Here is a 144,179-nt window from a genome sequence, read left to right on the forward strand (position 1 = left end):
CCACCTAACTGCGATACTCAGTACTTAACTGCATAAACGACTGTATGTAGGAAGATAGGACTGTATGTCGTGCAGTCCAATTTAACTGCTAGACTCTTCCACCGGACCACCCCCCAAATAACCAGCTTTGAGTTTAGCAACCAGTGTTGATATTAATTGGCAGTATCAGTTAAGTGCAACTGAATATCAGTGGATAGTCCCACAGAAGAGATTTACGTATCCTTGAGCCATTTCTAACTGGTAAAATCACTTTAAGGGTTGCTTTTACTCAGGTGCACCGAAAAATGGGCTGCGCTAGTGTAGGTGCATGTTTTGGGCGCACGTGGATCCATTTTTCAGTGTGCCTGTAAAAAAGACCTTTTTAAATGTTGACGAAAATGGATGTGCGGCAAAATAAAAATTGGTGCAAGTCCATTTTAGGTCTGAGACCTTACCACCAGCTATTGACTTAGCAGTAAGGTCTCACGCATTAACCATGTGGTAATCGTCTACGCGCATAGAATGATGATTACTGCTTGGTTTTTGCCACGCACCAGAAAAGAAAAATTATTTCCGGCGTGCGTAGTGGATGCGGGTCAAAAATAAAATTACCGCAAGGGCCACGCGGTAGCTGGGCGGTAACTCCAAATTTACGCATGTTGGGCAAGCATAGGTGCCTGTTCAGCTTCGTAAAAGGGAACCTAAATGTCAACTCCTTAGTTAAAGACCCTTTTATGCAAGCCGTAAATTTTTCTATATTTAGTTAAGGGGATAGAGAGGGCATAATAGAACGGGGACAACCATCTCTAAGGACGGCACCGCGAAGGGGCGGGAAAACCGCTATTATTGAAACAAGATGGGCGGTCATCTTCTGTTTCGATAATACAGTCAGGGACGCCCAAATCTCAACATTTAGGTCGACTTTAGAGATGGTCGACCTAAATGTTGAGATGGTCGACCTTAGAGATTGTCGTCCCCAGTTTTCGGTGATAATGGAAACCGAGGACGCCCATCTCAAAAACAACCAAATGGAAGCCCTTTGGTCATGGGAGGAGCCAGCATTCATAGTGCACTGGTCCCCCTGACATGCCGGGACACTAACCGGGCACCTTAGGGGGCACTGCACTGGACTTCACAAATTGCTCTCAGGTGCATAGCTCCCTTACCTTCAGTGCTGAGCCCCCCAAACCCCACTCCCCACAACTGTACACCACTACCATAGCCCTTTTGGGCGAAGAGGGGCACCTGCATGTGGTTACAGTGGGTTTCGGGTGGGTTTTGAAGGGTTCACATTTACCAGCACGTGTAACAGGTAGGGGGGGGATGGGTCTGGGTCTGCCTGCCTGAAGTGCACTGCACCCACTAAAACTGCTCCATGGACCTGCATACTGCTGTCATGGAGCTGGGTATGACATTTGAGGCTGGTATAGAGGCTGGCTAAAAAAAAAATAATATTTTTTTTTTTTTTAGGGTTGGAGGGGGTTGGTGACCACTGGGAGAGTAAGGGGATGTCATTCCCGATTCCCTCCGGCGGTCATCTGGACAGTTTGGGCACCATTTTGAGGCTTGGTCATGAAAAAAAAATGGACCAAGTAAAGTCGACCAAATGCTCATCAGGGACGTCCTTCTTTTATCCATTATCAGCCAAGGACACCCATCTCTTAAGCACGCCCCAGTCCAGCCTTCGCTATGCCTCCGACACCCCCCCCCCCCGTGAACTTTGGTCATCCCTTCGACGGACTGCAGTTGAGGACGCCCACAATTGGCTTTTGATTGTGCCGATTTGGGCGATCCTGAGAGAAGGACCCCCATCTCCCGATTTGTGTCGAAAGATGGGCGCCCTTCTCTTTTGAAAATGCCCCTGAGAGGCTTCTAATCATAAGTATCAACCTAGAACATTGGTTCTCAACCCAGCCCTTGATAAGCAGCCATGAGGTTGGATTTTCAGGATAACTAGAATGAACATGCGAGTGGATGTTAATCTGTCTCATGCATATTAATGTTGAATATCTTGAATACCTGACTTTCTTGGTATATCCTAAGGATGAGCTTGCAAACACTGATCAGGAAATGATAAACTTTATTTCTTCTGCACATGTTGATCCATACAATTTGAAGAGCAGGGTATGTTGGCGCTTCCAAAAAATGCAAGGGAGAAGCAATGTTTCTTATATATCTGAATTTATTATAAATGCACCAAAGCATTAACAAAGCGGCAGGGTTTCGGCGCATAGGCGCCTGCCTCAGGAGTCTGAAGATATAGCATACAACAGGATATATTGTGTATCAGATGTTATAGACAGGAAAGCAGGAAAAGTTACTAGGTTCTGTGGCTGATCTCGCCCTTCTGCATGTTGATCTCCAGTTCAAGACTAAAGGACACAAATGTCACAAGAGTGCTTTATTTTCAGGACCAAGCATGATTTTATAAGAGCAGTAATAGATTATTTGGTTCTTCATTATTGTTTTCCATATCTGACTTTTCTTAGGGCATTTTTTACTTCTTGATTTCTCAGACTATAAATTATGGGGTTTAACATTGGAATTAAAACAGTGTAGAGAAAGGAGAACAGTTTGTCTAGGCCTGGTGAGTACAGTGAGGGTGGTCTCATATACATGCAGCTCAAAGTCACATAGAATATTATAACCACAACGAGGTGGGAGGAACAGGTGGAGAAGGCTTTGCTTCTGCTTTCTGTAGATCGGATTTTCAGGATGGTTTTGATGATACAGGTATATGATATTAGGATTAACATAAAGGGAAGGACTGCCACGAAGATCCCGTCAATAAGTATCAGAATTTCAAGGCTGTACACTTCACTGCAGGAGAGTTTTATCAATGCGTTGACATCACAGAAGAAATGGTTAATTACATTGAGGTCACAGAATGATAACTGAGATATTAAAAAATCTGGAGGAAATACACTCAGAGCACCAGCTACCCATGATGCAGCGATGAGTGAGGTACATATTTTCTTATTCATCATGAGTGCGTAGTGCAATGGGTGGCAGATCGCCACGTAGCGATCATAGGCCATGGCAGCTAGGAGAAAGTATTCTGCACATTCAAAATTCATGAAAAAATAGAGCTGGGTCATGCAGAGAGGAAAGGAAATGTATGTGTTTCCTGTGAAGAGGTTGTCTAATAAAGTTGAAAGAGTGACTGTGGTGTTGCAGATATCTAAGAAGGACAAGTTGCTGAGGAAGAAGTACATGGGTTTGTGGAGGTGATGATCGGAGAACATTAATATTAAAAACCCCAAATTTCCCAGCACAGAGATAAAGAAGGCCAGAAGAACTATTAAGGAAATGAAGACCTGTTCGTGAGAGTAATCAGAGAAGCCCAAAAGAATGAATCCCGTGGTCGCTGTCTTATTCTTCATCTTCATTATTGCTGTCATCTGTTGATATATTAAGGAATAAAGATATCATCATCACAACTGAGAAAGCAATATAAGTTTGAACTATATAGAGATGTGCATAGGGTAAACAAATTGGTTAGGGTTTGGTTTGGTTGACCATTTATCCAGATTTTCAGAATTGGTTTGGATTGTTTCACGCATTTGGGTGTTCCTTTGGTGGTGGTGAGGTTATTTCGAGGGAGTCTCTTCAGAATGGTGAAGGGCTGTTGTAGGAGGGTAGGTCTCTTAAGGGAAGGGTAATGGGGTTTCTTTTGGGGGGCAATGACTGAGGGGACACTACTGTTTTTGGCAGGGGGTTAGAGGAATTAATTAGAAACCTCCAGCGCCTTTAAAATGGCCACTTGGAGCATCAGACCTTGTGCTGGTGGCTCAAAGCTTACAATATTAATCAAAAAATGACACAACATGTGAAGATAAACACAAGTTGTATTATTCAACTTGTATAATATTGAGGTGCTTTGAATATATTTGCATTATTTGCATCTAATTGAATACTCATTACATCCTTAGAATTGAAAATCTCATGTTCTATCCTTTATGCATTTTTTTAATGTTCTTTCAGTAAAATAGATCTCATCTCCTTACCGCTCCGGAATGCGTTCCTTCTTGCCTGCTCGTATCTTACCCTCCACTATAAGAACTGCACTGGAGTCAAGTACAAAACTGCGTAAGCTACCTCCTTCTCTTTCCTTGGGACTCAGTTTTGGAACTCTTTACCAAGGTCCATCAGAACCATTGCAGATCATCCAACATTCCGGAAATCACTGAAGACCATGTTATTCAGAAAGGCCTACCCTGCTGGCTCTCCCAGTGACTCCACTGCTGGACGCACACCAAACTAAAGACATTTGGACATAATCCCTTCCCTACCAGCTTGCCCTCTATCCTCATCCATTCCTATTCTTCCCCATTATCACTTGTAGATTTGCTGATTAGTTTCATTTTGTTACATTGGCACTTGCCTCTGTGGTGCATTGTAAGCCACATTGAGCCTGACATTGTTGGGAAACTGTGGGGTACAAATGAGATAATAAATAAATAAAATATTACATTCAGTACAAATTTCCTTTCCTCTCTCTATATATACAGTCCTGAACTATTTCTAATTACAAACAGACCAGCTCTGTCTACTTCTTAGTTATGAACATATTTCGGCTCTGATTTCCATATTGAATACGGTGCTCAAGGCATGTGACTCATTTTGAGTGAGCTAAAAGTTGATTAATCACCACTTCTGACAATTCTTCTAGTGCATAGTCTTTAGACTTCAATCCACACACATATCAAAACTATCATGATAAAGGACTCCTTTTACTCAGCGGCGGTAAACCCAACGCTGGCTTACCGCTCACTAAACAGGAAGTTACGCCAGGCTACCACAGCAGCCCAGCAGTACTTCCCACCCCTAGCACGCTGTCATTTCGGGCGCTACAAAAATATATTTATTTTTGTAGTGCCGGAGTGTACCTGGTGGTAATTGGGTAGTGCCGCTCAATTGGTGGCGGTAAGTGATCCCCCTGAAATGGTCGCGTGGTAAGTACTACTACTACTTATCATTTCTAAAGTGCTACTAGACGTACGCAGCGCTGTACACGAACATGAAGAGACAGTCCCTGCTCGACAGAGCTTACAATCTAATTAGGACAGACAAACAGGACAAACAAGAGATAAGGGAATATTAAAATGAGGACGATAAAATAAGGGTTAAGGAATTAAACGCAGCATCAAAAAGGTGGGCTTTTAGCCTAGATTTGAAGACGGCCAGAGATGGAGCTTGACGTACTGGCTCAGGAAGTCTATTCCAGGCATATGGTGCAGCAAGATAAAAGGAACGGAGTTAGCGGTGGAGGAGAAGGGTGCAGATAAGAGAGATTTACCCAGTGAACGGAGTTCCCGGGGAGGAATGTAGGGAGAGATGAGAGTGGAGAGGTACTGAGGAGCTGCAGAGTGAATGCACTTATAGGTCAATAAGAGGAGTTTGAACTGTATGTGGAAATGGATAGGAAGCCAGTGAAGTGACCTGAGGAGAGGGCTAATATGAGCATAACGACACTGGTGGAATATTAGTCGTGCAGCAGAATTTTGAACAGATTGAAGAGGAGAAAGATGGCTAAGTGGGAGACCTGTGAGAAGCAAGTTGCAATAGTCTAAGCGAGAAGTGATAAGAGTGTGGATGAGAGTTTTGGTAGTGTGCTCAGAAAGGAAAGGGTGAATTTTGGTGATATTATAGAGAAAGAAACAACAGGTTTTAGCAGTCTGCTGAATATGTGCAGAGAAGGAGAGGGAGGAGTCGAAGATGACCCCAAGGTTACGAGCTGATGAGACAGGAAGGATGAGAGTGTTATCCATAGAAATAGAGAATGGAGGAGGAGGAGAGGTTGGTTTAGGGGGAAAGGTGAGAAGCTTAGTCTTGGTCCTGTTTAGTTTCAGATGGCGCTGAGACATCCAGGCAGCAATGTCAGACAGGCAGGCTGATACTTTGGCCTGGATTTTGGCTGAGATTTCTGGTGTGGAGAGGTAGATCTGGGAGTCATCAGCGTAAAGATGATACTGAAAACCATAGGATGAGATCAGAGTACCAAGGGAAGAAGTATAGGTGGTAAGTGCTTTACTTACCTCACAGCCATTTCCTGCAGGAAAGCAAGACTTCCGTTTTACCTGCTGCAGTAAAAGGGGGCCTCAGTGTACGTGAAAAGCACGCACCGACGCCAGCGCAGTCCCCCTTTTACCGCAGCTTGGTGAAAGGGGCCCATAATTAGGAACTGATTTAGGTCCTTTTTTTTTCAAAACCGTGTTAGCAGCTGCCGGTACACGAATGTTGACACAGCCTTTTCACGTTTGTTTTTACTAACCTGCGGTAGTGTTTTTAGCTTGTGGGTAGAAATCTGCTGGTGGTAAATACCAAGATGCCATAGGGTGCCTTGCTGTTTACCAACAGCTAAAAACGCTATCGTTAGTAAATTAAAACAACCCTTAAGGAGATATATTTATTTATTTGCGGTAATTTTATATATAGCTCTTTGAAAAATCCATCAAAGCAGTTTACAGCCAAATAACCAAAGCAGAAAAATAAATAATAAGAAATAACTTGAGAAAGATATATTTTCCTAAAATACCCTGTATATAGAGTTATATTATTAGTGACTTTTGCCTTTGATTTAGATAGGAACAATGTTTTGAAATTGTATTTCTGACATATGGCTGATAGTTTTTTGGGGTTCAAAGATAAATATATTTCCTGACATATCAAGGGAATCGCAGACTAGGAGGTGTGAACTCTTGGCTTTTAAGCCAAGAATCATTGCCCTAGGTGGGACCTTCCTAGAGCGATTCCCTTGTAAGTGTTTTATTTCCTTATTACTTATTTGTTGAACCCAAGAAATTACAAGAGTTTGTGGAGTTAAAAGAACAGATGAAGAACCCTCTGCAGCAACTTCCTTTAGTTACCACTGTACCGGCTGCAATTACCGAGTAACCTTCCTCCCTCAGAAAATATGAATTGTAAGATTAACCATTCCGTGTTTTTCTTATTTTCTTTGAGATTGTTTTCCTGATCTTGGATCCCCCAATTGTGGACAATAATGTGGACTAACAAAGATGATATTTTTCCTTAATGTTTATTTTAATTGATATTTTCTTTTTTCTTTCCCATTTATGTATTGGACATAAATGTAATATAAAATGAATAAATAAAATAATTAAAAAAAAAAGAAAATAAGACAATTAAACTTCGTACAGAAAATAAACTTAATCTCATCAATAGGGATCATGTTTACAACTGAATCAGAATAGCAGATAAATAGCTTGATGGACTATTGATGGACTATGTCTTCCGGTCAGTAAACAGGCAGAAGAAATCACAAATAAAAACCCATGATTCAACAGTCTGTTTGCTATCAGGAATAATAAGGACCATCTATCTTACTATCCTCTTTGATAATGGCAATGTCTTCTAGCACTGCACTGCGTAACACAATAAAAGCTTTAAATCATAATTCCAAAATGTCTTCCAATTCTGTGGAAGAAAACAAGAACAACTCATACAACATTGTTCCTGAATGCTGGTCCTGCCATTCGCCTGACGGTAATTTGAAGCATCTGATATGTGATTGAGTGCTACTGAAGCATTATTGGAACAGTCTATGGAAGTCTATCTGTCAGATACTCCAAATCTCAGAGGTCTTAAGCTTTTCCATCCTATTGAAAGGGTCATATGGTCTTTCAGCATCCTTATCTTATGACAAATCTAAGCTTTTACGCATAAGTCTAGACGGAGTGGATTAGTGGCCTAGTGGTTAGGGTGGTGGACTTTGGTCCTGGGGAACTGAGGAACTGAGTTCGATTCCCACTTCAGGCACAGGCAGCTCCTTGTGACTCTGGGCAAGTCACTTAACCCTCCATTGCCCCATGTAAGCCGCATTGAGCCTGCCATGAGTGGGAAAGCGCAGGGTACAAATGTAACAAAAATAAAATAGATACTATTGGAGATTCTACATGGAATGTTGCTACTATTGGAGATTCTACATGGAATGTTGCTATTCCACTAGCAACATTCCATGTAGAAGGCTGCGCAGGCTTCTGTTTCTGTGAGTCTGACGTCCTGCACATACGTGCAGGACGTCAGACTCACAGAAGCAGAAGCCTGCGTGGCCACATTGGCGATCTGCAAGGGCCGACTTCTACATGGAATGTTGCTAGTGGAATAGCAACATTCCATGTAGAATCTCAAATAGTAGCAACAGTGGAGGAGTGGCCTAGTGGTTAGGGTGGTGGACATTGGTCCTGGGGAACTGAGGAACTGAGTTCGAGTCCCACCTCAGGCACAGGCAGCTCCTTGTGACTCTGGGCAAGTCACTTAACCCTCCATTGCCCCATGTAAGCCACATTGAGCCTGCCATGAGTGGGAAAGCGCGGGGTACAAATGTAACAAAAATAAAATACATCTAGACGCTGCTATCACTAATACATCAACATTGGAAGGATTTCTCGAAATTAGATTATGTCCAATGGTGGAATTCTATTTGCATTACTGCAAAATATGAACAAGTTGCAGCTAAGGGCTTATGCTAAGATCTGAGCTCCTCTTCAGGATATCTTTATAGAGTTGATATACTTAATAGTCCATACTTAATGCCTTTTGCTAATTTATGTATTTTTGTACTGCTAACGTCCTTATATTTTCTTATTGCTTTTTGATGACACTCATTCTTATATGGTCCAATTTGGACATTAGTTGAAATATTTTCATGTCTATTTCATGTTCTTGTAGTTTCATAAAAATCAATAAAATTTTAAGAACAAAAAAAAATTATCTATATCCTGTTTTTATTTTCTGACGCGCGTAGGTCATTACCACACGGTTAATGCGTGTGACCTTACCGCTAAATCAATGGCTGGCGGTAAGATCTCAGACCCAAAATGGATGAGTGCCAATTTTTTATTTTGCCACACGTCCATTTTCAGCAAAACTTTTAAAAAGGCATTTTTTTTACAGGCGCGCTGAAAAATGGATCTGCGTGCCCCAAACGCGCGCCTGCACTAGTGCAGCCCATTTTTCAGTGCACCTTAATGAAAGGACCCCTAAACAATTTAACCGGTCAGCTGCCAGCTAAATCCCTTTGAACGTCGGGCCCTAAGTTTAATTGTTTTCAACTTCTCTTAGTATACATACATTTTCAGGATTCGAGTCATACGGCGCAGTGACACTTTCAAAAATAATTTATAAACTGAGTTAATACATGGTAAACGTAATTTTAAATTACCTTGAAACTGAAATCCTAGAAAACTCGGCTGCTTCTTTCTCAATGACTCAGGTCTTCAGTCAGTCAGTTTATAAAATCTGTGGAAAGCTCCTGAGATCTGGTTAATAAATCATGAAGGAATTCATACAAACTCTCTATGATACAGTGCAAGTTGCACAACGGGCATTAGCAGTAAATTTGAGAGATTGAGTTCATATATCACATGCCCTGGTTTAGGGGTGAGGTTCATTCCTCTCATATTATGTGCAAAACTAGCTCATTTGGAGAAATTGTCCCCGATAGAAGCTCAAACCACAATCAATATTTACTTTTTGATAATTTTGCATTCAGTTTTAATAATCTTGATTGAAACTTGTGATGCTCTAGGGTGTTTCATAAGGCAAACATTGCATACAATAGAAGCATAAGTCTATAAAATGTTTGAATATTTGAAAATTACTGTGCTTGAAGTATCATTAAAGCGGTTTATGAGTTGAAAAATTCTTGAATACTAAGTAAATGAGAGCATATAACAGGAAAAACTGGCAATGACTTCACAACAGATTTATAAATGCAGTTAAAGATCCTTTGTGCCTGTCCTATCTACCTGTGTTTTCAGGGTTTTTTTTAAGGGAGGGGTGTTGCCTCTATTACCATGCAGAATATGCGTACTTACTTGAAGCATAAGGCATAAATTCAATCATTTCTCTATCTGATTATCCCTCTTGTACAAGGAGAATTTCTATATCAAAAAAATCACAGTTGTATTTGTTGTTTAACATATAACTTTTATATATCCAATGTTCTTATATACTGTATATCCAGTTCCCATAGATGTTAATTCATGCCTACCACATCTTAAAATGGTGTATCACAAGACAAGCTTAGGCATCCTGCAGCAGCTGCCAAATCTCTGCATATTAACAGTACACTAAAAAGTATTTTGTTCTTTGAGTGGGCGTATAATGGGGTGGGAAATGGGACCTTCCTTCACTACAACATTATCCCAGCTCCATGAAAACAGAGAACTGTACAGTTTTTGGAATCCAATGGATTACAGGACCTGAGACAACGTGATTTCACTAGAGGAAGGTCTTGTCAGATAAATCTGATTAACTTCTGATTTGTATCGAGGGAGAACGTTAGGTGCGGTGTATTTAGATTTTAGTAAAGTCTTTTACATGGTTCTGCATAGATGACTAATAAATAAACTGAGTGCCCTCCACATGGACCTAAAATGACTGACTGGGTTAGGAACCGGTTGAGTAGAAGGCACCAGTGGGTCGTGCTAAATGGAGCTCATTCTGAGAAAAAGGATGTTACCAGTGGTGTGCTGGAAGGTTTGGTCCTTGGGCTGGTTCTTTTTAACGTTTTTGTAAGCAATATTGTGATGGTGAAAGCTAGAAAGGTGCTTGGGTGCATAGGGAGAGGAATGACCAGTAGGAAAAAGGAGGTGATGATGCCCCTGTATAAGACTCTGATGAAACCTCATTTAGAATAATTCTGGAGACCGCACTTTCAAAAGATATAAACAGGATGGAGTGAGTCCAGAGGGTGGCTACTAAAGTGATCAGTGGTCTTCGTCATAAAGTGTATGGGGACAGACTTAAAGATCTCAACATGTATACTTTAGAAGAAAGGTGGGAGAGAGAAATATGATAGAGACATTTAAATACCTATGCAGCATACATGCACAGGAGGTCAGTCTCTTTCAATTGAAAGGAAGCTCTGGAATGAGGGGCATAGGATAAAGGTGAAAGGTGAAGTAACCTGAGGAAATACTTCTTTATGGAAAGGGTGGTGAATTCATGGAACAGACTCCCGATAGAAGTGGTGGTGATGAAAACAGTATCTGAATTCGAGAGAGCTTGGAACAAGTACATAGGATCACTAAGGGAGTGATAGGGAGAGTAGATGGCCTGGAAGAGCAGACTGGATAGGCCATATGAAGGGGCATAATCGAACGGGGTTGCCCATCTATAAGGGCGCCCATCTCTAGGGACGGTCCTGGAAAGCGGAGTCTCCGACCGTATTATCGAAACAAGATGGGAGGCCATCTTTCATTTCGCCTTGACTACTGCAACCTACTCCTCACTGGCCTCTCATTTAGACAACTAGCCCCCCTTCAATCTGTTCAGAACTCTACTGCGCGTCTTATCTTCCGCCTTGACCGATATGCTCATTTCACCCCTCTCCTCAAGTCACTTCACTGGCTCCCAATCAGGTACCGCATACAGTTCAAGCTTCTCCTACTAACCTACAAATGCACTCGATCTGCAGCCCCTCAATACCTCTCTACCCTCATCTCCCCTTACACTCCTACCCGTAACCTCCGCTCACAGGACAAATCCCTCCTCTCAGCGCCCTTCTCCACCACTGCCAACTCCAGGCTCCGCCCTTTCTGCCTCGCCTCACCCTATGCTTGGAATAAACTCCCTGAGCCCATACGCCAAGCCCCCTCCCTGCCCATCTTCAAATCCTTGCTCAAAGCCCACTTCTTCAATGTCGCCTTCGGCACCTAACCATGATACCTCCATTCAGGAAATCTAGACTGCCCCAATTTGACTGACTGTATTTTTGTGTTCTTTTTGTGTCCTTTAGACTGTAAGCTCTTTTGAGCAGGGACTGTCCTTCTTTGTTTAATTGTATAGCGCTGCGTAACCCTAGTAGCGCTTTAGGAATGTTAAGTAGTAGTAATGTAAGTTGCCTAGAATTAATGAGAAATGTGTCAGCAATGTTCAGATCCCTTAAGTTTAACATTGTTTCTATCAGTGATTGGATGCAAATCCAACTTAGTCAAAATTGGGTGAAAAGAAGACCACTGTTTTTCAACTTCTTCAGGCCAAGTAACCCCCTAAGTCGAACAAATTTCAGTCAAGTATCTCTGAATTCCGATCTGTCTAGCTCCCTCTCTCCCTTGCTGCGTAACATCATCTTTCTCTCTCTCCACTTGCCATGCAATGTCTCCTTGATTTCTGTCTCTCACTCTCTGTCTGTCTGTCTCTCTCTCTCTCTCCCTCTGCCCTGCAGCACCCCCTCTCTCTCACAGGGTTGAACCAAACATAGGTGATTCCAAATTATTCAAGACTTTAAAAACTAGAAGTAACATTTTGAAAATTATTCTCTTGGTAATCTGAAAAGCACACGAGCTGTGGCGTTCTGTGCAATTTGAAGGGCCTTCATCAATATAGTCCCCTAAAAATGATATCATATATGTACATAAGTACATAAGTAATGCCACACTGGGAAAAGACCAAGGGTCCATCGAGCCCAGCATCCTGTCCATGACAGCAGCCAATCCAGGCCAAGGGCACCTGGCAAGCTTCCCAAATGTACAAACATTCTATACATGTTATTCCTGGAATTGTGGATTTTTCCCAAGTCCATTTAGTAGTGGTTTATGGACTTGTCCTTTAGGAAACCGTCTAACCCATTTTTAAACTCTGTCAAGCCAACCGCCTTCACCACGTTCTCCGGCAACAAATTCCAGAGTTTAATTATGCGTTAGGTGAAGAAAATGTTTCTCCGATTTATTTTAAATTTACTACACTGTATGGCTGACTGAATATTTCTGATCTTACCATTGGAGCCTAATAGCATGACCTCTCTATCCAGAGCATCATATTCATTGGGGAGGTCTTTTACTAAGGCACACTAGTGTTTTTAGCGCACACTAAAAATAGGTGCACGGTAAACGCTAAAGATGCCAATGTATTCCTATAGGCGTCTTTAGCGTTTAGCATGTGACTGTTTTTAGTGCGTGCTTAAAAACACCAGCGCGCCTAAGTAAAAGACTCCCTGGATATCTAAAATAATGACAGGAATGATTTAATACTATATTTATTTTATTTATTTGTGGAAAACAAACCAGCAGATCAGTATAATATTCAAAAAGACTTTATTGTGGATACCGTGTATGAAATAAATGCCCAACACGGGCCATGTTTCGCCCAACAATAAGGCTGCGTCAGGGGCTAGTCTGTATCTTTCTTAAATAAGATTGGTATCAAATTATATGTCAAAGCAAGGATATAAGGAACCTTCTTCATAAAAAACCATCATGAGCAGCATAAAATAGAATATCCGGTCTTTGAATCTCTCCAGACTCCAAAAAGCCTGGCTGTATCTGTTTCCGAGGCTTTTTGGAGTCTGGAGAAATTCAAAGACCGGATATTCTATTTTGTGCTGCTCATGCTGGTTTTTTTATGAAGAAGGTTCCTTATATCCTTGCTTTGACATATAATTTGATACCAATCTTATTTAAGAAAGATACAGACTAGCCCCTGACGCAGCCCTATTGTTGGGCGAAACACGGCCTGTGTCGGGCATTTGTTTCATACACGGTATCCTCAATAAAGTCTTTTTGGATATTATACTGATCTGCTGGTTTGTTTTCCACGTTGGATTTTGCAGATCATTTGCCTTGTTTTCTGGAACCCTCTTTGTTGGGTTTTATTTATTTGTTACATTTGTACCCCACATTTTCCCACCTATTTGCAGGCTCAATGTGGCTTACATAGCGCCGTGGCACGAAAGCCTCCTCCAGTCAATAAACAAATATAGAGCAATGTATTACAAATGAAATAGATATGTACAGACACAATAGGAAACATAGAGAGGGAAGTTATGTAAAGTTCACTAAGTTCAAAACAAGCCTGGGTTTACTTGAGTCGCTGGATTCAGGTGATTAAGTTGGATCATTAGGATATGCCTTTTCGAACAGATAAGTCTTTAGTGATTTCCGGAAGTTGAGGTGGTCAGACGTAGTTTTCACGGCCTTCGAGAGTGCATTCCAGAGTTGTGTACTTATATATGAGAAGCTGGATCCATGAACTGATTTGTTTTTGAGTCCTTTGCAACTAGGGTGGCAGAGATTTAAATAAGAGCGTGATGATCTGATTGAGTTTCTGGCTGGTAGGTGTATGAGGCCAGAGATATATCCTGGGGCATCGCCGTATATAATTTTATGGACCAGGGTACACATTTTAAAAGTAATACGTTCTCTGATTGGTAGTCAATGTCATTTTTCACGAAGGGGTGATATATGTTATTACCCTAATATTTTTCTCATCCTTGATGTAGTTTGGATTCTTCCTAAACCAAGTACCTCTGGTAATTCAAACTAATCTAATTTCATGAGTAGAGCCAAAAATGAGAACCATAGCTTAACTAAACTGGATTGGTCTTGATGGGCCCAGTACTTGTAATGTACTGGAGAGAGTCAAAAAGTAGGTATGAAAATTATATTCACAGACTAGACAGGAATAAACCTTTATGCAGATCCCAAGGATTAGCAAGACAGAGGATAATACACTGACTTCCACATGGGGGAGTGTCATGCAAGCAGTTCTTTATTAAGGCAACAACATAGGACTTGACATGGGGCCATATTTTGACAGGTGTACCTGCCTGCTTCAGGGGTCGTATGCAAAACTCTCAGAGCTCGGAAAGGTATGTCTAGTGCCTTGGATAAAAGCAATTATGAACGAGCCAGATGAAATGACATCAGCCTTAAACAATCTCTGAAAAACATTGGTGTGAAAACTGCCAACTGATTGCATGATGCCCCCATGTGGAAGTCAGTATGCCAACCTATCTGTTGCTTATTCTATCAAAATTATAGGACACAAACCTGCTTATTTTCGAACAAGAAGGCCGGCCATCTTTGGGAGATGGCCGGCCATCTCCTAAACCAGGCCAAATCGGTATAATCGAAAGCCAATATTGGCTGCCTTCAACTGCTTTCCATCGCAGGGCCGGCCAAAGTTAAAGGGGGCGTTTTGGCAGAGTACGGATGGTGGGACGGGGGCGTGGTTGATAATGGAAAAAACAAGGCCGGCTCTGACGAGCACTTGGCCGGCTTCACTTGGTCTATTTATTTTTAGGAGCAAGCCTCAAAAAAGCACCCCAACTGACCAGATGACCACCGGAGGAAATCGGGGGTCACCAATCCCCTCCCACCCAAAAAAAAGTTTTTTAAACATTTTTGTGCCAGCTTCTATGCCAGCCTGAAATGTCATACCCAGCTCCATGACAGCAGTATGCAGGTCCCTGGAGCAGTTTTAGTGGGTGCTGCAATGGACTTCAGGCAGGCAGACCCAGGCCCATCCCCCCCCCACCTGTTACACTTGTGGTGATAAATGTGAGCCCTCCAAAATCCATCCGAAACCCACTGTACCCACATCTAGGTGCCCCCCTTCACCCATAAGGGCTATGGTAGTGGTGTACAGTTGTGGGGAGTGGGTTTGGGGGGGGGGCTCAGCACACAAGGTAAGGGAGCTATGGATCTGGGAGCAATTTATGAAGTCCACTTCAGTGCCCCCTAGGGTGCCCAGTTGGTGTCCTGGCATGTGAGGGGGACCACTGCACTATAAATGCTGGCCCCTCCCATGACTAAATGCCTTGGATTTGGCTGGGCTTGAGATGGCTGCCATTAGTTTCCATTATCGGTGGGAAACCAATGGCGGTGATCTCTAACGCCGGCCCAAATGTTGAGATTTGGCCGGCACTGACCGTATTATCGAAACGAAAGATGGCCGGCCATCTTGTTTCAATAATACGGTCGGGTATGCTGCTTTCCGGGGCCGGCCTTGGAGATGGCCGCCCATATAGATGGCCGGCCCCATTCGATTATGCCCCTCAAAGATTCTTTCCCAGTTTCTTCTGTCTAGTAAAACAAATCGCTGTAGGATATTCATGTTTCATACTTTGCATTGACTTAGGAAAACACAGGGGGTCTTTTACTTAGGCGCGCTGGCGTTTTAGCGCACGTTAAAAATAGGTGAGTGCTAAATGCTAAAGATGTCCATAGGAATACATTCCAATGAGTTAGACCTAGAATTGTTTTTCGCAACCAAACTGTTTAATTTGTACAAGTATAACAACAGGGTGTCTGTGTTGTTTATAGTGCAATTTTTTTGTCTAACTGAGACCTCCGTTTGGGGTTTCAAGCACACCAATTATGGTGAATGCTTAAAGGCGCCTGACTCGTCACTGGTCCCTTTAACGTGCTCGTGTTTGTCATGAAACCAAGTTTTTAGAAAATTCTTTATTTTTTCCTTTTTCCTTATAATTTATTATTTTTCCTTTCTTTAAAGTTATGTTATGCTATAAATTTACTTAGCTTTTTCAGTGAAAGCGTGGTATCAGCTTCAGAGGGATGTTGTTCCGACGTGAGTCATGTTTCACCGCCTTGTGGTTTTTTCAAGGATACCCCCTCTTATTGTTGTTCTGCTAACATTCCGGCCCTCTGAAGCCGATATTACGCTTTCACTGAAAGTGAAAGTACCTGGGGCAATGGAGAATTTAGGGGCTCTTTTACAAAGGGAAAGTGAAATGGGACTTGATATACCGCCTTTCTGAGGTTTTTACAACTACATTCAAAGCGGTTTACTTATATTCAGGTACTTATTTTGTACCAGGGGCAATGGAGGCTTAAGTAGGGTTACCATATTTTGTCCTCTGAAAAAGACACCCCCCCTGCCCACCCACACCACGCCACCTGCCCTGCCCAAACCACCTGCCCCGCCCACACCATGTCCCTTTCAGATCCTCATCCCGCCCCCTGTCACATATCTCCCGGGTCACATATTCCCCTCCTCTGCCCCCCCATCACCTCCCCTCCCATCACCTCCCCTTCCCCTTGTCACATATTCCCCTCCCCTCTCCTCTCCTTACTTACTATCTACTGCCCTGGTGGTCTAGTGACCTCTTCGGGGCAGGAAAGAGCCCCCTCTTTCCTGCCCGGAGTGCTGCCTGCCCTTGCCTTGCTTCCTTCTCTGTCTCGGCTGGGGATTCAAGAGGGGGCTCTTTCCTGCCCCGAAGAGGTCACTAGACCACCAGGGCAGATAGTAAGTAAGGGGATGGGGAGACCCACGGCACCGCTCGCTTGCCCGCCCGCCCGTTTGTCCAGAAATCCGGACAAACAGGCGGGCGGGCAAAACCCGCCGGACGCCCCGGATATGCCCTCAAAAAGAGAAATCCGGATGAATGGTAACCCTAGGGTTAAGTGACTTGTCCAGAGTCACAAGGAGCTGCAGTGAGAATTGAACTCAGTTCTCCAGGATCAAAGTCCACTGCACTTACCACTAGGCTACTCCTCCGCCAGAGCTGATACTGTGATGTCATAATGCCTCATTCCACCAATGCCTGAGCCAACCTCATCAATGATGTCACAATGGCTTGATTGCCCAATACTTGGCTCACTTCTGATATTGTGATGTCATAAGGGAAAGCGAAATGGGACTTGATATACCGCCTTTCTGAGGTTTTTGCAACTACATTCAAAGCGGTTTACATATATTCAGGTACTTATTTTGTACCAGGGTCAATGGAGGGTTAAGTGACTTGGCCAGAGTCACAAGAAGCTGTAGTGGGAATCGAACTCAGTTCCCCAGGATCAAAGTTCACTGCACTAACCACTAGGCTACAAAGGCACAGTAAGGTTACCGCATGGATAGCTTGCATAAAATTGGCCCTACCACTGGGGAAGCGTGGGAGCCCGGCAGTAGTTCTGAAGTTGGAGCATGCAGTTTCCCATGGTAGAAACTAATTTTTTATCTTCTACCATGGAGAGGGGGGGGGGGGGTGTTCCTGGTGGTAATCAGCAGCATGGCCATTTTGCCGCTCTCTGCCCAATTACCGCAGGGTTAGCGCAACAGCCCTTATTGCCTTCTAAATAGGTGGTGGTAAGAGCTCAGGCAGTAAATAGCCCAATTTAAAGAAAGGCCTTTTTCCCACCATGGTAAACTAGCACTTCTTACTGCGGCTTAGTAAAATAGCCCCTCAGTGACTTGCGCAATGTCACAGGGGGCTCCAGGGGGAATCACACACAGTTTCAGAACACCCAAAATAAATATGCAAGATGTAAATTTGCAAAACAGAGCAATACACTCAAATATGAGTCATGCATATTGATGCTGAATATCCTTAAAAAATGTGGCTATCTGTGTGTGTCCTGAGAATGGGATTAAGAATGTTTGATTCAGAAATGTAAACCATAAGAGAGAAACAACCTTTTATTCTTCTGCATATTGATCTGAAGCTCAAGAAGAAAGTTAAACGTGTTTTATTTTGCATGATTTCATAAGAACAGTAATTATTAGTTGGTTCTCCATTATTGTTTTCCAAATACAACTTTTCTCAGGGCATTTTTTACTTCTTGATTTCTCACACTATAAATGATAGGGTTTAACATCGGTATTAACGCTGTGTAGAGAAAGGAGAACAGTTTGTCTAGGTCTGGTGAGTACAACGACGGTGGTCTCATATACATACAGATCAAAGTCAGATAGAATATAATAACCACGGTGAGGTGGGAGGAACAGGTGGAGAAGGCTTTGCTTCTACTTTCTGTAGATCGGATTTTTAGGATGGATTTGATGATACAGGTATATGATACCACGATTAATATACAGGGAAGGACTGCCCCGAACATTCCTTCAATAAGTATCGCAATTTCCAGGCTGTACACATCACTGCAGGAGAGTTTAATCAGTGCGTTGATGTCACAGAAGAAATGGTTAATTTGATGGAAGCTGCAGAAAGAGAAGCGAGATATTGAAACTTCTGCAGGAATTGCACTCAGAGCACCAGCTATCCATGACCCAGCGATGAGTGAGCTGCATATTTTCGTATTCATCATGAGTGCGTAGTGCAGTGGTCGGCAGATTGCCACATAGCGATCGTAGGCCATGGCGGTGAGGAGAAAATATTCCGCAGATTCAAAACTCATGAAAAAGAAAAGCTGTGTCATGCACAGAGAAAAGGAAATTGTATGTGTTTCCTGTGAAGAGGTTGTCCAGTAATGTTGAGAGAGTGACTGTAGTGTTGCAGATATCTAAGAAGGACAGACTGCTGAGGAAGAAGTACATGGGTTTGTGGAGATGACGGTCGGAGAACATTAATATTAAAAAACCAACATTTGCCAAGACAGAGATCATGAAGGCCAATAAAACCATTATGAAAATGAAGACCTGCTTGTGAGAATATTCAGAGAAGCCCAAAAGAGTGAATCCTATGGCCGACGTCTTATTCTCCATCTTCATTGTTGCCATCATCTTAATCTATGGATATATTTAAGCAGAGAAATACAGTCACCACAACTGAGAAGGCAATATAAGTTTGAATTAGGTTTTGTTTTTTTAACATTGATACAGGTTTTCAGAATTTTCTGGGTTTCTTTCAATTATGTTTAAAAAAACAATTAAAGTGAAATTGAAATGTAGCTGCCACAAGACTTGTTTGGGTGAGGCAAGTAATCAAATTTTGATAAAATAAAGTCAAGCAATTGAATGGATGGGGACCATATCAGAAGGGTTAGGGTTACATTGGGGGTGGCGGGGCTGTTCCAAGGAAGGATGTTCTGGGAGGGTGGGAAGTCTTAGGTGATAGGTAATGAACATACTTTCCCAATATTGGACAAAATGAAGATCCTTGGAATTACTATTGACACCAACCTAACCCTGGAGAGCCAAGCCTCTGCCACCATGAAGAAAATGTTCCATGCAATGTGGAAACTCAAAGGGATCAAAAAATTCTTCCTAAGGGAAACTTTCTGTAACATAATTCAAACAATGGCACTATCACATATTGACTACGGTAACGCGGGATGCAAAGAACAGATCTTAAGGAAACTCCAGACCGCGCAGAACACACAGCTAGACTCATTTTCGGAAAGACAAGATTCGAAAGTGCTAAACCCCTACACGAAATACTGCACTGGCTACCAATCAAGGAACAAATAGCCTTCAAAATTTTCACTCTGGTCCACAAAATAACCCATGTTCTGGTCCCAACCTACATGACGAAATTTATTGACTTACCAACTAGAAACATCATCGAATCATCAAGAATGTTTCTAAATCTGCATTAGCCAAACTGTGAAGGACTAAGATACAAATCAACATATGCATCTAGCTTTTCCTACATTTTGCACCCAGCTCTGGAACACTTTACCTAGAAACATTAGAACTGTGAATACTCAACTAAAATTTCAAAAAGAACTCAAGACTCACCTCTTCCGGAAAGCCTACCCAGCAGACCCGAACTAATTCATGAATAATACATCACATCTTTCAATCTAAGAAATGTGAACAATACCTCTTCCACATAATCCTATTACTTCAAACTGTACGAATTTTACCACTCCAGTTATAATTAAGTGTACTTCTACCCTTATCCTACTCTGTATTGCTCACTAGAAGCTGTAGTCCCATCCCCCGAGACCTATCAGCCTCATTGGGATTACTTCTCTCTATATGCTACTATATATTCGTCCCAGAGTTGTATTCTCTTTTCTGGAACCTTATCAGCTTCCTTGCACCTACTGTTACTCTATTTTCCACTCTGTATATATTCCCGGAATTGGTACTCTCCTCTCCGGAACCTGTAAGGCACATTGAGCCTACTGCTATGCGGGGAAATGTGGGATACAAATGTAATAATAAATAAATAAATAAATTTGCGGGGGAGCCTTTTTTGGCAGACAGTTAGGTGATCCACAATTTAAAAAGCTGCGGTCTCTTTAAGATGACCTCCCCTGGTTCCTCAGGCCTTGTGTCAGTGACCCAGTTCCTGGAGAGAAAAAACAAAGCCAGCTCAAAGCTTATAAAATATGGTTAGGCATAAATGCTTTCCTAGTGGATTTTCTAGGTGCCATATATAGAATCTGGCACCTTGCTTTTTTTTTTTTTAAATGGGCTTATTTCCTACTTAGACGCCATATCGAAAATGCCCTCCACCAGTTATACACTTTGCAGAGCACATTTAGGCCTGTCTACTCATACCTATCCTCAATTTGGGTGCTCCCGTTTGGATTTACCATGCCTCAATTTGGGTGCTCCCGTTTGGATTTACAATAGCGGAGCACCCAAATGGATGAGCCCTGTTATAGAATTGCTCCATTAGGTGGTAAGACTTCTGGAAACGGGAGAATAGCAACTATCATACAATTATTTCTCAAAATAACAATAACAATGGACAAACGCACCGTAGTTGCTGTACGTAGATTATTTATTGCAACTGCGGTGCGTTTGCCCATCGTTATAGTTATTTTGAGAAATAGTTGTATGACATTGATGTCCCCATATTTTTGTTGATTTAGGGAGATATATTTATTTATTTCTTTGCAGAGCTTTGATATACAGCTGTTTGACATCTCCGCCAAAGCAGTTTACAACCAAATGGCCAAAACAGTAAAGTAAATAAGAGAAAATAAGAAAAATAAATATAACATCAAACAAAATATAGAACTTAATCTCATCAGAAGTGATCATGTTTACAACTGAATCAGAATTGCAGATAAATAGCTGGAAGAACTCTGGCTTCTGGTGAAAAAAATGGGCAGACGGGGGTCACAAATAAAAATCCATGATCCGCCAAACTGATAATCTTATATACTTTTAGGGATAATAAGAACCATTTATTTTAGCATACTTTTTTGATACTATGTTTGTTGTTTATTCTACACTTAATGTACCGCCTTCCTGTAGATACGGTCAAAGCGGTTTACAAATATTTATTTATTTATTTGTAGCATTTGTATCCCACATTTTCCCACCTATTCCCAGGCTCAATGTGGCTTACATTGTTCCGTAAAGGTGATCACCAATACGGAAAAGAGAAATACCGTACATTCTAAAATGGAGGTAACAGAGTGGGTTAGGTAGTCAGATAAAGAAAGTTCATTTTCATAATAAGTAAAAAAGGTATGGATTAAACTTCAATCGTGATAGATTACCTTGAACAATCGGGAATAAAGAGTTATGATTTGTGTAATTTTAGTGTAAATTTTGTTACTGGTAGTTAGGATGGATCTTTGTGGTATGCCTTATTGAATGGGTTGGTTTTCAGTAATTTTCGGAAATTATTTATGTCGTGTGTTGCTTTTATGGATTTTCTGTCCCTAATGGGCTCACAATCTGAGGTTATTTTGTACCTGGGGCAATGGAGGACTTAGGGGCCTTTTTTACAAAGGTACGGTAAGGCTACCTCTCGGGTAGTGTGCGCCAAATTGGCCCCAAAGCCGGGATAGCATGGGAGCCCAGTGGGAGTTATGAATTTGACGCGCGCAGTTTTCCATGGTACAAACTAATTTTTTATTTTCTACCATGGGGGTGTTCCTGGTGGTAATTGAAAGCATGGCTACTTTGCCGCTCTCTGCCCAATTACCGCAGGGTTAGCGCTTGAGCCCTTGCTGCCTTCTAAATAGGTGAAGGTAAGAGCTCAGGCAGTAACTAGCCCAATTTAAAGAAAGGCCTTTTTCCCACCACGGTAAAAAGTGGCTCAGAGCATGCCAAAACCAGCACTTCTTACTGCGACTTAGTAAAATACCCCTCAGTGACTTGCCCAGGGTCACAAGGGGCTCCAGGGGGAATCAAACACAGTTCCCCAGATCCAAAACCCACTGCTGTAACCATTTGGCCACTCCTCTAATACTTCAATGCGAAGCACAATAAAAATATATTTTAAAAATCATGATTCCAAAATGTCTTCCTAACCAGGGTGGAAGACAAGAAAAGCAACGTATACATCACAAATTGTATCTTGCTTCTTGCAGTTATTACCTACATCTGTATTAGGTAGAATGTATCTCAGAATGCAGAATTGGTGAACTTTATGATTTTTACACTCATGGAAACTGTATGATATGTATTACTATGAAATCAACAGAAATATTATGTTCCTTATTGTGAATTACTATTTACTCCTAGGTACTTTTGATATTCCATTTGCCAGTTAGAATACATGGGATAGAACATAAATGTATTTATCATTGCCTTCTCTTTGCAAACAGAGATTCTCAGGATTTGAGTCATACAGCTGATTGAAACTTACAAAAACAGTTTACAAACTCATCAGTAAACACATACTAAACATAATTTTGAATTACCTTGACATTTTGAGAACTTGGTCAACACAGCTGCTTTTTTCTCGACGACTCATAGGTCTCCAATCAGCCAGGTTATAAAGACTGTGAAAAGCTCTTGGGGTCTGGTTAATGGACCATGAAGGAATTCATATGAAATCTCTTTGGCACAGTGCAAGTTTTACGATAAGCATTAGCAGCAAGTTTGAGAGACTGAGATCATACTCCATAAGCCTTGGTTTAAAGGTGGGGTTCATTTCTGTCATAGTATGTGCAAAACTAACCCACTTGGATAAATTGCCACCAGTAGAAGCTCAATTCACAGTCATTGGTTTGCTTTTCAATTCTTGTCTTCAGTTTTTTAATGATCGTGAGTGAAACTTCTGTGGAACTTGGGTGTTTGACATGTCAAACGCCGAATACAGTAGAGCCAAAGGTCTATAATGCAGAGATCATTACTGTGCATATAGTGACAGGGTGGTTTATGAAGACTAGGTAAAAATGAAATGCGCAATGAGCATGCATTTATCAGGATTCATAAATGCTATCAAAGATCCTTTGTGACTGTCCTATCTGACTTGAGTTTTCTGATACTTAATTTTTCCTCTTTTGCCATCCCCAGAATGTATACTTTGAGTTAATGGTAGCAGAGTTTTTTCTGTTACGTAAATCCAATAATTTTCTCTATTTCATTACCCCTTTCATACAAAAGTGAATTTCTATCTCAGAAAATCACTTAAATTTGATTAGTGATGAACATGCAACTTTTATACATTCAATTATCTATGGGGCTCTTTTTCTAAACAGAAAAGAGTCTACAAAATTGCACATTTTTATGTCGTTTTTCTACGCAGTTCATCTTCAGTGCTTCAAAAGAAAAAAAGGGGAATGCTGGGGACGTGTTGCTACTCTTTGGGATTCCGGAATCTTGCTACTCTTTGTTCGATTATGCCCCTATGGGGGGCATAATCGAACATGGGGCGCCCATCTCTAATGACGGCCCCGTAAAGCGGCGTACCCGACCGTATTATCGAAACAAGATGGGTGGCCATCTTTCGTTTCGATAATACAGTCGGGGCTGGCCAAATCATAACATTTGGCTGATATTGGTTTTCGCCGATAATGGAAACTAATGGCAGCCATCTCAAAACCAGCCAAATCCAAGCCATTTGGTCGTAGGAGGAGCCAGCATTTGCAGTGCACTGGTCCCCCTCACATGCCAGGACAACAACCGGGCACCCTAGGGGGCACTGCAGTGGACTTCACAAATTGCTCCTTGTGTGCTGAGCCCCCCAACCCCCCCAAAACCCAATCCCCACAACTGTACACCACTACCATAGCCCTTAATGGGTAACGGGGGGCACCTTGATGTGGGTACAGTGGGTTTTGTGTGGGTTTTGGAGGGCTCCCATTTACCACCACAAGTGTAACAGGTAGGGGGGATGGGCCTGGGTCCACCTACCTGAAGTGCACTGCAGTACCCACTAAAAACTGCTCCAGGGACCTGCATAGTGCTGTGATGGAGCTGGGTATGATATTTGAGGCTGGCATAGAGACTGGCAAAAAAAATGTTTTGTTTTGTTTTTTAGCTTGAGGGGGTTGTTGACCACTGGGGGAATAAGGAAAGGTGATCCCCGATACCCTCCGGTGGTCATCTGGTCAGTTTGGGCACCTTTTCAAGGCTTGGTCGTGAACAAAAAGGGACCAAGTAAAGTCGGCCAAATGCTCGTCAGGGCCAGTCTTCTTTTTTCCATTATCAGCCGAGGACGGCCATCTCTTAACCACACCCCTGCCCCGCCTTCAGTACACTGCCAACACGCCCCCTTGAACTTTGACCGGCACTGCGATGGAAAGCAGTTGAAGTCGGCCAAAATCAGCTTTTGATTATACCGATTTGGCCGGCCTTATGAGAAGGCCGGTCATCTCCCGATTTGTGTCGGAAGATGGCCGCCCTTCTCCTTTCGAAAATAAGCAGGCATGTTACCTCACAGAATCAGGACCACCCTAAGCCCATAGTCCCACCCAAGAGGAAGTGTCAGGGGAAGGGTGGAGACTTTTTCTGACTATCTTTCCGGGAATATGTAAGATACGACAAATTCCTAGGTAGGAACCCCCCCCCCCCCTCCTTTTTTACACACTTTTTATGCATGATCTATATGTCTTAGGTTTTTTAAAACATTTTTTATATGGTATAGTTTTTCATTTGTTTGTTTTTTGTACGTTTTATAGTCCCTTGATGCAGGCCAATAGGGCCAAAACACTAGTTGTGTCGTGTCTCCTTTATTGATCTTGATTGAAGTTTACTGAAATAAACAAGTTTTTGGACACCATTTGTTAAGAGGTTTTCCTATCTGTTCCTCCACTGTTTTTCACCTGTCTGAATGTCATAACACACAACTCCAAAGAGAAATGACCATTGAAGGGACAAGGGCAGGTCAGGGGCATTCCCAGAATTTATTTCCAGTGTTATAGAATACTGTGATTTATGTGACAAACTGCAATTAGTTGGGTTCCAGCATTTATAGCAGCCTTTGACAGGTGGAAATACTCGTGCCCAAAGTTAGGTGCAAAATGCGCACTAAGGGGTGAATTCTATATATGGTGCTGAAAAAAGTGCTATGCTATTTATTTAGATTTTGCTCACACCTTTTTCAGTGGTAGCTCAAGGTGAGTACATTCAGGTACTCTGGATATTTCTCTGTCCCAGGAAGGCTCACAATCTAAGTTTGTACCTGAGGCAATGGAGGGTTAAGTGACTTGCCCAAGATCACAAGGAGCAGTGGTGGGATTTGAACTGGCCACCTCTGGATTGCAAGACCGGTGCTCTAACCACTAGGCCACTCCTCCACTCTAGAATCTTGCTATTCTTTTGGGGTTCTACATGGAATGTCACTACTCTTTGAGATTCTGCATGGAATCTTGTCACTCTTTAAGATTCCAGAATCTTATTTATTTAGATTTTGCTCACACCTTTTTCAGTAGTAGCTCAAGGTGAGGTACATTCAGGTACTCTGGATATTGCTCTGTCCCAGGAGGGCTCACAATCTAAGTTTGTACCTGAGGCAGTGGAGGGTTAAGTGACTTGCCCAAGATCACAAGGAGCAGCAGTGGGATTTGAACTGGCCACCTCTGGATTGCAAGACTGGTGCTCTAACCACTAGGCCACTCCTCCACTCTAGAAGCCATGCTTACAGTTAGGTGTGGTTTATAGAATAGCACTTACTCCTGGGAATCGTGTCTAACTTTAGATGTGTACTATCACACTGAAAAATCCTAGCCAAAAGAATCTTACAAATTTGTGTCTACGTGCCGTTTTTTCCAGAGAGAAGAATAAGTTGCAGTGAAAGTTGCCAGTACCACGGACCCTGAGGCAGGAAGTGAAAGAAATACCAAAACCTTGGCCAACGTCGGCCGTGGAGTGGAGAGACTAAGCGACAGCAGTTTGAACGCAGCAGCAAGATAAGTGCTGGTTTAATTAGCTACAATACACTAGTAGAAAAAAACAATTAGTAAATGAGTCTGCACAGAGAGGGTGTTTTTTGCCAATGATGACAGCAAGAACTCCGGGTAATTAAGAGCCGGAGAGCTTGTTTAAGTAGTCTGTTGAGGCTTTTTCCCCCGTAAAACAGCACGTAGACATAAATTTGTAAGCTTCTTTTGGCTAGGATTTTTCAGTGAGATAGTACTTTAAGTAGGTTGATCCTAGGTAACTTTAGATGTGCCCATTTGCAATTGTACGCAATTGTACGCATCTAAATAAAGTGTGTATCCCCCCTCATTGTGTGTATCCCCAACAATACAGCACTTAATTTATTTCAATAACATTGGAGATATTTCTTCCTGAGTAAATTTGCAATAAGTAATTGATCACAGCAGCCACCTCACCTAAATGATGCCACCATCACCTATTGATTGTTACCATGAACATAGGAACCATTGTGCTTTAAACATAAATAGTTACCGTGGTTTTTGGCCAGGAGGATCTGATCCTTATTAAAAATTTATATCCGGAGAAAGAGGTGGAAGAGGTTAAGCATAGATTAGGTTTTGAAGAAATGCGGAAAACAAGCTCAACTGATCACCAGTCAGGAAGCGGCAAGGCCCAATCATTTGTCACTGAAGAAAACATCATGACAGTTGAAGAACTTGTGCTGAGTCAAGAGGATGAACCTAAAACTCACAAGTTTATTCATCAAATTATTCAAGCAACTGGCATTTCTCAGTCAACGGTGTTTTGAATCATCCTCAGTGATCTTGACCTATTGTGTCTTAAGCCTAGGCGCGTGCAGCAGCTAACCGAGAACGATCACATTACTCGTACGACATAGTCAAAGCAACTCCTTCGCAAGTAACCCCCACGCGCTGTTGATTTCATTTGGTTTACAGATGAGAACATTTTCATGGTGAACAATCTATCAACACCAAAAATGAACGACTTTGTGCAGTGACCGACTTTATGCAGTGAAGCGATAATATTGCTGTCAATCATCTTCTGCGTATTTGCTCAATAATTGTGGTTTTGACACTCATTCAGAGTGATCGGGCCTGCACCCTGTTCTATAACATGCATGCCTTAATTTCATATCACACAGCTGATAATGATCATGGGAGGTTCAGGGGCACATCAGGGGCATTGTCAGAAATTTGGCATGATATTAAAGAATACTTGGATTCACGCACCCACTAATGGCCATTGAGTATGAGGGTTTACACCAGGTTTTGGCATGCATAAGTCATTGCACCCAATCCGATCCACCCGTGAACCACCCACGGCCATGTCCCCTTTTGAATCCACAGAGAAAATTTGTGCACAGATCCAGCCGTGTAAATTTATGAGTGTAAATTTTAATGACAATTAGCACCAATGATTCTTAGCGTCCAATTATTGGCACCGATTGACTTGTTCAATTAAATTGCATGTGCAAATTTTTTGCATGGCGATTTTTTTGCGACTTTTATAGAATTTGGGGGTTAGTGTGTAAATACAATGGGATGTATATGTGGGTGGAGCATGGGCGGGATTATGGGCAGGTCTCACATTTATGTAGGTGACTTACATTAAAGTGCAGCATTTAGGCTCATGCATATACCTTTTATTGATATGACATGTGAGTGTACCTAAATGTTGATATGTAAATGTCAACTTACGGTAGTATTCTATCATGAAATCTGGCTGCCCAGATGCCATTATAGAATTAGCCCATAGTTCATCTTGGTGCCTCTTGGAGTGTCTCATACCAATGACCTTCATTTTTAGACCTTCTCCATTGAATGTTTAACTGTAATGGTCAGCATTAGAAAAAAAATGAAACCTGGTTACTGGCTGGCAATAAATATCTGATTTCAGCACCAACCAGGAAGTCCTATCTAGTTAGTGATGATATTCAGACCACTAACTGGATAACTGCTCAGCTGTTACCCTGTCTGGCTACAGGTGTCAAAATGGCACTGATAACTTCTAACAGTAGACTAGGAGTGGTACTACTGTAAAGGGATTGGGGGGAAGGGTTGGAGACTGTGCAGGGGCTGGGTCTATTGGGGTGATTGGAGGGGCGTACCTGTGATTTGAGGGATCAGGAGAAGAGGCATTTGTGATCGGGGGATCAAAAGAGGAAAACAATTGGCACCATGGCCTCATCTTTTTTTCACAGTTGGGGTACTGGCCATGCTACCAGACTTGTGACATGTAGTGCATGGCATCAACTCTTCTGCTAGCTGCCATGCCTCCACCGTGCTTCTACAAGCTTAAGCCCCAATTCTACCCATATTAAGTAGCAGGTTTTTTAACAATGCTGACTCATTTTTAATGAACAGTAGCCATTAGCAGAGGTCAGGTTAATGTTAATGGTGCCGTAAAACCTTCACTAGCTGATCTATATAGCTTAGAAAAAAAGGCCCCCAAAAGCTGTGAAATGTGGATTAGGAAGGTAATTAGAGTATTAGTCCAGCATTTCCCTCTTTCTTCTTAATAGAATTCTATGGTGCAGTGGAATCTGTTTTTACTAACAGCTTATTTATGCCAAAAAAATAGTCCTCCCATACCTGCCTACGATTGCTCATTTGATGCTAAAAGAATACATTAACAATAATTTTCTTAAAGGCTCTTTTTACCTGCTTATTCTTTAGACTATAGATGACAGGGTTCAGCATTGGAACCAATGTCGTATAAAGTACAGCAAAGAGCTTGTTCTGATTCTGAGAAAACATGGATGACGGTGTCATGTATGTGAACATTATAGTACCGTAAAATAAAACAACAACAGTGAGGTGGGAGGAGCAGGTAGAGAAGGCTTTCCTTCTCCCTTCCTCAGAACGAATTTTCAGGATGGTGGAGATGATCAACACATAAGAGGTCAAAGTTAAGAGAAAGGGGCTGATCCCAAAAAACATCCCTTCCGAGAGAAGTACGTTTTCTATGACTGAGGTATCACTGCAAGACAGCTTCAACAAAGCCGTAGGATCACAAAAGAAATGGTTAATTTCACGGGGACCACAAAAGGACAACTGAGAAATCAAAATTGGGTAGGTCATCGTATCTAGGAATCCAATTGTCCATGAAACAACCGAGAGCACACAACAGACTTTTCTGTTCATGATCACCATGTAATGCAGGGGCCTGCATATTGCTACATATCGATCGTAAGCCATAGTTGCTAGAAGGTAGAATTCAATACTAGCGAAAGCACTAAAAAAGTAGAGTTGTACCATACATGCTGTGAAAGAAATGGTGTCATTCCCTGTTGAGAAGATCGTCAAAACTTTATGGAGTGTGACTGTGGTGTAACACATGTCTAAAAGAGACAGATTGCATAGGAAAAAGTACATGGGAGTATGCAAAAAAGAGTCAACACATACTAGTGTTACGATAACTGAGTTTGCCATTAGGGCAACCAAGTAGAGAAGTAAAAGAACAATAAAAAGAAGATTTTGCAGCTCCGGGTACTCGGAAATCCCCTGAATAATGAACTCTGTCACTGTGGTTTCATTCATGTGATTCATGTATGCACTTTTTAATTAATCTGCAATATCAGAAAAAAAGAACAATAATAAATATACACATTTGCAGACCCAAAGAAACATTTCATGGATTCACACATCTTGACTGGTGCCCTACTAAAATGATTTTTCTTTGTAATAAATAGATCATGGAATCAAACTGTGTGGTTAACAGATCAACTTGCCACCTAGGAACTCTCACAGATCAGCTCGTTTGTACCTAAATCTCCATTACCCAGTATATAGTGGCCTCAAGTACAAGACCACCTACACATCCACCTTCTCCTATACTAGTGCTCATTTGTGGAATGGTCTGCCTAAATTGGTGAAACTTACTCCTGATCACCCGACCTTCAAAAAGTGCCTCAAGACCTTTTTATTTGGGAAAGCTTACACTCAAATCCCGCCTAGCATCTCTTACTTCTGACTGTCTCTGTCATGGCGTCATATTGATCACCACTACTCTTTCTCTTTCCCTTCCTTGCTTTTACCCTCTCTCTCTTACGCTTCTAAGCCATTGATTGTTTGTTTGCTGACTTGATGTATGTTTATATAGACTGTTGTAAGCCACATTGGGCCTGCCTGTGGGTGGGAAATTGTGGGATATAAATGCTATAAATAAATAAAAATCAATGAGGCACCTAAAATGAACGAGCATTCTTAATCTACATTTTTGAAAACTAGGGGCAATTTAAGCAGGTCATATGAATCTTCTGTAATACACACACTTATTATAAATAGGGAATATGCCGGGAATGATGATAATGTGATTTGGTGACATTTCAACACGTGACGCTTCATATAATAGACTCGCTAAATTGGTGGGTCGTGCTCTTTTTATGGCCGTATTGAAAAACAAACTAAAATTTTCCTTTTTGGATTTTGTTTTTTAATCGTGAGCACTTCTCCGTAAATATATTCTCCTAGACTCTCTTTTTTGTCATTTGCGTTTCTCTTGACGAGATTATTAATTTTGTGCAGCAGGGAGTGTCTCTTTCATATGTGTTTACACAACAATATGCATGTCTGGTAGCATTTCAGAAATGAAGAGTTATAGCAGAAGTAATAGAAATAGACAGATGTATCTTGGAAAAAATGTATCATATCTGACAGCTAAATACTAATAAAAAGAAAATATTAATCCATAATTTGGAAAGTGATCTTACTCTTACAGAATGTAGTTATTTGGTTTCAAAGCTAAAGATGTTGCCATCACCTAACGGTTAGCATGAATATGAACATAAGAAAAGCCATACTGGGTCAGACCAATGGTCCATCTTGCCCAGTATCCTGGTAGAAACCCAATTAGTAGCAACATTCCATGCTAACAATCCCAGGGCAAGCAGTGGCATCCCCCATGTCCATCACAATAACAGACTATGGACTTATCCTCTTGGAACTTGTCCAAACCTTTTTTAAACCCAGATATGATAACGGCTGTTACTACATCCTCTGGCAGCAAGCTCCAGAGCTTAACTATTCATTGAAAGCAATTTATTTTTTCTCCTATTTCTTTTAAAAGTATTTCCATGCAATTTCATTGAGTGTCCCCTTGTCTTTGCACTTTTTGAAAAAAAAGGTTTGGACAAATTCCTGGAGGAAAGGTCCATGATCTGCAATTGAGGCAGACATGGGAAGCAACTGCTTGCCCCAAGTGTCGCCATGATTTGGGTTTCTGCCAGGTACTTGTGACCTGGCTTGGCCACCGTTTGGAAAACAGGATACTGGGCTAGATGGACCATTGGTCTGACCCAGTATGGCTACTCTTATATACTTATATTCCATATTTTTGTAATTTATTTCAGCTCTGTGTTGACTTGTTACCCGGAACAACATTCTGTATTTATTTCCTCTGGATTTCTTTTGCTAAGAAAGGTGTTTTTTTTTCTCCATTAAGGAGTTGTTTTCCGTTGTGGTTGGTTTTCAGAGGTTTGAAACCAATGATAGTAGCCATTGTAAGCCACATTGCGCCTGCTCTTGTGGAAAAATGTGGGGTAAAAATGCACCAAAATAAATAAATAAATTCTAATTGGGGGGAGACCATCTCTGTAGGCACACCGGGCAGTTGAGGTTTCTTGCTGTTTAAATATTGCGCTATATCTTGTGATCCGGGTCCAAGTCATCTTTTGAGCAAATTTAGTTTGGTTAGGACCAGAATTGGATGCAATACTCAAGATGAGGGCATACCATGGAACGATACAGATGCATTATAATATTCTTGGTCTTATTTTGCATCCCTTTCCTAATAATTCCTAGCATCTTGTTTGCTTTTTTGGGCCACCGCCGCACACCGGGCAGAAGATTTCAATGTATTGTCTACAATGACACCTAGATCTTTTTCTTGAGTGCTGACTTCTAAGGTGGACTCTAGCATCAGTTAACTATGATTTGGATTATTCTTCCCTATGCGCATCACTTTGCATTTGCCCACAATAAATTTCATCTGCTTTTTCGATGCCCAGTCTTCCAATTTCCTAAGGTCTTCCTGCAATTTTTCACAATCTGCACGTCTTTTGACACCTCAGAATAGTTTTGTATCATCTGCGAATTTAATCACCTCACTCGTTCCGTTTTCCAGATCATTTATAAATATGTAAAATAGCACTGGTCCTCGTATGGAAAATTGAGAATGATGGTGATGCTTATTTGTTAAACAAATATTTAAGATCTATTCTACATGCATACCATGTTCAAGGGCAACCTTATTTTCTTAATAAAAACAAATACATATTTTCCTACCGTTCCTGTAAATGAAGCAACTTCACCAACATTAAATTTCTCAAAGTTAATGAGATTAAATATATGTTAGGGGTACTTTGGGAAACAATCTCTGGAGTGTTTCCATGCACAATATTTTCTATCAACCTCTGGAACATTTTTTATATGTACTGTTATTTTTTTATAATGTCTGTTTCTGTTTCACGTTATCAAGTTATTTCCAGTGGGAGTGATATTCAGACCGCGTGAGGGATCCCGGTTAAATCCCGCGGTCTGCTGTCAGTCCAAATATTGAATGCTAGGCTGTTTCTGGTGATCATTATTGAATAGTCCGTTTGTTTTTGGCTGGTTTAAACTTAGCATGCTATGTTTAATATTTGAAGATAACCAGTTAAGTTTAAAGCAGACAAAAATATTCCCGCTATTTATGTGGCCCGATATGGTCGCTTACATTAGCCGGTTATGCGCTGAATATTGGGGGGATAGCCAGTTATATGGCACAATATAGCTGGCATCTCCTAGCTGCTAATTGGGAATATTTCAGTGGGAGATAGACCGTTATCCCAGCTAAATATTGCTGGATAGCCAGTTAAATGGTTTTGAATATTGGGGGGGGGGGGGGGGGGGAGTAACTCTAAATTTGAATAAGCAATATGTTTATAAACCATTAGTTTTCTGAGGCTGTTGTTTAAAAACCATGAAATTAAAATTTGGAGGTGCATTTTCGATACGACTCTAAATCCGACTTTGCCCATTTTGCTCAAGACGTCCAAAATTCACGTTGTAAATCTAGCAATTTTCCCCGTGTTTTGGCATCAAAGGACGTGCTTCAGGAGTCTAAGGGGACCTTTTACTAAGCTGCGTAGGCACGTACATGCGTCCTACGTGTGTCAATTTTGAATTACTGCCCGGCTACCATGTGGCCGGGGTGGTAATTATATTTTCTATGAGCGCCCACTATGCATTCTGGAAAAATTTCTGATGCGCAGCGCTAACCGGGCAGTTATCAGCATTGTATGCTTGCTGATGATGATTACCGCCCAGTTAACGCTTCAGACTTACCACTAGGTCAATGGGTGACGGTAAGGTCTCAGACCCAAAATGGACACGTGTAAGACCTTTTTTGCAGGTGCGCTGAAAAATGGACCTGCGCATGCCCAATACATGCATCTACACCAGCGCAGGCCATTTTTCTGCGCATCTTAGTAAAAAGACCCCTAAGTATCTGTTGAACTTTCTCAACGTCTTTCCACAGAAATAATATGTCATAAAGAACAACTATTACAGCGATAGATGCACAGACTTTTTAGCGCACGCTAAACATTACTACATGCTAATGCTAGAGACACCCATATGAATATAATGGGTCTGTATCATTAGCCTGTGCTAATTTTTAGCGCGCACTAAAAAGTTAACACACCTACAGTGTGGCTTAGTAAACAGGGCCCTTAGACTCCTGAAGTAGGCCTTTTTATTGCCAAAACATGAGACTGTGTTGAGTCCATTTTATCTGTTTTTCTAACAATAAAGACTTTTTTTAAGTCTTAGTATTTTTATTGATTTAAGAACAGAATAACATATTAGAAAGCATTATAACATCATACAAATGCCAAAAAGCGTGAGGGAGGGAAAAGAGAGAAAAAGAAGCAATTAAAAAAAAAAACACCCAGAAGGGAAAGGACTTCTCAACATGGATCTCTAAAGTATGTTAGCAACAAAGACCACTTCTCCTTATAAGAAATATAGCGACATGACTTTTTAGCAAGGAATGATTCATACTTATAAGTCTGACATGCTAAATTCCACCAGCCTTGATGTGTGGCTTGATCCAGAGTCTTCCAGTGGCAGAATACAATTTTCAAGGTTAAAGCAAGTAAAGTATTAACAAGCAAGCAATCATTCTGACTTAACATAGATTGAAAACACTGGTCTCGAAGCAACACATATTTGTATAACATAGGACCAGTGAAATGAAACACATCTGGTAAAGTGAGCCATACGCCATCCCAAAATGGTTTAATACATATACACTCAAAAATAAGATGCTTGATAGTGCCCAGTTGATCATGACAAGACCAACATGAGCTGGGAATGGAAGGGTTGATTGAATGCGACCTGAGGGGCGTCCATAATGATCTGTGCATGAAAAAATAGAGGGAATATGTTATGGCCACAGACCTGGAGCACTTAAGCGTTGACTTTTATTTATTCTACCTCTAGAGTCCTACCCATGTTTGGTTGACCTAAGTCCCTTCCCTACTTTGTTGGACACTATAAATGTAGCATAACATTACATGATGATGATGGTATAGATGGGCTTTCGCTTACACTACATATTATATTTTGTTTCTTGAAGCTTCATATCTGACCTCTTCTAATTCTTATCTCTGCAGATGAACAATGTTGACATCAGAGGACACCAAAAACCACACCTTCTTAAAAGACTTTATTATTCTGGGGTTTTCTGATTTTCCAAGGACAAAGTAGCTCATCTTTGGAATTCTTTTGCTGATCTATTTGGCCACATTTGTGGGAAACCTTCTTATAATTATGCTGATATCAAAAGACGTCCATCTGCAAAATCCCAAGTACTTTCTCCTTAGCAATTTGTCCTGCATATGCATCGGTTACACATCAATAACCTTCAGTAAGATCTTCTCAGTCTTCATAACTGGGAGTTCAACCATCTCTTTTGTTGTTGCCTGTATTTTACAGCTATACCTGTCCATAATCTTTGGCAGGTGCAGAATTTTCGATTCTCACAGACAAGGTGTACGATCACTATGTGGACATCTGTAATCCCTTGTGCTACTCGATGATTATGAATAAGAGACTCTGTGGCCTTCTTGCTGCTGGCTCCTGGCTAGTTGCTTTTCTAGAAATTATTCCGCTTATGGTCTTGACCTCCCAACTTTCTTTCATAATTAACCATTTCTTTGTGATTTGACAGCACTGATGAAACTTTCTAGTAGTGATACATTTATCCTTGAAACTATGATTCTTTTCAAAGACATTCTTATAGGGTTTAGCCCCTTCCTGTTAACTCTTTTTTCATATGTTGTTATTATTTCAACTTTTCTAAAAGTAAACTCTACAAGGAGTAGATGCAAGCTGGTTTCAACTTGCTCCTGTCAACTTTCTGTGGTCATTCTGTTCTATCTCTCTCAATTTACATATACCTGCGTCCAACCTCCATGTATTCAATGAGAAGAGACAAACTATTTGCAGTCCTCTATATCACAGTAATTCCAGTGTTAAACCCCATTAGTATAATAGAGGCCCTTTTATAGACCAGTGGTAAGCCCAATGCGGGCTTACCGCTCACTCTTCCGGGACTACCGCTGGCCCAACATGGCCACCAGTGGTAGTTCTGACCTGAGTGTGCACCATTTCTGGGAGAAAAAGAAAAACCCTGGAAAAGGCTTGTGTGGCAGTAACCCGATGGTAATCAGGCATCGCTTCTTGCTGCCTGGTTACCGCCAGGTTAGCACAGGAGCCCATATCGCCACCTCAATGGATGGTGGTATGGGCTCCCCAGCACATTGCCATGTGGAAAGAATTCTCTTGTGTGTCTGGAGGCTTTTTACCCGCTGTGGTAAAAAGTGCCTTGACACGTGGGAAAAACGTCCCCTGCTGCTAGTGCACAACCCTTTTTTCCACAGCTTAGTAAAAGGACCCCTTATTTTCTTACTGCTGTTACTCTAGACTTATCTATCTATCAGGCTTATTTTCAAAAGAGAAGGGCGCCCATCTTTCGACACAAATCGGGAGATGGGCATCCTTCTCTCAGGGTCGCCCAAATTGGCATAATCGAAAGCCGATTTTGGGCATCCCCAAATGCTTCCCGTTACGGGGGCGTGTCGGAGGTGTAGCTAAGGCGGGACTGGGGCATGCTTAACACATGGGCGTCCTCAAGCAATAATGGAAAAAAGAAGGCTGTCCCTGATGAACACTTGGCCAACTTTACTTGGTCCTTTTTTTTATGACCAAGCCACAAACGTGCCCTAAATGACCAGATGACCATTGGAGGGAATTGAGGATGACCTCCCCTAACTCCCCCAGTGGTCACTAACCACCTCCCACCCTGCAAAAACCACTTTAAAAACTTTTGTCTTTTTTTTTTTTTTTTAGAGTATGGGTGAAGGATCTCCTTCGCTATGTCTCCGTCCCTACGACGGCAGTTGAGGACATCCTTCACTATTTATTTATTTAGATTTTGCTCACACCTTTTTCAGTAGTAACTCAAGGTGAATTACATTCAGATACACTGGATATCTGTGCGACGGGACGGCAGTTGAAGACGTCCAAAATGTGGATGTTTGTGAGAAGGACATCCATGCCTGCTATGCCTCTGACACCCCCTTTATTTATTTGGATTTTTGATCACAAGTAGCAGCAGTGGGATTTGAACCAGCCACCTCTGTATTGCAAGACCAGTGCTCTGGCCACTCCTCCACTCCTCCATTCCACTCCCTTGAAATTTGGCCATTTCTGTGGGGGGCAGTATGCAGGTCCCTGGTGGGGGAGGTATGTGTGTGTCAGCGGAGGCATAACAAGGGCATGGATGTCCTTCTTTCAAACATTTTGGACGTCCTCAACTGCCTCCCCCCCCCCCCCACAGGGATGGCCAAATTTCAAGGTAATGAAGTGGAGTAGAGTGGAGGAGTGGCCTAGTGGTTAGAGCACTGGTCTTGCAATCCAGAGGTGGCCGGTTCAAATCCCACTGTTGCTACTTGTGATCCAAAATCCAAATAAATAAAGGGGGTGTTAGAGACGTAGCAGGCATGGACGTCCTTCTCACAGAAACAGCCAAGCAAGGATGTCCTTCTCACAAACATCCACATCCTGGATGTCCTCAACTGCCATATCAAAGGACATCCTCAACTGCTGTTGCAGGGACAGAGGCATAGAAATATCCAGTGTACCTGAATGTAACTCACCTTGAGCTACTACTGAAAAAGGTGTGAGCAAAATATAAATAAATAAATAAAGGACATCCTCAACTGCCATCACAGAGGCATAGTGAAGGATATCCTTCACCCATACTCTAAAAAAAAAAGAAAAAAGTTTTTAAAGTTGTTTTTTTCAGGGTGGGAGGTAGTTAGTGACCACTGCATGCCTTTTTCCATTCAGTTAGTGCATCAGCTAGTCCACTGCAGTGCACCCTAGGGTGCCCGGTTGGTGTCCTAGCATGTCAGGGGGACCAGTGCACTACGAATGCTGGCTTCTCCCATGACCAAATGACTTGGATTTGGTCATTTTTGAGATGGGTGTCCTCAGTTACCATTATCGCCGAAAACCGGGGATGACCATCTCTAAGGTCGACCTAAATGTTTAGATTTGGGCGTCCCCGATCGTATTCTCGAAACGAAAGATAGACGCCCATCTTTTTTTTTCGATAATACGGGTTTCCCCGCCCCTTCACCGGGACGTCCTTAGAGATGGGCACCCTTAGAGATGGTCGTCCCCGTTCGATTATGCCCCTCTATATGTTCCATCTTTGCTAATTGCTTATACCATATGCTGTCTGTTAAAATGTTTTATTGCCTATTGTGTTGACATTGTGTAATGCTATGGATTTACAGCCTGTCTCGCTAACACAGACTACTCAGTAATTACCGTGGATTCTTTTAGATTCGTAATAAGTAAATGAAACCTTTATTAGGGAAGCTAAATTATACACACACACACACATACATACATAATGGTTAGCACATATACAATGATTAGCTGTATAAACAATTATTACATCACTGGTCTCTACATCTAAGCAATGCAAAGAGTTCTTTAGACCAGGAAAGGAAACAATAATATACATACATACAATCATCACTGGTCTCCATCATCGAAGCTCTTATCATCAGCCTGGGGGGGCCCGGTTCACACATCGAGAGTTAGGAGCTTTGGACCAGGAACAAGCCTTCTGCGCAGTCTGTACGTTACTCACAGATGAACCCCACCTTACTATGACAAGCCCTCCCTTTTATAGGCTTTGAACTCATGTCCAGAGCTAAGGAAAGTTACAGAAAGCATATTAAAAAGATCTATAGAGCTCTGGGAGTCCCTCAAAAGGCCCCCCTTTTCCTCCCCCAATCCTTGCCATGCAGACGCTTTATCTCCCTAGAACCTCCCCCGAGCCATCAATCCCCTCCCCGGTCTGGGTAGGCCCCTTGGGCCAACATTATCTCCTAGTGGTCTGATAAGGGTAAAGGGGGTATATGCGAAGACCAATTGTTCCTGTCTCTTGCGGCTGCCTGTAGAAAATGACTGCTGTGACAGGAGCTTAAAGGAGCCATCAGTGTTTCCCCCATCTCCTGATCAAGTCCTCCACTCCCTGATCCCACTCCCAAAGGGCCCCCGCTCCCAGAAAGAACATACCAATTGTTTCCCTGGTTGTCAAGTGGAAATCGGGCAAAAACGATCCCCAGGTGCTCCTGCCATGGCTGGCGCCATATCCAAAATGGCATCCCTAAAGATAGTCCCGCACCACTACCACTAGGAGGTCTTGTTTCCTAGTTTTAACCCTCATTCTATCCCCTGGAGTTCAATGTTGCCTCTAAGCTGTGCACTCCAGGTAATTAGGGGTTCTTTGAGAGTACAATAGCAAATAGACTGTCCTAAGTTTTTCTACAAAGCTAACCGGGCACTGGTCTGAATATTAGCTGGTATCCAGTTAACACCCAGGCAGAGACCTAAGGGATTCCTGGTGTTCTCTCCCTCTCTCATCCCCCCCCCCCCCCAATCATGATCACCCATCCTACTCCAGCCAAAACAGCAAGCCCCAAAACAGAAACACACCAGCCCTGTAGGCCTCTCAAGCTTACTTTTTCTATCCCTGGTTGTCTAGCTGTTCCCACAGGCAGGACATATGCCCACTCACTCCTACCTGTCATGGCCTCAAAATGGATGCTGTGAGCCCTAGAGGCCATGGTGGCCATTTTCACTTAGGAATCATGGGGAAGGAGCAAGTGGGGTTTTCTCCTGTACCAAGGAGCTGATAGGTAGGCCTGTGGGGAGCTTGCTGGGGCACAGGGAGGGGGGCAAGAAAGGGGATAAAACAATACTCATGGTGGTGGAAGGGTGATAGGATAGTGCTTGAGGGGGTCAGAAGACAGGTTTGGAGGCGGGGATAGTGCTGGGCAGACTTACACGGTCTGTGCCCTGAAAAGGACAGATACAAACAAAGGTAAGGTATACACAAAAAGTAGCACATATGAGTTATCTTGTTGCGCAGACTGGATGAACCGTGCAGGTCTTTTTCTGCCATCATCTACTATGTTACTATGTGGACTCCGCTTATGAGGGTACCAGTCAAATATTGGTCGGTGGCTAATTTAGCCAGCAATGGACATCATTTTTTTAAATGGTGACCGCTGGCTGCTGAATATTGACTAGCATGCATGCATGCTCCCTAATCTAGGCAAAGAGCATTTACAGCAACTTTATGGCTGGCATAAGTGTTCTTGCCTAAACCCATATGCCCGTATATACCCGGTTACGCTAGAATTTTATAAAAGAATATAGGAGCCTACTTTCCTTTATAAGAACAGGCTCCAAATAGGCACCTAAATACAGTGACCCTTTATAGAATTTGCTGTCCACGTCTGCAAAGGAGGGGAGATGGTATTACCCACGGCTAGTGCTCTATGCACCCTTCCCCGGATTCTATAAACGACGGCTAAAGTTGTGCATGCAAATCAGTGTGTGTAGCCAATTTGCGCATGCAACTTAATTGCTAAACAAGCCAATTAGCACCAAAAATTGGCTGCTAACAATGTATTATTAGTGTTAATAGGTCTTAATTAGGACTTATGCGCAAAACTTATTCTATAACAATCTGCATGTAAATCCTAATGTGTGTAAATTTGGGGGGGGGGGCATGACTTGGGGTGTTCTGGTCCCATTCCAAAATTTTATGCACGTAAATACAGAATTTGGCCAAAGTGTGCCAAAAATTAGGTGCTGGCGTTTATACCAGATTTTAGCAGGCAAAATTGCCAGTGCCTAAAGTTAGGCGCGGTTTATACCCTAAGCACTATTCTGTAAAGGGCGCAGACCCTTTATAAAATAGCGCTCAGTGCATAAAGGGGTCCTTTTACTATGGTGCACTGAAAAATGGCCTGTGGTAGTGTAGGCGTGGGTTTTTGACACGCGCAGATCCATTTTTCAGCATGCCTGTAAAAAAGGCTTTTTTTTTTAAATTTTTGCCAAAAATGGACCTGTGGCAAAAATCAAAATTGGAACACATCCATTTTGGGTCTGAGACTTTACTGCCAGCCATTGACAGCGGTAAGGTCTCGCGCGTTAACTGGGCGGTAATGACCTACACGGGTCAAATGCCACTTGACACTCATAGCTGCGTGTGTCAGAAAATAAAAAAAAGACTTTTTGGATGTGTGTAGCGGACACGCACCAAAAATGAAATGACCACAACATCCACACGGTAGCTGGGCGGTAAATCCAAATTGGCGCACGTAGGCGCTTACACAGCTTAGTAAAAGTGCCCCCAAATTGTTTGCACCAATGTTTAGGCACCACTTGTAGGATTTATCCCTTCCCCCCAAATTCTATACAGTGCAAATTAAGTTGCGCGCAAATCTGTAAAGTGATGTACGTAAATTCTAAGATGCCGATCTGAAAAGGGGCATGGCCATGGCTGGCGCATGAGCGGGTCGGGGACATTCCTTGTATTTACCCGCAGTGTTATAGAATTTGCAGAATTTAGGTGTGAGCATTTGCACCAGGATTTAGTTGGCATGAATGGCCACGACTAAATTTAGTTGTGGGAAACAGGTTCTAGGCGTATTCTATACACTACGCCTAAATTTAGGTATGTTCTATAAACCATGCCTATCTTTAGGCCTAGCTTATAGAATATGCCTAGGCATATTTTTTTTCTTTACCAGTTTTTTGGTGTCATAAACACAGTGCATTTTTTCCAACAAAAAAGGTGCCGGTACTCAAATGCCAGGCCACCCTTCAGGGACGCCGTGATCACTGAGGGACCCATCCCACAATAGCCAAGTCCCCTGCAACCAGTCACCGAATCTATGACAAGACAGAATTGGTGTGTAGAACCTGAACTCTTTCATTAAAACTTGGGGATCATGGGCCAATTTTAGCAGACAATGGAAAAGGTGCCGGTACTCAGTACCCCCTCAAAAAAAGCCCTGCATAAACAGAATCTAGCCTTTTACGGGTAAAGGGTAGTGAGCTTTAATTTCTATCTCACTTCATCCTTTATTGAAATATTTATTTCTAAAAAAAAAATCACTTTCCTCCTTAAATTGTAAAAGAAACACAGCTGATCAGAAAGGGTTCATTTCAGCTGACAAATACAACTTCTGCAATGGAAAACTTTTAATAGGCCCCAGTACAATCACTCTGCCAGAGGTATAATTACAGGAATCTGAGCCTCAACTCCTACAAGGTAACAAAGCCCATTGTGGCCTGCAGAAAATAACAATTACTAGTCTGCACCTTAGGGCAGAAGTTCATTTCTCATGTGAGATGTCTATAGATTGACATAACCTGCCACTCATCTCTTTTAAAGGAGGAATGCCGAAAAAAACTTGGACTTAATAGTTCTTCTCGACGTAAACTCACCAATACAAACTCAGCATTCCAGTAGGGGGGTATAAGCCCTGGGAGGACATGACAGTAAAAGCAATGACCATTTTGTATTATGTGGCACTGGCAAACTCTGAGGGAGGGTGAGCATGTTAGCCAACCGTCTATAAAACAAATTAAATTAGTCTATCGGACTGACAATAACCTTAAACAGGATCTATGTAGACAGTTCGGTTTGTAGCTCACCTCGCGTTCATAAACTGAATATAAAAATATGATATTATTATCTACAATTAGGCTAGAAATACCGGGGGTATTACAGAAAGGAGTTGAGTGAAATGGATTGTGGGGGGGGGGGGGGGGGGGGGGGGGGGGGGAGGTAACGGAGAACCTAGAGATCTGTCTTTGCAGTTTATCCAATGTGTCTGCACTGAAGCCAAGTTGTTCTGCAAACTGAACCGCTGACAGGAAACCTCACCAGGGACTGGCTGGATAATAAATGAATGTTGAACTGCTATTACAAGGCAAAGCTAATTAATCCTTTTCTCTGCTAACCACAGCTAGCAATAAGAGCTGCCAATCTTTACTGCACAGGGAATCCCTGAGGAGCCAGAAGCCAAAACCTTAATTGCTACTCAAAGAAGAAAGTTGGCACGCTTTAATCTGATTAATTGACCCTTTTCTGCTTCTTTCCCTTATCTGCTTATTGAATTCATGAGCCAGACACAGCACTGGGCCCTTTAATGCAGAGATGAAAAGGAGAGTGATGGGGGGTGTGGGAGGGTTGACAGAGTAAATTAATATATACAATTGCAATTTCTAAGGTACAGTACACTGTTTTAACACTGATCTACTGTCCACAGAAACGCAGGTGCACAGAGTGTGGGGTGTGTTTTGAGTTCACATACCAGTAGCTCATTTTCAGAGGGAAAGGGTCTGGGTGGTCTCCTTTGGAAAATTAACTACAGGGTGCATGAACAGAAAAGTGCATGAGTAGCTTGCAGAAGACCTGGGCACCCCAAGTCACCTTAATTTGTTTCAGGTTGTGCAGGGCATGAGGCATTTGCCGTCCTTTGCAGCAGGCGGATTTTGCACTTACTGCATGTCAAATAAAAATTTAATGTGTGGTAAGTGTAAAGCCTGTGTTCTAACCACTGGGGCATTCCCAGCATGTTTCCATACAGTTATCTCACAGTAAAATACTTCACTTTATGCTAAATTTATTCACAGATGCAGAGTAAGGGGCTAATTCTATAACTCTGTGCCTTTAATTGGGCACCAGAAAAGATTGGTGATAAAGTTGAGATACTCTGAACAGTATTGGGACAAGGTTCCTATTTCTTCCCTTCCGCTTGGATGCTGAGCAAGTTCACATTGGACTTTTTGAAATCAAACGACCCCTGACGCAGCGCTATGTGCCAAAACACAGCCCGGTCCAGGTCATCGATGTACAAGATTGAGTCTTTGATGTATAAGATCGATCTACGCTGTGGAATAAAAGGACTTGTCCCATTCTTGAAGGCTTTCGGTACTTTTTTGTGTTTTGGATTGAGCTCATTAAGCAATTCATTTGCACGGATATCTTGGGCACACACACCAATTTGGGTGTGCAAATCCGGGCACCATATATAGAATTTGGCCCATGCTCATATTCTGCTTGTGTAACACCCACATAAATTACCAAATTGCCCTCATAGATTAGCCCAGGTAGTGTTAGATGCACTTCCTGGGTTAATATTAACAGAATTTGTTTTTTTCTAAAATCATTTTCCCTCTTTTATCACAATTATAAAGATGTACAGTACAGTCTCGATTATCCAACGTTGGATAAGTGAAAAGTGGGATAATACCGAAAACAATGGTAACCCCTTAAACAATGCATGGAAAAATTCTTTATACATAAAGAACAGAATAGGGGGGGTCTTCATTTAAAATATTGTTTATTAACACTAACCAGCAACAGATCAAACATGGCTTCCTTGCAGCATGTGAAGCCGGAAAACAGAAAGAGAACCTTCACAATTCTTAATGGCAATGCAATGACATCACTGCTGGGTCTGTCGAATATGCCAGATGGTTAGATTCATGAAGGTCGGATGATCAAGACTGTAGTGTACTTGGAAAGGGCAGTTCTATAACTAGGAGATAATGGGTACACACCCCTTTGCCCATGTAAATGTAGAGAAAAACAGTCCTCTTTTAAAAGCTCGAAGTGCTCCTCTATAAGGCATGTTTTTTTTTTTAATTTAGATTTTGTTCACACCTTTTCCAGTAGTAGCTCAAGGAGTTACATTCAGGTATGCTGGGTATTTCCTTGCCCCTGGAGAGCTCACAATCTAAGTTTGTAGTACCTGAGGCAATGGAGGGTTAAGTGACTTGCACAAGAAGCAGCAGTGGGAGTTGAACCAGATGTCAAGACCAGTGCTCTTACCACTAGGCCACTCCTCCAATCATAACATGTGTCTGCAAGGAGGGGCTTATATATGGGTGGAGCATGGGTGGAGCATGGGCAGGGCTCCAAGTTATGTACATACCTTACAGAATACTCTAAGGGCCCTATTTACTAAGGTGCGTTAGTGATTTTAGCGTTCCTACACTTAGCGCGCATGCTAACCATGTAGGCGTCTATAGGGATATTGTAGGCACATACATGGCTAATGTCCATACATGGTTAACGTGTGCCAAAAATGTTAATGTGCCTATAACGCAGCTTAGTAAACAGGGCCCAAAATGATACAAGCCTTTGCTGCATTTGGGCGCTTTCAGTTGCTCCAGGTCTATGGCTGCTATAACTGTGGGCATCTAATTGTAAGGTGTGCCAATGCCGAGTTACTCTAGTATTTTATAAAGGTATCTGGGTGCCCAAATGCATTATAGAATATATGATCACCTTAAAAGGAGACGTCTTCGTATAAGATTACCATCCAAATCTTTACATCATAAAAGATATACACTTGACCAGAAAGGGGTTAATTTTAGCTAGCAAGTACAAGTTCTGTAATAGAAAACTTTTAATAGGCCCCAGTACAATCACCATGCCAGAGGTATAATTACAAGAGTCGGAGCCTCAACTCTGGCAAGGTAACAAATTCCACAGAGACCTACAGAAAATAACAATTATCAACCAACCACATCTTACAGCAGACGTTCATTTCTCAAGTGAGATGTCTATATATTGACACAGCCTGCCACTCATCGTTCTTAAGGGAGGAAGACTGAAAACCTTTTGGACTAGTAATTAATATGGATTCCCTTATCGATTGCAAAGACTGGGATGCATTTTCAACACTCCCGTAGAGCAGTGAGTCTCAAACTTTATACAGTCAGGACACACCTGACGGATGATGCTCACATATGTGATATACTGGATACATGACCCTCATGGACCTTTGGTGTAATGCAATATGGCAGTTCTTATGAATTAAATATAAAGATGCTTTGCAGGCACAAAAACCCTATCTCCTCCCAACAACAGGTGCAGATCAGAACTAGAACATTTTCTCCATGGACGTTGCCATACCCCCCCCCCCCCCCCCCCGAAAAAAAAAAATCAATCTCAAGTCATTTGAGCAATAGCCACTTTAACGTATTCTAGTAGAGTTTATATAAAGAGAGAGAACATTTAATCATTCAATTCACAAATTCGCACAGCTATTAAAGTTATGTTTGTGGATCAACAGAAGATGGGAACTTGGAATAATATTTTCCTTTACCAACACCAAAAATCCTCATTGGTTCCCTTTTTTAAAATCTATAAAATTCTATAATTGTGTATAACTGGATAACACGGTTATGCACGATTATAGAACTGTATAGATTTTAAAAAGGTACCGACGAGGATTTTGGTTTTACCACACGAAAGTATTATTCCAAGTTGCCCACCTTCTGATGATCCACAAAAATAACTTTAGTAGCTGACAGAACTTTGTTGATTGAGTGATTTGAATAATAGCAACATATATCTCTCCACTACCAGGAAAATTGTGAAATACAAAACATGAAAAATTCCTAACTTAAAAATACATGTAGCAAAATACATGTCCTTCCCTACACCCCTTCCCGTGTACTCCGTTCCATGGATAAATCCTTCTTATCTGTTCCCTTCTCCACTGCTGCCAACTCCAGACTTCGCTCCTTCTGTCTCGCTGCACCCTACACCTGGAATAGACTTCTTGAGCCCCTACGTCTTGCCCCATCCTTGACCATCTTTAAATCTAGATTGAAAGCCCACCTCTTTAACATTGCTTTTGACTTGTAACCACTCGCCTCCACCTACCCTCCTCTACTCTTTCCTCTAAACATTAATTGATTTGCTTGCTTTATTTTTGTCTATTAGATTGTAAGCTCTTTGAGCAGGGACTGTTTTTCTTCTTCTATGTTTGTGTAGCGCTGCGTACGCTTTGTAGCGCTATAAAAATGCTAAATAGTAGTAGTAGTACTAATTCCTATGATTCAAACAATATGAACCCTACCTAAGAATAGGCATCAGTACAAATATTATATAGGGGTCCTTGAACACAAATACACAATACTGGTTAAACAGAACAAGTGAGATTGGTACAGAGAGTTCAACACAGAAACTACATGCCAGCAACTACATGCAAGCAGAATACCACACATCAGTCACACACAAAATACATAAGTGCATAAGTATTGCCATACTGGGAAAGACCAAAGGTCCATTGAGCCCAGCATCCTGTTTCCAACAGTGGCCAATCCAGGTCACAGATACCTGGCAGAAACCCAAAGAGTAGCAACATTCCATGTAGAACTGCAAACAATAGCAAGATTCCGGAATCCTAAAGAGTAACAAGATTCCATGTAGAACCCCAAAGAGTAGTAACATTCCATTCAGAATCCCAAGTACATACAGTAAGTACAAAAGTATTGCCACACTGGGAAAGACCAAAGGTCCATCGAGCCCAGCATCCTGTTTCCAACAGTGGCCAATCCAGGTCACAAATACCTGGCAAGATCCCAAAAAAGTACAAAACATTTTATACTGCTTATCCCAGAAATAGTGGATTTTCCCCAAGTCCATTTAATAACGGTCTATGGACTTTTCTTTTAGGAAGCCGTCCAAACCTTTTTTAAACTCCGCTAAGCTAACTGCCTTTACCACATTCTCTGGCAACGAATTCCAGAGTTTAATTACACGTTGAGTGAAGAAAAGTTTTCTCCAATTCATTTTAAATTTACTACATTGTAGCTTCATCGCATGCCCCCTAGTCCTAGTATTTTTGGAAAGCGTGAACAGACGCTTCACATCTACCCATTCCACTCCGCTCATTATTTTATAGACCTCTATCATATCTCCCCTCAGCCGCCTATTCTCCAAGCTGAAGAGCCCTAGCCGCTTTAGCCTTTCCTCATAGGGAAATATAGACAAACCCTCACCAAATACAGAACAAAGGATCACAAATTAGAAATTGAAAAGACAAAGATAAAAATTGAGCTTGGAATCCTGAGATATCATGTACTAAAATATAGGATAAATAAAAATAATTTCCTCTTATGCTGAACAAAATACAAAGACATCTGTGAAGCATATCTCCCAAAGCTAACATATTCCAAATAATAAATTCAAAATAGTACACTTTTTCCCCACATTTGTTGTCTGGGCAGTTTATTTTTTTCAAGCATGCTGGTATCAGCTTCTCTTTTCTGCTTTCCTGTCTGTCTTAGGCTCTCTTTCCAGTGGTTGCTGTCTATTTGTCCTTTCTTCACTTTCCTGCTTTCTTCTTCAATTCCCTCACTTCATCCATGTCTGACACTTTTCCTCTTTCTCTCTTTTCTGTCTGACCACTCAAATTTCATCTTCTTACTCTTCAGTCTTTCACCTTCCATCTCCTCCTCTCACTCCATAGTTCTTCTTTCTCCCTCCCTCTTTCACCCACTCCCCATTACTACACTTCTACCCTATGTACTCACAGTCCTCCTCTCACTAATCTCCTTGAGAACATCCATAGTCTCTCCCAAATGGTTCACCATGCCAAGCATCACTCCTCCCTCCCCTCATACCCTTGTAGCCCAACATCTCTCTTTCTCCACTCACAATTGTAGCCCAGCACCTTCCTGTCCTTCTCTGTCCTCTACACATATAATCCAGCATCACCCTGTTCCCTTTCTTTCTCTCTTCTCTATCCCTATGGACCAGCAACTTCCTATCTCCTCTTTCTTTCCTTCCGTTCTTATGGTCCAGCAATTCTCTGCTCCCTCTATATGGTGCAACAACTTCCTGTTCCCTCCCCCTCAAAAAGTGCAGCTTCAACGTTCAGCAGGGTACTATTGGAGGGGATAGCGACTGCAGGAAACTCTGGTTTCAGGAGATACAGTTACACTATGCTTCTTCCTGGGTTGTGTAAATAGCAAAACATGCACTATATGTGAAAGCCTGCTACATTCAGTCCATTGCCTACACAACCCAAGAAGGAGCAAGGCATCGGGGTTTGTGTAGATGCTTCTCCCATGGGCCCAGCATCTCTTTTCCTCTCCATCCCCTACAGTCCAGAATCTCTCTATTCACCCTTGTTCTTCCTCTCTCCTTCCCTCTCTCCCAAAGTGCCAGGGAGGAGCAAAGGCAGAGCCAAAAGATATCTGATTATCAAAGATATTCACTCTGTTAAAATTAGGACAGCAAAAAGAGCTGAGGCAAGTCAGGGCACCAAACATGGGAGCCTTTTGCTATGCCAAAAGGTCAGACCACATTATTTCATTGGCTACCCATATGTTACTGTGTTCATTTCAAAGTGTTACAGTTGACTCATAAAGGGGACTTTTTACTAAGCGGTGGTAAGCCCAGTGCGGGCTTACCACTTGGCAATCCAGGGATTTACCCGAAGAATGGTGCCGCACACTGGGGGTGGAACTGCCACCGGTGTCCATGCTGGGCCGGTGGTAGTTTCACCCCCAGCGTGCGGCATTTCCGGTGTTAGCAGAAATATTTGAAAACCATTTCCACAGGGTGTTACCACCGGGTTAGGTCGGGAGTCCTTACCGCCAGCTCAATGGGTGGTGGTAAGTGCTCTCCCCACATGACCATGCGGTAAGAACAATCTTACCACATGGCCATGTCTTGTTTTGGCCTGTTTACCTGCTGTGATAAAAATGGCCTCAGTGCACGGCAAAAAACGGCACCTGCTATTAGCTCAGGGCTCTTTTTACTGCAGTTTAGTAAAAGGGCCCCAAAATTTATTATTAAGGGAACCATCATACTAAGGTGATCCCTTAAACTCCAACTCGTGTGTCACACAAATAGATTAATGCTGCGGGGCCTAGAGTTGCCCACTATGAATCTAGTAGGCATTTGGATTTCTTCTCCATTTTACCAAGACTATGAAATGACCTCCCACCACACATTTGTAGTGAAACGTCTCTACAGAAATTCAAAAATCCCCTAAAGACTCATTTTCGTACACTTGCCTTTAACCTAGTAGGATGATAATCTTTGAGTAATTTCCCTGCCTCACAACTGGGTAACTGGCTCTTTTCTTTGTTGCTTTTTTTTTTTTGAGTGAATGTTTTTCAAGAACTGGTGCAAAAAACGGCACCTGCTATTAGCTCAGGGCTCTTTTTACTGCAGTTTAGTAAAAGGGCCCCAAAATTTATTATTAAGGGAACCATCATACTAAGGTGATCCCTTAAACTCCAACTCGTGTGTCACACAAATAGATTAATGCTGCGGGGCCTAGAGTTGCCCACTATGAATCTAGTAGGCATTTGGATTTCTTCTCCATTTTACCAAGACTATGAAATGACCTCCCACCACACATTTGTAGTGAAACGTCTCTACAGAAATTCAAAAATCCCCTAAAGACTCATTTTCGTACACTTGCCTTTAACCTAGTAGGATGATAATCTTTGAGTAATTTCCCTGCCTCACAACTGGGTAACTGGCTCTTTTCTTTGTTGCTTTTTTTTTTTTGAGTGAATGTTTTTCAAGAACTGGTGCCCTCTTTCCTATCTGATTTTTGGAGTTCCTTTTCTGATAGATTATGTTGATATTTGTAATTGTTCACCACCTGGATACGCACTGCCATTTACAGGTGGTATAAAAAGTCACAATCAATAAATAAAACACTGCATGGGTGTGGAAGCATTAACCAGCTAGCGTGTTATGATTAGCTAAATAGGAGTCGCTAAATGCCAGGGTCACCTTTAAACTATGTGTACTTGTTTATCAGATTTTACGTCAACTTTTACCTGCTATCATGCAAAGCTTACTGGAGGAGTAGCCTAGTGGTTAGTGCAGTGGATTTCGATCCTGGGGAACTGAGTTCAATACCCACTGCAGTTCCTTGTGACTCTGGGCAAGTCACTTAACCCTCCATTGCTCCTGGTACAAAATAAGTACCTGAATCTATGTAAACCGCTTTGAATGTAGTTGCAAAAACCTCAGAAAGGCAGTATATCAAGTCCCCTTTCCCTTTCCCTATTTGAGATTCTACATGGAATGTTGCTATTCCACTAGCAACATTCCATTTGGAAAACCTGCCCTTGGAGATCAGCAACACGGCTGCACAGGCTTCTGTTTCTGTGAGTCTGATGTCCTGCACGTACGTGCAGGACGTCAGACTCACAGAAACAGAAGCCTGCGCGGTCGCATTGATGACCTGCAAGGGCAGGCTTCTACATGGAATGTAGCTAGTGGAGGAGTAGACTAGTGGTTAGTGCAGCGGACCGTGATTCTGGGGAACTGGGTTCAATTCCCACTGCAGCTCCTTGTGACTCTGAGCAAGTCACTTAACCTTCCATTACTCCTGGTACAAAATAAGTACCTGAATATAGGTAAACTGCTTTGAATGTAGTTGCAAAAACCTCAGAAAGGCAGTATATCAAGTCCCCTTTCCCTTTCCCTATTTGAGATTCTACATGGAATGTTGCTATTCCACTAGCAACATTCCATTTGGAAAACCTGCCCTTGGAGATCAGCAACACGGCTGCACAGGCTTCTGTTTCTGTGAGTCTGACGTCCTGCACGTACGTGCAGGACGTCAGACTCACAGAAACAGAAGCCTGCGCGGTCGCATTGATGACCTGCAAGGGCAGGCTTCTACATGGAATGTAGCTAGTGGAGGAGTAGACTAGTGGTTAGTGCAGCGGACCGTGATTCTGGGGAACTGGGTTCAATTCCCACTGCAGCTCCTTTTGACTCTGAGCAAGTCACTTAACCTTCCATTACTCCTGGTACAAAATAAGTACCTGAATATAGGTAAACTGCTTTGAATGTAGTTGCAAAAACCTCAGAAAGGCAGTATATCAAGTCCCATTTCCCTTTCCCTATTTGAGATTCTACATGGAATGTTGCTATTCCACTAGCAACATTCCATTTGGAAAGCCTGCCCTTGGAGATCAGCAACATCTATGCTGAAAACCCACCTTTTCACTGCTGCTTTTGGCTCCTAGCCACAATTGCCCTCCCCTTGTCCCTTCCTCCCTTCTCACCCATTACTTCCCTCACCCGTAACTGTCTTGTCTGTCTGTATTATTTAGATTGTAAGCTCTTTTGCGCAGGGACTGTCTCTTTGTATCAGGTGTTCAGCGCTGCGTGCGTCTGGTAGCGCTATACAAATGCTAATAATAATAATAATCTAGCGCACGGCCTTCATCCATTTCTTTTGTCACCCAGTCAAAGAAGTCAATGAGATTCGTTTGGCAGGATTTTCCTTTGGTAAAGCCATGTTGCCTCGGGTCCTGTAACCCGTTGTCTTCTAGAAAGTTAACTATCCTTTCTTTCGGCAGCGACTCCATTATGTTTCCTACCACCGACATGAGACTTACCGGTCTGTAGTTTCCCACCTCTGCCCTGTCTCCACTTTTGTGAAGCAAAAACTTTTCTTAGCACCACACTAACGCCTGTATCTACCAGTGCAGAATATTCAGAGGGGTGTAGCGTGGCAAACAACGAGCATGCCAGGCCTTAGCGCAGATAGCATGCAAATGTAGTGTAGCCCATGTAAATGAGGTCATTTTGTATTCCCCCCCAATGCTCAGAAAAGAGCACCTAAAACAAAAGTGCCTTACCGATTAACGCCAGGTCGAAGGAGGCATTAGGCTGTCGGAAGAGAGGATTTCCCATGATTCTCATGCTTCTCTCACGATTCCTTCTGCAGAATCTGCCGGTTTTGGATGCTTTGGGGAGCAGAAGGAAGCCTGTGCAAGCCCTTAAGCGCTGGTTGTGAGAAAAAGCAGACATCGGCATCTGTTTCTCATGCTTAAATATAAGCATCCGAGACATTTAAAAAATGCTTATATTTAGGCTGCAGAAAACAGATGCCAATGTGCACTTCACTTTCGAGTTTTACCAGGCGCACGCGCGCAGGAGCCGAGCTTACCACGGAAGTCTTCTGCACGTGTGCCAAACACAATCCTCTCTCCAAACTCCCTAATGCTCAAAACTCTGAGCGGCCCTATATTTGCATCTCATTAGCTTTCACCATTAGGGCGTTGTTCTTCTGCGCTGTTTCGGAGGTATTTTTACAGCACTATTCAGAAGAGCGCCAGAGTTTTGCATATTAGCAGTGCACAGATAACTTCACCTTAGGTCCAGCTCGACATTAACCGGATACTGCTACATTGGTTTGCCCAGATTTTCATCAGAAACTATCCTGGTGAGTGCCATTGAAAATCCAGTGGGATTTATCCACGTAGGATCTACCCCTACCTAGAAATGCCTCTTGAAAATCAATCCCTTTTTATGTTTATATGTTGTTTAACATATTGTTCTAGAATTTCAATAAAATATGTGAAGAAAAATAGTGTAACATTCACTGCTATTAAAGTGAGCTTCTGTGAATCATAGGCGGGATCTCTCTATTTTCTGACTATTTGCTGCCCTCCTGTGGCAATTTAAAAGTTTGTAATTAATTTTATTTATTTATTTATTGCATTTGTACCCCACATTTTCCCACCTCTTTGCAGGCTCAATGTGGCTTACAATACTTCAAGGATAATGGAAATAAGAAGAGAATATACATTTGGTGATACAGAAGGATTATGGGTTGTATGGTAATAGAATACATGATAGTAATATAACAGAAAACATTATTAAACATTTCTGGATATATGTGTGGAGTTTTACATGTGTTGATCTTTGTGGTATATCTTGTCAAAGAGATGGGTCTTCAGTAGTTTGCGGAAGTTGGTCAGTTCATAGATCGCTTTTAGGTTGCGTGGCAACACATTCCAGAATTGCGTACTCATATAGGAAAAGGTTGATGCGTGCATTAATTTGTATTTTAGACCTTTGCAGTTGGAAAAATGAAGATTGAGGAATGTGCGAGATGATTTTTTAGCATTCCTGGGTGGTAGGTCTATCAGGTCTGACATGTAGGCTGGGGCATCGCCGTGGATGATTCTGTGAACTAGGGTACATACTTTGAACGCAATGCGTTCTTTGAGTGGGAGCCAGTGTAGCTTCTCATGTAGGGGTTTTGAACTTTCGTATCTTGATTTTCCGAATGTGAGTCTGGCTGCCGTGTTCTGGGCTGTTTGGAGTTTTTTTAAGTATTTGCTCTTTGCATCCAACGTAGAGTGAGTTGCAGTAATCTAGATGACTGAGTACTAATGATTGTACCAGATTACGGAAGACGGTTCTTGGGAAGAAAGGTCTTACTCTTTTTAATTTCCACATTGATTGGAACATCTTTTTGGTTGTGTTTTTCGCGTGATTCCCAAGTGTTAAGTGCCGATCAATGGTAACTCCAAGAATTTTTAGGGTTTCCGAAATTGGTAGATTTAGTTTAGGTGTGTTGATGGTAGTAAATTTGTTTGTGATTTCTAAATTGCACAATCATTTAAAATGCTTCTTTCCACCTTGGCAGTCTGTAGCAGGCATGCGCTGAAAACTGAACCTACGCAGGTGCTGGTATCATGGAGAGTAACGTTTTCGTTACCATCCGGAGGAAGTCTTCAGCTGGCCGAGCTTGGGATCCCACTAGCTACCACTAAACGTGTGCTACTGTTGGGTGGGCCTGAGGCCTAAGTGGGTGGGCCCCGGCCCACCCAGGCCCACCTGTGGCTACGCCACTGGCCCAAACACATTAGTTTGGTGGTTGCAGAATCTATTTTATGGTTCTTGCAAAGAAATAATCATAACGAAACTCCAAGCTGCTCAAAACACCGCAGTATTTGGTAAAACGAGATTCGAAAGCGCCAAACCACTACGAGAAAAACTGCATTGGCTCCCAAAGAACATATTGCGTTCAAAATCTGCACTCTGGTTCACAAAATCATCTACGGTGAATCCCCGGGATACATGCTAAACCTCATAGACCTACCAACTAGAAACACAACAAGATCAACACGCTCATACCTAAAGTGGAGGAGTGGCCTAGTGGTTAGGGTGGTGGACTCTGGTCCTGGGGAATTGAGGAACTGAGTTCGATTCCCACTTCAGGCACAGGCAGCTCCTTGTGACTCTGGGCAAGTCACTTAACCCTCCATTGCCCCATGTAAGCCGCATTGAGCCTGCCATGAGTGGGAAAGCGCAGATACTATCCAATAGATACTATTGGAGATTCTACATGGTGATCTGCAAGGGCCGACTTCTACATGGAATGTTGCTAGTGGAATACCAACATTCTATGTAGAATCTCAAATAGTAGCAACAGTGGAGGAGTGGCCAAGCTGCAAAGAACTCAAATACAAATCAATCTATGCATCCAGCTTCTCCTATATAAGCACGCAACTTTGGAATGCACTACCAAACACCGCGAAAACAACGTATGACCTACCAAACTTCTGGAAATCACTAAACACTATCTTGTTCAAAAAGGCATACCCTAACGATCCAACTTAAATGCCTGAATCCTGCAACACAACGATACTAATACTTGAACTGGACATAACTTAACGCTTCCTCCTTTCTATTCCCTTATGTATCTGTCACACATGCACCTTATTATACCATAATATCACTCTGCATTTGTCATACCGGAAAGGAGATCACCTCACGGTACTATGTAAGCCACATTGAGCCTGCAAATAGGTGGGAAAATGTGTGATACAAATGCAACTAATAAATAAATTGGGTCAAAAGCTCACTTTTACGCATATTGGCTATTCCAAGGAAACTCAGTAGATCTCTCAGTTTATTACACATTCAAATCTCTATCATTAGTCCATCTGAAAACTTGCCCAAGCATATTATCCTATGTTTATATATAAAATAGCAGAAGTGCTTTGTCTGACAATCTGAGCAGATGGGGTGTACGATGCATCTTAGGCTTTCACACCTCAACCAATAAACACCTACCTCACAAACCGCATAGCCAACACTTCCCCTCACTAGAAATACATCCTACCAAATGCTTTTTCCGCACTGCTTTTTGTGTTGCTGTATTTTTGAAATCTAATAAAAATATTAGAAAAAAAAAAGACAAGAAATACATCTAGCCTAACCCTCTTAATCTTCCACACAGCCCAAATGCCTTTCCTCACCTACAACACAGCCTACCCAATCACCTGTGGCATATCCTACAACACCTCTCCTCACCTACTGTACAACCTACACCCTCTCATCTGCCACAGATTCCATATATCTCTCCTTACCCACCACACAACCTATACCTCCTTAACCTGTACATCTACTACACTGCTTTCAACCCTCACAAAACATTCCACACAACTCCCCTCGCTCAACACACAGTTCACACTCCCCTCACCTAAAACAAATGTTACACATCTCCCTGCTTCCACACCCTCACCCACCCAGGGCTGGTGTTAGACATTCAGGAGCCCAGAGCAAAAGAGAGGGAGAGGGCCCAAAAGCAGGCCTTCAGCCTATTCCACTAAATTGAAGCAGGTTTGGGGCCCCCTATGGTATGGGAGCCCAGGGCAGCTGCCCAATTTGCCACCCCCTAATGCCGGCCCTGCAAAAATTTCAGACAATTCCTCTCATCCTCAATACAGCCTATAGCCTTCACCCTCAACACACCTATATACCACATTCTCACAAGGACCACACATCTTTACTCATCGACAACAAACCCTACACTCCATCATCCACAACAGAGCAAGCATCCCTCTCCTACCATGCAAATTACTGAAGGAGTGGCCTAATGGTTAGAGCACCGGTCTTGCAATCCAGAGGTGCCCGGTTCAAATCCCACTGCTGCTCCCTGTGGTCTTGGGCAAGTCACTTAACCCTCCATTGCCTCAGGTACAAACTTAGATTGTGAACCCTCCTGGGACAGAGAAATATCCAGAGTACCTGAATGTAACTCACCTTGTGCTACTACTGAAACAGGTGTGAGCAAAATCTAAATAAATAAGATTCTGGAATCTTAAAGAGTGACAAGATTCCATGCAGAATCTCAAAGAGTAGCGACATTCCATGTAGAACCCCAAAGAATAGCAAGATTCTGTGAGTGAGGTTTGTGTCATTAATTTTGAGCAGTGTGTATGTTTTTGGTGTGTTTATGCTTGTGTGAGTATGAAGGGTACGTGCATGTATGCATGTGGGCAGTGTATACATATCCATGTGGGTGAATGATATTATGGCCTGTGGGGGGGGGTAGTGAGTGGGGGGGGGGGTGAGGATGGCATTGTATATATATGTAGGACATGTGTATGTGTGTTGTGTATTTTTTGAGGTATATGTATTTGGCTGGGTTTGAGATGGCCGGCATCAGTTTTCAGCGATAATGGAAACCGAGAGTGGCCATCTCAAACCCGGCCAAATCCAAGGCATTTGGTCATGGGAGGAGCCAGCATTTGTAGTGCACTGGTCCCCCTGACATGACATCAACCATGCACCCTATGGGCCATTGCAATGGACATCACAAATTGCTCCCAGCTGCATAGCTCCCTTACCTTTTGTGTTGAGCCCCCCACCCCACCCAAAACCCACTCCCCACAACTGTACACCACTACTATATATATAGGGGGCACCTACATGTGGGTACAGTGGGTTTTGGGTGGGTTTTGGAGGATTCCCATTTACCACCACAAGTGTAACAGGTAGGGGGGGATGGGCATGGGTCCACCTACCTGAAGTGCACTGCAGTAACCCCTAAAACTGCTCAAGAGACCTGCATACTGCTGTCATGGAGCTGGGTATGACATTTCAGGCTGGCATAGAGGCTAGCAAGAAATGTTAAAATTTTTTTTGAGGGTGGGAGGGGGTTGGTGACCACTGGGGGAGTACAAGGAGGTCATCCCCGATTCCCTCCGGTGGTCATCTGGTGAGTTGGGGCATCTTTTTGTGGCTTGGTCCTAAAAATAAATGGACCATGGAAATTCGGCCAAATGCTCGTCAGGGCCTGCCTTTTTTTCCCCATTATCGGCCGAGGGCAGCCATGTGTTAACCACGCCCCCGTCCCGCCTTTGCTACGCCTCCAACACGCCCTCTTACACTTTAGCCACCCCTGCGACGGACTGCAGTTGAGGCCGGCCAAAATCGGCTTTCAATTATGCCGATTTGTGTCGGAAGATGGCCGGCCTTCTCTTTCAAAAATAAGCAGGCTAGTCAGTTATCTTTACATTGGTCAAAGGTATACCAGGGTTTGACTGTCAAATTTGTCTGCCGAATCCAGTTTAAAAATCGACCGATAGTCTGTTATATCTCGCGATATAACCGGCTATCCGCCAGCCACTAACTGGATATTCAGCGAGAGATAGCATGCTATCCCCCAACGAATATTGGCGGATAGCCGGTGAAACGCTATTTAACCGGTCAGCATCTGTTCTGACCAGTTAAATAGCACTAAATATGGGGTGCCTGAACTACCGTCAAGTGAGCAGTTTACAAAAAAAAAATGAAAAATGAACGTATCGGCAGACTGAAATAAGTTTTTCTGCTGCTTATTGAATTTCTGGTGCTGGTTATACCAGATCATTTTGTGGACTTGTTTTGATTACTTTTCCTGCTCATGGGTATTGTACTTTAATGCTTTTTAGATCGTGGTGGACCTGTTAGACTTTGTCTATAATAGCAATAAAAAAAATCTTCATTTTTGATTAATTAAAATAAATGGAGAAAAGGCAGGGGAAACTTGGTAGGAGCTCTAATGATGTATAGAAACTTCCTGAGTGAGCCGTTTCTGTGGCTTATCTCATTGAAAGAAAGCTTGGATGTGTTTTTCAGCCTATACTGAATTCTCCTGTTCTCGTCCCGATTCTCCCTCTCTCTCTATTTTCAATAATACACTGTTTAACATCTGGTGAGACAGGTCCCAGACTTTACGTCCTGTTTACTAAGGCATGTTAGCATTTTTCACGTGCTAACCGTGAAGGCACCTATAGGGATATTGTAGGCGCCTTCATGGTTACCGCACGTACATGGTTAACGTGCATTAAAAATGCTAACGTGCCTATAACGCGGCTTAGTAAACTGGACCCTTTGTATTAAGTGATATTGAAAGTTTTTCAAGGGATTGATTCTTTTGTTGTTATTCAACTACCGCAAGGCACCTGAGTTTTGGTGTATGGGAAGCATGAGGTTGTGCTTATCACAGCTTAGGAAATGGACTCCTATATTTCCTTTCTCGCTTGTAATGGCAGTTCTCCTTTAAGAAAAAAAAGTTTAATAACAATTTGTGTTGCCTACTCTGCAAACATCACAAAGTCTGCACATGGAATCCTGTCTATGGGGATCTCAGTTCTGATAATTAATCTTTCCCCATTGCTCCAGAGGATGGTGCAGAAGAAACTTTCCTTCAGGCTGGACCTGACAGTACTTAGAGATACTCTGCTTCAAGGCTAGACCCAGAAGCACACAGGGAGAGTCTGATTTTCAGAGCTGGACCCAATAATATGTAGAGACTTCACCTCATACTGGATTGAAAGGACATGAAAAGTTCCTGTTTCACCGCCAGACTGAACAGTAAGTAAACATGCACTCTGCATGCTTTTTCCTGATTCACACATAAACGTGACCCAAGGGCACCTTGTGTGTTGATCAGAAAGTAGGGTCTTTGGTACATAGAAAAGTTTAGTAGTTAAACACAGTTTCACTTTGTTTATTGAACTGAGTGACTGTGGTGTGGGTTTGTCCTACTGTTTTGTTTCTTCTCAAGATAAATACAGGAATCTTCTTCTATAGTGACCCTTGTCCTGTGGGAGTCAGGTATTTCCAAGAAAGTAGGGAATGTGCACAGGCAAAACATTTTCTGTTGATTTTTGGACATTTCATATTTTTTCTCTGGGAATTTGTCTGTGGGGGGGGGGGGGGGGGGTTCCCAGTGTGTTTCACACATTCGTGTTAATAAAAAAAGTTTTAACCCACTTTAGAACTATCTACGGCATTGATATCAATTGTGCAGGGTGTTCATTTGTAGGTCAGTCCCTATTTATTGAATTCTGCGTGTACTAAATTGTTAAGGTGCCTTAGGAAAGTGCACTCAAAAAAACATTTTCTGCTATGAAGCAATGAAAAAAGATGACCCAGGAGCTCCACTGAGCAGACAAAAAGTCAGAGATAACAATGAAATGGCCAAGAAAATCAGAGAGGAGATGTTGACAGGTATCAAAGCAACACAACAGATCTCATGAAGCAGTTGGGAGATTCTGTGAGAGAGGTCAGAGGCAGGCTACAAGGGGACAAACAGGATAGAGAAAGCTGAACTCTGTGGAACTGAGAAAATCCTATCGGACAGAGGTGACCTACAAACAGAGCACCAGAGATGATAACACTATATAAAATAATGAGTGGAGTGGAACAGGTGGATGTGAAGCGTCTGTTCACGCTTTCCAAAAATACTAGGACTAGGGGGCATGCGATGAAACTACAGTGTAGTACATTTCAAACAAACAGGAGAAAAGTTTTCTTCACCCAACGTGTAATTAAATTCTGGAATTCGTTGCCGGAGAACATGGTGAAGGCGGTTAGCTTGGCAGAGTTTAAAAAGGGGTTGGGCGGTTTCGTAAAGGACAAGTCCATAGACCGCTACTAAATGGACTTGGGAAAAATCCACAATTTCGGGAATAACATGTATAAAATGTTTGTACGTTTGGGTAGCTTGCCAGGTGCCCTTAACCTGGATTGGCCGCTGTCAGGGACAGGATGCTGGGCTCGATGGACCTTTGGTCTTTTCCAAGTATGGCATTACTTATGTACTTACGTACTTAACCACAGTTCTCTGAGACTGGACTAGAGACAAATTCCAAAAACAAGGCAGAAGAGACAGATATAGCTGTATGAAGAAGACAAGAGAAACAGGCATAGCTCAGTGTGGTCTTCGACTAAGCCATCTCTCTCCCCTTCAATCTGTTCAAAATTCTGCTGCAAGACTTATATTCTGCCAGTGTCGCTGTGTTCATATTAGCCCTTTCCTCAAGTCACTTCATTGGCTCCCTATCCGTTTCCACATACAATTCAAACTCCTCTTATTGACTTACAAGTGCATTCACTCTGCAGCTCCTCAGTACCTCTCCACTCTTATCTCTCCCTACAGTCCTCCCCGGGAACTCCATTTATCGGGTAAATCTGTACCCTTATCCTCCATGGCTAACTCCAGACTCCATTCCTTTTATCTTAATGCACTATACACCTGGAGTAGACTTACTGAGCCAGTACATCAAGCTCTGTTTCTGGCTGTTTTCAAATCTAGGCTAAAAGCCCACCTTTTTGAGGATGCCTTTAACTCCTAACCCCTATTTACTTGTTCCTTTATCTCTTATTTGTCCTGTTTGTCTGTCCTGAGTAGATTGGAATGCACTACCATACGCCATAAAAACAACGCACAACCTAACGATCTTCCGAAAATCACTAAAAACCAACCTGTTCAATAAGGCATACCACAATGATCCATCCGAAATACCAGACAACGAAACTGATACCAGAACTGAGTAAAACCGACCTTTCTATATCTGACTGCTTCATCTACTTTGCCACTAATGAACGTTAAAGCAATACCACTTTATTTCTCATTCCGAAAATGAATTCTCTATACTTGACTGCTTAATCTACTCCGTCACTTATGAACTCTAACGCAATACCACTTTGTACTTCTCATTCCGGAAATGGCGATCGCCATTACGGAATAATGTAAGCCACGTTGAGCCTGCAAATAGGTGGGAAAATGTGGGGTACAAATGCAACAAATAAATTGTAAACTTTGTCGAGTAGTGACTGTCTCTTACAAGTTTAGTGTACAATGCTGTGTACGTCTAGTAAGGCTTTAGAACTTAGTAGCAGTAGTAGATAAAGAGACAGAGATATGCAAGGTAAATCAGCAGTAAGCAGAATTATTTGAGAAACTATTGAGAGAAAACTGTACCTCTGTGAGGCAGAGAGGAGAGACAGATGGTTCTCTGAGAGGCAGAAAAGAGAGATATCCTCTAATTTTTTTTTTGGGGGGGGGGGGTGTTCCAATGGATTCTACTTCATTTAGCTGGCCTTACAGAGTTTAAGGGGGGTTTGGGCAGATTCCTGAAGGAAAAGTACATTGAACATTATTTAAAAAATTATTATTATTTGGGGGGGGGGGGGGGGGGGGTTGCCAGGTTCTTGAAGCCTGGATTGGCCGCTGTCGGAGACAGGATGCTGGGCTTGATGGGCCCTTGGTCTTTTCCCAGTATGGCGGTGCTTATGTGCTAAGTGGCGGTAGAACCATCACCACTTTGCCATGCGTCACTTCGGGATCTACGGCCGGGCTACTGCAGGAGACCGGTGGCAGCTCCCGCCACCAGCACATACCATATTTTTTTATTTTTGTAGTGCCAGGGCTTACCCAGCGTTACTCGGGCATCGTCACACACTGCCCAGTTGCCACCAGGTTAGTGCAGGAGACCTTACCTAAATAGGTGGCAGCAAGCGTTCCCTAAAAAAATGGCTGCACACCAAGCCCTGTGATTAGCGCATGGCCATTTCCTCAAAAGAACCCCAGACTTTTACCCACTGGGGTAAAAGGGGGCCTCGACATGCATCAAAAATATGTACCAATGCTACCATAGCCCTCCCCCCCTTTTACTGCAGCATGGCAAAAGGGCCCCTTAATCAAATTTTTACTTTCTGTTCAATTTTGTTTTATTGTATTTCTTTTTTTTTTTTAATACACTTTTATTAACTGGAAAAAGGGTGAGTAGAAACATGGTATAAAAGTACAAGGTGACAAACTGGACATGAAAGGCTTTTCTTTCTTAAAACAATTTAACACGTGTTCCTGCCTGTTTACTAAGCCGTGTTTTTTTTTCCCCTTTCAATTTGAAGTGAAATGAAATGAAGTAAGCTCTTTTTGTTGTGTTCTTTCATTTTGTTTCAAAAAAAGAAGGCATGTTTATAACGGAGAGGAGAAGGAGGATGACTTAACAGTTTAGAGGGCAGATAGGACTCCAGAAAATAGATTGGAATGATGTACACATTTTTTTCTTATTTTATTTCATGAGATTCCATTTTTTTTTTTTTGTTTTTATGCTTTTTATTTTTTGTTTCATTCTATTTTCCGTGTTAGCACACACTCCCCCAGATTATATATATGGCGTGCCTAGAGTTACATACAATTTCGTGCTTAAATCTACATCTATTCTATAAATACGCAGGTAGATTAATTGTTTTAACAAGCTATTAAGCATTATAGAAACATAGAAACATGACGGCAGATAAAGGCCAGTCTGCCCATCCTCTGTAACCCCTAATTCTTCCTTTTCCTAAGAGATCCCACATGCTTATCCCATGCCTTTTAAAACTCTGGAACAGTGCTCGACTCCACCACCTCCACCGGAAGGCCATTTCACGCCTCCACCACCCTTTCTGTGAAATAATACTTCCTTAGGTTACTCCTAAGCCTATTCCCTCTTAACTTTGTCATATGCCCCCTCATTCCAGAGCTCTCCTTCATTTGAAAAAGGCTCTCTTCCTGTACATAAATGCCCCTGAGATATTTAAATGTTTCTATCATGTCTCCTCTCTCCCAGCGTATACATGTTGAGGTTCATAAGCCTGTCCCTATAATTTTTGCATTCAAGACCGCTTACTAATTTCATAGCCGCCCTCTGGACAAGCAATAACAAGCACTAATTGGCAAAAATTAGAATTTACACACGTACATTGCTAAGCATATTCTGTAATATACTGCGCATAAATTCTAACATGTCCAGTGAAAAAGGGACTTGTTTAGGGGCGTGGAAATGGGTGTTCCAAAATCTATGTGTGTTGTTATAATGCCGTTGTATCGCTCTATGGTGCGACCGCACCTCGAATATTGTGTCCAAGTCTGGTTGCCGCATCTCAAAAAAGATATAAAAGAATTGGAGAAGGAGCAGAGAAGGGCGACAAAAATGATAAAAGGGATGGAACGACTTCCCTATGAGGAAAGGCTGAGAAGGTTAAGGCTCTTCAGCTTGGAGAAAAGGCGACTGAGGGGTGATATGATAGAAGTCTACAAGATAATGAACGGAGTAAAGCGGACAGATGTGAAGCGTTTGTTTACACTTTCAATAATAGAACCAGGGGACACAAGATGAAGCTAGAATATGGTAGATTTAAAACAAATAGGAGAAAGGTTTTCTTTACTCAGTGTGTCGTTGGACTCTGGAACTCGTTGCCGGAGAATGTGGTGGCAGCGGCTGGCCTTACGGAGTTTAAGTGGGGTTTGGACAGATTCCTGAAGGAAAAGTCCATTGAACATTATTATTTTTTTTGGGGGGGGGGGGATTGCTAGATTTTTGAAGCCTGGATTGGCCGCTGTCAGTGACAGGATGCTGGGCTTGATGGACCCTTGGTCTTTTCCAACTATGGCGGTGCTTATGTGCTATATGTTATAAAACATTGGCCAGTGCATGTAAATCTACGTGCAGGGATTTACACCAACTTTTCATTGGCATAAATAGATGTGCGCAGATTTAGTTGCATGTACTACGCCTAACCGTATGCTAAATACCATGCATAAACACACGGTAAAAGTATGCCAATTTTAGACTCCATATATAGAATCTACCCCTTGATGCTGAAACACAGCCCATGTCGGGTTCATCAATAAAGGACTCTTGACTATCCCATCTTGATAGCCCCGGTACATTTTTGTGCTGACAACATATCCCATATCGTAAGCAAACAGAAAAAAAATCCCACATTATGTGTTTTTTTCTCATTTGTTGCAAAAAGAATGCATAATTTTGGAAAGAGAATATGCTTTTAATGATGTTGTTCCCATCAAGACAAAATGGGCAAGAAAGCCCAAATAAAATGAAATTCTTGGAAATGGCACAAAATGAAACTTTCATGCATGCCTACCCTTATTTGTAAGTAGCACATTCTTGGGTGTAATTTTAGGATGGGGCACTTCTATAACCGCAGGTGTCTAGTTGCTGTACACTGAGCGTTAGTTCTGTAATGGAATCTTGGCACTAAGATTCCATTATAGAATGTTACTGTAAATTGGCATCAATGTGCCTATGTTTATACATCCCCACTTGTGTCATAGCAGATATAAATGGGTGTAGCTAAATATGGCAATGTATTGCACAACTTACAGTATTCTGTTAGGTCCCCTTTTACCAAGATGCAGCAAAAGGTGGAGGTAGAGGAGTAGCCTAGTGGCTAGAGCACCAGCCTTGCAATCCAGAGGTGGCCAGTTCAAATCCCACTGCTGCTTCTTGTGATCTTGGGCAAGTCACTTAACCCTCCGTTGCCTCAGGTACAAACGTAGATTGTGAGCCCTCCTGGGACAGAGAAAATATCCAGTGTATGTAACTCACCTTGAGCTACTACTGAAAAAAGTGTGAGCAAAATCTAAATTAAATAAGACCAGCTCTGGTTAGCAGAGACTGAAACTCTTCATACTAAGGAGGGAAGTTCATTGCTCTATGTAATAAAAGTGAGCCATGTATAGAACAATGAAACCATTGTGACATCACTGATGAGGTTGCCTCTTATTGGTGGAATGAGGCATTATGACATCACAACAGAGATGAGTGGCCTAGTGGTTAGAGCACCAGAGGTGGCCAGTTCAAATCCCACTGCTGCTCCTTGTGATCTTGGGGAAGTCACTTAACCCTCCATTGCCTCAGGTACAAACTTAGATTGTGAGCCCTCCTGGGACAGAGAAATATCCAGAGTACCTGAATGTAACTCACCTTGAGCTACTACTGAAAAGGTAGGAGCAAAATCTAAATAAGATTCTGGAATCGTAAAGAGTGACAAGATTCCATGCAGAATCTCAAAGAGTAGCGACATTCCATGTAGAACCCCAAAGAATAGCAAGATTCCGGAGTGGAGGAGTGGCCTAGTGGTTAGAGCACCGGTCTTGCAATCCAGAGGTGCCCGGTTCAAATCCCACTGCTGCTCCTTGTGATCTTGGGCAAGTCACTTAACCCTCCATTGCCTCAGGTACAAACTTAGATTGTGAGCCCTCCTGGGACAGAGAAATACCCAGTGTACCTGAATGTAACTCACCTTGAGCTACCACTGAAAAAGGCGTAAGCAAAATCCAAATAAATAATAATAAACAAAAGAGAGATTGCACTGGCATCAGTGCATGTATTTGATGTTCACAACCCCCCTCCCCCCCCCCCTTTTTACAGTAGTAGGTAAAAGGTAAGTCTTTTTTTCAGAAAATGAATGTGTGGCAAGTGAAACACTTGTCACATGTCCATTTCTGGGGGAGCTCTTACTGTCACCCATTGAGGTGGTGGTAATGACTCCAACGCTAACTCAGCGGTAACTGGGTAGTGTGTGGCACTGCCCAATTACCACTGGGTACACACTGGCTAGCACTGGATCTGACACGCACTGGGGGGTGGGCTTACCGCTGCTTTGTAAAAGGGTCCCCAGGTTACAGGTGCAAATGTTGGCCCCACCTACATCCTGTCCATGTTCCCCCCTTGTGAATGGCCCCCTTACATTATAAAATAGCGCTCAACTCGCATTTACCCACATAAATATTAGTATTCTACGGGACCCTTTTACAAAGCCGCAGCAAAATGTGGGCATAGTATGCTCTTACATGGGTCTTTCTTGTGCAATAAGGCCACCTTTTGTCATGGCAGGAAAATGGCCAATTTTCCACTTTGGAGTAGGGGATGGCCAACAGACACTCCAGCACAGGAAGTAGTGCTGAAAGGATGCTTTATTCACTGTTTGGACCCAACACAGGTAGTGAATATGTATTACTGCCCATGGAACTTCTATCAAGGGTTGTAGACTTGGCTTCAGCATCCTGATGGAGAGGCCATGGTGAAGGATGCTGAAGCCCAGTCTGAAGTCTACAACCCTTGATAGATGAACAGAGTTCTTTGGGCAGTAATACTTATTCACTACCTGGTGGAACATCATTATTACCCCTGAGGCAGGCGTTTGATTAAAACACAGACCGTGTCGGGTCCTTCTGTCTAAGAAGTGAATAAAGCATCCTTTCAGCACTTGGAGTGTTGGAGTGTCTGTTGGCCATCCTCTACTCCTGCTTGGTTGTACTTTCTACATGGAGGTTTTTAGCGTTTGCTGTGCCAGTTTCCCATTTTCCAATTTAATGGTCATGCTCTGATGTTGCCATTAGCAAATGGTCATTAACAAAAATTAATGCTTGAGCCCTTACCTCTACCTATTTTGTGGGCAGTAAATGCTGATATGCTAATCCTGCAATAATCAGTTAGTGTGGGATAATGTATCTGTACTAAGTAAGTGATTAGCACAGAAACACCCATTCTTCACCCCATAGACATGCTCCTTGGCAAAAGCAAACAAACAAATGCAAGTTTGATCCACTGTGTTTTTCAGTTCATTTTAAAAGTAATGCATATCTCTAATAGAAGAGAAAGGCTGATCCAGTATCATCAGGCACAGTTCACGAGAAAAGTAGAAAAGGAAGGCTGATTCTTCCCTGTCCAGTGGAGGTGGGGATTCATTAAATATCTGTAAAAAGCATGCAAGTGGCAGGTGAGTACTCATTCAGGAAGCTGATACTATAAACTCATTTAAATGCAATGTCCATTTTATCAACAAATTATCATTACAAATTACCATTCATCATTTAGGAATTCTCAGTATGGTACCCTTCAATCTATATTTTATCCATTTGCTTTTGTGTTTCCTCAGAAATCAAAAGGAAAAAGATTATAATGGAAAACCAGACCAGCATAAGAGAATTTATCATCCTGGGGTTTCCTGAACTCCCTCACCTTCAAACTCTACTCTTTGGGCTATTCCTAGTGGTGTACCTAATTGCCGTGCTAGCAAACTTGCTCATTTTCTGCACAGTGTGCACAGACCGCCGTCTGCACACGCCCATGTTCTTTTTCCTCTGCAACCTGTCCGTCATTGACGTTTGCTACATGACCGCCACCCTCCCTAAGCTGCTGAAAACCCTGTGGACTCAACAGAAGGCTATCTCCCCCAGCAGCTGTGCTCTGCAGATGTACTCATTCATGGGCTTCTTAAGTACGGAGTTCAGCCTCCTCACTGCCATGGCTTATGACCGCTACGTGGCAATCTGTGATCCTTTGCGGTATGTGCTCATCATGAACAAGGAAGCCTGCATCCTACTGGTTGTTGCGTCCTGGGTAACGGGCTTCCTTGACACTATGCCTCACTATCTTTTCGTTCTTCAATCCTCTTTCTGTGGTTCCAATGAGATCAACCACTTTTTTTGCGACCTCACGGCTCTAATGAAGCTTTCCTGTAGTGACACATTTACCATTGAAACTGTGACTTACGTTGAAGGCATATTTTTAGGGTTAGGGGCATTTCTGCTCACGTTGACTTCCTACGTCTTTATCATTGTCAGCATCCTGAAAATACGTTCCTCAAAAGGAAGACACAAAGCTTTCTCCACTTGCTCATCCCATCTTACCGTTGTTATTGTCTTCTATTTGACCACTCTCTGTATGTATATGAGACCCCCCTCTGTCTACTCGATGGAAGAGAACAAACTGATTAATGTGGTTTATGTGACTATAATACCACTGCTAAATCCTCTCATTTATAGCTTGAGGAATAATGAGTTAAAAGGGGCATTGTGGAAAATCACAGTTAGAAAGATAGCTTTTGTTTCCGGTAAGGTCGACAGTGGCACCTCTTTGGTTCCAAAGACCAATGACAATTTAAAAGCTAGAGTAAAGCAAGTGTGAAAACAACTCTTGATACTACAGACCTTGAAGTAAAACACACACATGTAACAGAATTTGGCATTTTCTTTAACGAGCAAATTACTATTTTTCGATTTTATTTATTTGTTACATTTGTACCCCACATTTTCCCACCTATTTGCAGGCTCAATGTGGCTTACATAGTACCGTAAAGGCATTTGCCAAGTCCGGTTGAGAAACAAATACAAGGTTATGTTGTGGTCGAATGAGGAAGATGTGTATTAGATATCATGGGGGTCGAGGGGAATGGAGATTATATATTGTCCAGTACGATCATTGGTATTGCTGTGTTACGTGAACAATTTTTGAGCAGCATGTTCTTTATAACTTTTGCCCAATTGTCTTTCATTTGTCACTTTGCCAAAAACAAGCAAATTGTTTAACAGTTAAGCAGTGTAAGCTTGGTTTTTAGTGCCTGGTGACTGGTTTTGATTTGTGGGTTTCACTAGTAGTTACCAAACCTGTCTCGTTTCTCCATTCAAAGTGATGGTAAATGAAGCCCACATCTATATCCACAACATTGCAAAAAAAAACCTTAGGGCCCCTTTTACTAAGGTGCGTTAGCATTTTCTGTGCACGCTAAAAAGGAGCGTGCACTAAATATTAAGATGCCTGTTATATTCTTATGGGTGTCTTAGCATTTAGCACATGCTAATTTTTAGTAAGGCTGTACATCGATTAAAGGTTCAACTGCCCAATTAATCGTGATTAAAATGTGTGATTGTTCGATTAAACCTGTACAGTGCAATATAGACATGTAAATTCTCAAAACTGACATATTTCAATTACTAAACTAAAAATAAAATCGTCTATCTTACCCTTGTTGTCTGGGTTTCAATCATCTTGTTCCCTGTCTCTGATTCTGCTTTCCTGTGCTCCAAACTCTGCTTCCAGGGCCTCCTGTTTATTGACTATTTCTTTTTTTCTCCTCTTTCTCATCCTGGCCTATATCCATCTTACACATTCAAGTTTCATCCATGTTTTTCCTCCTTTTCAAATCTAGTTTCCATCTCTTCTCTTCCCTTCCATTCATGGGCACCATCTCCTCCGATCTTTCTTCTCTTCCTTTTCCTGGCACCATCTCCTCCTGTCTCTCTTCTCTCCCCTTCCAATCCCTTCAATAGTCACTGGCTCCTTCTGTCTCTCTTCTCTCTCCTTCCCTTAACCCTCCATTGCCTGAGGTACAAACTTAGATTTTGAGCCCTCCTGGGACAGAGAAATATCCAGCGTACCTGAATGTAACTCACCTTGAGCTACTACTGAAAAAGGTGTGAGCAAAATCTAAATAAATAAATCCTATATAATGACTGTTTATGCTAGACCATGAGTAAGTTATAATATTCTATCATTTACATGTGTATTTTTGGACTCCACCCATTTACTGCCCAAATTCTGCCCAAGCACAAGCCTGCTGGGAAAATACATGCCATAATATGGTGCATACTTTTCGTTAGACAGAAGTTGGCACATTGACTAGAATAACACCATATATAGGATTAGGCATCTCCATATAGGATTACCCCTTAATGAGGGCCGAAACCCATTTGGGTTTTCAAGATTTCCACAAGGAATATGCATGAGATCTATTTTACATACAATGGAAGCAGTACATGCTAATCAATCTCATGCATATTCCTTGTGGAAATCTTGAAAACCTGATTGGGTTGTGGCCCTTGAGGACTATGGTTGTCCACCCCTGCCCTAAAAGATCTGTTGAGGATTGTCCATGAATCCATCATGTATACATGTTTACACAGACCAAAAAAAATGACCACTTACAGGAAGGAAAAAGGCCTCAAAGAGCTCCTAGATACTTTTTTCAGTCTATCAGAGCTATAACAGATCTTTAGGATCTTCTCTTCATCATTGGGCAAAAAACCTTCAAAAATTGCTAACAACTTCCTGTCGATTACATATTAACGATCTTATTCTTGAAAATTAATGTGCTTACAATATTCTTAATATATTGCACTCAGCATGAATATCGACATTTATCTTTAAAGTCATTACTGGTCTGGGGATCTCTTTGCCATGTAGAGTGCTCTGCCGCACTATCTTCGTCCTCTAGTCCCGAGCCGACGATGCCCAGTGTTTCGCACTGCTGCTTCAGGGTCTCGTTCGCGGGGCTGATCTGCTTCTTTCTCATGCTTTATGGAAGTCCCTTTTCCTTCTCTGCAGCCTCCCTTCACTTCTGACTTCCTGGAGGTCCCTTGGCCAGCTCCAGCAGCAGGTCAGGAAGAGAGGAATACAGGGACCTGAACAGGAGACCTGCTGCTGGAGCTGGCCAAGGTTTTGAAGGTTTTTTTTTTGGCCAACGATGAAGAGAAGATCATAAAGATCTGTTATAGCTCCGATAGATTGAAAAAGTATCTAGGAGCTCTTTGAGGCCTTTTTCCTTCCTGTAAGTGGTCATTATTTTTTTTTTTGGTTAGTGGAAATTCTCTCTTTTTTAATTTTCTGGCGAACTAAGGTTTCCACACCCTACTATTGCGTTTTAGTTGATTCTACATGTTTACACACACATAGAGTTGAACTTTGTTGCTAATGAATGTAACTAGTGATGTGTGTTTGAGAGAAAGGAATTTGTCATTATACCTAGAGTACTTTACCCCTATTGTGCATCCAGTGATTTAATGTCCAACTGAGGAAACATTTTCATCACTTTTCCATTGGGGACTGAACTCTCAGTGGATGGCAAGCTGCAAGCTCATATAATATCTCCTTCCAATCCCTCCCTCATTCAGCAGCAGTGACGTGGCCTGTAAAATCTGTCTCATGTCATACTTAGTGTCCTTGCTTTGATCGTTAAGAAAAAAAAAACAGCATCAGAAAAAGCGCAACACAGGTAAGGATTTGTCACAAAATAGTTCTGTGAGCCCAAGATACTTGCTGACACTATTCAGATGTCACAGGCGTCGTACTGCAACTTCTAACTGATTGATCTTGGGTTAGGATTGATTATATATTTGTGTTCTGGGAACGAAAAGTCAATGCCACATGAAAGCCATGTTTGTATCCCTAATAATGGTGATTGTTAGTGCTCTGTTTATTGACCCAGATAGCGAAGGGAAGGGATGAATAGAGAAGGGGCTGTCAGGGAGAAGGCTGGGTTCAGTTGTGGATGGTCAGGATTTTGGAATCTCCACCTTTGGAAGACTGGAAGATCCTGTGCAGGAGGTGAAAAGGGCAACTCCATATACCCCCTTCTAAAATCAGCTTTGGACAGTCACATGGCTCACTGCTAATCTTTAAGGTAATAATAATGGGTGTATCTGAATAAATATGTTCAATTTGAGGGTAATGTCTCTAAGGTGCTCATTTTCAAAGACATTACCCTGAAATTTAACATATGTATACATATTTACTCAGACCTACCCTATAGGAATATATTTTTGCTGTTATGCTCATATTCTATAAAGGAACATGGGAGTCTCTGTTCATTTATAGAATTAGCTTCTACCAGGCACCCTCTGAATTAGTTCGTTTATGCCTTCACATGTGCTCATTTAGTTATTTGTGTCTCTGTATGCAACAGTGCATCTCACACATACACATACCACCTCCCCTTCCCTTAGGTCTGGATGCAGGAAAATATATTGCAGACCATCAAGTCCAAATGTAGCTGAATGTCTGTATCTTAAGTATGAAAGGAATAGGTAATATTGAGGTAGTATTCAGACCTCTGCTATTGAGGCAGACATGGGAAGCAACTGCTTGCCTTGGGATTTGTAGTATGGAGTGTTGCTACTATTTGAGTTTCTGCATGGAAACTTGTCACTCTTTAGGATTCCAGAATCTTGCTATTCTTTGGGGTTCTACATAGAATGTTGCTACTCTAAGATTCTGCATAGAATCTTGTCACTCTTTAGGATTCCAGAATCTTGCTATTCTTTGGGGTTTTACATGGAATGTTGCCACAATTTGGGTTTCTGCCACATACTTGTGACCTGTCTTGGCCACTGTTTGGAAAACAGGATACTAGACTAGATTAGACATTGGTCTGACCCAGTATGGCTACTCTTATGTTCTCTTACTGGATAGCTAACAAGATAACAAATGTGAAGGAGTACCCTGATGGTTAGTGCAGCCAGCTGAGAGCCAAGGCAAAGAACAGCCATTTTGCTGTCCTAATTGTATTCGCTTAGCTATCAGGTTAGCGGTCTGGATATCGCTGCTAGCTGGATAACCCCTGGCTCCGCCTAAGCTCCACCCACAGACTCCTCCTGCCAGTCCAGACAGTTCCAAGACGATTGGAGGACATATTCAGATATTTGGAACCACAGAATATCTCTCTCAATGGCACTTATCCACGTAGCAAGATCCGTTCACTAGTAAGTGCTTTTGAATATTGGGACAGAAATTGTATAACAGGGAGCCTACATAAAATCAAATGCCTATTTTATTCAGTTTTATAAATAAAATCAACAAACACATGTATGTACCTTTATAAAATAGGTTACCTGTAGCACAGCATTGCTCCCATTCAAAGTTACACTTTGTCCACAGTTTTCTTTGCATACTATGGGTAGTTGCATGTGCATTTTTTAAAGTGCACTAGTACCTCATAGCTCCATCCCTGTTCTGTCCTAATTATATCTCTGGTGATGTTTTTACATAGTTTACTTATATGTGTGACCAGCAGAAGAAAAGAGGTGTTGATGCCCCTGTACAAGTCATTGGTGAGGCCCCACCTGGAGTATTGTGTTCAGTTTTGGAGGCCGTATCTTGCTAAGGATGTAAAAACAATTGAAGCTGTGCAAAGAAAAGCTACGAGAATGGTATGGGATTTGCGTTACAAGACGTATGAGGAGAGACTTGCGCACCTGAACATGTATACCCTGGAGGAGAGGAGAAACAGGGGTGATATGATACAGACGTTCAAATATTTGAAAGGTATAAATCCGCGAACGAACCTTTTCCGGAGACGGGGAGGCGGTAAAACAAGAGGACATGAAATGAGATTGAAGGGGGGCAGACTCAAGAAAAATGTCAGGAAGTATTTTTTCACGGAGAGAGTGGTGGATGTTTGGAATGCCCTCCCGTGGGAGGTGGTGGAGATGAAAACGGTAACGGAATTCAAAAATGCATGGGATAAACATAAAGGAATCTTGTTCAGAAGGAATGGATCCTCAGAAGCTTAGCCGAGATTGGGTGGCAGAGCCGGTGGGGGGAGGCGGGGCTGGTGGTTGGGAGATGAGCCTTGTTCTGGGCAGACTTCTACGGTCTGTGCCCTGAAAATGGCAGAAACAAATCAAGGTCAGGTATACACATAAAGTAGCACATATGAGTTTAAATTGTTGGGCAGACTAGATGGATCGTGCAGGTCTTTTTCTGCCGTCATCTACTATGTTACTATGTACACAAGATTTTATTGGAATGCACACTTATAAGCACCTTTATACCTGTGGAATTATAATAACAGCAACACAATAGAAGTGAGGCAAAAATAAAAGGAATCCAGAAAAGTTAATATAGGACCTTTAATCTAGTCAGCAAATCTAACATATCAAGGACCCGACACAGCTGTGTTTCAACCTCATTTGGTGGTAAAATTTGAAGAGGTGCTCAGCGTTGTGAGTACGGGAGAAACCAGCACATATGGAATGCACCAACATATATCACAGGTTCTTTGACCCCTGAAGCAGGCATACACGCCAAAACACGGCCATGTCAGGTCCTTGAGGTGTTGGATTTGCTGTCTAGATTAAAGGTCCTATATTGACTTTTCTGGAATCCTCATTGTTTATTTTTGCCTCAGTCTTCTTGTGTTGCTGTTACACGTTGGGATTTGGGCGCTCCCGGACCACATTATTGACACGAAAGATGGGCACCCATCTTGGTCGATTATGCGGTTGGCTCCGCCCCTTCCCAGGGCCGCCTCCGAAGATGGGTGCCCTTAGAGATGGGCACCCCCATTCGATTATGCCCCTCATTGTTACAGAATATACTCACACTGCGCCTAATTTAGGTGTCGGGATTTACACCAAGTAAAACATGGTGTAAATGGATGTGACTACATTGGTCGCATGGACAGGTGCTCGGCGTATTCTATATACCATGAGGAAATTTAAGCCTTTTCTGTAAAACTTAGGCATACTTGAAAGAATACACCTAGGCGTATTTTTTTCAGGCACCATATCTAGCCTTTAATGCATAGTGAGTACTGAATTGCTTTAGAATGCAAATGATAAGGGCATTCTTTCATTGCAAGTGAAATAGGAATTGTCGATGGAAGAGAAGAAAAACAAAATTTCCTTTATTCGCCAATTGTTTTGTTTTCACACCTTGACATTCTAAAACAGCAGAATTATCTCTAGCAGGGAGCATTAAGAAGTGTGTACTCCACATATAATTAAGTAATTAAGGAATAGTTTTGTATAACTACATTATAGAGAGTCCTAATCCTTTGATCTAAACTTTTTGTTGTATGCATTTCCAGTTTTCCATTTTGAAACAAAACTTCAGAAACTAAACAGCCATCAGTTATATTCTCTGTCGTCTTTAAACACAGTATGCAAGGTTATTTTCTCTGCTAAAATCTTCCACTAGGCTTTCACCGAACAGGATGTCGTGGGACAATGGCACTTCCTTCTCTAGATTTATCCTTTTGGGATTCTCAGATCTCCCAGAGCTGCAGCCCTTCATTTCACTAGGACTTTTTCTTCTCTACCTCATTACAGTTTCTGGAAACCTCCTCATAATCACAGCAGTATGTCTGAGTTCTCGCTTACACAAGCCCATGTATTTCTTCCTCTGCAACCTCTCCTTTTTGGATCTCTGCTGCACCTCCATCACCATCCCAAAAATGATTGCATGCCTCCTGACAGGGAATAATGTGATCACCTTCACGGAATGTGTGACACAGTTGTATTTCTTCCTGTCGTTCACAAGTACAGAGTTTTTTCTGCTCAGCGCCATGTCATATGATCGTTACGTGGCAATCTGCAACCCCTTACGCTATGCCCTCATCATGAATAAGAGAATCTGCATTCTGTTAGCAGCTGCTTCATGGATTACTGGCTTTTTGGACATAGTGCCCTACATGGTCTTTATATCCCGACTTGTGTTCTGCCACGACAACATAATCAATCACTTTTTCTGTGACATACCACCTCTGATGGAACTCGCCTGCAATGGCATTCAAAGCTTCCAGCTCACTATCTTTGTTGAGGGCATATTCATGGGTTTCATCCCATTTATGATGACACTGTCATCCTACACCTACATCATTGCTGCCATTTTGAAAATACGGTCTTCACAGGGCAGGCACAAGGCGTTCTCCACCTGTTCCTCCCACTTGACTGTCGTCATTCTGTTTTATGGTACTGTTATCTGCATGTACATGAGACCATCATCACTGCAGTCACCAGACCAGGACAAGTTCTTCTCTCTACTCTACATGGCTGTGATTCCCATGCTGAATCCCATTATTTACAGCCTCCGGAACACAGATGTTAAAAGTGCCCTAAAAAAACTTTTTGATGTATGTCCAAAACATGTAACATTCAGCAAGACCATCAACGAAGCCAGAAGTAATCTCCCAAACTAGATTTCTCCATTGATAAAAACCTTGAAATGATACATTCCACCTGGTCTACATGTTGATAACTGATCTTATTTGATTACCTTCCTGGTTCATGTTCAATAAGCTTGAAGAAAAATAGAAAATATATCACTGAATATGGCTATTCTTACAGGTATGTATTTATACTACTCTAGTGCAGTGGTTCTCAACCCAGTCTCCAGGGCAGTGGCGTAGGAAGGGGGGGCGGTGGGGCGGTCCACCCCGGGTGCACGCCGCTGGGGGGGTGTCGGGTTACTTCCTGTTCCGAGGCAGAGAGCGCAAGGAACCAACGGAGCCGACGCAGCTCTCAGCAACATGGACTCGGGGGCGGATCGGCCCTGCCACCCACCCCTCACTTCTAAATCAATTAAGAATGTGCTCCGGGGGGGGGGGTGCACTCCGGAGGGGGGTGCACGCCGAGGGGGGGCGCCGTGCTGCACCTGGCGGGGTGCGCAGCGGCGACCCGCCCCGGGAGTCAGCCACCCTCGCTACGGCACTGCTCCAGAGTACTCCCAGCTAGTCAGGTTTTCAAGATATCCATAATGAATATTCATGAAAGAGATCTGGCAAATGATGTTGACATTCCTCTTATTTATTTTATTTTATTTTATTTTTATTTGTTACATTTGTATCCCACATTTTCCCACACATGTGCAGGCTCAATGTGGCTTGCATAATACCCTGAAAGCATTCGCCAAGTCCGGTATGGGAATAGTACAAAATGTTATAGTGGGATAGGGAAGATAAGATTCAATCAAGTTGGGTTTGAGGTAAAAGGGTTTGTCCTTTCAGATCATAACATATCTATAATTAGAACCTGTCACCCTCTTATAAACAGTGGAAATCTGCTGAAACAGAGGAACACTGAAATCCCACAGAAAAAGGCTGACACTACCAATCCTGTTTGTCATACAAAGGTCTTTTTGAAGACCAACTGTTCTTATATACTTTTTCCAACCAGCATTCATCTGTTGGTGATTCACATGTCATATGAAGACTCCTGAAGCAGGCTAATCACCGAAACACAGGTCTGTGTCGAGCCTTCATCAATAAATGTTTGACCATACTGAGAAGGCTCTGCGTGTGCTCCTGGATAGGTCTACTTCCCACACCCTATTGCTGTCCACCCTCTTCTAAACAACCATGCTGGTAGATAAATGAGAAGGAACATCTTATTATTAAGCTCTGTAGCTTCTACCAAGTGCTGTACTTACCTATCACTTCTAGAGGGAGATTTCAAGATGACACATACATTTTATTTCCAGCAAATAAAGGGGCCTTTTTCAATGCCATGGTAGATCTACTGGGGTGTTGTCACATGCCAAATGGGGACTACAGCTGGGCTACTGCAGGAGCCCAGTGGTACTTCCCACCCCCAGCATGTGCCATTTTAGGCAAAACAAAAAAGCGAAAGAAGAAAACTGATACCAGTGCAAGATCTAGAACCATTAACATTTACCATACTTTGGAGAAATACCATGGAGCACCATCTGCTATGGAGGATGATAGCATCTTTTACCACATCCCTTGGCAATGAATTCCAGAACCTAAGGGACCTTTTTGCAAAGGCGCATAAGGGCTTATGTGCTTCCAGTGTGTGCCAAATTGGCATTACCACCCAGATACCATGTGCCCCAGGCACCCCAAGACCATAGAAGTCTGCCCAGCACTAGCCCCGCCTCTCAACCACTAGTCCGGCCTCCCACCACTGGCTCTGCCACCCAATCTCCGCTAAGCTTCTGAGGATCCATTCCTTCTGAACAGGATTCCTTTACCGCCCCAGGCGGTAATTCCAAATTTGGTGTGCACCAGAAACATGCAGTAGAAAATATTTTCTATTTTCTATTTTGGGGTGCCTACCTGGCGGTTAATGGCAGTTGGGGCACGCTACATGCTTACCACCCAGGTAGAACATGAGATCTTACCAACAGGTGAACAGGTGGTGGTAAGGTCTCAGGCCGAAAATGGACGCACGCTTGTTTCCATTTTTGCAGGACGTCCATTTTATGACCCATTAAAATAATCCCTTTTTTCCATATGTGGTACAATAAGGGTCTGGCGCGTGCCAAAAATACCCATCCACACTGCCGCAGGTCAGTCTTTGCTGCGACTTTGTAAAAGGGCCCCTAAATTATGTGTTGAATGAAAAAAAAATATTTTCTCCACTTTGTTTTTCATGTACTACTTAGTAACTTTAACGCATGCAGCACTAGTCTAAGTATCAGGTTACGTGGAGGGGCATAATCGAACGGGGGCACCCATCTATAAGGGCGGCCATCTGTAATGATGGCCCCGTCAAGCGGCGTACCCGATTGTATTATCGAAACAAGATGGCCAGCCTTCTTTCGTTTCAATAATACGGTCTTGGCTGGCCAAATCTCAACATTTGGCCCGCCCTTAGAGATCGCCGGCGTTAGAGATGGTTGCCATTGATTTTCACCGATAATGGAAACTAATGGCAGCCATCTCAAACCCGGCCAAATCCAAGCCATTTGGTCATGGGAGGAGCCAGCAGTTGTAATGCACTGGTCCCCCTGACATGCCAGGACACCAACCGGGCACCCTAGGGGGCACTGCAGTGGACTTCATAAATTGATCCCAGGTGCATAGCTCCCTTCCCTTGGGTGCTGAGCCCCCCCCAAATCCCCCCAAAACCCACTACCCACAACTGTACACCACTACCATAGTCCTTATGGGTGAAGGGGGGCACCTACATGTGGGTACAGTGGGTTTCGGGTGGGTTTTGGAGGGTTCCCATTTACCACCACAAGTGTAACAGGTAGGGGGGGATGGGCCTGGGTCCACCTACTCAGTGCACTGCACCCACTAAAACTGCTCCAGGGAACTGCGTACTGCTGTCAGGGAGCTGGGTATGACATTTGAGGCTGGCATAGAGGCTGACAAAAAATGTTTAAAACATTTTTTGGAGAGGTGGGAGGGGGTTGGTGACCACTGGGGGAGTAAGGGGAGGTCATTCCCGGTTCCCTCCAGTGGTCATCTGGTCAGTTTGGGCACCTTTTTGAAGCTTGGTCCTGAAAATAAATGGACCAAGTAAAGTTGGCCAAGTGCTCGTCAGAGCCAGCCTTCTTTTTTCCATTATCGGCTCAGGCCGGCCATCTCTTAACCACGCCCCCGTCTCACTTTCGGTATACTGCCGACACGCCCCCTTGAACTTTGGCCGGCCCTGCGACGGAAAGCAGTTGAAGCCGGCCAAAATCGGCTTTCGATTATACCGATTTGGCCGGCTTTAGGAGAAGACCGGCCATCTCCCGATTTGTGTCGGAAGATGGCCGCCCTTCTCCTTCGAAAATAAGCAGGATAGATAACTCCACCTCTAAATCTGAATTAACGTTCCTCAAACTATATTTACCCTGATCTTTGATGCGCTTTCATTCTTATTTGCTTTCTAATATCCCAGTAGAAGTTACCCTCAAACTCTATACCATGCATCTTGTTCCCATCTATATATTTGCACTTGGCCCCTCTGCTATATATAAGCTGTATTGTAGTAAAGCATTAGAATCATAGCGATGTTATTTGAATGTTTGAATTGTGTGCTTATTAGATATTCCATCACTATTATGCTTACATTGTATTATATCTCTGTTATTTGAATTTTCTGTGTTGTTAAATGTGTTTCGCGGTAGTCCTATTATTAGGTTTCAATTTGCTGTTTTCAAGTTTTCCTCTTTCATTGTATTTATGTTTATACGTTTTACTATTGTTATGCTGTTAACAAAATTGTACATTTAATGTTGAAATGTACCTACTGTACACCACCTTGAGTGAATCTCTTCAAAAAGGCGGTTAATAAATCCCAATAAATAAATAGATTATACCATATGTATGATGGTTTCTTGGGTTCTCGCCCAAATAGACCCCTAAACATTAATTTCTTTGCCTTCGTTGGTGTTTATTGGGGATGAATAGGAATTCTTTTTGTAGTATGCTATAATCACCATTCTCATCAAGAAATGAAACCTTTTAACATAAAATGTGCCTTAAATATTCACGTGGAGGGGCATAATAGAACGCGAGGATGGGTCCGCGAAGGGGCGGGCCACACCGTATTTTCAAAAAAGATGAGCGTCCATCTTTTCCTTCGATAATACGGTTTGTGCCGGGCAAATGCATCGCATTTGGGCGGATTTGAGCTGGGCGGTATCGGTTGTCAGCGATAATGGAAACCGAAGGCGCCCAGCTCAAAAACGAACAAATCCAAGGCATTTGGTCGTGGGAGGGGCCAGGATTCGTAGTGTACTGGTCCCCCTCACATGCCAGGACACCAACCGGGCACCCTAGGGAGCACCTGTAACAATTTTTTTAAAAAATGAAAATACCTCCCAAATCCATAGCTCCCTTTCCTTGGGTGCTGAGCCCCCCAAATCCCCCCAAAACCCACTGCCTACAACTCTACACCATTACCATAGCACTTATGGTTAAAGGGGGGGCACCTAGATGTGGGTACAGTGGGTTTGGGGGCGGTTTGGAGCACTCCGCAGCACAAGTGTAACAGGTGGAGGGGGTGACCTGGGTTCACCTGCCTGAAGTCCACTGCACCCAGTAACAACTGCTCCAGGGACCTGCATACTGCTGTGATGGAGCTGGGTATGACATTTGAGGCTGGCATACAGGCTGGAAAAAAAAGTTTTTAAAGTTCTTTTTTTGTGGTGTGAGGGGGTTAGTGACCACTGGGGGAGTCACGGGAGGTCATCCTCGATTACCTCCGGTGGTCATCTGGGCAGTTGGGGCACTTTTTAGGGACTTGTCGTGAAAAAAAAGGGTCCAAAAAAAGTGACCCAAATTCTCGCTTCTGGCGCCCTTCTTTTTTCCATTATCGGCCGAGCGCGCCCATCTCTCCTCGGCCGATAAACACACCCCAGTCCCGCCTTCACCATGCCTCCGACATGCCCCCGTCAACTTTACATAGTAACATAGTAGATGACGGCAGAAAAAGACCTGCACGGTCCATCCAGTCTGCCCAATAAGATAAACTCACATGTGCTCTGCCCCGGAACAGGTTACTTCCTGTTCCGGGGCAGAGGTATCTGCAGCGAATGAGCGAAGTTAGCGAAGTCGGAGCCCACATGCGCGCGCCGCGGCACCCCCTCCCCAGCGGCGTGCACTCGGGGGGGGTCATTTCACCGGGGATGGGGGAGAAGGTGTCATTTCACAGGTGGGGGGGGGGCGCATCAGCGATCCGCCCCGGGTGTCATCCAGGATAGGAACGCCACTGCGAAGAGGTAAACCTGTCGCACTCAAAGTAGATCTAAATCACTGAGGAGCAGGAAGTCCAAACCATCTAGAGTCTTAAAAACTTCGGGGTTCTTTAACAAAGGTGTGCTAGCGTTTTTAGAACACACTAAAAAAAAGCACAAGCTACACGTTAGAGATGCCAATATATTTCTGTGTATTCACTAGGCATATAACCACTTATATTCGTGAACGGAGCAGTAAATCAATTATCATTTAGCTCTCAGCTTCAACTTTAACTTAATAATAACGTCATGCACAATAGTCTGGTTCAATGATACCCTTTAATTGGATCATCAGATCCGCGCATCTACCTCGGTAATGGCTAGAATGAGCCAAGCATATCTGGGAGGTAGTGTCGTAATCCTCATAGATACTCTTATTCTATTCTTTTTTTCAAAAGTTTTTATCTTTTTCATTAATTATCAGTGAACTTAATAGCTAAATACTTGGCTTTTTTTGAGTATGACTCTTTTATTCTTCAGTATGCATGGTGGAGACTCGGTGTCGTATCTTGTCACATTGTGAACCATCAAGCTGTGGTGTAGAAGTCCCTTGGGGAAAAAAAGAACGTCTGTAACTTTAGTGGCATTTGGCATCTGCCTAACAAGGGGCAGGATCAGGAGCCATGGAAGGATGCTCATTCTGAGCTGCAGCCTGCACAGCTCTGTATGAGGAAATCTCAAGTCAAGCAGGTGTCGAGGGTACTTACTGCGTTTAGCTTTCGATCAGTCTCTGGCCTCAGGTTTTGCTGTTTTTAATTTTCTATTCTGGGGTAGAAGGAGAGAGGGGGATGGGACTTTCATCTTGTAGTTGGCCTGGTTTGGTTTGAGGAAGGATGCCAGATTACCACAGGCCTCAGGCCCACTCAGTTCTCAGTGCTGTGCTCTGTTGCAAGGCTCTCTGCTAATAAGACAGACACGTGGGAGGTGTTTGCCAAAGGGTTAGCATGAGATCAAAGGCAAATTAATAGTGATCAGTGTGGCATACACCGTGGCAGCATTATCAACAAAAAGTAGAAAAAAATATGCAATATATTGCAGGCCCTTTTGAGATACCACAGAAAGTACAACTGACAGCCCAAGACATAGGGTAGCCAGGCTTATACCAGCAGGCTAAAACTCCCTATAAATCAGACAGGTTAGTACAAGCAGGCTGGTAGTGGATTGATATCATTTAGCAAGACTGTGGGGACCTAGAAGCCTGGATGATTGGGCACGTCATTGGTGAAACCTTAGCAAGGAAACTATCTCATACCACTTAATTAAAAAGATTTTCTTAAAATTGTAGGCCTGATATTTCAAAGGATTTATGCTTCTAACTTTGAAGGTTTGCCCTTAAATTGGCCTCTTTGAAAATGTATTAGGGCCTGGTGCCTAAAATTGTATTCAAAATTTCACTAAGGTCTAGATTCAGTAAATGGGCAAATGAATGGATCACCCTAAATATAAGTATTTATTTATTAGGATTTATTGACTGTCTTTTTGAAGGAATTCACTCAAAGTGGTGTACAGAATGAATAAGTCAAACTTAAGCAATAGACAATTAGAGCAGTAAAAATAATCAAACGACAATACAAAGAAAGTTGCAAATGTGGACAGAAAAGTACTTGTATAACTTAAAGTGCCTAAATTAAAATTTTGAACTGAAAAGTTAGACCTAAATTTGGCTTAAAAGAGGGACATAGTAACATAGTAGATGACGGCAGAAAAAGACCTGCATGGTCCAGCCAGTCTGCCCAACAAGATAAACTCATATGTGTATACCTTACCTTGATTTGTACCTGCCTTTTTCAGGGCACAGACCGTACAAGTCTGCCCAGCAGTATTTCCTGCCTCCCAACCACCAGTCCCGCCTCCCATCACCGGCTCTGGCACAGACCGTATAAGTCTGCCCTCCACTATCCTCGCCTCCCAACCACCAACCTCTCTTCCCCCACCTGCTCCGCCACCCAATTTTGGCTAAGCTTCTGAGGATCCATTTCTACTGCACAGGATTCCTTTATGCATATCCCACGCATGTTTGAATTCCGTTACCGTTTTCATCTCCACCACCTCCCGCGGGAGGGCATTCCAAGCATCCACCACCCTCTCCGTGAAAAAATACTTCCTGACAAATTTGGAGTCTAACTTAGGAGACTACAGCGATCTTTTACTAAAGTGTGGTAAGGTTTTGCAAAAACTACTGCCTAGTAAGTGAAAAACCTGTGGGGTCAATGTAGGTGACATGCCCAAAATCTGCACAGGGTACACATGTTCCACACGGCACCATGTTACTTGTCTATCTTCTCAACACTACTGCTACCACTGGCCTGTGTCCTTAGAATGTTTAAATTATATCACAGAACTGACCTCTACTACCTCTGTGGTAGATTATTCTAGACATCCATGAAGAAGTAATTCCTTCGCATTTTATTTGAAACTCCCCTTCAACATTCATATCATAACTCCTGATCCTTTGAGTGTCTTTGTTTACTGAGCAGTTCCTTCTCTTTAGGTCATATTTTCACTTTCTGCTCCTTCCTTCACTCTATCCTCAGATTGATGATGTCTGCCCCTTTAGGCTCCTTTGTTGACGTCTAGCCAGTTGTCCAGCTCAACCCTTTGCCCTCTTCAGCTTCCTGAAAATGCTTCCAATTAAATCCTCTTCCACCTTTTTTGCTGCATTCTTTGCTGATTTGGCCCTGGCAAAGTGCTGTGCATCATTTAAACTTCAGCGAGGCCCGGGCTGTAACTTCATTTTTTACATGTGTCCACTACACGCGCTGGAAAATGTCCGGCACGCGGCGCTAACAAGGCAGTAATCAGCAGTGTATGCTTGCTAATGATTACTACCCAGTTAACGCGTGAGACTTTACCGCTCAGTCAATGGGTGGCGGTAAGGTCTCAGGCCCAAAATGGACACACGCCAAGTTTTATTTTGCCGCATGTCCATTTTCAGCCCCCCCCCAAAAGGCCTTTTTTGCAGATGCGCTGAAAAATGGACCTGTGCACGTCCAATACAAGTGTCTACACCAGCGCAGGCCATTTTTCAGCACATCTTAGTAAAAATAGCCCTCAGGCACCATAAATAGAATCGGATCCCATACGCAGAACTCAGCCCATAAGGTTCTCCTGTGTAGTGTGTAATTCATAAGGCTTCAACTTTTAAACATGTGTATAGTGCTACATTATAGTAGTATTCAGTAGACTAGCATATTTTTTTCACTCTTTCTTCTATCACCGCCTACTTCGGCTCAGCATATCTCCACCACATCTCTAACCACAGCGTGGGCTAGAGGGGGCCATTTCTCAGTCTACACAAGAGATGTTCTTGGTTCATTTGTGTTATGGCATGTGCTTCCACTTTGAAGGGGCTTCAGTAATTTTATCAGCCACATCCTTCCAAGGTTCAGCAGCAGCATGTGACATGTCTTTTATTCTTCACCTCTTTTAATGTACGGGAAGCAGCAAAAGTCCTACACACATTTGGAGCTAAGTAAAACACCCACTGCTTTCCACAGCAAGACAGCAACCTGCTGTGTCCTGCAAATGTAGAAAAGTTACCCCGAGGACGAGGCGGTGTCTAAAGTGAGTCTTTTGCTCTCAGAATTAAATTCTCAGGAGTGGACTCTTCGTGACATGTCATCCTTAGATCCAGAGCCAGAAGACTTTCAGAGGAATAGAGGTGAGGGCAAAACACAAACCCGTGGAGCTTATTTTCCTAATCTTATATTTTATCAGGGCCTTTTACTTCAGAGAAAACTTTCAGATTTTTTTTCTTACATCTAAGCAGTAGATATACTGAAATTGGGTTTCATATCCTTGTCGATGTCAACAAAACCCAAGTAATACTTATCAACATATGCATTCTCTCTTTTCTTTGGTGTTCTTTTGAAAAAAGGTGGCGAATTCAAGAAAATGAATGAACTTGTCTATAACATGGTCAAGATGCAAAACTAGCTGACGCTGCTCATCCCGAAATACACTTGCATAGTTCCCAATATTCAAAAGTATTTAATCAGCCAGGATGGGCACCTAGTTGGCTAAATGCCTCATAACCAGCTATCTAGTGCTATTCAGCTGCTGATAACCTGCTGAATATTGCCAGTTAGCGGATAGTAGATATCCAGTTATATCGGCCGATATAACCGGCTATACGCTGATTTTCAGCCCCACTTTAGCAGTTATATTTGGTCACATGAATACGTGGGATATGTTTGGCTGTTTTGAATGTACCCGGCTAAATCTGAATATCGACTTAGCTGGTTATCTTCAACAAACCAAAAATAAGCCGAATATTCAACGCCGGTCACTGGAAACAGCTCGGCATTGAATATCTGAGTTTATCTCTGACCGCGCCTGGCTAACTCCTGCGGTCTGAATATTAGCGCCATAGTTATCGACATGGACTACCATTATGACATGTTATTTTACTCCTCCCTCCTGCTATTTTAGCACAGGTCACATTTATACTTTGAGATCTGGTTACTAATAACTGCTCCCAACAATTCAATAAGATTTTCGTTTTGGTTTTGTTCATGAAAGAACATCTGTATATCTGTGAGTGTTTCAGGTATAAATTGATTGCTTTAAAGTTTTCTTAATACTCCTTCTCTTGGATCAGGACTTGTGGACTTGAGTGATATTTTCTTGGAAATGGATTTAAATAACGTCATGAGGCGTGAAGTCAGTTTTCTTTTCCTTTTTTTTTGTATTTAACTTTACTGTACAAGTATATTGATTGGTTGTAAATTTAAAATTTCATAAATTAAAAAAATTATAAAAAAGTGAAGGTAGGTATGGGAGCGTATAAGATATTAATAGAGATCTTTAGATCTCTTCAACTATCTTATGTCCCCGTTGTGAATCAGAACCATTCTTTTGGGAATATTCCTGTTATTATTGCTTCAGACTTTAGTCGGCCCCTTCACTTAAACCTAAGCAGACAAATAGGCAAGTGAAATTTAAATCAAAATGTACAAAAGTAAATAAATTAAAATAAAAATATTAAAAAGATATCCCTCCCCTTTAATTTTATTAAGGTTTTGGTTGATCTGAGAATAATGTTGCATCCTATGGGGAAAGAATCTAGTTCCTTTTTTTTATTGTACGTCAAACTAGATTGATTCTTTTTTATATATATATATGGTCAGGCAATAAAATTAATAGGTGAATCAATAAGACAATATATATTGTTTTATGTTCAGCTTCTTGATGCCTTTAATGATGGAAGCTGAAGTTGGTAAGACTTTCTGATCTACATTTACATAATATTGCATTGTTTGATGTGGCTCATTTTTGATACATTGCTGTCCGATGAAACTTGTTATTAAATATATGTTTTAAATTTTATAATATTCGGTGTGTGGATTAAACCTTTTTAAGAGATTGGATATTACTGTTATAATGCTGTAATTTTGGGATTTTGTATTCCTGTACACCCCGTCGGACACTTTTTAGGGGAAATAACGACTAATAAGAAAAATATTGATATTGATTTAGGTTTTATATCATACTGCCATTTTAATAGAATTGAACCATGAGAAAATGGAATTGGGAAGCCTAATCTGGGGTGTTAGTCCTTCATTACAAGGGGATCCAGAATTTTTTGTACTGGTGTACAAGTCTACTGAAAAATCCTTGCATCCTTAAGAGATAGTTATAAGCAAGAATTTACAAACCATTTAACATCAAAAAGATTATCCTGGAGTCTGAGCTGTCTGTGTTGGAAGCTCTTATAATAAGGATCAAAGAAAGAAGGACAGCCAGAATGATCTTTCTTCTTACAAACTTATTAAAACTCTTCCGTATATTCCAGTTCCAGCTCCCCCTCACACACCCTTTGTACCAGAGAAACTTGAACCCACCCTTTCTTATTCTTTATAACCTCCAACCAGTTAACTAGTAGAATTCGATGGTGTTCTAGTTGAATTTTCCACGCTTTTCATAGCCAGTGAAGACACTGAATCATAAAATGCTTTATGGTGACAAAAACATAACACTGAGTTTTCAAATTAATATTCTGTTATATACGTTATGCACATTGAAGTGATATGGACGGCTTGGCTATATGTGTTTAAAAATTTAGTTTAAAACTACTCTGATTCTTGTAATAAAAAAAGATTTGATGCTATCAGAGTTCAACAGAGCACAACAAAAAACAAAGAAAAGTAAAAATATATTCACGGAAGCCACTAAATCATCAGTATTGCAAGCATTTGACCGCCATTAAGGGGGAAGTTATCAATGCGAAAAAATGTAACAGCTCAAAACACTACAGCCAGGTTCATATACAAAATCTCTCATTTTGAAATAAAATAAATAAAATAAAACCCTGTGCTTAAATAACATGACCTATGATAAAATAACCTGTCGAAACAGTAGCCCACATTGATAACGCCCCCCCCCCCACCAAATCAACTTTCCGTATGCTTGTTTCTCCTATATGCTAATAACATATTTTTTAGTTGATTGCAGTATATTAGTTGTAGTAATGATTTTATGAGTTCTTTCTGCTACAATCAATTCACATTTATGTATCATGTGTTCATTGTTCTACCAATAATGAAGACTTAAACACATTAGCATCCTTCTAGTTAGACAGTTTTACTTACATAGGGGTCCTTTCACAAAGGCACGATAGTGTTTTTAGTGCACAGGAAACATAAACGTGCATTAAATGTTAGAGATGCCCATATATTCCTATGGGCTTCTCTAGCATTTAATGTACGCTAATTACTAACATGTGCTAAAAACACTTCAGTACAGAAGTACGTAAGTATTGCCACATTGCTGGGACAGATAAAAGGTCCATCAATCCCAGTATCTTGTTTCCAACAGTGGCCAATCCAGGTCACAAATATCTGGCAAGATCCCAGAAAAGCTCAATATATTTTATGATGCTTATTCCAGAAATAAGCAGTGAATTTTCCCCAAGTCAATTTAATAATGGTCTATGGACTTTTCCATTTGGAAGCTGACCAGACCCTTTTTAAACCCCACTAAGCTAACCGCCTTTACCACATTCTCTGGCAATGAATTCCAGAGTTTAATTACACATTGAGTAAAGAAAGCTTTTCTCCGATTCATATTAAATTTACTACTTTGTAGCTTCATCGCATGCCCCCTAGTCTTAGTATTTTTGGAAAGAGGAAACAAACGATTCAGACCTACCCGTTCCACTCCACTCATTATTTTATAGACCTCTATCATATCTCCCCTCACCCGTCTCTTCTCCAAGCTGAAGAGCCCTAGACGCTTCAGCCTTTCCTCATAGGGAAGTTATCCTATCCCCTTTATCACCTTTGTAAAAGAGCCCCTTAGTAACATAGTAACATGGTAGATGACAGCAGATAAAGACTTGCACGGTCCTTCCAGTCTGTCCATGATAAACTCATAGTATAAGGTACGATGTGATATACCTGATCTTGATTTGTCCTTATATCAACACAGAGCTAGTAGAGTATCAACGCATCAACTCAAACTGATCTCTCCTTATTGGTTCTTGATGTGGTGAAGTCTCATCCAAAAGGAGGAGAAGCCTCAAAAAACAATCAGGTACTCCTTTGTTAATCAGTTAATCGATCTTAGGGATCCCCATTCATTCATCACAGGCTGAAAAACCTCCCGTTATTCTTTACTATAAGATAATTCTTTCATGTAAGTTGCACTTAATTCAACTTAAACCAGACTTCTAGTAATAGGAAAGAAGCATCTCTGCAGCTGTTCAGTCTTTTCTCGCTGCCCACGGCCAACTTTGGCCAAGGTTTCAACTCCTGCATCAGGGTCCATGGCGTCTGCCGACTGATATTTTTACTGCTTAATCCTTTCTTGTTCAGATGGTATCATATAGTCTGGAGCTGTGCCATTTAGGATTTTAAAGATAAAGGTACATAATTTGAAGGTGACTCTCGCTTTGATGGAAAGACAGCGTAATTTGATTAATAAAAGGGAGGCACTTTCAAAATAAGAGATTTTGTATATGAACCTGGCTGCAGTGTTTTAAGTTGTTTAGAGATTTTTCAACAGGTATTCCTTACAGCCAGCATATATGGCATTACATTAATCGAATTGGGATAATGTTAATGATTGTACCAATAGTCTGAATGTTTCTGATGAGAAATAGGATCTGATCCATTTTAGTTTCCAAAGAGACCTGAAAGATTTTGTGATTACTGAGGAAACTTGAGGATCAAATGTTAAATGTTCGTCTATAATTATACCTAGAATTTTCAGATTATTGTCAATGGGGAAAGAAATGCTGTCAATTGTGAAATTGTTGTAGTCGTTTTGGTCAAATAGGTTGTTAATGACCATGAATTTAGTTTTTTCTTTATTTAGCTTTAGTTTAGATTCTGAGGCCCAGGTTTCCATCAAATTTAAGCCACATTTTGCCTTTTGTAAGATGTCTTGAATGTTATTTTTGAAGGTTATATATATCCAGGTTATATATATCCAGGCATCACCATATGCCTGGAACAGCCTTCCCGAGCCCATATGTCATGCGCCCTCCCTGCCCATCTTCAAGTCCTTACTCAAAGCCCATCTCTTCTCCCTTGCTTTTGGCGCATAACCACCTTCCCCACTCATGATACCTACACTGACTACATAGTTTGTAACCTTTAGATTGTAAGCTCTTTTGAGCAGGGACGGTCCTTCCCCATGTTAAACTTGTACAGCGCTGCGTAACCCTATAGAAATGCTAAGTAGTAGTAGTAGTAGTATATATGGTAACAACGTCAGCACATATGGATGTTTTGAATCCTTATGTTTCTAGTCTGTTACCTAGTGGTGACATTATTACATTAAACAGCCCTGAGGGATGCCAAAGTACGGTGACCAAGGAGAGGATAAGGTTCCTTTAATTTTCACTTCGTAAGATCATGATTTCAGGAATTCATGAAACCATTTGTGGACTGTGCCACATAGGCCAAATTTGTCTAATATGTTGAGTAGGATATTGTGATCTACTACATCGAATGCACTAGACATATCAAATTGCATTATTAAGATCTTAGACCCTACGCTAATTTCTTTTCTGAGATTTGATACTAGGTAGTAAGGATAATCTTGGTGCTGTAGCATGGTCTGAAACCCGATTGTGATTTGTGTAGTAGGGAGAAATGTGAAAGGTAGTCCATAGTTTCTGCTGCTACTATTCCTTCCATTGCCTTTATCATCAAAGGAATGGAGGCTACTGATCTGTAGTTTGTTGCATCAGTTATGGTGACTGAACGGTATACATCTTCAGGTTATCTTCTCATACATCTTGTGGTGAAAGCCCCATACCATTTCTTTCACTTTTCTCTGAACCACTTCAAGTCTTTTTACACCCTTAGCAAGATACAGCCTTCAGTGCTAAGGAACTCAGAAAGTCAGTTCGGCATTAGGCAAGTACTTATTTAACGATAATGACTTAAATGTCACAAAGCCATAAGAGATATCAGTTTCCTGTTGAAGAATTTCTCTAATTCACACCCACACATTCTTTCAGCATCTACCTTTACATTATATTTTTCAGAAAAATTGCACTCTTCAATCGTCCTTCTCCTTCTTGGCTCCTAATCCATCTATGATCTATACTACTCTTTCAATATCACCACTTACACTCCTTCTCCCCTGTGTTCCTCGTGGTCTTCTTTTAATCTCCCCTCCCTGACAGTGTTTACCAAACTTGTTTGTTTATCAAGACTGAATACCTGTCCCCTCCTCGTGGATAAAGATCCCCTCCTGTGGCCTACTCCCTATCTATCTCAGTGATTTGCATCAGTTTGACCACTGGTGTCATTCTCTCTATCTGGTAATCTGTAATGGGTTCTCCTATTCTTAAAAAAAATCCATCCCACTTGAGAATGATAAATCTTCCTAAAATACCCTATGTAGAGAGTTATATTACTAGTGACTTTTGCCTTTGATTTAGATAGGAACAATGTTTTGAAATTGTATTTCCGATACATGGCTGATAGTTTTTTGGGTTCAAAGATAAATATATTTCCTGATATATCAAGGGAATCGCAAACTAGGAGGTATGAACTCTTGGCTTTTAAGCCAAGAATCATTGCCCTAGGTGGGACCTTCCTGGAGCGATTCCCTTGTAAGTGTTTTATTTCCTTATTACTTATTTGTTGAATCCAAGAAATTACAAGAGTTTTTGGAGTTAAAAGAACAGATGAAGAACCCTCTGCAGCAACTTCCTTTAGTTACCACTGTACCGGCTGCAATTACCGATTAACCTTCCTCCCTCAGAAAATATGAATTTGTAAGATTAACCACTTGGTGTTTTTCTTATTTTCTTAGAGATTGTTTTCCTGATCTTGGATCCCCCAATTGTGGACAATTATATATATTGTTGAGAGAACATGTTTTTTCTTTTTCCTTATATTCATTTCTGTTTTTCCTTACATTTACGTGATAAATCTGAATGTAATTAAGTAAAATGATAAATAAAAAAAATTTAAAAAAAAATCTATCCCTCCCTTCCCTCTAAGTGGGAGGAGTAGCCTAGTGGTTAGTGCAGTAGACATTGATCCTGGGGAACTGGGTTTAATTCCCACTGCAGTTCCTTGTGACTCTGGGTAAGTTACTTAGCCATCCATTGCCCCAGGTACAAAATAAGTACCTGTATATAATATCTAAACCACTTTGATTGTAACCACAGAAAGGCAGTATATCAAGTTCCATCCGCTTTCCCTCCCAATTTCTTTCCAAAATGGCTGATTGAGTTGTATTCTTCCAACTGTTTTAGGATGCTGAGGCTTGTTATGTCTATGTCTCCATTAATCGGATGCTTGCTTTCCAATCTCCAATGAGTTATTTTTTTCCTGAAGTGCCAAAAAAAAAAGCGGCCAGCAGATGAAAATGTGTAATTTTTTTGAGCACCTTTCTATAACTTGGATGTGCCTGAACCAGATCTAAATAATGATATCCTTAGTTTTAGATATGGACTTCTCTTCCCCTTCCGCAATCGTCACTGGATATCTATATGTTAGTCCCTCTCAAGTCCCATCCAAAACATGCCCTGACCATGCCCCCTTGCTACATGGAAATTTTGCAGTGTCGGATATCCACATTCTGCCTTCGTAAAATTAGGATTTGGACGTCAATGCAATATGGACTAAAAAACAGTTTCCAGACATCCAAAACAGGAATAGAGCTTTGAAAATAAGCACCACAGTCTTACAAAGATGCATTAGTGCATTATCATACTTAGCAGTCCAACAAAATATTTTCAAGATTTCACTTGCTGTAGTTAATTAATTGGGGGGCTCTTTTACTAAGCCATGTAAGTGTCTATGTGCACCCAACGTGCGCCAAAATGGAGTTACCACCCGGCTACCACATGGCTGTTGCGGTAATTTCATTTTTGGCATGCGTCCGATACACGAGTCCGAAAAATAATTTTTTTTTTCAGTCGCACGTATCAGACGAGCGACAAGTGGCATTTGGTGCACGTAGGTCATTACCACCTTGTTACCGCATGAATCTTTACCACTAGGTCAATCAATGTCTGGTGGTAAGGTCGTAGACCCAAAATGGACGTGTGGCAATTTTGATTTTGCTGCATGTCCATTTTCAGCAAAAATGTTAAAAAGGCCTTTTTTACAGGCATGCTGAAAAAGGGATCGTCTAATGCGCAAAACTCGTGCCTACACTACCACAAACCATTTTTTCAGCACACCTTAGTAAAAGGACCCTTTGGTGATGAAAACCTCTATATACCGTGTTTCCCCGAAAATAAGAGTGTCTTATATTAATTTTTGCTCCCAAAGATGCGCTAGGTATTATTTTCAGGGGATGGCTTATTCGGGAGTAGTAGGGGGACTGTGGCGGTCGGGAACAGTATTGAAGTGGGGGGCGGTATCCTGCAGGAGTAGGCCATGGCTCGCCTGTCTGCCCACAGTGACCGCAGGACTCGAGCGGAGCAGAGCCGCCCTGGCCGGGCTGGGAATGGAGGAGGGGTATGCACTAGGGAAGGTAATGGAATGTGGGGCCAGGCTGCTCTGGCTGGGGGTCTCGGGAGGTGGTGAGAGGGCGTAGGGCACAGGATCATCCCTACTGTATTACAAACGTTAAAAAAAATTCTACGGTAGCTCCGTTCCCCGTTGGTGGCACTTTATGCGCTCCTTCTGTACATTCGCAACACTTTCCATCCTTCTAGTCTGACTTAGCCCTTGGGTGATGGAGCAGCGCCGAAAGGGCTCGGTTACTCATATTCTTTTCTTTTATTATTTCTGCAAGGGGGATGTTTCTTTTCTTTCCGGGCTCACTTACCGGTAGTTGTTCTTCACAAAAGCGTGAAGGAGGATGGTAGGAGTCCGCTGGGCGATAGATTTTCCACCTCAGTCTTGTTTCTTGCATTTCTTTAATATTATTTCGTCTTTGGGTTGCAGTGAAAAAAATTAAGGTTTCTGTGTCCATGTCCCATCAGGGCCAAACAAAAACTTTGCTAGGTCTTACTTTCGGGGGAGGCCTTATATTTAGCAATTCAGCAAAACCTCTACTAGGTCTTATTTTCAGGGGATGTATTATTTTCGGGGAAACAGGGTATATGTGTATCAGAGATCTGAAAAAATATATATATATATACACACATTGAAAGATGTTATTTCACACTTTCTTAGCTACCTATTACCTATTTGAACATTTCTGTACAGTAGGTGGTGCTCCTTAATTTGTAAAATCTGTAGAAATCTTCTGCCACGATTCCATGAAGAAAAATTCCTCAGATTTTTGAAGCATTGTGGGCGGAGTACTGGGGATTTCTGTGACACAACTACACATTTCCACGGAATTTGCCAACATACAAGACCAAATCCACCCCCCCCCCCCCCCAAAAGAAAGAAACTAAAATCCAATGGGCTTTTTCATATCTGGTTTGATACATTGGTACAACACCTGGATTATTTTGGAAACTCAAAGGAGGCTGAACACCATATGGTTCCACTTTGGCTCCAACTAGTCAGAACAGTGACCCAGACGTTAGGCGGGTCTCAAACACAAACGTGTGTCGGCCATCATGGCCAGCAGAGGTGGGCTGAGAGGGGAGGGGGCTGAGGGAGTTTAAGGAAGAAATGGTAGACTTAAAGAAGTCAATTTAGGGATGGGGAGGGGAGGTAGGAAAGGAGATAGCCAGAGAGGGAGGGCAGGAGGCAGAGAAAGGAGGTGGCCACTGGAAGTAAGGAGAGCAGCCATTGCAGAGGCACAATCGCCAACTACTCTGTGAATTCTAGCCGGCTGTTAGATGTCTGTTTCACCAAGATGTTCTAGATCAATGCATCTCAGTATTTCTGTGGCCATGATCCCATGATGGTAGCCAAATAAAATTGTGTGACCCCCCCCCCCCCTCCCTCCACCAGGGATTGCCCACTTTGATTGCATCCCAAACACAGGCGTTGTGAATGACATCTTCACCGTTTGGAAAGCACTGTTCTAGTTTTCATATTTTTTTTTCTCCTGGAAATGTCTGTGAATATTTGGGAACAGTTAGCAAAGGAAAACATAACCTTCTATTTAAAAATGGGGATGTTTCATGAGCAAACTGGTGCCTTAGCACAAGGGGTATGTTGCAAAGGAATCTCACTCTTTTGGCCTGTTTTATATGTTCAGTTCTGTTGTAAAAACAAAAAGCTTGCATTGTAAATTATCTTTTATCAGCTCTCCACAAAGCCCTTGCTCCCCTTCTGCATTCGACACTTCCCACCCCAGTGAATTCAACTTGTCAAGCAGAGGTGGCTTTTTTAAAAAAATAGGCATGGGAACTGTACACCGTCATGTCTTAGAGAAAATCAATGACGCTTCTTGTAAAGGAAACCACTTCTGACAGACCACAGGACATGAAGATTGTTTCCAATATAGTTTGATCAAACTTGCTGAAAGATTGAAAACCAAGCAAAGAACACAGAGAGGCCTTTTTACTAAAGGGTTGCTGTGCGGGAACCCAGAACTACCGCCAGCCCAATGCCCAGTTAGCGGCTTAAAGATAGCTGGTTATATCTTGTGATATAACCAACTATCCTGCCATTTTCATCCTGGAGCCGGCTACGTTTCATGTTGGCCGGTGCTGAAAATCGGCTTGGCAGGTTAAGGTGAAACCAGAGAAAGTTAAACCAGATATTCAATGCCAGTGACTGGAAACAGTCCGGCATTGACTATCCAGGTTCAGCTCGGACCGCTGGAGACAGCCCGCTATCTCCCACGGTTTGAATATTGGGGTCAATGTACATTATGTAAGCACATTACACGACTCCATAAGCAGCCTGTGAGATCTTTGTTACAATATTCTGACCATTGGGACTTTGATGTGCTGATTTGTTATTTGCCCGCTATTGAAATAATGTACCTAAATTCTAGACACGTATTTCACCTATGAAGTCAAGGAGGCACCTATTTATAGACCCTGATAATGTAGATCAATGCATTGCCTATATGTTAACTGAATGGGAAAATGCTGGGACTACCCATAATTAATTTTTATTTATTTATTTTTTACATTTGTATCCCACATTTTCCCACCTATTTGTAGGCTCAATGTGGCTTACATAGTACCGGAGAGGCCTTTGCAGGCTCCGGTGTGAACAAATACAGGGTGATGTTGTGGTAAGATAAAGTTCATGTGGCACAGCCACATTAGGGAATTGGAGAACGGAAGAGTTGTGTTATGTCCATTACATGCTTTAGTTTGGTTGTGTTGCAGAGATTAGGCATTTAAGTTGCATCGGTAGGGTATGCCTTTTTAAACAGGTTGGTTTTTAGTGATTTCCGGAAGTTTAGGTGGTCATACGTCATTTTCAAGGCTTTTGGTAATGCGTTCCACAGTTGTGTGCTTATGTAGGAAAAACTAGATGTGTAAGTTGTTTTGTATTTAAGTCCTTTGCAGCTTGGGTAGTGCAGATTTAGATAAGATCGTGTTGATTCGGAAGTATTTCTAATTGGTAATACTTACCTCAGTGTCTTCACAGTTACTGTGAATTAATTTGGCCATGAACGTGTGCTAACTGCAAAAATCTACCACAGCCTAGCAAAAGGGAACCTTAATTTCTGTGATTCCAAGTGGACTAACGTAAACCACGTTACTGTATTTGCTGTGAAATTAGTTCCCCTAGTTCAGTGAAAGTAAGGTTTGCCTCTTCTCAGTCATAGCTGCCTGTATTGCAGTTCCGTTTCTGCCTGCAGGGGGCTTTGTCACTTCGGGCCCCTTTTACTAAGCCACGTAGGCGCGTTTGCGTGACCTACATGCGTCAATTTTGAACTATCGCCCGGCTACTGCGTGGCCCGTGCGGTAATTTCAATTTTTATGCGCGTCCACTCTGCCTGCCGGACATTTTCCAGTGTGCGGCACTAACCGGGAGGTAATCGGCAGTGTACGTGCGCTGATGATTACTGCCCAGTTAACGCATGAGACTTTACCTCTAAGTCAATGTGTGGCGGTAAGGTCTCAAGGCCAAAATGGACACGCGCCAATTTTTATTTTTCCGAATATACATTTTTCGCCCCCCCCCCCCCCCCCCACCACCAAAAAAGGCCTTTTTTGCAGGTACGCTGAAAAATGGACCTGCGTGCGTCCAATACACCAGAGCAGGCCATTTTTCAGCGCACCTTAGTAAAGGACCCCTTCATTATTTAATTCCACTGTCTTCTGTCTCCCGCATGATTAAAATGGTACTTCTCCAAAGTGCACTGACACAGATCATAACCTTTTTGTCTCTAATCAATTTTGATTGCATCAGAGGCTTCAGAACAAATGCCAGGAGAGACAACAGAATACGTTACGTACTCCTACTTACAGCTTCCAGCAGAAGAAACAAGAATTAAAGGAGTCCAGACAAATGACAAAGGTAATACAATACTAATCAGATACCTTAGCAGCTCTGTATCTATAGCAAATCAGAGCTGACATGGAGAACATTCCCTCTACGTTGTGCAGAATACTTCCATACATATTCCTATACTTCTATTTCATCTTACCCATATTGTAATGTTTGACTCTATGTCTTAATACCTCACATTACCTTTGAACTAATTATAGATCTCTCTATGTCTATTCTGTCTGCTGCTTTTGACCTCAGGTTTTTATGATAAATTCATATCCCTGAATTCATTATTCTTTTCTCTGCAGTTCTTAATGTTATCACCAGATGTCTCACTGCTAATGAGACTATCCTGGCTTGTTCTTTCATGACGATCTTTCTGTGCCTACAGGTTTTCCCGGAGCTGTATGGTGCCAACCCATTGTCATGGCTCTGGGGCTAGTAGTTCTTGTGGAGATTGGGGTCATTATAACTTTGGGCCACATGCTGAGTAAGTCTCCAAATTTCAGATATGAATAAACTAAATTATCCTCCTGAATTTGTGCTTCAACATTAAAGGGTCGCAGAGTTTTTTGTCCTCTCGGTAGAAGTATTCTGTTCCATTTAGAAGAACCTTTAACGGAAATATGTAGAAATGGGATGTCTTTGGTTGCCCACTGACCATAGTCATAATAGGTATGCAAGATAATTTTTCCTACTGTAAACTGAGAAGGCAGTTTAAAGCTCAGGGAGGGGAAGAAGAACTAGAAAAATGTTGCTAATTTTTACAAAATTAGTAAATAATTCTTCTTGGATGTCTCCAGTCTTTGCATGACAAGTAATTGAGAAAGGGATTATTTTTGCTGCATATGGGATACGTGACTGGACCACTTGCCATAATCTAGTTGAAAAATTATTTTAATGGAAGAGTTGCTGCTCTTACACTACTTATTCTGTAGAATGAGATGATAAAGATCTTCTAGGGTTCCGAAGGTGATGCCAAAGATTGGAGCCTACAACCTGGAGCCTGTGTCCAAGCAATGGAGGCTGTGGCCTAGAACCTGAAGATTTGGAATAGAAACGGGAACCCAAAGATGAGAAACTGGATCCTGTAACTGAGGGCCACAGTCTGAGAACTAAAAAAAGTGATGCATCGGGAAGTGTTGTTTGTATTGGGCAGGGTCATAAGTGTTTGGGCTCAATGTCACCAAATGGGTTAGTTTTGAACATACCATAATGGTAATGAACCTCACTCCATAAGCCAGGCAAGATCTCAGTCTCATAGATATGGCTAGCGCTCACTGTAGTACCTGCATTGTACCAAAGAGAATTTAGTTCTGAAGTTTGGGAGTTTGGGTTGGAGGGGGAGGGAGGAGGCATCTGCTTTTACTCTAACACCTACGTAACTATTAGAAATTACGGACTCAATTTTAGAAAGGTTAGGTGCCCTTCTACATGTCTAAAAAGGTTATTTGCATATAGAAATCAGTATACACACATTAGTAACAAAGTTCGGGGTCCTTTTACTAAGCTGCGGCAGAAAGTGACCTCCAGTAACGTAGACGCATATATTGGGCTCACGCCGGGCCAGTTTTTACCGCATCTACAAAAATGGCTTTTTTTCAATGTGACAAGATAAGGGACTGCGGTAAAAATGAAACCAGCGCGTGCCCAAAACTGGCCTGAGCCCTTAACACCACCCATTGACCTAGCGGTAAAGGCTCACTCGCTACATATGCGGTGACCGGTCGGCAGGCGCCAAGTGTCAATTACTGCCGGAACCGGTGTGCGTAGGAGGATAAATAAATAATTCATCCATGCATTATGGGCATTTGCCAAATCTGAAATTACCGCCAGGAGGGCGCGCTGCCCTGGTGGTATTCTCATTTTGGCGCACAGCACGCACGTACAGCCTACTGCAGCTTAATAAAAGGGCCCCTTAAGCTGCTACTTTTCTGTGGAAGGATGCAACACACAGAAAATGTATGTGTACAAGTGTATTTCATGTTTTAAATGCCAATAAATGCGTGCAGTAGATATTAAAAATCTGGTATTTACACTTGGTTTGATCACACATAACTCTGGGCTATTTAAAGATTGTACAACGCTGTGCTTTCTTATTTTTAAAAAGCCTTAGAGGTAACTGTTACTGTAACTGAAACTGTTTGGAGGAGAACTCGAGAGGTGGTGATTAACTGTTAATCAAGCAGGGTCTACCTACTACTACTACTACTACTATTAAACATTTCTGCAGCGCTGTACAAATGAGCATGAAGAGACAGTCCCTGCTCAACAGAGCTTACAATCTAAATTGAACAGACAAACAGACAGCTAGAGGTGGGGAAATTGAAGTGGTGGGGGTGATACGTGAGGGTACTGAGTAAGAGAGTCATGGTTAGGAGTCAAAAGCAGTAGCAAAGAGGTGGGCTTTAATAGAGAACGGGGGGGAGAGGAGAGGCAGGTTTAGGGGGAAAGATGAGAAGCTATCTCTATTATAAAGTGTCTGCACAGCACTGTATTATGCAAATATTTAGTGGTAATATTAAAGGTAATTCTATAATCTAGCAAGGTGCATAATACTCACTTAACTGACATAGCATATCAGAGGGCAGCCCTTACCGCCACCAACTGAGGTGAAATAAGGACTCCTGTGCTAACCTGGTGGTAACTGGACAGGAAGCAACACTGCCCAATTACCCCCAGGTACACACTGGCGCTACAAAAATAAATATATATTTTTTGTAGCGCAGGATATAACTGCGCTAGAGGTGGGAACTGCTTCCTTTTTAATGATAGATAACCCCATGTTGGGCTTACCCCCGCTTTGTAAAAGGGGCCCACAGTGTTGTACTTATTATAATATAATAGATAACAAATCAGGTGTTTAGTTTGGAATAATAAGAAGATATATAATACTAATGACAATGATGTGTGTATTTCAGGCTTGTTTTCAAAATCCAACACAACCTTGTCAGGTTCTGTGGAGAATCATACCAATCCAGGGTCAGTTTCTGGACCTGGTCCACTGTGCCAGCATCATCAGGAGATGGAGGTGAAACTGAAGGATCTCTGTAATATGAAAGGTAAAACCCAAATCCTCCTGTCTGATCACTCAGATCGCTCTATTGAGCTCGATGATGCCTAATGCAGGGGACAGTCCCCTTATCTAAGCACTTCAAGAACAGACAGTGTAGGGGATGTTCTCAAGGTTGCAGAAGAAATGGTGGATAGAACAATGACACAGGATACTGAGTTGAGCAGCTGTAGTCCCTGAGAATCACATGCTCATCTTTTCTTCAGAACACCCAAAATGCATATGTTCAACTGAGCTTCTAGCCCTAAATATTCAACTCAGTTATCCTGGAAAACAGACCAGTTTTTCAAGGTTTGAAGCATCTACCATGGCCCTAAATACTGCACCACCCTGCCTGACCAGCACAGTTTCCAAAATTCCTGAAATATCATAAGCACATAAGCACCGCCACGCTAGGAAAAGACCAAAGGTCCATCAAGCCCAGCACTCTGTCTCCGACAGCGGCCAATCCAGGCCCCAAGAACCTGGCAAAAACCCCAAATTTAATAACTATCAATGGACTTTTCCTTCAGGAATCTATCCAGACCCCCTTTAAACTCAGCAAGGCCAGCTGCCTTCACTACGTTCTCCGGCAATGAGTTCCAACTACGCGCTGAGTAAAGAAAAACTTTCTCTGATTTGTTTTAAACCTACCACATTCTAATTTCATCTTGTGTCCCCTGGTTCTATTATTGTTAGAAAGTGTAAACAAACACTTCACATCCAGGGTCCTCGGACTGCTACACAGCTTGATCAGAAGACAAACTTCCAATTCATGTGTAGAGGCCTGCCAGGTACATAGTAATATAGTTACTATTGAAACATAGTCAATAAAGGCAGATAAAGACTCCCCCACCTCACCCAGGCTTTTGTGTAGGGTTGTAACTGAAACTCATTTAGCTCATCCCTGTTTTCTTGGTAGTGCAAGAAAAGTAATTGCCCCATGGTTTGAGCTGTAGCACCACCCAGTCCAGGAGCCCTCAGTGCTTGGTTCTCTCCTCGTGCCATTCAGAGTTCATCTGTGTTTATCCCACAACTTTTACATTCCATCGTGTATTTTTGTCTCCAGCACTTCGTCGGTGAGGGCTTTCCAGGCATCCATCATCCTTTCTATCCCTACTTCTGCATTAATGCCTTTCAATAATTTCAGCAATTATATTTTAGCTTTCCTGTCTCATCTCTTCTCTTCTCGGCTATACATGGTTAAGTCCTTGAGTTGCATCTCATATGACCCTGCGCTATTTTGGTTGCATTTCTCTGGACTTGTGTTGCCTCCTTCAATTCTGATTGAGATATATCTTCCAAGACTGAACCCAGTAATCCAAGTGAAGACTTAGCAATGACCTGTACACAATTCCATAACAGGCACTGGAAAATCAACAAACGTTTTTGGCCTGCCCAGCTCAACAGAGAAGGGAGATGAAATGATAAATGGGATGGGACAACTTCCCTATGATGAAAGGCTAAAGCGGCTAGGACTCTTCAGCTTGGAGAAAAGGCAGCTGAGGGGAGATATGATAGAGGTCTATAAATAATGAGTGGAGTGGAACGGGTAGATGTGAAGCGTCTGTTTACGCTTTCCAAAATACTAGGCCTAGGGGGCATGCGATGAAGCTACAATGTAGTAAATTTAAACGAATCGGAGAAAACGTTTCTTCCCTCAACATGTAATTTGGTAAAGGCGTTTAGCTTAGCAGAGTTTAAAAAGGTTTGGACGGCTTCCTAAAGGAAAAGTCCATAGACCATTATTAAGTTGGACTTGGGGAAAATCCACTATTTCTGGGATAAGCAGTGTACTTTTTGAGATCTTGCCAGGTATTTGTGACCTGGCTTGGCCACTGTTGGAAACAGTCTTGGTCTTTCCCAGTATGGCAATACTTTTGTACATATGTAGCCTTTCCAGGAAAAGTACTACTGAAGAACAAGGGGGCTGTATTACACTGTATTTATTGAACTGCATTAACTTCCTTTATATTTGTTTCTCTGTGCACCTAGGGAAAGTGTGAGCTCTGTCCCTAATGATTGGGTGCAGCACAGTGGAAAGTGTTATTACATCTCAAAAGAAAGAAAGAACTGGAATGACAGTAGATCCTTCTGTCTGCAGATTAAGTCACGCCTTGCTGTATTTGATCAACGACAAGGACAGGTATAATGGAAACCTGATAGCAACTTGTGGTTGGCACTTCTCAAAACAAAGAGTCTCAGGGGGTAATTCCTGCACTTTTAAATCACCACTATGGCAGGGTGATTTGTTTTTAAAGCACTGAACTGCTCATAAATACTACAAACCCGCTACCTAACCAGCGATTTCAGCAAAGGAGGCAGGAGACCAAACTTATGCATATTGACCCCTTTAACGTGTTGCAAGGGAATACTGACTTGCACGTTAGCCGATCTATTCTCTCTCTGGAAATTTGACTATCAGGTTCATTTTCGAAAGAGATGGATGTCCATCTTCCGACATAAATCGGTACTTGGACGTCCATCTCTCAGAGACGACCAAATTGGTATAATCAAAAACCAGGTTTGAACATCTCTAACTGAAGTCTGTCGCAAGGACATCCAAATTTCAAGGGGGCGTATCAGAGGCGTAGTTGAAGGAGGGACTTGGGGTTTCCTAAGACTTGGACGTTTTGACCCATAATCAAAAAAAGCAGAGACGTCCATGACTACAACATGGACGTTTTCACACGGACGTGTTTTTTATTACGAATAAGGTTACAAAAACGGTGCCCAAAATGACCAGATGACTACCGGAGGAAATCGAGGATGACCTTCCTTTACTCCCACAGTGGTCAATAACCCCCTCCCACCTCAAAAACATCATTAAAAATATAACGTGCCAGCCCTCTATGCCAGCCTCAGATGTCATACTCAGGTCCATGACAGTGCTGCAGGTCCGTGGAGCAGTTTTAGTGGGTGCAAGTGCACTATCAGACAGGCGGACCCAGCCGATATCCCACCTACCTGTTACATTTGTGGAGGAAACAGTGAGCCCTCCAAAACCCACCAGAAACCCTTTGTACCCACATATAGGTGCCCCCTTCACCCGTAAGGGCTGTGGTAGTGGTGTACAGTTGGGAGAAGTGGGTTTTGGGGGGCTCAGCACACAAGGTAAGGGAGCTGAGTACCTTGGAGCATTTTATAAAGTCCTAGGGTGCCCAATTGCTGTCCTGGCATGTCAGGGGGGACCAGTGCACTAGAAATGCTGCTCCTTCCATGTCCAAATGGCTTGCATTTGGACGTTTTTGATTTGGACGTCTTTGATTTCGAAAATCGCCGAAACCCAAGGATGTCCAAATCTAGGGACGTCCAAATCTAAGGACGTCTTTGATATTTTGAAACGAAAGACGGATGTCCATCTTTTTTTTGAAAATAAGCGTTTCCCCAACTCCGGATTTGGACGTTTTACAAAGACGTCCAAATCCCAACTTAGACGTTTCTTTAGAAAATGCCCCTCTATATCTCTTCAGTTGTAGTTAACATTCTGAAAAGAGAATCTGGGCATCTACATGGTTTGAGCGTGCTAAGTTTAGCACATGCTAAAAATGCTAACATGCCTTTGTAAATAGGGTCCTTAGTGCCTCCTAAATAGGGGGCCATTAGTGCTTTCATCTTAATTTGTTTGCTGGACTTGCGTGCTAAGAGAAAAATGAAGGTGGGCCCTGCAAAAATATAAAATAAAAAAGTTCTTTTTAATAGCAGCATTCAAAATAGCTTAGCATGCTGACAATCGAGCCAAATAGCGCTGGACTAGTGCCAGAGTTAATCTGTGCAGGATGTTCAGAGGGACTTCTGCCAGCTGAAATGTAATTAAGATTTGGGCACCGATCTGGCAACGTGCTATTCTGCACCTATATTGCACCAAGTGCAACTCAAAAAGGGGCGTGGCCATATGAATGGCATGGAGGGGGAGGGCCAAGGTATTCATCAAAGAAGCGGCCAGTGTTATAGCGAGGACCTTCACCCAATTTGCATGCCAGGATTTAAATCAGGTTTCGGCTAGCATACGTCCTTATGACCAAAGCAGAGCGCCAAATTCAGCACTGAATGTTATTCTATAAAGCACCAAATTTTATCAGTGATGATTTTCCGGTGCTCCGTGCTATGCTATAAAGAGCGCTCGTCTTCAATTTCCAGCTCCATTATAGAATTTAGCACTATCCAGCTTATTTTCGAAAGTGATCGCCGGCCATCTTCTGACACAAATTGTGAGATGGCCGGCGATCTCCTGAACCCGGCCAAATCGGTATAATTGAAAGCCGATTTTTTGACACCCTCGCCGGTTTCCCATCGCGGAGGCGGCCAAACTTCAAGTGGGCGTGTCGGCAGTGTACAGAAGGCGAGACGTGGGCATGCTTACGAGATGGCCGGCTTCAGCTGATAATGGAAAAAAGAAAAGCGGCGATGATGAGCATTTTGCCAGCTTCACTTGGTCCCTTTTTATTCATGACCAAGCCTCAAAAAGGTACCCCAACTGACCAGATGACCATTGCAGGGAATCGGAGATGACCTCCCCTTATTCCCCCACTGGTTACCAACCCCCTCCCACCCTAAAAAAATAACTTTCCAACATTTTTTGCCAGCCTCTATGCCAGCCTCAAATGTCATACCCAGCTCCATGACAGCAGTATGCAAGTCCCTGGAGCAGGTTTTAGTGGGTGCAGTGCACTTCAGGCAGGTCCCACCCCCCTACCTGTTACACTTGTGGTGGTATTGTTGAGCCCTCCAAAACCCACTGTACCCCATATAGGTGCCCCCCTTCACCCCCTAGGGCTATGGTAGTGGTGTAGAGTTGTGGGGAGTGGGTTTTGGGGGGATTTGGGGGATCAGGTACCCAAGATAGGGGAGCTATGCACCTGGAGCTATTTTACTATTATTTTTATTTTTAGAAGTGCCCCCTAGAGTGCCCGTTGGTGTCCTGGCATGTTAGGGGAGCCAGTGCACTACAAATGCTGGCTCCTTCCACGACCAAATGCCTTCGATTTGGCCGGGTTTGAGATCGCCGGCATTAGTTTCCATTATCTGCGAAAACCGATGCCGGCCATCTCAAACCCGGCCAGCTCTGACATTTCACCGGGGCCAACCGTATTAGCGAAGAAAAAGATGGCCGGCCATCTTTTCGGAAATACGGTTTGCTCCGCCCATTTACGGAACCGGCCCCGGAGATGGCCGGCCATAGAGATGGCTTGGCGCCATTCGATTATGCCCCTCTATATGACTTTGCCCCTGTGACAAAAAAATGGTAAAATAAAAATGGTTGAAACCAACATTTCTGGAAACGACAAGAAAAATGACAGAAAACAAACATTTCTGGCTGTCCATTTTCTACATTTCTATGTTTGATTCTACCACGTCTCTGGAATAAAGTGTGGAGTTACGTCACTTCCTGGAGGAGTGGCCTAGTGGTTAGGGTGGTGGACTTTGGTCCTGGGGAACTGAGTTCGATTCCCACTTCAGGCACAGGCAGCTCCTTGTGACTCTGGGCAAGTCACTTAACCCTCCATTGCCCCATGTAAGCCGCATTGAGCCTGCCATGAGTGGGAAAGCGCAGGGTACAAATGTAACAAAAATAAAATAGATACTATTGGAGATTCTACATGGAATATTGGAGGTTCTACATGTAATGTGCTACTATTGGAGATTCTACATGGAATGTTGCTATTCCACTAGCACATTCCATGTAGAAGGCTGCACAGGCTTCTGTTTCTGTGAGTCTGACGTCCTGCACGTACGTGCATGACGTCCAGACTCACAGAAGCAGAAGCCTACACGCCCACATTGGTGATCTGCAAGGGCCGACTTCTACATGGAATGTTGCTAGTGGAATAGCAACATTCAATGTAGAATCTCAAATAGTAGCAACAGTGGAGGAGTGGCCTAGTGGTTAGGGTAGTGGACTTGGTCCTGGGGAACTGAGGAACTGAGTTCGATTCCCACTTACAGGCACAGGCAGCTCCTCTGTGACTCTGGGCAAGTCACCTAACCCTCCGTGTAAGCCGCATTGAGCCTGCCATGAGTGGAAAGCGCGGGGTACAAATGTAACCAAAAAAAACCCTACTGACTTTGGTTCATCCTAAACAAACCTCATTTCTGGAAATAGCAATGCTTCTTCCCTTCCTGCCTTCTCATCTGCCCTAGGGCAGCCCTTACCGCCACCAACTGAGGTGAAATAAGGACTCCTGTGCTAACCTGGTGGTAACTGGACAGGAAGCAACACTGCCCATTACCCCCAGGTACACACTGGCGCTACAAAAATAAATATATATTTTTTGTAGCGCAGGATATAACTGCGCTAGAGGTGGGAACTGCTTCCTTTTTAATGATAGATAACCCCATGTTGGGCTTACCCCCGCTTTGTAAAAGGGGCCCACAGTGTTGTACTTATTATAATATAATAGATAACAAATCAGGTGTTTAGTTTGGAATAATAAGAAGATATATAATACTAATGACAATGATGTGTGTATTTCAGGCTTGTTTTCAAAATCCAACACAACCTTGTCAGGTTCTGTGGAGAATCATACCAATCCAGGGTCAGTTTCTGGACCTGGTCCACTGTGCCAGCATCATCAGGAGATGGAGGTGAACTGAAGGATCTCTGTAATATGAAAGGTAAAACCCAAATCCTCCTGTCTGATCACTCAGATCGCTCTATTGAGCTCGATGATGCCTAATGCAGGGGACAGTCCCCTTATCTAAGCACTTCAAGAACAGACAGTGTAGGGGATGTTCTCAAGGTTGCAGAAGAAATGGTGGATAGAACAATGACACAGGATACTGAGTTGAGCAGCTGTAGTCCCTGAGAATCACATGCTCATCTTTTCTTCAAGAACACCCAAAATGCATATGTTCAACTGAGCTTCTAGCCCTAAATATTCAACTCAGTTATCCTGGAAAACAGACCAGTTTTTCAAGGTTTGAAGCATCTACCATGGCCCTAAATACTGCACCACCCTGCCTGACCAGCACAGTTTCCAAAATTCCTGAAATATCATAAGCACATAAGCACCGCCACGCTAGGAAAAGACCAAAGGTCCATCAAGCCCAGCACTCTGTCTCCGACAGCGGCCAATCCAGGCCCCAAGAACCTGGCAAAAACCCCAAATTTAATAACTATCAATGGACTTTTCCTTCAGGAATCTATCCAGACCCCCTTTAAACTCAGCAAGGCCAGCTGCCTTCACTACGTTCTCCGGCAATGAGTTCCAACTACGCGCTGAGTAAAGAAAAACTTTCTCTGATTTGTTTTAAACCTACCACATTCTAATTTCATCTTGTGTCCCCTGGTTCTATTATTGTTAGAAAGTGTAAACAAACACTTCACATCCAGGGTCCTCGGACTGCTACACAGCTTGATCAGAAGACAAACTTCCAATTCATGTGTAGAGGCCTGCCAGGTACATAGTAATATAGTTACTATTGAAACATAGTCAATAAAGGCAGATAAAGACTCCCCCACCTCACCCCAGGCTTTTGTGTAGGGTTGTAACTGAAACTCATTTAGCTCATCCCTGTTTTCTTGGTAGTGCAAGAAAAGTAATTGCCCCATGGTTTGAGCTGTAGCACCACCCAGTCCAGGAGCCCTCAGTGCTTGGTTCTCTCCTCGTGCCATTCAGAGTTCATCTGTGTTTATCCCACAACTTTTACATTCCATCGTGTATTTTTGTCTCCAGCACTTCGTCGGTGAGGGCTTTCCAGGCCTCCATCATCCTTTCTATCCCTACTTCTGCATTAATGCCTTTCAATAATTTCAGCAATTATATTTTAGCTTTCCTGTCTCATCTCTTCTCTTCTCGGCTATACATGGTTAAGTCCTTGAGTTGCATCTCATATGACCCTGCGCTATTTTGGTTGCATTTCTCTGGACTTGTGTTGCCTCCTTCAATTCTGATTGAGATATATCTTCCAAGACTGAACCCAGTAATCCAAGTGAAGACTTAGCAATGACCTGTACACAATTCCATAACAGGCACTGGAAAATCAACAAACGTTTTTGGCCTGCCCAGCTCAACAGAGAAGGGAGATGAAAATGATAAATGGGATGGGACAACTTCCCTATGATGAAAGGCTAAAGCGGCTAGGACTCTTCAGCTTGGAGAAAAGGCAGCTGAGGGGAGATATGATAGAGGTCTATAAAATAATGAGTGGAGTGGAACGGGTAGATGTGAAGCGTCTGTTTACGCTTTCCAAAAATACTAGGCCTAGGGGGCATGCGATGAAGCTACAATGTAGTAAATTTAAACGAATCGGAGAAAACGTTTCTTCCCTCAACATGTAATTTGGTAAAGGCGTTTAGCTTAGCAGAGTTTAAAAAAGGTTTGGACGGCTTCCTAAAGGAAAAGTCCATAGACCATTATTAAGTTGGACTTGGGGAAAATCCACTATTTCTGGGATAAGCAGTGTACTTTTTTGAGATCTTGCCAGGTATTTGTGACCTGGCTTGGCCACTGTTGGAAACAGTCTTTGGTCTTTCCCAGTATGGCAATACTTTTGTACATATGTAGCCTTTCCAGGAAAAGTACTACTGAAGAACAAGGGGGCTGTATTACACTGTATTTATGAACTGCATTAACTTCCCTTTATATTTGTTTCTCTGTGCACCTAGGGAAGTGTGAGCTCTGCCCTAATGATTGGGTGCAGCACAGTGGAAAGTGTTATTACATCTCAAAAGAAAGAAAGAACTGGAATGACAGTAGATCCTTCTGTCTGCAGATTAAGTCACGCCTTGCTGTATTTGATCAACGACAAGGACAGGTATAATGGAAACCTGATAGCAACTTTGTGGTTGGCACTTCTCAAAACAAAGAGTCTCAGGGGGTAATTCCTGCACTTTTAAATCACCACTATGGCAGGGTGATTTGTTTTTAAAGCACTGAACTGCTCATAAATACTACACCGCTACCTAACCAGCGATTTCAGCAAAGGAGGCAGGAGACCAAACTTATGCATATTGACCCCTTTAACGTGTTGCAAGGGAATACTGACTTGCACGTTAGCCGATCTATTCTCTCTCTGGAAATTTGACTATCAGGCTCATTTTCGAAAGAGATGGATGTCCATCTTCCGACATAAATCGGTACTTGGACGTCCATCTCTCAGAGACGACCAAATTGGTATAATCAAAACCAGGTTTTGAACATCTCTAACTGAAGTCTGTCGCAAGGACATCCAAATTTCAAGGGGGCGTATCAGAGGCGTAGTGAAGGAGGGACTTGGGGTTTCCTAAGACTTGGACGTTTTTGACCCATAATCAAAAAAAGCAGAGACGTCCATGACTACAACATGGACGTTTTCACCCGGACGTGTTTTTATTACGAATAAGGTACAAAAAGGTGCCCAAAATGACCAGATGACTACCGGAGGAAATCGAGGATGACCTTCCTTTACTCCCACAGTGGTCAATAACCCCCTCCCACCTCAAAAACATCATTAAAAATATAACGTGCCAGCCTCTATGCCAGCCTCAGATGTCATACTCAGGTCCATGACAGTGCATGCAGGTCCGTGGAGCAGTTTTAGTGGGTGCAGTGCACTTCAGACAGGCGGACCCAGGCCGATATCCCACCTACCTGTTACATTTGTGGAGGAAACAGTGAGCCCTCCAAAACCCACCAGAAACCCTTTGTACCCACATATAGGTGCCCCCTTCACCCGTAAGGGCTGTGGTAGTGGTGTACAGTTGGGAGAAGTGGGTTTTGGGGGGCTCAGCACACAAGGTAAGGGAGCTGAGTACCTTGGAGCATTTTATAAAGTCCTAGGGTGCCCAATTGCTGTCCTGGCATGTCAGGGGGACCAGTGCACTAGAAATGCTGCTCCTTCCATGTCCAAATGGCTTGCATTTGGACGTTTTTGATTTGGACGTCTTTGATTTCGAAAATCGCCGAAACCCAAGGATGTCCAAATCTAGGGACGTCCAAATCTAAGGACGTCTTTGATATTTTTGAAACGAAAGACGGATGTCCATCTTTTTTTTGAAAATAAGCGTTTCCCCAACTCCGGATTTGGACGTTTTACAAAGACGTCCAAATCCCAACTTAGACGTTTCTTTAGAAAATGCCCCTCTATATCTCTTCAGTTGTAGTTAACATTCTGAAAAGAGAATCTGGGCATCTACATGGTTTGAGCGTGCTAAGTTTTAGCACATGCTAAAAATGCTAACATGCCTTTGTAAATAGGGTCCTTAGTGCCTCCTAAATAGGGGGCCATTAGTGCTTTCATCTTAATTTGTTTGCTGGACTTGCGTGCTAAGAGAAAAATGAAGGTGGGCCCTGCAAAAATATAAAATAAAAAAAGTTCTTTTTAATAGCAGCATTCAAAATAGCTTAGCATGCTGACAATCGAGCCAAATAGCGCTGGACTAGTGCCAGAGTTAATCTGTGCAGGATGTTCAGAGGGACTTCTGCCAGCTGAAATGTAATTAAGATTTGGGCACCGATCTGGCAACGTGCTATTCTGCACCTATATTGCACCAAGTGCAACTCAAAAAGGGGCGTGGCCATATGAATGGCATGGAGGGGGAGGGCCAAGGTATTCATCAAAGAAGCGGCCAGTGTTATAGCGAGGACCTTCACCCAATTTGCATGCCAGGATTTAAATCAGGTTTCGGCTAGCATACGTCCTTATGACCAAAGCAGAGCGCCAAATTCAGCACTGAATGTTATTCTATAAAGCACCAAATTTTATCAGTGATGATTTTCCGGTGCTCCGTGCTATGCTATAAAGAGCGCTCGTCTTCAATTTCCAGCTCCATTTATAGAATTTAGCACTATCCAGCTTATTTTCGAAAGTGATCGCCGGCCATCTTCTGACACAAATTGTGAGATGGCCGGCGATCTCCTGAACCCGGCCAAATCGGTATAATTGAAAGCCGATTTTTTGACACCCTCGCCGGTTTCCCATCGCGGAGGCGGCCAAACTTCAAGTGGGCGTGTCGGCAGTGTACAGAAGGCGAGACGTGGGCATGCTTACGAGATGGCCGGCTTCAGCTGATAATGGAAAAAAGAAAAGCGGCGATGATGAGCATTTTGCCAGCTTCACTTGGTCCCTTTTTATTCATGACCAAGCCTCAAAAAGGTACCCCAACTGACCAGATGACCATTGCAGGGAATCGGAGATGACCTCCCCTTATTCCCCCACTGGTTACCAACCCCCTCCCACCCTAAAAAAATAACTTTCCAACATTTTTTGCCAGCCTCTATGCCAGCCTCAAATGTCATACCCAGCTCCATGACAGCAGTATGCAAGTCCCTGGAGCAGGTTTTAGTGGGTGCAGTGCACTTCAGGCAGGTCCCACCCCCCTACCTGTTACACTTGTGGTGGTATATGTTGAGCCCTCCAAAACCCACTGTACCCACATATAGGTGCCCCCCTTCACCCCCTAGGGCTATGGTAGTGGTGTAGAGTTGTGGGGAGTGGGTTTTGGGGGGATTTGGGGGATCAGTACCCAAGATAGGGGAGCTATGCACCTGGGAGCTATTTTTACTATTATTTTTATTTTTAGAAGTGCCCCCTAGAGTGCCCGGTTGGTGTCCTGGCATGTTAGGGGAGCCAGTGCACTACAAATGCTGGCTCCTTCCACGACCAAATGCCTTCGATTTGGCCGGGTTTGAGATCGCCGGCATTAGTTTCCATTATCTGCGAAAACCGATGCCGGCCATCTCAAACCCGGCCAGCTCTGACATTTCACCGGGGCCAACCGTATTAGCGAAGAAAAAGATGGCCGGCCATCTTTTTCGGAAATACGGTTTGCTCCGCCCATTTACGGAACCGGCCCCGGAGATGGCCGGCCATAGAGATGGCTGGCGCCATTCGATTATGCCCCTCTATATGACTTTGCCCCTGTGACAAAAAAATGGTAAAATAAAAATGGTTGAAACCAACATTTCTGGAAACGACAAGAAAAATGACAGAAAACAAACATTTTCTGGCTGTCCATTTTCTACATTTCTATGTTTGATTCTACCACGTCTCTGGAATAAAGTGTGGAGTTACGTCACTTCCTGGAGGAGTGGCCTAGTGGTTAGGGTGGTGGACTTTGGTCCTGGGGAACTGAGTTCGATTCCCACTTCAGGCACAGGCAGCTCCTTGTGACTCTGGGCAAGTCACTTAACCCTCCATTGCCCCATGTAAGCCGCATTGAGCCTGCCATGAGTGGGAAAGCGCAGGGTACAAATGTAACAAAAATAAAATAGATACTATTGGAGATTCTACATGGAATATTGGAGGTTCTACATGTAATGTTGCTACTATTGGAGATTCTACATGGAATGTTGCTATTCCACTAGCAACATTCCATGTAGAAGGCTGCACAGGCTTCTGTTTCTGTGAGTCTGACGTCCTGCACGTACGTGCATGACGTCAGACTCACAGAAGCAGAAGCCTACACGCCCACATTGGTGATCTGCAAGGGCCGACTTCTACATGGAATGTTGCTAGTGGAATAGCAACATTCAATGTAGAATCTCAAATAGTAGCAACAGTGGAGGAGTGGCCTAGTGGTTAGGGTAGTGGACTTTGGTCCTGGGGAACTGAGGAACTGAGTTCGATTCCCACTTCAGGCACAGGCAGCTCCTTGTGACTCTGGGCAAGTCACCTAACCCTCCGTGTAAGCCGCATTGAGCCTGCCATGAGTGGGAAAGCGCGGGGTACAAATGTAACAAAAAAAAACCCTACTGACTTTGGTTCATCCTAAACAAAACCTCATTTCTGGAAATAGCAATGCTTCTTCCCTTCCTGCCTTCTCATCTGCCCTCTCCTTTTCCACATTCATCCTTCTTTCCTTTCCAACTTAGAAGTTATAGTTAGTTGTAGAGCTACAACTTCTAAGAGTTCAAGATGTTTTCTAGTGACTTTGCTTCTCACTCCCTACACCACCAGTTAGCACTTTAGAATGAACATAGTATTTCATCAAATGTCATCATTCCAGTTATTTTTCCTTTACCTTTAGGAGTTCAGAAAAAATCATACAAAAGAGAAACAAGAAATCTACTGGGTTGAATGTCTGAGGGAGGAGAATGATGATGGTTGCAGGTGAGTAGCAAGAAACTGTGACCAAAAACATAAGTTCTGTTTTATTATTTTATCAACCTAATTTTTTTCTCTCCTGTAAAATTTGTGGTTTATTGTGGTTTATTGTGCTTGCATAGAAAATTCTGGCAAAGAAGCTGGTTTTCTTTTTGTTCTATCTTTATCTGGTTACCTATCCCAGTAGTGATCCGAATATCACCGACACCTGGATAAGAAATGCTGCCCAAGATATACCCAGATATTCAGTGCTTGCTAGTATCCGGTTAATTTCACGTGGAGGGGCATAATCGAATGGGGATGACCATCTCTAAGGGCACCCATCTCTAAGGACGTCCCGGTGAAGGGGCGGGGAAACCCATATTATTGAAACAAGATGGGTTACCATCTTCCATTTCGATAATACGGTCGGGGACGCCCAAATCTCAACATTTAGATCGACCTTAGAGATGGTCGACCTAAATGTTGAGATGGTCAACCTTAGAGATGATCGTCCCCAGTTTTCGACCATAATGGAAAGCGAGAACGCCCATCTCAAAAACGACCAAACCCAAGGCATTTGGTTGTGGGAGGAGCCAGCATTTGCAGTGCATTGGTCCTCCTCACATGCCAGGACACCAACCGGGCACCCTAGGGGACACTGCACTGGACTTCAGAAATTGCTCCCAGGTACATAGCTCCCTTACCTTCGGTGCTGAGCACCCCAACCCTCCCCCAAAACCCACTCCCCACAACTGTACACCACTACCATAGCCCTAAGGGGTGAAAGGGGGCACGTACATGTGGGTACAGTGGGTTTGTGGTGGGTTTTGAAGGGCTCACATTTTCCACCAGAAGTGTAACAAGTAGGGGGGTGGGCCTGAATCCATCTGCCTGAAGTGCACTGCACCCACTAAAACTGCTACAGGGATCTGCATACTGCTGTCATGGAGCTGGGTATGACATTTGAGGCTGGCATAGAGGCTGGCAAAAAAAAAAATTATGGTGAGAGGGGGTGGATGACCACTGGGGGAGCAAGGGGAGGCAATCCCCAATTCCTTCTGGTGGTCATCTGGTCAGTTTGGGCACCTTTTTGAGGCTTGGTCGTGAAAACAAATGGACCAAGTAAAGTCGACCGAATGCTCATCAGGGAGGCCCTTCTTTTTTCCATTATCAGCCGAGCATGCCCATCTCTTAAGCACGCCCCAGTCCTGCCTTCGCTACGTCTCCGACATGCCCCATGAACTTCGGTCGTCCCCGCAATGGACTGCAGTTGAGGGTGCCCAAAATCGGCTTTCGATTATGCTGATTTGGGCGACCCTGAGAGAAGGATGTCCATCTCCTGATTTGTGTCGGAAGATGGGCGCCCTTCTCTTTCAAAAATGCCCCTGAGAGTGTTTGCATATAGAACACCCACAGCAGCCAACATTAAAACAAATGCTGACTGACACAGACTGAATATTGATCCCTATGTGTTTGTCCACCTGGAATAAAAGGATAATTTCATGTATGAGGGTCCTTTTATTAAGCTGCACCAGGCACTAACATGCACCTAATGCAGCTTAAATGGGCTTACCATAGGTCATACTCAGACGTCCTATGGAAAGTTTGGCTTTAATGAGCGCAAACCATGCATAAAGGAATTTTATAATTTTTCCATGAAGGGGGCTGAGAGTGAGCATTTCTACACTAATTAGTTAGCATGTCTATATTACTATATGGTAACTGAGGGCAGTGCCGTAGCGAGGGCGGCTGACACTCGGGATGGGTCGCCGCTGCGCACCCCCCTCCGGGTGCAGCATGGCGGCCCCCCCTCGGCGCGCACCCTCCCGGAGCGCATTGTTACTTACTCTAGAAGCGAGGGGCGGGCGGAAGAGCTGATCCGCCCCCGAGTCCACGTCGCTGGGAGCTGCGTCGGCTCCATTGGTTCCTTGCTCTCTCTGCCCCGGAACAGGAAGTAACCTGTTCCGGGGCAGAGGGAGTAAGGAACCAACGGAGACAACACCCCCCCCCAGCGGCATGCACCCGGGGCGGACCGCCCCACCGCTCCCCCTTCCTATGCCACTGACTGAGGGCCCCTTTTACCAAGCTGTGGCAAAAGTGTTTTTCACGAGTGCCGAGGCCCCCTTTCACTGCAGGTGGTAAAAGGGAAGTCTCTCTTTCCTGTAGGAAATGGCAACTGGCAAGTAAAGCACTTGCTGCATGGCCATTTCGGGGGGGGGGGGGAGCCCTTACCGCCACCCACTCAGGTGGTGGTAAGGGCTGACGAACTATCCTGGTGGAGATCAGGCAAGATTACTATTCTAATTGTTACACTTGCGGTAGAAAGTGTGAGCCCTCCAAAACCCACCAAAAACCTACTGTACTCGCATATAGGTGACACCTACAACCATAAGGGCTATTGTAGTGGTGTGCAATTGGGTACAGTAGGTTTTTGCTGGAATTTGGAGGGCTCTCCGTATAATATAAGGGGGTAATGGTGAGATGTATACTTGGGGCCATTTATGTGAAGTCCTACAAAGTGGGCTGTGGTAAGTGTTCATACCCTAATTTTTGTTAACAGCTATGTGCTAATAACAATATTAGCACATGACCATTAATTTGAAAAATAGAAAATCAACCTTTTTTTTCCCACAACTTGGTAAAAAGATCCCTTGGTCTGCGAGAACCATGTGTGCAGCGCATAGGTTTTGATTTTATTTCATTGCCATTAAAAGGAGCAACAGAATAACTCTGAGAAGGAAAAAATATGGAATCCATCAGTAGTAAGACAGACATTGCCAGCTTTTGAATGATGTGTCATTGAAGAAAACTCATATGATGGTTCTGGAGTGATCTTTTGCGACCACACAGTTTGGGCCAGAGGAGAATGTCAGCTCGGAGCCACAACTCTATAGCCTTGCTCTTAAATTACATTATACAGAAGTATCTGATTAATATTTATTCTAAAACAAAAATTAAGTCTTTGCATTTTGGAGCTGAGAACTCCAAACACAGGTGTATAAGCTACTTTCCTTAGAAACACATATGAAACCATGTAACTGCAATAAAAGGCTTGGCCACCAGATGTCAACATTGCTCAAAGAAGTACTCTGGTATCTAGGCCTTCTTAAAAATCATATGCATTCGCTGATTTTGCATACATTTTCCTCAGGGATTTACCTTTGGCAAAGCAAAGCCATGACTGAGTACAGTCTTTTCTCTGTAGATATAAAATCAGAGAAACGCTTTAGTGAACCAATTCTAAAGCCATGAAATGAGACATGAAATGAGATTGAAGGGGGGCAGACTCAGGAAAGATATCAGGAAGTATTTTTTCACGGAGAGGGTGGTGGACGCTTGGAATGCCCTCCCGCGGGAGGTGGTGGAGATGAAAACGGTAACGGAGTTCAAACATGCGTGGGATATGCATAGAGGAATCCTGTGCAGAAGGAATGGATCCTCAGAAGCTTAGCTGAAATTGGGTGGCGGAGCAGTTGGGGGGAAGAGGGGTTGGTGGTTGGGAGGCGAGGATAGGGGAGGGCAGACTTATACGGTCTGTACCAGAGCCGGTGATGGGAGGCGGGACTGGTGGTTGGGAGGCGGGAAATACTGCTGGGCAGACTTATATGGTCTGTGCCCTGAAAAGGACAGGTACAAATTCAAGGTAAGGTATACACATATGAGTTTGTCATGGGCAGACTGGATGGACCATGCAGGTCTTTTTCTGCCGTCATCTACTATGTTACTATGTTACTATGCCATGCAGAATGATGAAATCTTTCCCTGAAGAGTCTTTTAAATGAACCTAATTCCACAAATGTGTTTTTCTGGGCACTTACAAGTATATAAGTTAAAGATGAATGAGAGACAATGTCCAGTTTCTTTCATTCTGCAGCCTTTTATTTTTCTTATCTTTATTATTTTCATTGTTTTGTTATTGTTCCTTTGTCTCTATTCCATAGACCTCAACAAGATGAAGAAAGCCATTGTTGTATTCTCAATGAGAAAAACATTACCACTGAACACGGGGGCAATGTAAACAAGTGGATTTGTGAGAAGAATGTCACCAACTTTACAGCTATTTTAGACAGGAGCTTAGGGGACTGATTAGCAGAACCTCGGCTCTCTATCAGCTCAAGGATCAAGGGTCATGGATTTGATATACTGCCTTTCTGTGGTACCAACCAAAGCAGTTTACGTTTCTCATATGCAGATTCTTTCTGTGTCCCTAGTGGGTCACCTGAGGTTTGCAATGTAGACTCCCCACTTTCTTGGAAAGGCCTTGATTGATGACTAAACAATGGTTGTTGGTAGATAAGAATCACCAAGTTCAACCTTGGCCTGGTTTAGGCATTCAGGGAACCAGAGTAGAAACTGAGGAGGGGGCTCGATAACTACTTCATGCATCCTATAGTAAATTGGCAATCTGCATGCACAAAAAATATTTTAATTTTTCTGAAGAGACGGAATGTATAGGGGGTAGAGTAGGACACTTTCCGCATTTCATATCATATCCCACATTGACCTGCATATTTTCTCCCCTACCTTCACCTCTCTTGAAGATCAGGGCATCAGTCACTACTGAAGAGTGTGTCTTTTCTCTCTGCTCTTGGTTTTATAACTTTCCCTACTCAACTATCTTTTCCCTATCACTATTGTAGTTGATTTCTTGATTTTTCTACCTAATGCAGCAAAAAAAAAAGGAGTACTGCAAAATGTTACATTAATGTTTCTGAAATGTTTTTCATTTTGTGTATTAATTATACATATTTTAACTAGACTTTGAGCCCGTAAAAACGGGCTATTATAGGAAGGGGGGGTTGAAAGGCCCGCCCCCACCGCCGAGTTTGCCGCTGCCCCTCCCCCTCCGAGTTCGCGCCCCCCCACCGAGCCGTCACCACCCACCTTCCACCCGGCCGGGCCCTCGCTCCGCTATTGAAACAGCGAGGATCCGGGAACGCAGCACTGAGCTCTGCTGAGCTGCCGACGTCGGCCTTCGTTCTTCTTCTCTGCCTGTCCCGCCCTCGTGTGACGTAACGTCGTCGAGGGCGGGACAGAGGCAGAGAAGAAGAAGGAAGGGCGATGTCGGCAGCTCAGCAGAGCTCAGTGCTGCGTTCCCGGACCCTCGCTGTTTCAATAGTGGAGCGAGGGCCCGACCGGGTAGAAGGTGGGTGGCGGCGGCGACTCGGGTGGGGGGAGCGTTAGACGGCGGTGTCCCTCCCTCAGCAATGCGCAGTACAGACCCTCTGTGTTCCGCCCCCCCGTCATCACGTATTGACGATGGGGCGGGGCAGAGAAGGTCTCTACTGCGTATTTGCGAGTGAGTACGGTCACTCGCCGTTTATATGTTTGATTATAACCTGCCTAGACACATGAGGCGTGGGTTATACGTGTTTAAATCAATGTAGACAGGCATAGGTCAACATTTAAACTCAAGTGTCAATTTTACTTTATTTTATTTTGTAATGCTAGCTGCAGTATTTTCAAATATTCCTGGAAGGTTAGCACCAGCTACTGCCCAGGTAAGTGTTTCTGAATATCAGGTGGATAATCATTTGAAACAGAATTCAACAACATCTTGACAAAAGAAATACCAGTTGCAGTTGAACGGACTTTACAGCAATTATACCCTAGAAGAGAAGCCTGGTGCTGACGTCATAGGTTACCCTTAAGTGCAGCCAACCACACTGTAGTTCTGGAATGAGGTAAGAAGTCTTTGTATTCATATTGCAATAACTAGTGAGGATGATGTAGCCTAGTGGTTAGGGCAGTGGACTTTGATCCTAGGGAACTGAGTTTGATTCCCACTGCAGCTCCTTGTGACTCTGGGCAAGTCACTTAACCCTCCATTGCCCCTGGTACAAAATAAGTACGTGAATATATGTAAACCGCTTCGAATGTAGTTGCAAAATACCACAGAAAGGCATTATATCAAGTCCTATTTCCCTTTCCCCCTTTCCCTTATGACATCACAATATCAGAAGTGAACCAAGTATTGGGCAATCAAGCCATTGTGACATCACTGATGAGGTTGGCTCTTATTGGTGGAATGAGTGGAGGAGTAGCCTAGTGGTTAGTGCAGTGGACTTTGATCCTGGGGAACTGAGTTCGATTCCCACTGCAGCTCCTTGTGACTCTGGGCAAGTCACTTAACCCTCCATTGCTCTAGGTACAAATAAATACCTGTATATAATATGTAACTGCTTTGAATGTATTTGCGAAAACCACAGAAAGGCAATATATCAAGTCCCATTACCTTGGAGAAGGTGGTTACGGTATGGACTTTCCAAGGCCACTCACCTGGAAAGAAAACCTAATGCTGTCACCAGATGGATCCTCTTCTTGAGTCAAGCAGAAATTATGCTGCAGTAAGACCCAACCTACTGGATTTTTCTCATCTGTAGATGATGGATGCATCATTCACCCTCCTGCTTCAGTCTCTCTATCCTCAAGCCATAAAACGTGAAATGAGAATTCTGGTGCACCTCCAGTGTTGGACTGTCATACAGTTCGATTCCCAGAAATATCCTTAAAGTACACAGCCTAGAGATTCGTCATTATCGAAAAATGGGAACCTGTGAGAGAGCAGAAACAAAAAGATTTCTGAAATGAGACAAAGCGGCAAAACACTCTCTGTGCCATCTGTGACAAACTGCCAATCCTGTACCTATATGAGAATGAATTAAAGCCACCATACTTAGCTTCTGAAATAAGTGTGAATTTTCAAATCATTTAACTCTCTAAGGGGCCCATTTACTAAGCGGTGGTAATCGGGCAGTGCCACAATGGGTGCTGGTAAATTCTTCCCTCCACCCAATATGGCCATGCGGTAAGTGAAAACTTACCATGTGGCTGGGTTTTTTTTGGCCTTTTTACCCCCGTGGTAAAAAGGGCCTCAGCATGTGGCAAAAATGGCCCCCTGCTGCTAGCACGGGGCCCTTTTTACCACAGCTTAGTAAAAGCTACATATAATGCATATATTGGAATGGCAGAGAAATTTAGCTGCCATTTTACTAAAAAAGTGTGGTAAAATCTGGGCTTAAAGCACTAATATGAGATTTCACATGGGATTTTTTAGGGCCTGGCACACAGGAGCAGGAGAGAGACAGACCTGGAAGCAGGCAGGCAGGAAGAAGCATGCTGGTGAAGAGACCCCCCCCCCACACACACACACACACACACACTTGAACATTGGGCCTGTGGTATTTCCATCCCCACTCTCGGCAGCCCTGGGGGGTCACACAACACCTGCATATATGACAATCAGCATGTTTTATTACAGTAATCATTTTTTTATACCAAGAAAGCATGACAATTACACTCAAAACGTTATGCACTTAAAAAAATCCACACACAATACTGTGTGTTTTCCATTCAACAAACCCTGTTCACATAAGTCTGTAACTGTACACATCATATTGTGTATTGACAGTCATAAACCATTCCCTCCCATTCCTTTCATTTTCTGTATGCAAAAATTAGGAAATCACCTGCAGCTGACGCATTTTCCCAGTAACTGAGAAGCAAAAGCCAGTGCTGGTCTGTGCCCTGATAGTGACTGAACAGATTTGGATGGACTGGAGTGGGGTTTTTCAGGGGCTTCGATGACAACTTCAGAACTTTTAGGACAAGGACCGTGCTGGGCAGACTTCTAAGATCTATGCCCTGAAAATGGCAAGGACAAATCTAGATCAGGTATATATATAGACAGAGTATCACATCATACCTTAGGCTACGAGTTAATCTTGTTGATCAGACTGGATGGGCCGTACAGGGCTTTACCTGCCGTCATCTACTTTGTTACTGTGTTCTCTCTGTACACTTTTAAAATACTGCAAAAATTTGCATACCCTTATAGTTTACTGCACTTTGGCAGGTATCTCAGTTCTAATCCCCAGTTCTGTAAATTCTGTTTGTGATCCTGGGGAAGTCGCTATCTCCCTATGCCTCAGTTCTAATCCCTTGCTTTGTGGCTCTCTCTCTGTGTGACCTGGACAGTCAATTTATCTGCCCTTGAACAGGGGCACTTCCTGGATCAAGCACAGAGGCTGTTTTTGACTTTATGATCAGGGTAGTCAGCACAAATGGCAATATAATCCAGGAATGTCACTCTAATGTATGGAAAAAGTGCAATTAGTTAAAAAAAAACATCCAATATGCCAGCAGATACTGAAAATATCGTTCAGCAGCCCAGCATAAGCAAACCTTTGCCACTGTTATGGTGACAAAATATCACCATTTATTCTGCTTATTATTTCTTTATTTCTAGTACACATATGGAGAGCTGGACATATGCACCTGAGGCAGCTTCCTCTAGTGAGATCACAGAGAAATAAGATATGCTAGGAATGTATTTATTGTGTAAAATATGGTTAAGATGAACAAGATATAATGATCAGGAATATAAGAGAAAGAAAGAAAGAAACCAATCGCAGTAACGAGGGTTTTTAAGTGGGTTCTGAACATGGGATATGACCCAAAATAGGAAATGGCCCAGCAACAAGTGAGACCAATGTTCCAGGTGTACAGTTAAGCAAGGTGAAAGGCACAGTCAGATGTTCATGATGAAGAAAACTCTATAGTCCATTATTAAAGTGGACTTAGGGGAACATCCACTGTTTTATTCCTGGGATAAGCATCAGGAAATTTATATTACTTGCTCCTTTCATCTGACGCTCAACATTGTCTTCTATGTGACTATCATAAGTACATAAGTAATGCTACACTGAGAAAAGACCAAGGGTCCATCGAGCCCAGCATCCTGTCCCCTACAGTGGCCAATCCAGGCCAAGGGCACCTGGCGAGCTTCCCAAACGTACAATCAAGCCATTGTGACATCACTAATGAGGTTGGCTCTTATTGGTGGAATGAGCCACTATGACATCACAATAGGTTAAATCACTGCTCTATGTAATAAAAGTGAGCCAAGTAGAGGACATAAGTACATAGGTAATGCCACACTGGGAAAAGACCAAGGGTCCATCGAGCCCAGCATCCTGTCCCCTACAGCGGCCAATCCAGGCCAAGGGCACCTGGCAAGCTTCCCAAAAGTACAAACATTCTATACATGTTATTCCTGGAATTGTGGATTTTTCCCAAGTCCATTTAGTAGTGGTTTATGGACATTTATCCAACATCAACATGTTCAGACATGCAATAAATATAAAATGTATCCAAGGATGTACAAAGTCAACCCAAGAGGGAGGTCCTGTCAGGCCTGTCAGAGACCCAGGAACAGACTGAGAATGTTATTTGTAAGGGTATTAACAAGTAGAAAAATATTGACAACAAATACAAGATCTGAAGAAAAAAAAATACATCTGTTTGATTTGCTTGTGTTGTCCATAATAAAATGAAACTAATAACTGATGTGTGTTGCTTTTTGTGACCATGAAACTTGGGGACTGTTGTATTTGCTTGGGGCCAGTGAAGGCTGTAGACTTTATATTGACTTCATAATGTTATTCTTTCAAACTAATAATCACAGTCTATTTAATCATTGCTTAACTCAACCCTACAAGTCTTTTATACTGATGTATTCTCTGACAAGACAGTGAGCACCAGGCAGTTGATTGAAACTCACTGTGAGCAATGTGGTGCTGGAAGAAATGAGAGAGGAGGTACAGGGGAATTTAAACACTGTAGGGGGGGGGGGGAATCTTCTTGAAAGGAATGGAGGTGTCTGTCACTTTGGTGATGGATGGTCTTAGCTCTCACATTGAACTTTTTTTTTTTTAAACTGGCTCCTCTTGAAAAATAGCACATATTTCTGTTCTGCTCCCTAATCCAGCATCTGGTCACCTGTTTTTCCTGCCCCTGACCTTTCTCCCCTCCCCCCCAATCCCATTTTACCTCCTGCCTCCACACCACTTCCTTTTTGTCTACAATAAACCCTGGTTAGTCCAATAAAAATGTTTCACTTCATATTCTGATTTTTGCTTTCTTTTTATTTAATAGTTTAGAGAGTGAGCAAGGATGGAGCTGTTTTTACTTTTAGCCAACTGCTGATTGTTTTTAGGTTGGGTTGGAAGGGAAAGCACACAGATATATTTAATTTTCAAACTTCCTTTCATATTTTCAGTACAGGTGCAAGATACACAGATTCATTTTTATTATCCTACATCCAGATGGTTCAGGAACATTGTCCACTGTAACAGTGCTCAGTAATTCTAGCTCTGATGTTCCTGTTATGGGGGGAGGCAGAGGGGAGATAGAGTTGGGAAGGGTTCACCTTCTCTTTTATGAGTATAAGGCCAGGGCCAGCATTAGAGGGTACAACCTGGGCAAGTTCCCTAAGACCCCAATGCCACACGAAACCCTGAGCTAGCCCAAAGATGAAGGTGGAACCATGGAAGAATTTGCTGTCCCATCTTATGCTGGTGGTTGGGAGGCGGAGAAAATGCTGGGCAGACTTATACGGTCTGTGCCAGAGCTGGTGGTGGGAGGCGGGGCTAAGTGGTTGGGAGGCGGGGATAGTGCTGGGCAGACTTATACGGTCTGTGCCCTGAAGAGGACAGGTACAAATCAAGGTAGGGTATACACAAAAAGTAGCACATATGAATTTATCTTGTTGGGCAGACTGGATGGACCGTGCAGGTCTTTTTCTGCTGTCATCATCTACTAATGTGAGATTTGCAGATTAGGGATGTGTTTGTCAGTTGCATGATCTGAGTGGCTAATCAGCCCTTTGGGGTTTTATAAGCTATAAAGAGAAATCAGAAGAAAAGTGATGGGAGAGAAAAACATCCCAGGGAGACTTTACAGTTTTCCTTTGAAAGGGGATCCGTCCACCCAGGTCCAGTTGTTCCCCGGTGACGGGATGTGAAGTCCAATCCAATGAGGTGCGTTGTGTGTCTTATTCTGTATGAAACCCTGTGCAAACAGGGAGCAGACACTGTACATCTCAGTACAAGAAACCCCCCAAACAAGAAAAAGGCAGAATAGAGACACAGTTTAATGCCCACCAGCACCCAAGAAACGTTATGTTCTGTACCCAGCTTAATGTTAACCAGTATTTGGTAAACTCAAAATATCCTTGGCATTTTCCGTCCCTTGGACGTACAACCTCATGTGAACAATAGTAATTATTTTTTATTAGCATTTATTCACCACATTTTGAAGAAATTCACCCATGAGAGTGTGCTGCAAGTATAAGTCAGACAAACAGCTACAGCAGTAAAGTGTTCAAATAACATTATAGCATAGTCTGCTACTGACAATGTCTACAATACACATTAAAAATATTTTAATAGACAGCAGAAGGGGTGTACGTGGAGGTGGAGCATTAAGAGTCACAGGAGTTAGATAGAAATGAGAAAGTAAGGAAAAGTTGCAGATGCAGTCAAATGCTAAATAAAAAAAAATATATATTTAATGCATATCCATTTTCAAGTCTCAACTCCCATGAGACCCTTCCTCAGACTTGTTCATTTCTTACTTAGGAGGCTCCAGTGGTAAGTAAGAGATCACATTAGATATGCATTAGATCAATCCTTGAATCTATGTACCACCTTCAGTGTCTGACTCTGTCCACCGCTATTCAGCCTTTCCCTTACTTTTCTCACATGTTTCTCTAAACCTGACCACTCTTTACTTTTTCATGTTTATCCTTTAGTTCATGAGGACTCTGTGAGATTCAGTGTGACACTCTGTGACGCTGGTGATGTGGTAGATATGAGAACTCACCCTCTTCTCCTGGTCCTGTATCACTAGGAGCTCAGATCCCCTCCGTTTACAGTCCTCAAGGCTGCTGCTCCAGCTCCTTTCCTCTTTAGAGAAGTAATAACACTTTCCCCTGTGCAAGAACCAGTCTGAGGGGCAACGCTCAGCCACAGATCCTTCTCCAGGAGGAACAGAAAGTGTGTGTGTGTGTGTGTGGGGGGGGGGGTGATGGAAGGGTCTAGGAATTAATATATACTTCACATAAGAAACACACTCTGTAAGAGCCAGGGGCGTAGCCAGACACCCAATTTTGGGTGGGCCTGGGCCCAAGGTGGGTGGGCAGAAGAACCTTGCCCCGTCCCACAGGCGATTTGGTCTCTCCTTCTCTCGCCTGCATGTCATATGGTCTATCAAACATCCCCCCTCTCCCGTATACATTTTAAATAGCATATTTTCACCAGCAGCAGCTAATACACAGTGCTCATGTTGGCCCCACACCCTTCCCTCTGATGCAACTTCCTGTTTCCACCTAGGCAGAAATACATCAGCGGGAAGGCTGTGGGGCCAGAGCGAGCAGTATGTATGTCGCTGCTCACTGCTGACGAAGATCTGCTACTTACAAGGTATGCAGGAGGGACACTTGTTGGGAGTTTTCGGCTGGTGGGGCTTGGGGATCCCTGCCAGCCACATCATAGGTATGCTGCTACTGGGTGGGCCTGAACCCGAAAGCCCACCCAAGCCCACCCTTGGCTACGCCACTGGTAAGAGCATTATATTTACACAGAGCTGCACTTCTACTTAACAACCACACAGTGGCACTACAACTCCACTATTAATGGAGTTAGTGGGATTAGGGTAGCACTTCTCAAAGTTTCATAAATAAAAGTTATAACACAAGCTGGACCCTTTGCTTGAGAAATGGGGCTTTTAGCTCTCAGTATCAGCTTATATTGTTTTTCTTGTTTTATTTTCATTTGTTAATCTTTATTTCTGACACAACAGCTGCACTACTTTACCTCAAATCGTGGTATTTTTTAAATCTTCTCTTTATCTCCTTCCTTTGGGACGCTTTTACTAAACTGTGCTACAAAGTGACCCATGGTATCAGCAGCGCAGGTCTTTCCTGTGCTCTGAGCACACTTTTATTGCAGCCTGAGGGGTGGGGGAACCTTTAGTCACTTCATGGGGAAGGGATCCCCAGAAGCTTAGCTGGTGGTGGGAGGCGGGACTGGTGGTTGGGAGGTGGGGATAGAGCTGGGCAGACTTTTACGGTCTGTGCCAGAGCCGGTGGTGGGAGGCGGGGCTGGTGGTTGGGAGGTGGGGATAGAGCTGGGCAGACTTTTACGGTCTGTGCCAGAGCCGGTGGTGGGAGGCGGGGCTGGTGGTTGGGAGGCGGGGATAGTGCTGTGCAGACTTATACGGTCTGTGCTCTGAAAAAGACAGGTACAAATCAAGGAAGGTTTACACAAAAAATGGCACATGTGAGTTTATCTTGTTGGGCAGACTGGATGGACCGTGCAGGTCTTTTTCTGCCATCATCTACTATGTTACTATACATGTTAGTTGAAGTTTTACCCAGGGCATTAGATACCATTGTACAAGAATCACAGACGCTGTGTGACAGTGTCGCTTCCAGCGTCAGCTCCTTGTTTCAGGGATTTTATAGGTTTAGCTAAGAGACAGAAGATGTGACACACAGACACTCCCAGTGATGATTGATGAGTGACACAAATTCTCTCCCAGAAGAATCAGTGAGTCTCTCAGTTCAGTGTTAGCTGCTTCCCCAGATGCAACCCCCTGAGCAGAAGTACTTGCTGTGTCCCTCACACTACTGGGTGGAGTTAATTGGACCTGACCTTCCTGCTGGGAACACTGGGAACCTGTGAAAAGAGAAAAGGACACAGGAGATCCACTGAGCAAAATATGAGACCTATAGGAAAAACCTCTCACTCTCGCTTTCTAATGTTTTCTGTTTCTCTCTATCCTTTTTCTCTACTCATTCTCTTTTTTTCTCAGGATGTCTCTTTCCTCTCTGTAAATATTTCTATGGGGTTTTTTTTAATTCTTTATATATTGTCACTTTCCCCTTCTTTCTCTTCCAGGGTCTGTCCTTCTGTCCGTTCACTCAAATCCTGCCTGTTCCAACCAGACCCATTCCTGTCGGGCTGATACTCACAGAGACGGAGGAGCAGAACCTTCAGCAGCACCAGAACAGCTTGTGATAAGCCCAGGACCTTAGCCAGGGTCCTCCAGACCAGGAGCTCTCCGTAGATTGAGGAGAAATACTGGTCCCGCTGCATTCCTTCACAAAAAGGGAGGTTGAGGGTTAGTGTTTTACAGGAAGAAAACAGTCTGGTAGTAAAAGTCCCAGTAGGACTCTAAGATCTTTCTGTCCTTCCCTGTGGCTTCCACTCATGTCTGCATAGTTTACCAGCTAAAAAAAACTTTGTATTCAGTCATCTACTGCTAAGTGGAAATGGATTGTAAAGCTCAGGATGCAATTTATTTTGGACCTGGCAGTTTCCTTCTCTCCTTTGGGCTTCCAACTCAATCAAAATTTGCCTCTTTTGGGTTACGGTACCAGGATCCTTTATTCTCCAGTAGCTGGGATATTTCCTTTGTTGTACCCCCTACTCAGCTTAGTCCACAGTGGCAGTGCCGGGCCAGTGCATACAAACTGTAGCTCCCTCCAGAACCCAATGATCCTGCACCCTGATTTTGGCCATGAGGTGTCACTGTTGAGTGATGTCTGAGACTCCCTCCCTGTGATGGGACTGTGAGTGCTGCCTCCACAGCTACCCCAGCCAGCCCACAGAGCAGAAACCAGGTTCAGGAATGAAACTCTGATTCCTTTGCATGGCAATGGAGAACATGAACAAAATCACATCACACATAAACACATATATATGTAAAGGAAAGGTAACATATTCAGGCGATACATGCCAAGAATCACTGACCCTAGGATGTTAGGGTAACTTTTCTATTGGCTGAGCTGCTGGACTGTAAAAACTGTTTCCCTTGAATAGAAAATAAAGTTGTTTGAATCACTAACGTCACCACCTATCTCTGTATTTCAGATCTATTCCCACTGTATGCTGGGAAGTAATTCTAGTTCCCAGGATTGTGTCAGCCTCTGAAGAGACACCCCCCCCCCCCCCCCCGCCCCATTCATGGCCCACATTCCCTGAAGCATCCTGGTTCTGACCCATGGAGTAAGGTACCTTCCTCTTCCGTCTCTTCCTTCTCTGGTTCTATGGTGGCCTCCATCCAAGATGTGGCTCAAAGATCCCTCACAGTGCAAGAGAGAATGATCTGGACACTGATGATGGTGTCTGTAGCTTCTGAGTATCACATTCAATACCTCAGGGACAAAAGAAGTCTCAGCATCACCCACAGAGGCAGCTAAACAGACCCTTCCTTGTGGTCAGAGAGGAAAGAAGAGCTGAAGCAGGTGATACACAGACCCTCCTCTCCAGCAGTGTCCTGACAGAGATAACACCCACTACCAGAGCCAGGAAGTAGCATGGGAGATGTGTAATGGACAGATTCAGATAACCTCTCAGGCAGAATATCTATAATTGCAGAATTTAACAGACAGAAATTCATGCCTTCTGACAGCTTCTCTCCATTTCGTCCCCCTCCCCCCCCCCCCCCCTTTTGGAGGTCCAGTGCTTCTGCGGCAGCCATTTTGGATTTCTGTGCACGGTGAGGCCAGGCTTCCTATAGTTGGCCAGTGACTTATTGTCATGATCACAAAAGGTGAAACAGGTCTGGTGGTACCTTACTGACCACAAACGCACGATGGCAGGAGTGAGGGTGACAGGGAGCAGCCGTTATCTGGGCATTTGAGAAATGTGTTAACTACCCTGCTCTCCTTTCTATGCAGAATATTGGAAACCTGGTGCACAGAGGCCTGAGCTCACTCAGCATCTAAAAACCACAAATATCATCCATTTTTTGCAGGAACAGATTATTAGCACACCAGAACCTAGAGATATTTTAAATTTACATTTTATCAGACTGAAAGATCCAGGTAATAGAGAGGTGCTCAGTCTGTCTTTGAGAGATGTCCAGTGTATTGTGATAACACATAGCATAGGGCTGTGTATGACCAAGAAAAGAGGTTAGTTTGTGCTTTTTCATTTAAAGCAAATTTTCCCAATTTTTCTGTGGTTTGTTCATATTTTTCCATACATTTCTTTCATGGATGTGTCTTGTATTTGCACTAGGCCTTTTTCCCCAGATTGATGGCAAATGCATTAATTCCCCTTAACAGCGCAGCCGTCATCCCCATTCACTCAAAACAAAGCATTCAAACCCATGAGCTGCTGCATCTACACTGTCGGGTTTTTTTCTCTTTTTTAATTGTTGGTCTATCTGTAACAAGTCTAAAGCTGTTTCAGTTGGAACAATTGACTATCACTAAGAGAGCTTCAAAAATAGTTATACTGGTAGAAACAGAAATTTTTAAACTCTGTATTTTGTGCTCACTGTATACAATACAGATGGCCAAATTTCAGTGAGGATATTTGTATTATTTTGATTTGTAAATCACATGTCTCTGAAACATGCACTTCCTTATGAAGGCTCTCACTGATGATGTCACCTACAGCGGGACAGAAGCAGGAAACACACTGACACCAAAGAGAGGCTTGAAGCAGATAGGAAGTGAACACACAGGAAGGACAAGCAGGAGCCATCTTGGAAGCTGGAAGAGAACAGGTGGAAGCCATCTTAGATACTGGCTCCCCAGAGAGGCATAGCCCACACAGGTGAGGTCAAGTGAAGTAATTAGCACACAGAGACAGAGACAAAACTAACATAGAAACAAACAGAAGCCAGCACAGACACTGGGTAGGTGTCCCTCCAGGTTAGTAAATAGTTTCCTATGCCTTAAAAGATCTTAACTTTGTACCTGAGGGAGTGGAGGATTAATTGTTTAGTACCAACATAATAAGGAACATCTGTGTGATTTAAATGCTTTTTCCCCCCGGTTCTTAGCCTGCTGTTCTAATCATTAGACTCCTCATGAACTCTTTTTGGTCTCTCTGAGTCTGATCCATACGATTGTCAGGCTTACAAAAGAAAGAAACTACTGGTGAGATTGCAGACTCAAACGCTGAATTTATGTTAATTGTTTCTGCTCTCAACACCAGATCTCCTGCACTTATGTTATCCAGAACTGCCAAGTTTCCTAGTTCCAGGAGGCAGACTTTTTGGCCAGTCCAGGTTTTGAATCAGGCCAACTAAATTTTGGGTTTTGGCCAAAAATGCCTTGTGTATTTTCAGCTGAAACCCATAACTTATATCCCAAAAGCAGTGTGGTGGTTCTAGTCCTGGACCTTACCAATTGAAACTGCTGCTGCAGATCCCTAATACATCAAACAAGGATTGCCAGCACTGACTCAAAATGTCCCCTTTTTGATCTGGTAACGTGGCAGTTCTGGATCTCACTTTTGTGTAACTAAATCCTTATGGAACACTTGTGTCAATGCTACAAATACTTATTCTGACCATTTTTGAATGGCCTTTTGCTGTGCTCTTGTGTCAATGCTACAAATACTTATTCTGACCATGTTTGAATGGCCTTTTGCTTTGTCAATGCGTCAAATACCTATTCTGACCATTTTTGAATGGCCTTTTGCTTTGCTATTGTGTCAGTTGAATGGAGTTGTTTTCTATCTGCAAATTTGTCTTTATAAATAGCCTTGCAATTGTGCTATAAAAGGCAGTATATTAAAATCAATAACCCATGCTTTCTTACACCTTGCTGCACTGCTAAAGGAGTGTATCTGTTTGGTCTCTGAAATTCACCTAACACCTTTGGATAACTATGCTGGGCCACAGATAGAGCCAGGATCTATTTTACTTGAATTTAGGGCCTCTTTTACAAAGGTGTGCGGGCATTTTCAATGCATGCTCTTAACTGTGTAAACGCCCATAGGAATGTTATGGGTGTCTACAGGTTAGTATGCGCTAAAAACGCTTGTGTACCTTTGGAAAAGACCCCCTTAGTGCATTCTTTAAAGTGGCAATCAGATTCAGGTATGATATTTTAAAAAGTGTCTATGCCATGTAATCTGAAAAAATAAAGGGGTTACAACTTTAAAAAGGTGAGCTACAAGTCATTTCATGTTGTAATTTTTAAATTTTTTTTTTTTAATTTCCCTGTAACAAACTGCTTTGGGAGAAATCATGGAGGGAAAGACCATGACCAGAGGGCAGCTTGGGAGGGAAGGGGGCCCAAAACTGAGGTTTGAAAACACATATAAAATCAAAGCTGGCCTGCCATTATATTGGGCCCTACACAAACACTTTTCAGCTACTGCTTTGCTCATTGTGTCCTTAAGTTGCTCCTTAGGTCTTTCTCAATGGTAGTGTGCTTGAGACTTGGTGTTGAGGTTTTGCATAATACAGTCTTAGCCTTAAAGAATTGTGGCTGTCTGGCTTTGGCTTGTGTGAAGCCTCTCCTGTATCTTTCTAGCTACAGCTGAACCATTTTTATTCTTTGCATACACAGAACACAGCTACATCCCTCTCCACCTCCCCCTCCCCCACCAAACAGAATTGGAAAGAATTCCAGGAGTCGCTCTGCATGCTTTCCCCATTTGTTCATTGTCATTTCCTTATCTCTTAACATTGAGGTTTTCTTTACCCCTTGCTTATGTCGCCTTCTCTTTCCAGGATTTTTTAAGGGGGGGGGGGGGGGTCAGCTTATTGTCTTGATTTGTTTGTTTTTGTTCATTGGATTTAGCTCATCTGGTAACATTTTTAGGGTTTAATAATGCGTGCACTACCTTTTTTGCTGTCACATAGGAATGTACATTCATTTCCAAAATGACATGAAGAAAGTCAGTGATATTCCTTATGTCATTTTTATGCCAAAGCAACAGCAGAAAACATGAAGTGTGGGGAAGGGGCTTCCCATGTTATCCGTAGTGTTCACAGTTGGGCAAAGACCTGGAGCAGGGAGGAGAATCCTTGTACCTAAGCAGAGGTGTCATGAGTACAAGGAAGCTTTAACAGCCGGGTAGGAATGGGCCTGAGTGCCAGTAGCTGAAGCAGACGCTGTTGTGTGGTTCTGGTTGGAGGTGGGTGGTGTGGCAGGCTATGCAAATCAACCAGCACTGTCCTGCATAAACTTGGGTCGCAGATGGCCCTATGGTGTTTGCAGATTCTGCCTTTTGTGGTGCTGACCTGCACTTTGTCCTCCTTTGGCATTTGGCTGTGCTTACTTTATGTTTGTTTGTTACATTTGTACCCCGCGCTTTTCCCACTCATGGCAGGCTCAATGCGGTAGGCAATGGAGGGTTAAGTGACATGCCCAGAGTCACAAGGAGCTGCCTGTGCCGGGAATTGAACTCTGTTCCCCAGGACCAAAGTCCACCACCCTAACCACTAGGCCACTCCTCCACTCCTTAAGAAACCGTTGTCCTATATGTATGTTTTCAATTTTTATTAGTTTTTTTTAATATGCTGTGACTTCTGTGCAGGGGTGTAGCTAGACAACAGATTTTAGGTGGGCCTAGGCAAGAAATGGGTGGGCACCAGTGGCGTACCAAAGGGGGGGAGGGCGGTCTGCCCCGGGTGCACGCCGCCGGGGGGGGGGGTGCTGCGGCACGCGCCTGTGGGCTCCGATTTCGCTAACTTCGCTCGTTCGCTGCAGCTCCCTCTGCCCCGGAACAGGTTACTTCCTGTTCCGGGGCAGAGGGAGCTGCAGCGAACGAGCGAAGTTAGCGAAGTTGGAGCCCACAGGCGTGCGCCGCGGCACCCCCCCCCAGCGGCGTGCACCCAAAGGGGGGGTGTCATTTCGCCGGGGTGGGGGGAAGGTGTCATTTCGCAGGCGGGGGGGGGGGGGGGGCGCATCGGCGATCCGCCCCGGGTGCCATCCAGGCTAGGAACGCCACTGGTGGGCACCAAGTATTCTCCCCCTCCTTCACCACCCAAAAAAAATCTCAGCTGGTGGGAAAACTCTTCTTTCCACCTTGGCAGTCTGCAGCAGGCATGCATTGAAAAACTGAGCCATGTGCAGGTTCCCGTATCGTGGAGAGTAGCATTTGCATTACCATCAGGGGGAAATCTTCAGCTGACGGAACTTGGGATCCCCAGCAGTTACCTCTAAACATGTGCTACTTACTATTGGGTGGGCCTGAGGCATAACTGAGGCCCACCTGCGGCTTCGCCACTGCTTCTGTGTATTTTATTAATTTGTGTAGCTTATTATTTGTGAGTGCTCAGTAAAACCTGTTGCTGAGGCTGGACTCTTTGAAAGCAACATACCATGCATCATTGCAATCACAGCCCTCCCCTTCCTCCTTCAAAGCTATTGGAGCTAAGGTGCTGTGGATTATATCGAGTTCTTAAAAACTACTAAGCAGTGCCCCTGCTAATACACAAAACCCCCCAAACACTTAGCTTCTGGCTTGATCTTTAACATAGGCAGCCGAGACACTTCGGCCTAAAAGTTTCCATAGCACACACATAATACAATAATAACACGACACACGGTATTTCAATATGGCATAACTTGGCCGCAGCTTTATTTATATACAACACATCTTAACCATGGAAGCCTATCCAGCCTCTGGCTCATTGTCCAACCCAGTCCGCCCTCATAGCAAGACTGACCAATCGTACGCAGAGCTCCCCGCCGCCCAGCAAGGGAGCTCAACCGTAAGCGCAGCAGCCCCAGCTGCCTAGCTTACACTATCAGGCTTGGGTACCCCGCCAAAGCTGTGACAGTACAGTACACACAAAATTTGGGGAGGGAGGGCTGGGTGCGCTTGGTGCCCGGACGCCAGAAAAGGTCGTCCGGGCTCTGCCCAGGGGGTTTTTAAACCCCTTTCCTCTCTCCTCCCTTACCAGCGGGGTGCCTTCGCGCGGCGGGAACCTGCTTACCCCGCCTCGCCTGCATCCTCGCTGGTAACCCCGCGTGCATGCCCCCTCGGAGCACGGCGCCATGCTATCTGCGGCTCCGTGCACCTATGGGGCACTGCGCCTATCTTTTCTTCTTTGTTGTTCCATTCAGCCTCAGCACGCAGTCTGTGCTCCTGTGATCAAAGTGATTTGAAACAATGCTGAATCAGCAGCTCAGTGTGTGTTGTGATTCTCTCTTTCTTAAACTTGTGTTTAAGCACTGTGGGGCACATTAGCTCCAATAGCTTTGAAGGAGGAAGGGGAGGGCTGTGATTGCAATGATGCATGGTATGTTACTTTCAAAGAGTCCAGCCTCAGCAACAGGGATCAGTGTTGCCAGATGGGTGGGTTTCCCACCCAATTGGGCTGGTTTTTAAGCCAGGATGCTGGAAATTTTCGAAGGCTGCAGGAAATTGGGCTTCTTTTTCGTTGCAGCTGTGCGGGGTTTGCGCTTTTTTCTGGGGCTTCTATTGGTCCAATTTTGTCCAATAGAAGCTTTTCCGGGGCTTCTATTGGACATCAGAGGTGACGTCAGGGGCGGGGCTAACGACGGCAGAGGTGACGTCAGGGTGTGGGGTCGGTGAGGTTGGAGGTGGGGTTTGACTTTGGGTGGGTTTTGGCCTGGTTTAGGGCCGATTTGGGGTGGGGAAAATTTTTCCCATCTGCCCACGCTAAACAGGGTTTTACTGAGCACTCAAAAATAATAAGCTACACAAATTAATAAAATACACAGAAGTTACAGCATATTAAAAAAATAAAAATAAAAATAGAAAACATACATGCAGGACAACGGTTTCTTAAAGTATTAACCATAACATTGAAACTAGAAGAGAAAGATACCCCAGTGAAAATTTTTAAGATCTGGCTGTGCTTGCCAGATCCTGCAAGGCATAAAAACTATCCTGCAGTATTTTGAAGTGATTTTAAAATATTTTACCAAACTGACTGGACTATACTTTGAAGTGATTGATTAAAAAAAAAATTGCTGGTTGGGCTGTGCTCCAAAACTGGGCCATTTGTACGTATTTGGAAGTGAGTGAAAATGTTTGATCTGACTGGACTGCGTTCCAAAACTGGGCCGTTGTATGTATTCTGAAGTGAGTAAAAATCAGGGCTTTTTTTGAGGGGGTACTCGGGGGTACTGAGTACCGGCACCTTTTCCCATTGTCTGGTAAAATTGACTCACCACAGTCCCCATATTTTAATGAAAAAGCTCAGGCTCTACACACCAATTCTGCCTTGTCATAGATTCTGTGGCTGGTTGCAGGGGGCCTGGCTATTGTGGGGTGGGTCCCTCAGTGATCACCCCACCCCTGAAGGGTGGCCTAGCATTTGAGTACCGGCACCTTTTTCTCTAGTTAAAATGCACTGGTAAAAATGTTTTAACAAGCTGGCCGGACTGTGCTGCAAAACTGGGCCCTCGTATGTAATTTGGAAGTGAGTGAAAATGTTTAAGGTGGCCAGACTGTGCCGCTGGATGCCATTTTGAAGTAATTGCAAATAATTTCTCTGGCCGGACTGCGCTCCAAAACTGGGCAAAGTAGAAAATCCATGTGGAACTTCCCCTCCCCCCTCTCCCCCTAACCGGTGGAGGAGTAGCCTAATGCTTAAAGCAGCAGCCTGAGAATCTGGAGAACTGGTTGCAATTACTGAAGCTCCTTGTGAGTCTGGGAAGTCACTTAACCCTCCACTGCCCCAGATACAAAACAAATACCTGTTTATAATTTGTAAATAGCTTTGATTGTAACCACAGAAAGGCGGTGTATCAAATCCCCTTTCCCTTTCACAAGAGAGGCCTGTAGAAAAATAACTTTAGTCTGACAGTAATTTCACAATCCTTGACCGTCTTAGGAGAGCCAATTGTAGCGGACATGGAGACTGAATTTGCTATTTTAAATAAATCCTTTCACTTATTTACAAATGTAATTCATGTTTTCAGTGTCTGTAACTAGGTAAAGAACTCAAATATTGATCTTTCTTGTATATCTAAAAAGTGTTTTTCTTCAGTCACATTAGCGCTCATACCGAGAGCGCTCAGTTTATTAATCAGTCCCCTGTGCGGAACCATGCCAAAGGCTTTGCTAAAATCTAAATACACCACATCTAGCGCCCCTCCCACATCCAACTGTTTGGTCACCCAGTCATAGAAATCAATCAGATTCATCTGACTATGACCTGCCTCTAGTGAAACCAATGCTGCCTCAGGTCCTGCAGTCCGTTTGATTCTAGAAACCCAACAATCCTTCGCAGTCTGTTGAATATGCACATATCCAACAGACTGCTAAAACCTGTCGTTTCTTTCTCTATAATATCAGCAAAATTCGCCCTTTCCTTTCTGAGCACACTACCGGAACCCTCATCCACACTCTTATCACCTCTCGCTTAGACTACTGCAACTTGCTTCTCTCAGGTCTTCCACTCAGCCATCTCTCTCCTCTTCATTCTGTTCAAAATTCTGCTGCACGACTAATATTCCGCCAGGGTCGTTATGCTCATATTAGCCCTCTCCTCAAGTCACTTCACTGGTTTCCCATCCGTTTCCACATACAGTTCAAACTCCTCTTATTGACTTATAAGTGCATTCACTCTGCAGCTCCTCAGTACCTCTCCACTCTCATCTCTCCCTACATTCCTCCCCGGGAACTCCGTTCACTGGGTAAATCTCTCTTAACTGCCCCCTTCTCCTCCACCGCTAAATCCAGACTCCGTTCCTTTTATCTTGCTGCACCATATGCCTGGTACAGACTTCCTGAGCCGGTACGTCAAGCTGCATCTCTGGCCGTCTTCAAATCTAAGCTAAATGCCCATCTTTTTGATGCTACTTTTAACTCCTAACCCTTATTCACTTGTTCAGAACCCTTATTTTATCATCCTCACCTTAACATTCCCTTATCCCTTACTTGTCCTGTTTGTTGTCCTAATTAGATTGTAAGCTCTGTCGAGCAGGGACCGTCTCTTCATGTTCAAGTGTACAGCGCTGCGTACGTCCAGTAGCTCTAAAGAAATAAGTAGTAGTAGTTTAGAAGTGTTTCCATTTAGTTTACTCATCACCACTGAGGTCAGACTAACAGGTCTTTAATTCCCAACCTCATCCTTACTTCCTCTGTCATTGTTGTACAGAGGGATGGCATCCGCCTTCTCCAGTTCTCCGGGACCACTCCAGACTCTGAGGCATTGAGGAGGTTAAACAACGGAGCCACCAAAACTTCCCCGAGTTCTTTGAGCACCCTCGGATGTATTCCGTCAAGCCCCATTACCTTGTCTGTTTGGGAGGAGCTGACTAAACTAAAAATAGAGTCTTTATCTTTATCAGCTACTGCATATTCCTCCCCTTCTCCCTTGACCCTCCCTATGCTATTTTGGCAGATTCCTCCTATCACTTATCTTTAAAAAAAAAAGTTGTTTCCCCCCCCCCCCCCCCCCCCCCCCCCCCCCCCAGTTTTACTGTACTGGCTTATCTTTTCCTTTGCCAAAACTACTTAGAAAAGTTGGGAAAGCAAAGATACAAACAGTCTTCCTTTTTCTGCATCATCTTGGGACGTAGGGTAACCTTTTTTTTTTTTTTCTCTTATCTCTTCAGTTACTGATGGCTACAACAAAAGGCTTCTGGAGAATTCCCCTAGTATCCAATCCCTGTGCAGATGGTTGGGTGAGCTGTGGCCAGAAGTGCTGTCTTTTCTCTGAAGATTTTGGAAATTGGTATATGGGCCAGCACAACTGCACCTCTCTCCATGCCTCCCTTCTTATGGTCATGGAGACCCAGCAGGAACTGGTGAGTGTGACAGATCCCCACATCAGCCTGGCAAGGTAACATGTTTATCTACAAGGTAAATGTGGTGGTTCTGGCATTGATATATTTGGGGAGAGGATATTTGTCCAGCATTTCCGGCTGAGACTCTCTAGTCTGGTGCTCCAATGTTTGCTGTTAGTCATTTGATGATATATTTGCAAAGTTTTCATGTGCCTTTCATTTTAGAATTTGGTAGTGTTGATGGTGGGAAAACCCTTGAAGGTCTGAGACTGCTTTTTCTTTTCTTTTTTTTTAGGGTTCCCTGGTCAACCGGAAATGTCAATTTGATCATTGGATTGGTCTGAAAAAAGAAAAGGAGCAGCCATGGAAATGGTCCGATGGATCTGAATTCAATAATATGCAAGTCTTGGTCTTTACTGTTTACTTGTGGTGTGGGTAGGGTTTGAGATTTCTCCGATTGGTTCATGGGTGTCAAATGTTAGTGACTTTGTGCTGACACACGGTGGCAAACATTTTTGTCTGCGGAAAAGGCCTTGGAACAGCTTTCTCATGGTTTGACATTTTCACTTGATTTCCCAACTCAGTTCTTGAGTGCGTAGGGTGTCAGGTTTTTATTAGTCCCTTGCAATGATTTTTTTTGTGTGTGTATTTGTTGTAGGTTTAAAATTTCAGAGGAACCCGGCTGTCCCTACCTAGATAACGTGAGCCTCTGTATTGGAAAAGTTTGTGCTTGACATTAAGTTCTGCCTATGTGTTATCACAGTTAATGAGTTTTTTTTTCTTACATTTGTACCCCGCGCTTTCCCACTCATAGCAGGTTCAATGCGGCTTACATATTATATACAGGTACTTATTTGTACCTGGGGCAATGGAGGGTTAAGTGACTTGCCCAGAGTCACAAGGAGCTTGCAGTGGGAATCGAACCCAGTTCTCCAGGACCAAAGTCCACTACTCTTACCACTAGGCCACTTCTCCACTCCTCCACTTTCTTGAAAGTAATAATGAACTAATTGATACCTTTAAGACAGGAGTTGATAGCATTATCATATTAAATGATATACTGACATTTACATATTGATGTACTGATTTGTACTAAACGGAATAAAAACATGTTTAAGGCTAAGGATGGCGTTTCAAATGAGTCCCTGGAAACCTGGCCAGTTCCTGGGGATGCATTAAGAAACTGTCACATCCTCAATTACACGGTCAGCCTTATTGAATTAAATGATGAGATCGTGTTTATTGATAGGTATAAAGACAGGAGCTCAAGGGCAAACAGACAGAGGTCTCCCTAGTGGAACAGACGTGTTGCCCAGGCCCATTGTGCCCGCTGAGACTCTCTGCCTGACTGTACCTGGACCTCCTGGTTGATGGCGAAGATGTTGTCTGCAACTCAAGCGGTGGTGTATGATTTATGATTTACTTAAAGAAGTGATAATTTGGATAATATAGAAAACGCTGCTTAAACCTTCACAAAGAATAAATAGAGCAATGGAGTTCCTGATTTTCAAAAATTGTTCTAAAACAGAGTGATTGTCACCGGGGGGGGGGGGGGGGGGGGGGGTGTCTGTTGGATATGCCGGATGGTTGGATTAGTGAAGGTCAGATAGTCAAGACTTTACATGTAGATGTCATGGGATGCATAGATGCTAAGGATATGGCAATGCAAAACATGTACAGTGATTTGGGGGATTCTATCTTTGCTTTCCCAGCTTTTCTAAGTAGTTTTGTCAGTCTTCCTTTTTCTGCGTCATATTGGGACTTAGGATAACCTTTTTTTTTTTTTTTTTCTCTTAGCTTTTCGGTAGTTACTGTTGGCTACTACAAAAGGCTTCTGGAGAAAAATCCCCAGTAACAAATCCCTGTGAAGATGGTTGGGTGAGCTGTGCCCAGAAGTGCTGTCTTTTCTCTGATGATTTTGGAAATTGGTACATGACCCAGAACAACTGCACCTCTCTCAGTGCCTCCCTTCTTATGGTCATGGAGACCCAGCAGGAACTGGTGAGTGTGACAGATCCCCACATCAGCCTGGCAAGGTAACATGTTTATCTACAAGGTAATGTGGTGGTTCTGGCATTGATATATTTGGGGAGGATATTTGTCCAGCATTTCCAGCTGAGACTCTAGTCTACGGTGCTCCAGTTTTTGCTGTTAGTCATTTGATGATATATTTGCAAAGTTTTCATGTGCCTTTAATTTTAAAATTTGGCAGTGGTGATGGTGGGAAAACCCTTGAAGGTCTGAGACTGTGCTTTTTTATTTTTAGGGTTCCCTGATCAACCAGAAGGGTCACTTTTATTTTTTTTCAGACCAATCCAATGATCAAAGGAACAGCCACCTATTTACTTAAAGAAATGTGGTGTGGGTACGGTTTGAGATTTCTCTGATAGGTTCATGGGTGTAAAATAAGAGTGACTTTGTGCTGACACACGGTGGCAAACATTCTTGTCTGCGGAAAAGGCCTTGGTACAGCTTTCTCATGATTTTACATTTTCACATGATTTCCCAACTCAGTTCTTTAGTGCGTAGGGTATCGTAGGGTGTCATGTTTTTATTAGTCCCTTGCATTGATTTTTTTGTGTGTGTATTTGTTGCAGGTTTAAACTTTCAGAGGAACCCGGCTGTGCCTACCTGGATAACGAGAGCCTCTGTAATGGAAAAGTTTGTGCTTGACATTAAGTTCTGCCTATGTGTTGTTATATTTAATGTTTTCTTGAAAGTAATAATGAACTAATTGATACCTTTAAGACAGGAGTTGATAGCATTATCATATTAAATGATATACTGACTTTTATATATTGATGTACTGATTTGTACTAAATGGAATAAAAACATGCTTAAGGCTAAGGATGGCATTTCAAATGAATCCCTGGAAACCTGGCCAGTTCCTGGGGATACATTAAGAAACTGTCACATCCTCAATTACACGGTCAGCCTTATTGAATTAAATGATGAAATCGTGTTTATAAAGACAGGAGCTCAAGGGCAAACAGACAGAGGTCTCCCTAAAGGAACAGACGTGTTGCCCAGGCCCATTGTGCCCGCTGAGACTCTCTGCCTGACTGTACCTGGACCTCCTGGTTGCTGGCGAAGATGTTGTCTACAACTCAAGCAGTGGTGTATGATTTATGATTTACTTAAAGAAGTGATAATTTGGATAATATAGAAAACACTGCTTAAAAACCTTCACAAAGAATAAATAAAGGAATGGAGTTCCTGATTTTCTAAAATTGTTCTAAAACAGAGAGTGATTGTCACGGGGGAGGGGGGGTGTCTGTCGAATATTCTGGATGGTTGGATTAGTGAAGGTCAGGTAATCAAAACCTTACTGTACATGTTTTGCAAGTCTTCCTTTTTCTGCGTCATATTGGGACTTAGGATAACCTTTTTTTTTTTCTGTCTCTTACCTTTTCAGTTACTGTAGGCTACTACAAAAGGCTTCTGGAGAATTCCCCCAGTATCCAATCCCTGTGCAGATGGTTGGGTGAGCTTTGGCGAGAAGTGCTGTCTTTTCTCTGAAGATTTTGGAAATTGGTACATGGGCCAGCACAACTACACCTCTGTCCGTGCCTCCCTTATGGTCATGGAGACCCAGCAGGAACTGGTGAGTGTGACAGATTCCCACACCGGCCTGGCAAGGTAACATGTTTATCTACAAGGTAATGTGGTGGTTCTGGCATTGATATATTTGGGGAGGATATTTGTCCAGCATTTCCGGCTGACACTCTATAGTCTACGGTGCTCCAGTTTTTGCTGTTAAAGTCATTTGATGATATATTTGCAAAGTTTTCATGTGCCTTTAATTTTAGAATTTGGTAGTGTAGATGGTGGGGAAAACCCTTGAAGGTCTCAGGCTGTGCTTTTTTATTTTTTTTTATTTTTAGGGTTCCCTGATCAACCAGAAGTGTCACTTTTATTTTTTTCAGACCAATCCAATGATCAAAGGAACAGCCAACTATTTACTTAAAGAAGTGTGGTGTGGGGAGGGTTTGAGATCTCTCTGATTGGTTCATGGGTGTAAAATGTTAGTGAGGTGTTTGCTACCATGTGTTGGCACAAGGTTAAAACATTTTTGTCTGCAGAAAAGGCTTTGGAACAGCTTTCTCATGGTTTGACATTTTCACTTGATTTCCCAACTCAGTTCTTGAGTGCGTAGGGTGTCATGTTTTTATTAGTCCCATGCAATGATTTTTTTTGTGTATTTGGTGCAGGTTTAAAATTTTAGAGGACCTGGCTGTCCCTACCTAGAAAACATGAGCCTCTGTAATAGAAAAGTTTGTGCTTGAAATTAAGTTCCGCCTATGTGTTATCATATTTAAATTTTTTTTTCTTACATTTGCACCCCGCACTTTCCCACTCATAGCAGGGTCAATGTGGCTTACATATTATATACAGGTACTTATTTGTACCTGGGGCAATGGAGGGTTAAGTGACTTGCCCAGAGTCACAAGGAGCTGCAGTGGGAATGGAACTCAGTTCCCCAGGATCAAAGTCCACTGCACTAACCACTAGGCCACTGCTCCACTTTCTTGAAAGTAATAATGAACTAATTGATATCTTTAAGACAGGAGTTGATAGCAATATCATATTAAATGATATACTGACTTTTACAGATTGTACTGAGTTGTACTAAACGGAATAAAAACATGCTTAAGGATGGCGTTTCAAATGAGTCCCTGGAAACCTGGCCAGTTCCTGGGGATGCATTAAGAAACTGTCACATCCTCAATTACACGGTCAGCCTTATTGAATTAAATGATGAGATCGTGTTTATAAAGACAGGAGCTCAAGGGCAAACAGACAGAGGTCTCCCTAGTGGAACAGACGTGTTGCCCAGGCCCATTGTGCCCGCTGAGACTTTCTGCCTGACTGTACCTGGACCTCCTGGTTGCTGGCGAAGATGTTGTCTACAACTCAAGCGGTGGTGTATGATTTATGATTTACTTAAAGAAGTGATAATTTGGATAATATAGAAAACGCTGCTTAAAACCTTCACAAAGAATAAATAAAGGAATGGAGTTCCTGATTTTCTAAAATTGTTCTAAAACAGAGAGTGATTGTCACGGGGGAGGGGGGGTGTCTGTCGAATATTCCGGATGGTTGGATTAGCGAAGGTCAGGTAATCAAAACCTTACTGTACATGTTTTGCCAGTCTTCTTTTTTCTGCGTCATATTGGGACTTAGGATAACTGTTTTTTTTTTCTGTCTCTTACCTTTTCAGTTACTGTTGGCTACTACAAAAGGCTTCTGGAGAATTCCCCCAGTATCCAATCCCTGTGCAGATGGTTGGGTGAGCTGTGGCCAGAAGTGCTGTCTTTTTTCACTGAAGATTTTGGAAATTGGTACATGGGCCAGCACAACTGCACCTCTGTCCGTGCCTCCCTTATGGTCATGGAGACCCAGCAGGAACTGGTGAGTGTGACAGATCCCCACACCGGCCTGGCAAGGTAACATGTTTATCTACAAGGTAATGTGGTGGTTCTGGCATTGATATATTTGGGGAGGATATTTGTCCAGCATTTCCGGCTGAGACTCTATAGTCTACGGTGCTCCAGTGTTTGCTTTTAAAGTCAGTAGATATATTTGCAAAGTTTTTTATGTGCCTTCCTATATAATAATTCTCACCTCCAAAGTTCTAATGTGCCTGGGACTGTGGCTCCCTCGGAGGTCGTCTGCTAGGCAGTTTATAATGCACTGACGTCAGTGATGTCACTGACAGCTGATTCCAAGGCAAGGGGAGGAGTAGTGTTTCCCTACTCCTTCCCCTGCCTGGGAAACAGCTCTCAGTGCCCCCCCCCCTCGGTGCAACACCCAAGACCCTCCCCCCGGCGCATCACCAAAGCCCCTACCCCCCCTCTCGGGCACATGAACTCCCTCGCCACCCGCAGCCGCCAATACTAACGCTGTCCCGCCACTGCTGCTTCTCCTGTGGAGCAGCAGCAGCCGGTACAAAAAGAAAAAAGCCAAAAAAAGATTTTTAACCTGAAACGCGCCTCCATAGACAGCCATCTAGCATTGGCTGTCGTCACTGCAGCCACTCCTCTTCTCCCCTCCACGTCACTGCCCCTGCAGGAAGACCCCAGAGGAGCGCAGCGACGTCAGAGGGGAGAGGAGGAGCGGCTGCAGAGATGACAGCCAATGCCAGATGGCTGTCTACGGAGCCGTGTTTCAGGTTTAAAATCTTTTTTTGGCTTTTTTCTTTTTGTACCGGCCGCTGCGGGTGGCGAGGGGGTTGATGTGCCCGAGGGGGGGGGCGGTAGGGGCTTGGGTGATGTGCTGGGGGGGTAGGGGTTTGGGTGATGTGCCGAGGGGGGAGGGGAGGGTCTCTGGAATGGGTGGCTGGAGGGACGCTGCGGGGGGGGCAGGGGGAGAGGAGGGTCACTGGACATGGGTGGCTGCTGGACATGGGTGGCTGGAGGGGGGCAGGGGAGAGAGGAGGGTCACTGGACATGGGTGGCTGCAGGGGGGGCAGGGGAGAGAGGAGGGTTGCTGGACATGGGTGGCTGCTGGACATGGGTGGCTGGAGGGGGGCAGGGGAGAGAGGAGGGTCACTGGACATGGGTGGCTGCAGGGGGGGCAGGGGAGAGAGGAGGGTTGCTGGACATGGGTGGCTGCAGGGGGGCAGGGGAGAGAGGAGTGTTGCTGGACATGGGTGGCTGCAGGGGGAGAGGAGGGTCGCTGGACATGGGTGGCTGGAGGGGCTGCAGGGGGAGAGGAGGGTTGCTGAACATGGGTGGCTGGAGGGGGAGAGGAGGGTCGCTGGACATGGATGGCTGCAGGGGGGGCATGGACGAGGGAGGTGGGGAGGGGGTCCTGAGACTAGATGGGTGGCTGCAGGGGAGGGCAGGGGAGACAGAAGGGATGCTGCGGGGGGCAGGGGGAGAGGAGGGTCG

At 43.2% G+C, this 144,179-nt stretch overlaps 6 protein-coding genes across 6 annotated transcripts; 3 read left to right on the forward strand and 3 right to left on the reverse strand.

Moving 5' to 3' along the window:
* Positions 1-2,438: 2,438 nt before the first annotated feature.
* On the reverse strand, positions 2,439-3,017 carry LOC115457078 (olfactory receptor 1F1-like). Its single transcript, XM_030186502.1, has one exon. It carries the CDS (start codon positions 3,015-3,017, stop codon positions 2,439-2,441), a length of 579 nt encoding a protein of 192 aa, XP_030042362.1.
* A 15,240-nt stretch (positions 3,018-18,257) lies between these two features.
* Positions 18,258-18,836, reverse strand: LOC115457079 (olfactory receptor 8D1-like). Its single transcript, XM_030186503.1, has one exon. It carries the CDS (start codon positions 18,834-18,836, stop codon positions 18,258-18,260), a length of 579 nt encoding a protein of 192 aa, XP_030042363.1.
* A 10,239-nt stretch (positions 18,837-29,075) lies between these two features.
* Positions 29,076-30,008, reverse strand: LOC115457080 (olfactory receptor 1019-like). The gene has a single exon (XM_030186504.1). It carries the CDS (start codon positions 30,006-30,008, stop codon positions 29,076-29,078), a length of 933 nt encoding a protein of 310 aa, XP_030042364.1.
* Positions 30,009-67,289: 37,281 nt separating this feature from the next.
* LOC115457081 (olfactory receptor 1G1-like) lies at positions 67,290-68,297 on the forward strand. Its single transcript, XM_030186505.1, has one exon. It carries the CDS (start codon positions 67,290-67,292, stop codon positions 68,295-68,297), a length of 1,008 nt encoding a protein of 335 aa, XP_030042365.1.
* A 6,583-nt stretch (positions 68,298-74,880) lies between these two features.
* Positions 74,881-75,864, forward strand: LOC115457082 (olfactory receptor 1019-like). The gene has a single exon (XM_030186506.1). The coding sequence runs from the start codon at positions 74,881-74,883 to the stop codon at positions 75,862-75,864; it is 984 nt and encodes a 327-aa protein (XP_030042366.1).
* Positions 75,865-84,641: 8,777 nt separating this feature from the next.
* Positions 84,642-117,631, forward strand: LOC115458055 (killer cell lectin-like receptor subfamily F member 1). Its single transcript, XM_030187845.1, has 7 exons — positions 84,642-84,798; positions 96,839-96,946; positions 97,311-97,409; positions 99,841-99,981; positions 108,580-108,728; positions 112,921-113,003; positions 116,921-117,631. The coding sequence occupies exons 1-7, from the start codon at positions 84,753-84,755 to the stop codon at positions 117,063-117,065; spliced, it is 771 nt and encodes a 256-aa protein (XP_030043705.1). The 5' UTR covers positions 84,642-84,752; the 3' UTR covers positions 117,066-117,631.
* The last annotated feature ends 26,548 nt before the right edge of the window (positions 117,632-144,179 follow it).

This window comes from Microcaecilia unicolor, chromosome 14 (genome assembly GCF_901765095.1).
Source record: "Microcaecilia unicolor chromosome 14, aMicUni1.1, whole genome shotgun sequence".
Lineage (NCBI taxonomy): Eukaryota > Metazoa > Chordata > Amphibia > Gymnophiona > Siphonopidae > Microcaecilia > Microcaecilia unicolor.

What these genes read in the sequence shown, in the direction of transcription:
- LOC115457078 (XM_030186502.1), bottom strand. Translation starts at nt 3,017, where the DNA reads ATGGCCTATGATCGCTACGTGGCGATCTGCCACCCATTGCACTACGCA.
- LOC115457079 (XM_030186503.1), bottom strand. Translation starts at nt 18,836, where the DNA reads ATGGCCTACGATCGCTATGTGGCAATCTGCCGACCACTGCACTACGCA.
- LOC115457080 (XM_030186504.1), bottom strand. Translation starts at nt 30,008, where the DNA reads ATGAATCACATGAATGAAACCACAGTGACAGAGTTCATTATTCAGGGG.
- LOC115457081 (XM_030186505.1), top strand. Translation starts at nt 67,290, where the DNA reads ATGGAAAACCAGACCAGCATAAGAGAATTTATCATCCTGGGGTTTCCT.
- LOC115457082 (XM_030186506.1), top strand. Translation starts at nt 74,881, where the DNA reads ATGTCGTGGGACAATGGCACTTCCTTCTCTAGATTTATCCTTTTGGGA.
- LOC115458055 (XM_030187845.1), top strand. Translation starts at nt 84,753, where the DNA reads ATGTCATCCTTAGATCCAGAGCCAGAAGACTTTCAGAGGAATAGAG. An exon ending in AGACTTTCAGAGGAATAGAG is followed by an intron (nt 84,799 to 96,838) that starts GTGAGGGCAAAA and finishes TGATTGCATCAG; the next exon opens with AGGCTTCAGAACAAATGCCA. An exon ending in GGATCTCTGTAATATGAAAG is followed by an intron (nt 99,982 to 108,579) that starts GTAAAACCCAAA and finishes CTGTGCACCTAG; the next exon opens with GGAAGTGTGAGCTCTGCCCT.